At 34.3% G+C, this 135636-nt stretch overlaps 9 protein-coding genes and 1 long non-coding RNA gene across 15 annotated transcripts; 6 read left to right on the top strand and 4 right to left on the bottom strand.

Moving 5' to 3' along the window:
• Positions 1-3184: 3184 nt before the first annotated feature.
• Positions 3185-4232, bottom strand: LOC145576806 (zinc finger protein 7-like). Its single transcript, XM_081634513.1, has one exon. It carries the CDS (start codon positions 4041-4043, stop codon positions 3213-3215), a length of 831 nt encoding a protein of 276 aa, XP_081490639.1. The 5' UTR covers positions 4044-4232; the 3' UTR covers positions 3185-3212.
• A 13836-nt stretch (positions 4233-18068) lies between these two features.
• LOC145574889 (chlorophyll a-b binding protein 3, chloroplastic) lies at positions 18069-19685 on the top strand. The gene is made up of 3 exons (XM_081632768.1): positions 18069-18292; positions 18417-18578; positions 19030-19685. The coding sequence occupies exons 1-3, from the start codon at positions 18170-18172 to the stop codon at positions 19537-19539; spliced, it is 795 nt and encodes a 264-aa protein (XP_081488894.1). The 5' UTR covers positions 18069-18169; the 3' UTR covers positions 19540-19685.
• Positions 19686-20126: 441 nt separating this feature from the next.
• On the bottom strand, positions 20127-34362 carry LOC145574888 (myosin-2-like). Its single transcript, XM_081632767.1, has 24 exons — positions 33823-34362; positions 31607-31708; positions 31370-31513; positions 31098-31251; positions 30983-31010; positions 30583-30751; positions 30377-30440; positions 30256-30269; positions 30088-30172; positions 29769-29872; positions 29532-29670; positions 28557-28675; positions 28314-28466; positions 28140-28229; positions 27218-27295; positions 26958-27116; positions 26084-26284; positions 25461-25666; positions 25240-25375; positions 23568-23697; positions 23288-23440; positions 23076-23191; positions 21761-21973; positions 20127-21042 (listed from the first exon to the last, which is right to left on the bottom strand). Exons 1-24 carry the CDS (start codon positions 34309-34311, stop codon positions 20557-20559), a joined length of 3732 nt encoding a protein of 1243 aa, XP_081488893.1. The 5' UTR covers positions 34312-34362; the 3' UTR covers positions 20127-20556.
• Positions 34363-47400: 13038 nt separating this feature from the next.
• On the top strand, positions 47401-70082 carry LOC145574887 (uncharacterized). Of its 4 annotated transcripts, XM_081632766.1 has the most exons (11): positions 47401-47567; positions 47693-47732; positions 50250-52988; positions 54811-55007; positions 55286-55415; positions 55518-55569; positions 62798-62879; positions 62997-63095; positions 66350-66398; positions 66544-68170; positions 69762-70082. In XM_081632766.1, the coding sequence occupies exons 8-11, from the start codon at positions 63018-63020 to the stop codon at positions 69793-69795; spliced, it is 1788 nt and encodes a 595-aa protein (XP_081488892.1). In that variant the 5' UTR covers positions 47401-47567; positions 47693-47732; positions 50250-52988; positions 54811-55007; positions 55286-55415; positions 55518-55569; positions 62798-62879; positions 62997-63017; the 3' UTR covers positions 69796-70082. The 4 variants fall into 4 exon arrangements, with proteins under 4 accessions (XP_081488892.1, XP_081488889.1, XP_081488890.1 ...); XM_081632763.1 differs by lacking the exons at positions 54811-55007; positions 69762-70082 and having other exon boundaries at positions 66544-68503; XM_081632764.1 differs by lacking the exons at positions 47401-47567; positions 47693-47732; positions 50250-52988; positions 69762-70082 and having other exon boundaries at positions 53764-55007; positions 66544-68503.
• A 9399-nt stretch (positions 70083-79481) lies between these two features.
• On the top strand, positions 79482-85197 carry LOC145576805 (cytochrome c-type biogenesis ccda-like chloroplastic protein). Its single transcript, XM_081634512.1, has 12 exons — positions 79482-79654; positions 79798-79932; positions 80563-80617; positions 81092-81226; positions 81328-81413; positions 81522-81553; positions 81938-82099; positions 82196-82268; positions 82367-82467; positions 82776-82868; positions 84648-84694; positions 84881-85197. The coding sequence occupies exons 1-12, from the start codon at positions 79579-79581 to the stop codon at positions 84954-84956; spliced, it is 1071 nt and encodes a 356-aa protein (XP_081490638.1). The 5' UTR covers positions 79482-79578; the 3' UTR covers positions 84957-85197.
• A 2128-nt stretch (positions 85198-87325) lies between these two features.
• On the bottom strand, positions 87326-89068 carry LOC145576804 (uncharacterized). Its single transcript, XM_081634511.1, has 2 exons — positions 88421-89068; positions 87326-87963 (listed from the first exon to the last, which is right to left on the bottom strand). Exons 1-2 carry the CDS (start codon positions 89013-89015, stop codon positions 87584-87586), a joined length of 975 nt encoding a protein of 324 aa, XP_081490637.1. The 5' UTR covers positions 89016-89068; the 3' UTR covers positions 87326-87583.
• A 5507-nt stretch (positions 89069-94575) lies between these two features.
• LOC145574886 (ADP-ribosylation factor GTPase-activating protein AGD5-like) lies at positions 94576-104853 on the bottom strand. The gene is made up of 11 exons (XM_081632762.1): positions 104583-104853; positions 101754-101812; positions 101556-101646; positions 99550-99604; positions 99370-99460; positions 99014-99248; positions 96900-97113; positions 96633-96805; positions 95405-95650; positions 95229-95287; positions 94576-95109 (listed from the first exon to the last, which is right to left on the bottom strand). Exons 1-11 carry the CDS (start codon positions 104631-104633, stop codon positions 94950-94952), a joined length of 1434 nt encoding a protein of 477 aa, XP_081488888.1. The 5' UTR covers positions 104634-104853; the 3' UTR covers positions 94576-94949.
• An 8746-nt stretch (positions 104854-113599) lies between these two features.
• Positions 113600-119848, top strand: LOC145574885 (uncharacterized). Of its 2 annotated transcripts, none has more exons than XR_014098211.1 (4): positions 113600-113746; positions 115617-115874; positions 118927-118989; positions 119523-119848. It is a non-coding gene; the product is annotated as an uncharacterized LOC145574885 (long non-coding RNA). The 2 variants fall into 2 exon arrangements; XR_014098212.1 differs by having other exon boundaries at positions 119509-119848.
• A 4639-nt stretch (positions 119849-124487) lies between these two features.
• Positions 124488-128199, top strand: LOC145574884 (putative arabinosyltransferase ARAD1). Its single transcript, XM_081632761.1, has 4 exons — positions 124488-124704; positions 124826-124946; positions 125867-126804; positions 127260-128199. Exons 3-4 carry the CDS (start codon positions 125938-125940, stop codon positions 127815-127817), a joined length of 1425 nt encoding a protein of 474 aa, XP_081488887.1. The 5' UTR covers positions 124488-124704; positions 124826-124946; positions 125867-125937; the 3' UTR covers positions 127818-128199.
• A 609-nt stretch (positions 128200-128808) lies between these two features.
• LOC145574882 (disease resistance protein UNI-like) lies at positions 128809-135229 on the top strand. 2 transcript variants are annotated; one of them, XM_081632758.1, is made up of 6 exons: positions 128809-128925; positions 130062-133295; positions 133371-133476; positions 133594-133652; positions 134529-134591; positions 134753-135229. In XM_081632758.1, the coding sequence occupies exons 2-4, from the start codon at positions 130070-130072 to the stop codon at positions 133607-133609; spliced, it is 3348 nt and encodes a 1115-aa protein (XP_081488884.1). In that variant the 5' UTR covers positions 128809-128925; positions 130062-130069; the 3' UTR covers positions 133610-133652; positions 134529-134591; positions 134753-135229. The 2 variants fall into 2 exon arrangements, with proteins under 2 accessions (XP_081488884.1, XP_081488885.1); XM_081632759.1 differs by lacking the exon at positions 134529-134591.
• Positions 135230-135636: the final 407 nt, after the last annotated feature.

Below are 135636 nucleotides of genomic sequence, written 5' to 3'. Positions count from 1 at the left end.
ACTCTTTTTTTTCCCTATCATCAAGGCCAATCAAGGGTATGAAAATGGACTACAAAGATACTCTTACCTAGATAAATTAGGGTCTGTTCTCATTTACTGAACTGAGCTAAACTGAGCTGAATTGAATTGAGCTGAGCTGAGCTGAAGTGTTTGTGAGAGAAGAAAATTAGAAAGTGAAATGAAATGAAATTAAGCTGAAAACAACAGACCCTTGGAATATTTTATATGCTAGGACATAAAATGACATAGAATTAAATTCTTCAAAGTCAAAATTTCTAAAGGACGTACCTTAGATTACCAAGTGCATGAGCATAAATACCTCGTTGGAGTACACTTCTTGCCAATAGCATCTAGCAATACCTCATCCAATCATTTTCATACATTAAGTGCGTAATGCATGCCAATAACTTGACTTGACTGACCAACAAGCTAAACGACTTACATACAAGTCAATAGATACTACTATTTCAATTCCTATCTTTGATAAATATAACCAAATGGAATAATAAGAAACATGACATGTGTTCGATGTATAATAATTTACGGATACATAAAAAAAACATGTCCGATTAGTTGAAATCCATGCTCATAATCTGCGTAAAAAGATATTTTCCACATGAGTCGTACACTTTAAAACCTAAAATTACATTTAAATCATTTTGTATAAAATTCATGATACTAGATAATTAAGTAAAAAAAAAAAAACGTATAAATGCTCCATTTGACTCAGTTGGCACTACAAATAACGCACTTTCATGGATTAGAGAAGCAGCACACAAGATTATATCACAATAGTTCAATAGCCACCCTTAGGGAAAAAGAAGAAAAATAAATAGTAAAATCTCATAATTTGCGATCTATAATCTATAATTCATTTAGTATTTCCTTTTTCAGGATTATTTATCTTGATCTCTTTAAAATATGCTTTCCCCGTCTTTTACAATATTCACATACACTACTAGTTTGATCGATTTTATTGATTGAAAACGTAGTCATGTGAGAATTTGTTAGATTCTTATCACGCCCCGTTCACTACACCTTACTTTTTCTTAACTCAAATTATTTAAACTGGATTTAATTTATTTTGCCGAACTTAAATTAATTTTACTGAACTGAAATTAATTAAACTAAACTAAAATTATTTTTGTTGAGCTGAAATTATTTTTGCTGATTTTCTAATGTATTAAATTTCTTCTTTAAAGTTATTGAATCTTACTGAAATGAACTTATTTTTATTGAATTGAAATTGTTTTACTGAATTTATACTATTTTTACTTAAAAAAAAAAAATTTAAGGTGAAGTGATGAATAGAGTCTTAGTTTATGACTTTATGCCTCTATAATATACAGTTTTTAGAAATTCTACTTATTGAAGATTTAATATATTTATGATTGCAATTATGTGTTGACAAACATGAAATAAGAAGTGTCGAAGAAACAAAGAAAATATTATATATATTGTAATGCAAGTTAGTATTATTATAATTAATGTATTGTAGCTCTATCACTATCTGTTTTTGATAGTCTAAACTGTATCCTCCTATATATAATGGACCCAATAACATATAACTAAGTATACATGAAAGCAATACCGCCTTCTTTTATTTTAATTTTTTTGGTCCCATTTTTTTAGCACAATTTCAATGCAATATAGTGGAATAGTAACAATATCTTAAGCTACGTATGACTAAAAGTTATTTCATCCGTTTCAATTTGTTAGTCCCATATACTATTTTGAGCGTTTAAAAAAAATCTATCTACCCATATTAAATGTATTCCCCTTTTAACTTAGTTTTTATTTCCTATTTTATACGTATTAAATTCTGATTGGTTAGATTAATTGATTGTGAATTAATGACATGACTCTAAATAAAGAAATTACTCCCTTGCTTTATGCAATTATGGCTTATGCTTTCCTAAAAAAAATCAAAAAAATTAAATAAGGCAAAACTATTTTTAAATTGTTTTTTACTTTAATGCCAGATTCCAAATATTCTCCTTTTCTTATTTTATGTGATTGATTCTATATGAGACTATCATATTGAAACGGAGGGAGTATATATTTAGAAATTAAAATTCAAAATAAATCTACTAATATTATTCCACATGATGACTATGCTTTGAATTTATTTATTTTTTGAAAGAACTATGCTTTGAATTTGAAGTATAGAGATCATCGAAATATGAGTATTAAATTTCATTTACATTAAAATCTCTCAAAATTGCAAATACGACAAACAAAAAGAAACGGAAATCGTAATAAATATTAGGAAAACCATCTTGGATACCAAAAGAAATAATAAGAAAAGCTTCCATGAGTCACCTGGCCCTCCATGATGACTATCTATACCTAATTTGACATAAGACTCAATATGGTCCTCATTCCTCAAAAGGATCATTTATAAGGATAATTTATAACCAGAGTAGTTAGTTGCTCAAAAATATACTAAAAAAAATCTATAGTTTGAAAGCAAAATTCAGCAATTCACATGAAACAAATCAAAGAAAAACAAATTTTTTTATTAAAAAAACAACAAAAAGTATACTTACAATCTTGTATATATCATATGGCATCCAATAGTATAAACATCCAATTCATCAAGTTCACACTTGTGATTGGCTACCAACAGCAACAATCAACAATCAATGAATATATACATGTACTAAGTATAAGCTTGACTTTGACTTTTGAAAACAGAATTCATTTAACATACAAAACCTCGAATTCAACTTTCAAACAGATTGTGAACTGGGTTAATCATATGAAATTATCGTGCGTGAGCTTGATTATGACTGAACGCCTTTAAATCAAACCATCAACAATGATTGATCGATCGTGCTCAAAGTTGCACATACGCTTACTACCCTGTTAATTGTCATTTTGCAATAGGGTATCGACCCGATATGTGTGGGTTGGAATACACAAATACAACCATACAAGTTATACTTTTGTTGATAGGATAATTCACCAAATAGAACAAATACATACATGGTTTTAACTCAAACAATACAAAATTAAGATTGGTCATAAGACACTGCAAAAAGAGTCATCATTAGACAAAATAATGATCATTTGTGCTATATCTCCTGTATAAAATTCTAAACAATTAACAATTCTCATTAAAAAAATTCTAACCAAAATAGAAAAAGAAGAATATAATCAAAAGAAAGAACAAAACCCAAAATAATAATAATAATTATAATTATAATTCATCAAAGCCTCAATGTAAGATCAGGACAAGAATCTGGGAATTCAAGCTGATTATAACTATAATTATAACAATTATTACTACTAATATTATTATTAGTAGTAATAGTAGTATCACTATTTTTATTATTAGAAATACTTGTAATAGCTGAAGAGCTTTCAGCCTCATCATCAACCTGCCTGAAACTTCCCGGCCAAAACGGCACCGCACTAAACACCGGAACACCACCAAGTAAATACCCATTTTGCCCTTCAAACTTCGCGGCGGGACCACCACCTCCACCTCCGCCGCGAAGCTCAGGCAACCTCTCCTCAGAATGATGAACAATATGAGCGTAACCGTTGTAGTGATGTTGCTGATTTTGATGTTGGACCGTAGACGACGAGGGGTGGAGATGCGGGTGCATCATCATCATCATAGATCCGTGATGAGCTTGAATGTCAATCGATGGACGAGTTGGGAAGGAATAACCAGGAGACGAAGACAAAGACCCATGAAGAGGGAGAGAAGCTAAACTAACATGTCTGTCAGCCAAAGCACCTATTCGCATAGCGCGTTTAGCAATAGTTCTCTCCCTTTTATGGGCATTTTGGTGACCACCAAGTGCCTGTGAGCTAAAGAATTTCCTTCTACAGTAGTTACATGAGAAAACTCTACTGTTATTTGGTGGTAAAATCTCTTCCCCTGTCACTCTATCGTCACCGCCGCCGCTGTTTGAGTAACTTGATTCCTTATTTGGCTCAAAACAAAGGTTCAAATCGAGTGAAATCGGGATTTCTTGGTCATCGTCTTCTGATTCATCTTCTAATTTTGTGCTGGAATTAGGGTGTGCCATGTTTGGGTTGTTATTAGTAAGAAAAGAGGGGAAAATAGGGCAAAAAAAATGAGTGTAGAAAAAAACGTGGTAGATCTAGTGATGCTAAATTTGGTAGTGATAGTACAATAACACTAGGAGTATTGGGATTAGGAAAATAATTGGTGGGCAAAGCTGTCTTTTTTTTTTTTTTTTTTTTTTTTTGGGAGAAAGAAAAAAAATAAAGTTAAGGTAATGAGAAATAATGAGGAAGAGAAAGACAGAGAGAAGGGGAGTTGGGTTATCTCATTTTCTTTGCCACTTATGGAGAAGATAAGAAGGGAATAAAGTAGTATACCAACACAGACATGTGGTTTGGGGATCACCAATTTTGGATAAAATTATTTTACTACTCCTTACTAGCAATACGATAAAAGGGCGTTCTTTGCATCTGAATTTTACTTATTTGATATGAAATTTACTTATTTGAACTTTTTTTTTTTAAATTTATAACAATTTCAGCTCTAAATGATATGATAAAGAGCATATCTAATTCGATTGTTTGTGAGACAACAATCATTAATAATTATGGAGCGTTTTTAGAGACAAAAGGTAGCAATTGAAATAGCAATAAAATAAAGATCTGATTGCGCTAATTGGATCCCCCTAACTTAGGGTCTGTTCTGATTAATTGAAATGAGCTGAATTGAACTGAACTAAACTTATTAGAGCAGAGAACTGAACTAAATATTTTATGAGAGAATGAAATTAAAAACTGAACTGAACTTATTGGAGTTTAACTAAACTGAACTAAAAATAAGCTGAAGAGAACAGGCCACATTATTATGAATCTAACAAGACCCCACTTGATAGATTTTAAACTTATAAATCATCATACATTTACGATCAAAGTTTGTTCAAACCTGACAATAATCAGATCAGATCATATAAGTTCATATGAGCAAAAATAAGGTGAACTAAACAAGCCCTTATTGCTTTTAGTAGATGTTATGCTTTTCTGTAGCTAATGTAGTTACTGTAGCTTGAATCTACCTTGTTTTGTTAGTTCTCATAAATGTGCTTTAACAAGTCTAAGGTACTCTTATATGCTTAATATCCTTAATTAACTGAAGTTATAGATTATTAGGCATATATAGCGCTTAACTATGCATATGCATTAACTCCTTTATCCTTAGTAATATATAGTTATTAATCTCCTTAACCCCTTCTCGCAGAGTGAGGGTTGCCCTTTCTCTTTGATTCACCTCCAGACCGAATTTCTAAAATGGCTCGACCGAAGGAAGAGACAGTGAAGAAAGCTAGTCTAGTTCAATACTTGCCCGGATTTCGAACTAGGTACTTCGTAGAGAGTAGCCGAGAGACAGATATTGAATATGGGAGTATGGAGCCATCGTCGATCAGGTATAGCAAGGGAGGTTCTTTCTCCCGCTTTCGATAGAGCAATAACACACAGGTAAGTAACACCTACCCCAGCCCGCAGGCTCTCTTGAATCTGTTACCCAGTCTGAAAGTGTAGACACTTGATTGTGTTTTCCCAAAACCAAACCCAGTGATGAGTACCTTTCACGTCACTTGATTATCGAACAAAGTGAAAGTGTGAAAAGTCTTGTGATGTAGTTGTTTCAATAAAATATTCCCTTCTTTCTATTTTTGAAAATGTACTTTATTTATGGAAAAATGTCCAGTCCAATTTAGTTTGGTCCATGATAAGGGTCCAATAATGGTGTGGTTGGATTGGGCTCGAAAAGAGCTTTCCAACGATATATTATTAAGCCTAATTCCGATGAATAATGAGGAAATTATGGCCAAAATACTAAATTGGGCCTGAAATGGTTTTATGGCCCAATGATCTAGTGGAGGGCCCATTAATTAATATTCTTAAAATTATTAGGATTAATTTTAATCATCTAGAATAATCTAGAAGGTTGTTTTGAGTTCTAATGAGATTAGGATTAATAATTATATATTTTAGAAAATAAAGAATTCTATTTGGATTAAAATAAGTGTTTTAAAAGAGATTAAATCTGATTTTGAAAGATAAGTACGGACGATGTTAATCGAATTTAATTAGATTAAGGATTCCGTACAAGTTTTTAGAAAATGCGTGAATCAGCGTGTAACGACAAGCCTGTCGCACAGTGACAGGGCTGTCGTGTCGCGCTGGACCCTGTCGTTCTGCGACAGGGGGAGTTTTATTCCTAATAGGATTCGGTCTTTTTCTGATCGTTTCCGGGCTATTTTATCTATAAATAGGGTCGTATTTCCTCGTTTTTTATTCATTCACAATAATCAACAATATTCTATTCTCCTCTCTATCAAGTAATAGCTTATTCTTTCTCCCTCTTTCTAAGCCTCCCCTTTTCATTCACGAGTTCTAGACACACCTAGCCAAACTCGAAGTTGCCTTCGCCCTAGACGTAGAAGGTTGATACTTTCTGAGGGTTTGGTCCCAAATCCCTATTTTAAATTAATTGTTTGATTTAATATTTTCCTTGAAGTTACTAACGTGTGTATTTTGTTATTAGAAAGAGATACGAGGCAACAAAGTAAGTTGTTTTAATTGCTCTATATCTTTAAAAAGCGTGTTTATATTATATTAATTCCTAGTATCATGTTAGGATATTTTTATTGCTTTCTAGTATCATGTTTAGGTTGCTTTTTATTTCTTCTATCATGTTAGTATCATGTTAGGACTAAAGATTTGATCTTTATTGTTTAGTGACATGCTATGGTTTATTATTAATCTTGTTAGTATCATGCCTAAGATCTTGCTATTATTATTATGCTTTGATGAGATTGAATATTATGATGATGATGATTTGTTGTATGAATAAATTATTATGTTGCTTGATATATTATTATTGTTATTGCTTGATCACGCCCTCTCTTGCAGGTTTAAAGGGAATTTGTACTTGTAATCACGCTTAATAAGATAATTGATAATCTTGTTTAGGCTAATGTAATTTTAATTCAAGTGATCGTCAATAATAGTTTTGTTGTGCATTAATATTCAACCAACATAGATTAAACAGGTTTAGGATTAATATAATGATTGTATGTTAGTCAGAAAGCGCACATGAATATGAGAAGAATAAAGTAGAGGCCTATTTTTAGGGCAGGTTCAATCTCTTTTAGGTTGGATTTGTACCTTCATCCCCGAATATCCAATCATGGTTCCTGACCACTATGGAGTTAGCGATCTCATGGATCGTGAAGGGGTGTAACCTTCATCCTGTGAACGGTTTACAAGTTCCTAAAACTTGTTGGCGACTTTTTTGCTCTAACTTCATTCCCTTTGGACGCCACCATGCTTAAGTGTATGATCACAATGGGGCTCAATTGTGGGATGCTTGAAATATTCCCTACAGAAAGGAATCAATGTCGTCTTGTCATTCCGAGTGAACCATTCACACTTAGAATATGGACTTATCTTATCTAATCATAATTTTTTTTTTTTCTAAATTGAAAATTATTTGCCCAATATATAAGCAATGTTTTAGATAATTGCATGAAATAAGATTACTTTTATTTGGAAATTAATAATATAATGGTTTGATGAAATAAATTTATACTCCGTAATTGGTGATACATTGTAAATATATGGAAAATTATTACTAGAGTGTATATAGATCTGAAAATTATAACCCTCACCCGATGACCCGACTCATGACTTGAAATCGACCTAAATCCCAAAATCAACCCAACCTGACCCATTTCCAAGCTAAAAATGGAGTTGACCCAATCTTGATGCGACACCCAAACTGATCCGACCCAATTGTACTCGACTCGAAGTTGACCCAACACCCGAAATTGACTTGACCTAAAGTTGATTCGAAGTGTTGACCCGAATAGACTTGACACCCTAAACGTCCCAAACTAAAATTAGCTTATAACTGAACTAAAAGTATCTGATGCAAAAAATGACTCAATTCGTTCATCTCTGGCTTTACCCAAATATGACCCGAACATACTCGACCCGGCCCGAAAATAGTTTGACCTTAACATACTCGACCTAATACTTGACCCGAGTCAGACCCGAAACCTGAATTGACCCGACCTAACCCATACCCCGACCCGAATGTTAGCTCACCCGGAATGACCCGACTCGAATGACCCAATTGCCAGGTTTAGTGTATAAGTGTCTAAATTGATGTCCATCACCATTTTGTTTTTTTTTTTTCATATGACAAAATTATCTTATCTATTTACGGAGTTGATGCGTAGTACTATATATCATATTATACTCCCTCTATCCCTAAAAGAACGACCCTTTGGGTTGATTTTGCGGGTATTAAGAAAGTTAAATAAAAAGAAGTAAAAGTATATTGAAGATAAATTTACATGGGGTTTGTAAAAAAGTAGAAAGAGAAAGTATTAAAAATACATGAAAAAACAAAATTTTATGTGAAAGAGCTAATTTTGCACAAATATTGTTGTAAATTGGTGGGTATTTTAATGCAAATGGGTTGATCATTTTAGGACTAAAATTAGGCTAAAAGGGTCGAGCTTTTGGGGGCGGAGGGAGTAGGTAATTAGATAGTGTAATAAAGTAAAAAATAAAACATAGTATAAATAAATAAATAAACAATAAATTGTATGCATACATTAGAGATTGCGGGTTTATAAAATCAGATCATGTGTACAACAACTTTTTGGTACAACAGGCCATATCGTATGGCAGGGGTTACCCGAGTTATTTTGTTAAGGGTTACCCGAGTTATTCAGTCGGGGGTTACTCAAGCTACTCGATTAGGGGATACTTGAGGGGTTCGAACAAGGGTTACTCGAGGGGTTCACTTGATCAAGGGTTACTTACTTGAGGGGTTACTCGAGTTACTCGGTAAGGGGTTACTCGAGTTACTCGGTTAGGGGTTACTCGAGGGGTAACTCGGTCATGGTTTACTCGAGTTATCCGGTTAGGGGTTACTCGAGTTACCCAGTTAGTAATTCGGTCAGGGGTTACTTAAGGAGTTCGATCAGAGCTTATTCGGTCAGGAGTTACTTGAAAGGTTACTCGGTTAGGGGTTTGGTCATGGATTACTTGAAGGGTTACTTGAGGGGTTGCTCGGTCAGGAGTAACTTAAGTAACCCCTGACCGAGTAACCCCTGCCACATACAAAAAATTGTAATATGTAATGCCTCCGAGTTTAATGACTTATGTAAAGAAAAGGGAATAGTGCCTTAATGAGTAGAAGGAAAATATTTCATTTCAAATAATGAAGTTATTTATAATTTCATCCGACAAATTTTTAATCATGGTAAATTGTTAATTATATACTAATTGAAGGATTACCTCATTATCCAAGACAATACTACGATACATTTTATACATGTGGTTAATGTGAGCATTACATGCACCAAACTCACCCAACCTCACACCTACATGAATTGTACACACATTAATGATTACATGGTCTTTTTATGAACACAAGTGCATTATATAATTATTTAGATTATATAATAAGCAATTTCTTTTGATTTGTGGAAATTAGTACTCCACTTTATATTATTAAGTGAATTTTTTTTTTTGGTTTTAGTGCTTTAATCAATCAAATAACTTTGACTTTTCTTTTTTCTTTTTTCTTTTTTCTTTTTACGTTTTTTCTGAAAAATGATTAAAGAAGAAACTACATATCGTTACTAAAGCAATTTTTTTTTTTCCTTCTTCTTTTTACTTTGAGGAAGCTATAAAAGACTGAATTACTATGCAAATTTACAACATGTATTTTTGGTGTTGGTTTTCACATGCCTGCCCGATCTTCCCCTCTTTAATTTTCCTCCATGATTTGGTTTCTATCTAGGTCATCTTAATTTTATTTTTTTATTTTTTAAAAATGTGTTCTGTGTAGCTGGTCACATTGTATGGCCGGCTAACACACACCAAAACACTAAACAAGTAGTCTTTGATCGATCGAGTATCCCCTGATTGAGTAATCACTGATCAAGTTACATCTGATCGACCGAATAACCCCTGACCGAGTAACCTCCGACTAACCGAGTAACCTAACCAATCAAGTAATCCTTGAATAAGTAACATCGGCCACATACTCCCTCCTTCCTATAATACTTGACACAGTTTCGCCCGTCTCAAAATACTTGACACGTTATCAAATATGGAATGAGACCAATAAAAAAAATATTCCTATACACTCTTTGGGACAATAAACCCCAAAACCCGATTAAATCCTACATTTTCTTTCTCCTCACTACCCTCACATCCCCAACCTTTTGTTTTCTTACAATATAAAAATACAAAAGAGAATCTTTTATATAATAAACAAATGTTTTAAATAGACCTACTTGTAGTTTTCTTAAACTAAATGTCCACTCCAACGTCACAAGTATTATGGAACGGAGGGAGTATGAAACTTTGTGGAAAAAAAAGCCAATTTTATAAAATTTAAAATTTCATCTAAATACAAAATTACAATAGTTTTCCAAATATATTTTACTTGTTAAAAATTTATGTTTGAATTTATTTTTGTTATTAATAATTGTTCCATTATTTAGAACAATTATTAGTCGAATACCATTTTCTTATTAGCCTTGTAAAAGTTTATTAATTGATGAAGATTATTTATGCAAATTCATCAAATCAAATGTCAAATATCTGTCTATAATCAGCTGAAGCAAACCAAAACTAATTTTAAAATTACAATTTATTGATAGACTCTATTGTTAAAGATTATATGAAATACTAATATGATGAAACCAAAAGGTTAAAGTTAATTAGAAATCTAGCATGGGAGTATGAATTAGCTAGGTTTTTCTCACCTGGGGACCAAAAACAAAATTAGAGTTATTAAATAATTAAGAGTTACATATACATACGTCTTTCATAATCAATATGACTTTTTTATGAGACAATCATTGATTCACTATTTAAAAAAAAAAAGCTTTTGAAAACGAAGGAATTACATCAATCTCAAAACAAAATAATTCATCAAGTTACGTTAGTTGTGTCCAATGTTTTTATGTTTGACCTCAAAAAGTTGGATCCAATGTATCTACTAACACCTTTAATTTCAATAATTATTGGCAACATATTTTATTTTTAAAAAATTAATAATTTTTTTTGTTAAAAAGAAAAGGTAATGGCACTGATGGGCTAGCAAAGATAGGTTGTGAGAGAGCGAAAGAACAATGGGTAATGTCAGAAAGAGAGTTGAAGTGTAGTGTAAACATAGCGACAATGTTTAAGTCCCACCATAAGATACTCGTGTCTCTTCCTTTCATTTCTCAATCTTCTTCCTTCCCCACTTCTTTAATGCCAACAAAATTTTATTTTTATTTAATTTGATTTCATTTTTTTTTTGAATATTAAAGTAGAAAATTAAAAAAAGAGAGAGAGAAAATGGATTTTTTAGGTTAGATTAGATTCCTTTTTTATGCATGAATTGAGTTGAGTTTGTGGTGGCTGACCCATGCCAACCCCCTCCCCCTTTTGATCAGTCCCATGACTCTTTCCATACCCACACATGTGGGTTCATTGTCTCTATTTTTTCATCGTTTTGTGTGAGAGTAGACTCGATCTCAAATCTTGGATATCACCTCTTGATACCTTATCGAATAAGTCGAAAAGAGGTTCACAATTTTTGTTTTTTAGTTATGATAAGTTGATTTGTATGAAATTATAGTGTGTGACAGCTGATAACTCGATCAGAACGTGACAACCGCTATATATCTTCAATATATTGTTTTCCATGTAAGGTGGCATATGCCCACAACCCACTTACAAATTTATAATTATACATTTACAATCACTATCATAAACTTGTCACATACTCACTATATTTACAATATGTCCATTTATCTAAACTTATTGGACTTAATTTTATTTTTAATAGTGTAAATTATGCGACCACATGCTTTATTGTTGGGTTTGTGGGCAATCATTGCATTGTAAAATTTGTGCCATTCAATCCCAAAGATGACTCCAATTATAGTTACTCCATACACTTCGTCTGTTTCTTTTTTTTTATTATTATTTCTTTTTTTGTTTAGACGTGTTCTTTATCCGTCTTATTAGTTACTAATTTTGTTTTAATCCTTTTATAATAATAAAGAGAATTCTCTCTCTTACTCTTCCAATCCCACTTCTTATACTATTCATAATATTTATTTGTATCTCTACAAAAAAAACTCTCTCTTCCTACCTAAAAATACTAAAGAGACTCAATTCTCCGATTTTCTTCTTCTCTTGGTTTCAATTGTTACTAATTAAAAGAAAATAAAAAAAGGTGGGAGGATACTGGGAAGAGAAATGACTTGCCATAAATTATTTTCTTCTCTTGAATTAAAGCAAGTGTTAACAACAAATGAAAATTGTCGACATGTCTTAAATTAAGAGGTAAAAAGGATGTACGTTGTTGTCTAGCTACTTTTGCAAAATTACACTCATTAGCATGAATTGTGGTCTAAAATTGAACAACTATTGACATAAACTCATCTATGTAATACATTTAATATTAGAAAAAATACACTTTAATAATCTCAATTATTAACAATTTATTTCTAATTATTATTTTTTTAATAATCCCAACTATTCTATGACTTTGCCTCCAATGGTCCCAACTAGTCAACATCAAGTCAACGACTTATTATACTCCATAACAGGTAACCAAATACGTCTCAGCATGTGATTGGTCTAATTTATTTATTTTTTTAAAAAAAAAAGAAAAAAAAAGGCCAAAAACCCTAACAGCCACCACCCCCTCCCCTTCTGCCACTACGAAACCCAAGGTCCAACCCTTAGCCCATTGGAAAACGGGGTTGGGAGGGTTGGTCAGCCGTTTTCGGGGGGGGGGGGGGTTAGGACTTAGGAAGGTGGCCATCCAGTTTCCAGTGGGCTAGGGGGTTGGCCTAGGGTTTCACGGTGGGTGAAGGGGATAGGATGGCTAGGAATGGGTTTTTTTTTTTTTTTTTTAATATTAGACCATTTACGTGCGAACACGTAGTTTTTGTAAAACAAAAATAAAAGTTTACCCTTCCATCAGGTTACCGGTTATTTGCATGTTAATTGAACCACTGGAGACAAAGTCATAGCATAATTGGGATTATGAATTGAAAAATAAACCTTAGTTGGAATTATTAGAAAAAAAATCACCAATACTTGAGATTATTAAAGTGTATTTTTTTTCTTTTTTCTTATTATTAAGCTACTCGCAAAATACACACAAAGCCTTGAACTTGGTGAAATAACAATAATGTTAGTTTTGTCATTGAATTAGGTCTTTAGTGAACAAGTTCATGTTTGAGTGTTTTAGTGACCAGTTATGTCATTGAGTGTATGTAGTGATCTAATTATTCGTATAATTTAATTATGCAGAAATTCATGTCAATAGTTATATTTGGACCACAATTCATGCGTGACATATGAAATGATAATTTAGGTTGAGAATGCATGTCAAGGTGTGGGTAGTATGCTTTTGTTTCGTAGACATGAATACTTATATTGCTACAACTTTTTGAAAGGTTGAAGCTAGAGGCGTAGGCCTTCATGTTCATGGTTTGATAATTTTTTTCCTTGGTTTCTTTAAGTGAGATCCCAATTCGTTCCCATGATTTCTTGAGAATTGATCGAGGTATCAAGGTTGAATCCATTCATCAATAATAATAATTTCAACATAATTGGATGCATCTGATTTTTATTTATATGAATTTATCTAATCTGAATTTACCTAAATTAAACTTATTAGTACTAGTTTTAGTTGTAATTTGAGTTTAGATAACCCTTATTAATCTTATATGAATGAACCTATATTTCTTGAAGAGTGGTTTGGTTCATCTAAAGGAAAGGAAATGACTTAAAGAAAAGGAAAGGAGAAGAATATATACACTACTATAAAAAATAAAAAACCCTAATAAGTCGGACTTTTAGAGTCATCTGTAGATTCTGTACATAAGGTGTGACTTATAAACCTATCGAGTTGTCTCATACTTATTAGGCGACTTGTTAAGTTGGAGTTAAAATCAACAAAGCACCTAACGAGTCGCCTAATATATACGAGGCGACTTGATAGGTTAACAAGTCGCATCAAACCATGAAAATCTAATTTAAGCCACCAAATAAGTCGGGTTATAAGGTCACATCTCACATACCTATATGGTGCGACTTGTAAACCTATCAAGTCATCTCATGTCTATTAAGTAACTCGTTAGGAGCTTTGTTGATTTTAACCCCAACTTAATTAACAAGTTGCCTATTAAGTATGAGGCCATTTGATAGGTTCATAAGTCACACCTTATATATAGATGACTCTAAAAGTCCAACTTGTTGAGTGCTTTATCATATGATCACTACCTAATAAGTCGCCTAATACATAAGACGCGACTAGATAGGTTGATTGTTACAATTTTTATTTAAAATAGTTACAATCTCATTTATATTATATATATAGAATGTAACTTTGGCATAATGGCAAGAACTTCAACCTTCCAGGCAAAGAACCAGAGATCAAGCATGCTAAGTAGCATAAACATTGACATTATATGAGCTAATAAAAACAATTGGAAAAAAAATGTTGATTTTTTACGAGTCGCCTCTCTCAATACAAGCGACACAATAGATTAACCTATGGAGTTGCCTCTTTCAACACAAGAGACACAACAACTTAACATATAGAGCAGTGGCAGATGCATGTTCAAGCAAGTGGGGTCAAGTGACCTCACTTGAACATAAAAAATAAAAAAAAATAAAAAAATCCCTATAAAATAAAGTGTTTTTTATATAAAATTGATTCCCCCCCCCCCATAAAATTACCCTCTTGGCCCCATTAAAATTTATCAAACGTATTTTGACTCCATTAAATATTTTCTTGGATCCGCCATTGATATAGAGTCGCCTAACAACTAATAGGCGACTTATATAAAAGCTATATCGAGAGAGGTAACTCCTAAAGTCAGAAGCTATCGTGTCGATGGATGTGGAATCGCTTTTGCAGCAACTCGTTAAGCCATTTACAGGCGACTCGATAGGGTTTTTTTTTTTGTAGTAGTAGTGATAAAATTTAACTCTCTTTTGTTTTAAACTAGAAAAGGAGTCAACCTTCAAAAAAGAAAAGGAAACATAATCAACACCACAAGAAGACCACCCCAAAACCACCCTACAACTACGGAAATTGATTTTGGCACACCCCTATGTGAGAAGAGCATAGAAAATTGTGCTCTCACATAGGGATGTGCCAAAATCAATTAAGGGTGTGCCAAAATCATTTCCCTACAATCACCTCTTCACTTCTCCTTCCCTTTTTCTCCGAATACTGTGAAGACCCCACCACAGCCTGAAAATACTTTAATAGCTTTTCCGTCAAGTCAAACTAAAAACCCTTAGAAAAGTGGAGAAATAAAGGGCATGGTTAATCCTAAAGAGTACAAGTGACGTGTTCTTCAATTAAAGTTATCTTTGAGCTTAGAATTTCTCAATTGAAGCTTCTAAAATTTTTATTGATACTCTTCAAATTCAAGATCCTCCATTAACACCGTTTCACAAGTTTTAATATTGTTAACTTATTTTGTAGTTGCAATTACAAAATTACCTATAACTAAATGCGTGAACTGTCCATTATACCCTTAGATAAACAAAGATCAACTTGTCTTCTCGTTAAATTGAACCGTTTTGCCCAATGACTTAAACAACCTATTAGGTACCCCTCCCTTCATTTTATTTCTTACTTGGTAAAGTATGCATTTTGACTAGTAAATGCTTTTGAAATATTTCATTACAAAAAATAAAATACGAGCACTTTGAAATCTTTTAGTTGTTAAATGTATTGTGTATTACATAATTTAAATAAGTGGCATTAAAAAAAAAAAAAAAAAAAGGGTTATTCGCAGCCCATTACCAGACGGCCCAACATTTTATAATCTTTTAGGCCTGCAAATAATGGCCAGAGTTGGGCTAATTAAGCCTGCTGAACAGAAATAAAGACTTGGTCTATATGTGAAAAATTCTTACATGCAAGGTGCTACTAGTACAAGTGCACACAAGATTTTTATTTTATGGGAAATTATTCGCTATAACCTCGAGGAGTTCGAAATTTTATGATGTGCCCATGGTTTTCGAAATGTCTATACTGTAACCCCAAGGTTCCGTTAATAACTCTGTTGTACCTTGATGCTAAATCTCCGTTAATATAGTTCCGTTAGACACTTAGACATAAAAAATAATTCAAATAAATAAATGAAAATTAAAAAAAAAAAAAAACCAAAACCACCCCATGGTCAGCCCGCTGCCACCGCCAGCCCGCCCCCTTCCCCCGGAGCGTCGGCCGCCTAGACTCCTTCCCCTCCCCCGACGTCGGCGCTGCCCCGACCACCTCCCTTTTCCCCTTCAAACACCAATACACCACGATATTTCGCAAAATCTCCCAACCCCCAAATCCCAAACCTTAACCCTAACCTTTGTTTTTCGGCAGCAGGAGGCTAGGGCGGAGAGAGAGAGAGAGAGAAAAGGAACAACAGCGGAAGCCTACGGCAACGATGAAGGGAGATGCGGCTCGATGTTTTCTAGGGGTTGGGAGGTTATTTAAAGTATTTTCGAGGGGGAGGGGGAGGGGTTAAGGGAGATTTTACGAGGAAAGGGGGGTCATCGGGGCAGCGCCGATACCGGGGAAGGGGAAGGGGGTCTGAGCGACGGCCGGCGCTTGAGGGGACGGGGGTAGGGCTGGCCATGGGTTGCAATGGCTGGTTGTGGGTGATTGGGTTGGTGGTTTTGGGTTTTTTTTTTTTTTTTAAATAATGGAACTTAATTAACGAAAACTTAACGACAAGGATACAACAGAGTTACTAACGAGACCTTGGAGTTACAATGTAGACGTTTCAAAAACCATGAACACAGCGTAGAATTCGAACACCTAAGGGTTATAGCATAGAATTTCCCTTATTATATTTTGTTCTTACTTTGAATTCTTCAAGTGAGCAAAAATAATCAAATAAACACCAAGTTATTTGTTACTCAAATACAGGTACATCTAAATGCATAATAAAGGTTTAGTTTGTTTGTGTCCAATCCAAACTTGCAAATGATCATGTCCCATATTATATCACTTCTTTAACTTATACAATATAGCTTTATATGTCTAAGGGCCTATACTGTTCAGCTTAATTTCAGTTCAGTTCAATTCAGCTCAGTTTCTAATTTCCTTCTCTCATAAACAATTCATTTCAGCTCTATTCAGTTCAAGCCAATCAGTTCAGTTCAGTTGTTTTCAGAAAATCTAAAAGGCCCTTAACATGCATCTTTTGTCAATTATGTTGCATGCTCGTTTATAGTGGAGTTATGTGTCTGTTCTCGGGGAGTATGTGATTTTTTTAATTTAAATTTATTTACGTATTGTGTTGAAATATCTTAATACTCCATTATATTGATGAAAGAATATTTATTTTGCCAAAATATAGTCTTTTTATAAGGATATGTTTAGGGATGATAAGGATAAGTAAAGTGGACTATTACTTTGAAATATAACAAAGTAAAAATGTCACAGTATTTAATTTTATTTTGGAACAATAAGAACGCAAAATAGTACTTCCTCCCTTCCTTTTTAGTTGATATTTTTTTTTTACTTAGTTTAATTTTGCCACTTTTACAAACTTTATTTCATTAGATTTTCAATCTTTTAATATATTCTTGTGAAATCTTATTAAGATTCTCATATAAAATTTTTAAAATATCGATCAACTTTATTATTTTTAATAATTACAATCAATTATTTCCATTGATAAGGACAATATATAACATGTCAACTAATAACAAAGAAGGGAGGAAATACGACTTCATGGAATTCTTCCTTAATATTATTAAAATTATTATTTTTTTTTTTTTTTAAATCATAGTTGTACAATGTAGTAAAACCAAATAATCCAAATTGACACATAGATATGAGGATTATAAGAATTGGATATGAGGATATGTTGGTGAGATTATAATATCTTTTGAAGCCACCTCATTGGCTAATACAACCCCTTATTGTCCCACCAAAAACTGCCACTTCTTCATTTATGTCCACAAAAACTTGTAACTCACTTCCTCAACACATAATATGTTCATATATATGACTTGATTCTAGCCCTTTCTACATCCCAAATAATTAAATTAGTAACAACAACAACAAAAAAATATTTAACCTTAATACACAAGAAGTTTATCCATGGCATCAATGCTAAGCTCCGGCACTGTCCTTAGACCAACCCCTTTCCTAGGGCAAGGCAAAGGATCCAATGGTAACGCCCTTAGAGATGTCGTTCCTATGGGAACTGGCAAATTTACCATGGTACGTACTTACATGTTGTATATAATACACCCGTTTGTTGTTACAATGTTTTATTTGATTTGATTTTATTTGAACGAGGGAAGTAACTAATTTAGTTTATTTATGCATGATATGATGATGTTAGGGAAATGAACTTTGGTATGGACCAGACAGAGTAAAATACTTGGGACCATTTTCAGCACAAACACCTTCTTACTTAACAGGAGAGTTTCCTGGTGATTATGGTTGGGACACTGCTGGTCTCTCTGCTGATCCTGAGGCTTTTGCCCGAAACAGGGCTCTTGAGGTTCTTTTCTTTACTTTTGTTGCTTAATTATCATTTCAATCCTTTATTTTGCATTTTTCTTTTTCATGTTCCATCTTATACGCTTGTACCTTGTAAGGTGGTCCTTAAATTGAATCACGTTTAATTTATAACCCGTGGTATACTTAAAATACATATTGCGGTGTTTCCAAATATATTTTAGGGATTTCCGAGACATATTTTGTACATCTAGGATTTAATTAGGATACTCGGTCATGCTATTGAATTTAGGTCATGATATCGGATTTTAGTTTGATAATAGTTATTTGCTTGTAGGTTGTACAGAAAATATTTTACGGTCACACTTAAAACTTGGTTCAAAATCTACAATCAATGATCGAATTGTCATCTATGAACAGTAAATACGTAAATACATTTAGGAAAATTTGTCAGTAACTAACCATTATGCCACTGATGCTAAATGTTTGTTCAGGTCATCCACGGACGCTGGGCTATGCTTGGAGCACTAGGCTGCATTACCCCTGAAGTCTTAGAGAAATGGGTTAAAGTGGACTTCAAGGAGCCAGTTTGGTTCAAGGCTGGTGCCCAAATTTTCTCCGAAGGTGGGCTTGACTACTTGGGCAACCCAAACCTAGTTCATGCTCAAAGCATTCTAGCCGTGCTCGGGTTCCAAGTACTCCTTATGGGTCTCGTTGAAGGGTTCCGCATTAATGGGCTGGACGGAGTTGGGGAGGGCAATGACCTATACCCAGGTGGCCAATATTTTGACCCATTGGGCTTAGCCGATGACCCGGTTACCTTTGCAGAGCTAAAGGTGAAGGAGATCAAGAATGGAAGGCTAGCTATGTTCTCCATGTTCGGATTCTTTGTGCAGGCCATCGTAACCGGAAAAGGTCCCTTGGAGAACCTTTTGGATCACCTTGATAACCCTGTGGCAAACAATGCCTGGGTATATGCTACCAAGTTTGTCCCCGGATCATAAGTTAGTTTGTATATGATCGTTAGATAAATTGTGTTAAGAAGAGCTCAAATGTCTTAACATAAGAACAATCTTTAGTGCACATATGGGGTTTATTTATGTTCAATCTAGAGTTTAAATATTGAATCAAATTTAAGTGTTAAGAAGAATATTAATGCTTCTATTACCTAAGATGACTTAATAATTGAGTACACCTAAGATGACTTAATAATTGAGTACACTTTCTTATACCCCCTCAATTCCAAAATAATAGGTTACACGTCTATTTGAGCTAGCCAAATAAATAATAGGCCACTTTCTATTTTTAGTTTGTTAAACATCACACTTTTCTATATTTAACTTAATGATACTCGTAAGAGTCGTTACTAAAATGACAAAAATGTTGACACATTTACAAAGAACAGAAATAGTCGCAGATTCTTACCTTGCGATCTCCTGTAAGCCACCCCTGAGGGTTGGAGATTGCAAATTCCTGCAACACATTTGACAACAACATATTAGACAGTAGCACACAACCAATTTGGAGGAATTCAAGAGTTTGTTAAAGTACACTGCCTTTCAATCTTTGAAGATTTCATAGAATAATACAATTTCGACAAAGAGAAGAATATGAAGATATATTGCACTAAAAGATAAAAAGATACAAAGTTCAACAAACTAATTGACGGCTACAACTTTACACACATACAACATAAGCCTATCTAACCCCAATTTTTGATCCTACATTCGCTATTTAGTAAAGAATACATCACTAACAACAGCACATATATACACATTGAATATTGCCACATCTTTTGGACGGTAATTTTCAGTTTTAGGCTGAGATACACCCTAAGATTGTCGGTTTCTCCACCAAGCAACAAAAATTGGTAGACATACAACACAAATTTCTCTCCCTAACTATTCCTACGTGCAAGGTAAACTTGCAGAGTATGCCAGAGAACTTCACCGCTCAGGAAGTTGGTGAGCGAAGTTTTTCCAAGAAAACTTTGCAGAATTCATCTCCTATGTTCCTATGGTTCAGTGTGCTTTCCCACTCAACTTTCCCCACCATTTCCTGCGATGCTTCTCCATATCAGCATGCCTAAGCTTGTGCAGCGCCCCTTTTGTCTCTTTTAATTTAACCTTGTAGTCTTTCTTCCATACTTCAAATCTCGTCTTCAATCTCCGAAGTTCATCAAAGGAATTCATACCTGGAGCAGGCTGCACAGACCTGACATCAAACAGCGCTCTTGCATCTTCATCAAAAGCTTGTCTTTGTTGCTCAAACTCCTTTGCTAAATGATTGACTGGATTAACACCATGGTCACCACCCCCATTTGCCTCTCGAGCTTCAGCAATGGGAACTGAATATTTCGTGGGTGTGCTTTCTCCAGGAGTTCGAGGGCCCATGAACAAATTATCATCAGAATCATAAGAGCAAGGTGATGGGGAAGCCTCTTGCCTTCCAGGTTGACCGGCAGCATCTTCTGGGGTAAAACTCTTTCTTGCTGCAGCAAGGCTCGTCTGCAATAATTTTAAGTTGTTAAATAAAGGGTCCTAGTTTTAGAATTACTTAGTTCTTTTAAAATCTCAGGTTGTGACCTATAAATTTGGATCTCTACTTCTGGTGAAGTACAAATCAGCATAGTTTTAGTATATTTTTTACATGCTTTTCGTTTTGGATACCTCCAATTTTCAAAAATAGACAAAGAAACAGCCAAATTGAATAGATAAAGTAAGCACTTGTGTTTTCATCCCAAAAAGAAAAAAGATTTATGTCTCTTAAAACAGTAATTATTACCAAACTAATACAGTACAAAAAGTGCTCCCAATCATTGGCCACTAAAGCCACATACATGACCTACACCAGATCATCTAGACAGTTATAACAAACCAGAAGATGTGATCTTATTTAGAATAGACTTCACAAATCAGAACTTGCCAAGATGGATTCTCTGTGAGACCAGAAAAGGATAGTTATTAATTTATTATGTCCTAGAAAACCAGGCCTATATACCACCAGGGTGATACAATTATTATAGGTCATAACCCATCCAGGTCAATCTGTTGATGCAGTAGTCTAAGCACAGAAGAATAACTCAAAAACCCAAGGGACAATTCTCTTATAAATTAGATTCCAATTATGCGGTCAGCATTGTAAGAAGTTCCCAATATTTTCATTTAAAGTAGGGAGAACGTTATGCATGCAAGTACAAATAGTATATAAACATATTAAACTTACTTGCAACGAAGCTATCTGCTTCTGCCACATATCCTCCATTGACCGCATTTTAGCCTCGTAATCAGACCATTTCATCTCATACTGTCGTAGCTGTGTTCTTAATGAAGCATTCTCCTCTTCCTTCTGAACCAAAGTTTCTTCGGCTCTTGCAACCCGTCTTTGAAGCTCCTCCACAACTTTATTGGAAACTTGAACATTTGCAGGTGAGAAATCCTGGTCAGGCAACAAGGGTTACATTATCTTTCCTTCAAATGAACAGTTGTCTTTTTGATAGGCCAAAAATTAAACAAGAAACACAAGACAATTTGGAATTTAGGTAAAGCCTTAACTAGATATTTACTTCTTTTCATTTACTCCTTCCAACCCTTTTTATTCTCCCCATCAGAATCTTTTTGTGAGCCAAAAAAAGTGGGAAGAACAAAAAGGATCGGAGGACTGTGACTGTTCAGGAAGCAACGGCATTGAAGACAGGAGTACAAGACCCATCCACAAGAAAATTTCCTATCCAAGGCAGTATAGTTCAGTGTTGGGGTTCTCGGTCTTCTCACTTACGCTATTTTTACATTTTTCATCTATTTATTCACCCACTGACAAATACACAGGCAACAATTTCAATTAGAAAAAAAACATCACATTCCCATCTCAAAAACACACATGCAAGGGATCTAATCCATGAGTGGTGTGTACATAACTAACATGAGCTATATACAAAGTGAAAGCCGGAAAAGGAAACCACGTACCATTTGCAACATTGTAGAAGATCCTTCAAGAAAATAGCACTAAAAAGATTATAAAGTCTAGTGGCAACAGCTTTAGTAAAGCTATGGGAGCCAAATTTTATAGCTTTAACCCTTCAAGCATAGAGGATATCAACTGATTCTAAGGCCCCATTTGGTTTGATGTAAAATCATTTTCCCTTTTTTTTTTTTTCCATTCTCCTTTGTCTGGTTTGTGAAAGGGTGGAAAACAATTTTCCCGATGGTGAAAAATTGCATCTGCAATGGAGGAAAATATTTTCCTCAAGGGAAGCCACATTTTCCTCCCTCCTTTAAACTTTCCTCTCATCTATCCTCACATTTCCATGTAAGGAACCAAACAAAGGAAAATTAATTCGAAGTTGTGATTGAAAACTAATTTTTCATTGCAAATGTTTTACATCAAACCAAACGAGGCCTAACTAGGAAAAACATATATTTGTAAGTGCTACATACAATGATACACCTTATCTTCATTACACAGACTGGGCTAAGATATCATTCAAATTGAGAATAATCATTACTTGCGTAAAACAACTCATAAGCATAAATAACAGTACCTTCACTTGTCTAATTTTAATGTCTCTCTCTTTCATATTCTTCACATTTTTGACACTGTGGTCTTCTAAAGCAAGCATATCATCAAAATGCTTCCGAGCCAACCAACCACGTACCACTATTAAAAATAATTTTCAAGGGGAAAAAAATGAGAATAATATACCAAATAGCAATGAATAAGTAATAATCCAGACAGTGGAACCTTGCCACTTACCAGATTGTAATTGTACGATTGCTTTATGCTGCTCATCCAAAGCCTTTGATGCACTACGCTTATCGTTATGCATGTTCTTGTGCTTCTGCAAGTAGGCTTTATGATTCTTTAAAAGAATATCATACTTTTTTCTAGCATTTTCACCACGGATGACTGCACAAGAAGATTCAATGAGCAGACATTCAAAATAAAGACACGTTGAATGTCACGGGGCACAAATTTTTTAAAAAAAAATGAAAGGGTAGGGGGGGGGGGGGGGGGGCATATATATGAATACTACATGACTGCAATGAAGAAATTCTTGTCTTCAATTCTACAAACTCAGTACGAGTCTTGTAACCACGGTAGCATTTCTGTAATCCAGTCACGGACAGCAAAACTCGTTTTCTTGTTTCTTCCAATGCTCCAATCTACATTTCACAAAACATAATAGCTCGTTAATAGATGTCAACAAACAAAGGAATGGGAAAAGTCAGAAGAAGAATAAATTTAGAAAGGTGACACAATTCAGAAGCCCCCTTCTTTAAGTCTCTCAGCTTAAAAATGCAAGGAATTGTAGCATAGTGTAGCAAACACAAACCAGTGTTTATCACTTTATCAACTAACAAGTAGAAGGGTAGCCCCATCTAGATAAAGGCTGTTCAAAAACTGCTAACTGAAAGAATAACATAAAATAGAAATTCTCACACATATGCTTGAATTCAACACAGATTCACAAACTAAACAAAACCTGGATCTATGATTTAGATCTAAATAAACCTTACATCTTCCCCAAATTATATCTACCCTCACATCATCATGCAGGTATACAGCTCATACAAAGAATAGCAGCCTGTGTTAGAGGTAGAGCGACAATTTGCAGAAACATTGTAACTGGAAATCATGGTATAAATTACTTTTACAGTTTTACCCAATCATAGCTTGCTAATTTCACAGTTTACATTAATTCCAACAACCCAATCTGCTCAATGGCATGAAAACATGTAGCAATTGTTGCTTAGCCCCTAATAATACATAATGCAAAAGGGAGAGATAAGTAAATAAAGTACTATGGCGATCCTGTACTATATTTTTCTCTAAATGACTTGAGTGTTTCAATCTTTCTTAGTTAAAATGAAACAAAAAAAAAGAAAAGTTCAATATAAATCTCCACATGTTGACAGTTATTGTTGTTGTGATCACAAAAATACTCTTAGAACTCCACTCCCCATCCCACCTTCTCTCTCCCTCCTCCCTTTATTCTCCACTCTCTTCTCTTCACACTCTAAATTCATGTATTCCACAAGAGCACTATAACCAACATTACAAATTCCTATCCCAACTTGGTAAATATTCTGCAAAACACATGTGCACACGAGAAAAATAAAGTTTTGAAATTGCTATTCAGCCCTTAATCTTGCAATTGGACACTTCAACAGCTAGGGACAGATGAACCACACAAAAAGAAGTTGAGAAGGTAGAGAAGAAATATACAGGTGACCGTGAACTAATCACATTAAGCAAAGATGAGAAAAGTGGTTATCTTCTGATGAATGTTTACCCATTTTAATTACTCCTTTCCACTCTCTAGATCTGCCCAACTTATAGAGACTGCAATGTACCCCACCTTTGCATAAAGGAAAAGGTGGAAGAAGACAAGCCCAGAGAATAAAAAATAAAAAAATAAAAAAAAGAGAGATAGAACTTTAGAGTATAAGCAAGTAATAAGGATCCGTCAATTTAACAAGTACACTTCTCAATGGCATTACACATCCATCAGAAATATTCACTTCCAGACCTGGTCGATTTAAACATGTCCAAAACAAAATACAATGTAATTTCCAGGAGAATGCTACTACCCCCATCCCATAACATCTGATCATGCAAATAAACTTTGCCTTTAGGGGGGGGGTGGGGAATTGGACACACGCAGAAAGCATTACATAAAGGAAAGAATTAATGGTGGTTCTTACCTGCCCAGTTCGAAAGTACAATTTTGTATAGCCAACTTGGTATAGTTCAGGAAGAATGTTGAATTGCTGCAGAATAGCAACTGATATACTCAAGGGATCCTGAGATACGCTCTTATCAGATATCAGGAAGCCAAACCTGGACATTACCAAGGAATGCATAAGAACCTATTTGAAAATTCACTCACTGATGTCTAATCAATTCAAGGACCTTAATCAAATACCTTTGAGAAAAATCTTCATGAGTTATTCGACTAGGATAACAACACCTAGCGATCCTGACAACTTCCAGAATTCCACAGCATCTTAGCTGTTGCAAGACAAGATCCTTCTCATAAACACCAGGAAGCTGCTTACTGTTTGGTTTTATGCAGCGAATGAAGTGAGGAGTGGTAGTTTCAAGCTGTTGCATCAGTTTGTAAAGCTGATTCTGCAAGCAGAGAGTGGGATCTAAGAACTACGGAGCAAATTCCTTTTTTGAAATCAAATTTAAAACAGCCATGCTTCTCTTTAAGCAAAAAAAATGCTACACAATAATGGTGAGAAGAAAGGAAAGGTAAATGAACTATATTGCCATGAACAAAATCAATAGTCCAATCACTTGATCAATAATATATACTTATATAGCACCTCCTGAAAAACCTACAATTCCAGAAGATCTCAAGGCCATTACCCTAAAAAAGCTTGTAACGGATACAGACAGACCATTGAACAGTTAAGTCATTATCTTTCACATTGACAATGCCACCATATAAACAGACAGGAATAGAAAGACAAGATGTATTTCTAGTCTTATTAAAAATAGGGAGATATAGATTAGAAGCAGGATTAAGTGAGCACAGCAGACCTTAAACTTTGTTGCAACACTTCGTTTCTGGGTGTCCAGAGCAGATTGGAAATTGGGGCCATTAGAACTCTGAGATTGATCAACCATGCCAGAAGCAAATTGCTGAATCAGTGCAGAATTACATGACAGGAGTAGGCGGAGAGAGTCTGAGTGCAATGGATCCCTGTTCTTTTCCAAAAAGCCACTAGTGTCATAAAGAACCTGAGGAATCACAGAAGCAAGATTAAATGATTAAAGAATCACCATGAAATTGAAAGAATATGAATCACATAATCACAGAAGATTTCATTCAGGAATTGATGATAATTAGAGCACCCAGACATTAAAATATTAGTTGAAAAAAAACTGTTCATTCATGCAAGTAAAAATCAAAATCACCAAAAATTAACAAGCTCCATATCAAACATCTCATTGTGAGTTAATTATGGAGCTGAAACAAAAAAAAAATAAGATTGCCGCAATTATCAAGATATCACCTTACACACAGAAAAAATATAATAAGAAAAAGAGAATGATTTACAAATTTGAAGCATGGAAATCACATAGATATTACAGGTGGTCAACATCCAATAGGTAATCTAGTCATCAGGCAACTATAATTTCCATCCGCCATAAAACAATAGTTTGGACAGGTCATTAAAAAACAAAAAAAAAAGAGAGAGAGAGAGAGAAGGGCTTGACCAGGGATTAATTGCCCCGTAAAATCCACCACAGGGCTAAAAATTAACAATGTATATAACACCGTGTTTATTAGTACAACATGCTTTATAATTAATCCAGTAGCTAGAGGTAAAGGGGTAAAGCATATCACGCAAAAAATCATCCTAAATGGAATATAATCACACAAGAGACAGATTTCCAACAACAAGCCTACCTGTCCTGCATAATGGCGGATACTAAATGACCCATCTCTACCTCCTTTAAAACAGGAATTAGAGTTTAAGTGTTCATCAAGCTTGTTGGCAAAAGACAGATCTGTAGCCTTGGGAAAATTTGATTCCTCATCCAATAAAGACAAAAGCCCCAAAGGTTTCTGCATGGCAGACAACATCTTAATTGAAGTTCATTCTCAAAACAAGAAAATTGCCTGGCTATTTTAAAAGTATACAGACTATCCACATTAAACAGCAGTACCTTCTCAAAGAGGTTCAAGCACTCTTGGTTGTCCTCAAAGTCAACTTTAGTCCAGTCAATTCCATCAGCTTCATAATCCTAAGGTACCATAGCAGCAAGTCAGAAACAGATTAAAATATTTCTGATAAGCATGAAGATAACTACATTAAAAAATTTACACACGAGTCCAGAATCCAGACGCTAACCAGTGGCCTATTTAAAATGACATTATACATATCATGAATAAAGTACATAATAATAAAATTTGGTTGCTTAAAGCACATTCTCATTAACCGTGAGTCCTAGAAAAAAAGGGGAAAAAAAATCCAGCATGGAAAGCACCCTGTCATTGCATAAGCACTAGTGTCTATATCAAGCCTCTAGTGACTTACAGCGGTTAAGTTGATAATGTTACAATAAAAGCATGCTGAGATCTCACAAATAAGTGCACACAAGAATTGTCCATTTGCCCCAAATAAAGAGGTGAGAAGGCAACCAACATCAAGTCTAGAAAGAGATTTCTCTCATTGTCAATTGATTTTAGGGATAGAACCTCAGTTAATCTCACAAGTGTTTTTACTATATTCTTTCATGGGTGCAGCCTAGCCGATGTTAGCAATATTAATCCGTAAAAATGACAAAGAACATTTTCCTCATTATCATATTTGAGAAAAGCTGTTAGAGACTCAAACATACGCAACAGAAGCTTTAGTGTTGAGAGGCCCGTGCTCTAACAAAGGCAACTTAATCACAACCAATTAAGACTTAACATTATTTACATAAGGCCCACTATTACAAGTCAAGACCATTTGATGTAAGGAAAGATTTGATAGACATGAGGAGGCAGGTACTTTTGCAGTCTCATAAATTCTTTTAGCTTTTGCTTTCACAACATTAAAAATCTAGCACAAATAGTTTAGTACCGAAATAGATCAAAGCCTACCTCTTGTTCCAGTTTGAAAAGGTGACGGTTAAAATGTTGCTGCAACCTCTCATTCGCATAATTTATGCAGAATTGCTCAAAGCTATTTTTCTGAAAGAAAAACGCTACTATAAGAGAAGAAGAAAGAATCAATTGACATTTGACAACTTAGCGATGTGGCTTTAAACTGCCAACCTGAAATGACTCAAAACCATAGATATCCAGGATGTTTATGGACCGTCCAGTCCGTATATTGCCCACTTCTAGTGATTTATTTAATTGATCCAAAAGCCAATCAAACAATCTAGCATAGACAAATTTTGCTAAAGCATCTCTGGTGTCTGTTGCCTGAAAAACCGTGATATTAAACAAGTCACATTGCATGCAAGAGAGTGTGTATTCTGCCAATTAATGAAGTATCTGTATAAGCCCACATACCTGCTGTAAAGTTAATCTTTTTGCAATATTATCCTTGCCAGCTTGTATCTTACGAGTTGATAGAACCAACATCAAGTCCTGCTCAGTGCAGCCCATCAACCTGGCAGCAGTACTCAGAGCTGCCAAACAATCAACCCCAACAATAGTATTAGTTAAACTGTCAACATTATAAACATTATATAATGGAAGGACAAGGGGTATTTATTATAATCCATGGAAGCAAACTCTGACCTGCTTTTTTAGATAACTTAAAAATTAATAGCCCTATTTCTAAACATCACCGAGTCATCCATCTGACTTTTAATAAGCTTAAACACGCAGCCATTATTTTATTTTAATTTTGTTTACCCTAAACAAGGGTGGCTCACGCGCGTCATAGCTAGCCATGTCTGGGAGCTTTTTTGGTTAGGCCTTATGTCACAAATTTGGCTGTCGGCAGCATTAACGAGGGAAAATATGTAAACAAATATTTTTAGGAGTATAAATATCTGTACACTATACTAAGAGTTCAAAAAAAAAGAGGCAATTAACATTAATGAAGGCAAATAAGTAAATAAATATTTTAGAGGGAATGATTGTCCAAACACTATTCATAAAAATTATTTCAAACTTTTTGAAAGGTAGGGATAAACACAAGAAATAGCTGCCACATGAGAAGCTGATGATTTTTTTATATTAATTTTTTTTTTAAAAAGGGAAAATATGTACTTATGTGGCAAGAACAGCAATTTGAGGCTGCAGAAAAAAAAAAATTGCTAAAAGGTATTTAATGTAAATTGGAGAGTCTGGTTAAATGACACTGCCAAAAGGTAGTATATGCAACAGTGACGTTCAATGTTTGATTATATTTCCTCAATACAGTTCCTTGAAAATTTAACAGGTAGCAAAAACCACCAAGTATTAATAGGATACTTAAATTAGCAAAGCAAGGAGCAAGCAAAACAAACTTTACTACACTGAATCAGGAACTTATACCTTCACCCGCCATCACTTCTATGTGATTTTCATTGTCAATAACTTGAAACGATATGTTCCCAAGCCATAGAATTGCAGTGAGCACTGCAAACAGTCTCTCCTGATCTTCAGTATTGATTCGAACAATATCTAGAGCTTCCTGATGTGATCAAAGAAGAAATAAAATTTAGATGTTCGGAACAAAATTGACTGCAGTATACGTTGTAGAACATTTATCATCTAGATAAATTTCATCACCTGAAGCTTACAGAAGTTCAGCGCATCATCAACATCATCGATCACCAAGCAATTACTCTGATTGAGATAGTTGTAGTCATTGCCCATTTTCAGGTTCAATCTACCTGCAGCAGCATTCAAGTGATGGTGACAGCAGATTAACAGTTAGAATGATGTGGACAGCCTTTCCGTGGCATAAATATTATACAAACAAATACTTTTTTCTTTTTGCACCTTACTTCTTTCTGATAGATCACAGTGCAAAACTACTGTAAAAATATATAAACAGGTTTCTATCGCATTGCTGGGTCAAAAAAACCAACGATGAATTAAATTTAACCTCTTAGATCAGATGGGGCGCCAGCGCAAAGCTGATAGAATACGTGGTATGATCGTTCTCCTCTAGCCAGCTGAACTACTCTTGACTGCAAAAGCAATATCAGAAGTAAGGAAAGGACTACAGATGATACATACAAAGCCCAAACATGCATCAGCTGAGCTATCTTACCTTTTCAAGGAGGACTGTCCACAGGCAAATTTAGCATGAACCACAGGCAACAATGACAAGTCAGTCGATACATATAATATACAGATTAATTCTGGAATAAAAAAATGGAAGAGTAGCTCACAAGTTTGAATGAGAGCGCCACATATCTTTCCTGTCACACTGAAATGAATCTCAATCAACTTGCCCTGCATTCAGAACAGATACAGTTTATATCACAATAGTGTTGACTGTTGAGTAGCGCAAATATCAGGCATTAAAGGAAAGACACTACAGAGGCAAGCACAGAAAAAAGTAATTAAACCGACAATGAGAAGAAAGAATACATACAAATCTGCTAGAGTTGTCATTCCTAGATGTTTTTGCATTTCCAAATGCTTCTAATATACAGCTTGTATGTAGAACTTCACGTTCAATGCCATCTCCACCACCACCAAGAGTAGCCAAATACTGCATTGCAATTTTAGCTGTTTCAGTTTTCCCAGCACCACTCTCTCCGCTGTAGGGTGAAAATGATGCATCTGGTTAATACAAATGATATACAATGACAATCAACTATACTTTTCCCATAGCTAAAGTAAAGGGAAAGTGTAGATGAACCAAAACTCCAGTACAGATTTAAAGTCTTAAGCTCTAAGAGCACAGAATGTGATAAAGGAACAAAAATGTAACAATAAATAAATAAAACTATCCTGCTTACAAGACTGTAAAATAGAAAGATTGAACTCACCTTATTATAATGGATTGGTTTACACCATCTGCAAGAAAAGGAAACACGATGAATACAAATATGACTGCAACTAAAAGCTCAAACTTACACCACATAGTAAGTGATAGTACCAGACCTCTCATCATCTCATCATAAGCTTCATCTGCCATTGCAAATACATGAGGACTGTCAGCAAGCTTCTTCTGTCTATAAGCTGTTATATAGTTGGTCCCATAAATTTGCACAGGCTTGAATGGATTGATTGCAATCAAAACTGGACCCGCTTTACTCTGTAGAGCCAGGCCCCCACATTGAATGTACAATAATTAGACAAGTTAGGCAAGATCTTATAAGAACTAAAAAAGAAAGAAGTGAACCCATGTTTAGGGAGCAAAGGCAAGCACACACATAGATCAGATCACGTGAATATCTGTACTGCAAATTGCTAAGTACAGCAGGCTCATTCAAATAGCTAAGTTGTATTAAGTCATCCACACCATCAAGAATATCTGGATTCGCAGGTAGGAGGTCTGTTTTCAACACTTGGATGACCTATAGCATTTAAAATTCATCAGTGTTTAAAATCCAAACTAAAACATTTCTCAAAAAGCCATGTCAGGAAAAAGAAAAAAAAAAAACCCTTACATTTCCAGATACAAGCTGTAAACAGGATTCCTCGCCTGAGGTTGATTCTATCCATCCCGATTCCCACTGTCCAGAAGGAAGCCGACACCAAACGCGAAGTTTCTGAAAGTCATAAAAAAACTGACATTAAGTGTCTCTGCAAAAGAACCAGAAAGGAGAGGGGGGGGGGGGGGGGGGGGGGGGGGGATGCCTCCAAAGATGACCAATATCACTGTGCTTGATTTGTAACAAAAAGGAAAAACTGCATAATATAAGAGGCATCACAGCAAACTAGACAAGCATTAAACAATCCAGCATCTGACAAGTATGGACCTGGTGTGTCTCTCAAATCCTGAAATGTGTCTTGATAGTTGTTTTTAAGAAATAAAGCTATTTCTTGACAGAACAGTATTATACCTAAAGTTCACTCCAAGACACAGTTCCAGGTGACTATGCCTCAAAACAGATGGTCCCATAAATAAAAGTATCTGGATTCTACATTTTCTCATTACTTATACTAAAACACGTTCTTACACCAACAGATTCACTTTGGTTTGGAGAGACTGTTGTTGATAATTGAGATGGCTGCATGGCATGCGTCTGCTTCATGAATGGCCTGCATTGTATTTACTAAATAGGTAGTAGGGATGGTTTGCCTCTCTGTGCAAGGGCAGCACAGCTGTATTTAGGTTCTTATTGTTCAGTACCAGCATATGAAAGGGCAACTTAAGGGAAATAGCACATATGAGGAAATGACGATGTACTGAACTTGTTTATGGAGTAACTCCACAGTCCACATACATCCAGTGCAAAACTTACCAAGGAGCAAATTAGGCTATTAGATAAGAAACAGTCAAGGATACAAGTCTGTCCAGAACTCCAGATTCCACTAAAATACGAAGGCAGTAGCAAGGGATCCTCAATACCAAGCAGAATACTTAGCTATGTTCAACCAGTGGAAGCCGCAAATAGCAAAAATCAAGGAGAAATGCTACATTAGATGACACTACAAAGACATTGAGGGCGGTCATGAGTTTATTGAGTACTTATAGTAGCACTTTGTAGAAATAGTTAAGAATTCAACAGAAAATCTCGCCATTATGCTATATCAGAAGCTCATGCAAATATACACTGTACAAACCAAAGCTCAAACACAAAACAGCACCTCAGCCCATCGATCAAAAGTAGGTAAAGCGCATAAAAACAGAGAGCAAAAAGGCAAACTCTTTCAGAATTCTAGAAGACAAAATTCTTCCCCTCAAAAATTAACAACTTGCAGTAAAGAATAAGCTGAAATGGTCACACTATGATCCCTAACTCAGTTGATGCAAGCAAACTTCAAAGCTCCAGTTCTCGTCCTGAAGTTCAATACCCTATTCCCTAGCTAGAAATTAATCCAACAATTGATATTTGATCAAAATTCCAAGTCGGGGAACTTTTCCCGCATTTGAGCTGAAACTCCAGCAGGAGTAAAAATCCAATTCATCCCTTGGGTCGTCTTCTAACAACCTTAGTGCACAGTGTTCATATGTGACAATAACATGATGATTCAACACCAATAAACAAACAGTCTACATCATCAACCATAACAAATATAAAAGTCCCAAACTTCCCAACTCATCACTAATCCCAACAAAAGGGAAAGCAATCCCAGAATTGTCTTCACATCCTACTAAACAAACCCCCTATCTTTTATAATCAAGTGGTTCAGCAGCCAATGCACTGAAAGTGGCACTTCAATCCAATTCACAAAGTTCTGTAGAAATTCGCGCATCAGTCTGCCTTATCATATAAGCTAAGGTTCTAGAATCCCAATACACAAACTTTTCCCCAAATCCCAATTTAAGTAAAAACAATACAATCTTGAGCTTATGATCAGGTCAAACTTCATGAACAGTAATATCATCAATCAATTAAATAATTAATAACAACCAAAATATAAATGGACCATCCATGTAAGAGTAAACCCCAGTTTCTACATTCTCCAAAAATTAATTTCACATTGCAGTCAAAAACAAAAACAAAAAAAAATTAAAATCAACCCCAAATAAGAAAATTTTTGAAATTTCATCACATTAAAAAATAAATAAATCACTGTCACTTGATCAATAAGAAGAAGAGTGGACGACAACTATCTTAGTTAGTTAAAGTCTCGAGGATGGTATCCACGACTATGGGATCGAATCGAATCGAACTACACCAACATAAATCAATAATAAGAAGAAGAGATTAATCACCTTTTTAATAAAATAATCAACATTATCTTCCCACTCAATCACACCCTTAGAAGTAGACGTGACTCCCTCACCATTACCAACACCATCGCCATTGCCACCTCCATTAACACCACGACTTTCTCTCTCCGCCATCTCCGCCATCTCCGCCGCTTCATACGGCGACTGATCCGATTTCATCTTCTTCTTACTACTCCCAAAACTATTCCTCTTCCTAATCAAGGGACCCACTTCCTTCATCACCTTTTCTCTCTCCTCCACGTCATCACTCTTCCTCTTCACCTCCTCCCCACCACCGCCGCCTCCGCCGCCGGAAATCTTAAACCCCACCGGCAAAGACCGCTGACTCGACGACGGCAACCGAGCTCGAGACGTCGGCCGAGAAGGTAACGCCGGAGGAATATCCTTTGATTGTTCGTCGTCTTTTCGCCGGAGATTCTCTAACATCTCCTCCAATGAGCTCCGCATCATTGTTGGCGATGTTGACAGCATTTTTTCCCAATTTTTCTGGGGATTTTTGACAAAATTGAAGATTCAAAGAGGGTATAAAAATGGAGAAATTGTGATTAAATCGACCACATTGGAATTTCCCAGATGGGAATTTGATTAATTTTGATGGGTTTTCTTGAATTTTTGTGTTTTTCAGGTGAGATTGGGGGTTTTTGCTAAGCAAAAAATTTGCTAAAAATGGAGAAATTAGGAGAGAGAAAAGTTGGGAAATTTTGTCAGAAATGAGTAATAAGGAGAAGGAAATTTTGTGTGTAAATTTGAAAAGCTGTTGAATTTTGTAGATTGTACGTAATTTTTGAAAACCTAATCTTAATATTGAGAGAAAAAGGAAAGAAAATTTGGCACCAGATAATTAACAAAAGAATACGGAATAACAGTTTTAGTTTTGTGTGATTTATTTGAATTAAAAAGTGGAGATTAGTTTTTGTTTTTTTTTTGTTTTTGAAAATAATTCAAATTTTAACAGAGAACGGACTTATGGCTTGGCTGGCACTACTTCTCTCACTCCTGTAGTCCTGTGTATGTGGCGCGTGTGCTTAATATGGATTTCTTTTCTATGTTTTTATTAGGACAAGCTAAGAGACACACGCTACGCGTGTACCATATAAGAAATGTCCTATATTAGCCCATATATAATTACGATTTAATCTACTTAATTTTAGTATTAAATTTTACTCCGTACATCATTATCTTTATATTTTCAGATATTTTTAATTTAAAAATTATTAAAATAGAAAAATGCATATACTATTAGAATGCATCAGGGAGTTCAAATCTAACAATTAAAAATTACTCGTATAAATTTATTGAAATATTTATAAATTATAGGATAGGAAGAAACAAATCCACATAGTATTCTATCAAATGATTTGTTACATAATAATTTTATAAGTATCAGACTGTATACCCTAATTTTCTTAAGCAATTTAGATAATCTTGGCCCCAAATTGTAGATGTAAATCTACTCTGTAAAAAAATACATTCAAATTTTGGATAAATAAAGATAAAATTTAGCAATCTATGCAGTACAGTAAACTTGCAGAGTACCTGTCAAAAAAAAAAAAAAACTGCAAACTGTTTGAATTTGTACTCCATTCTTTTTCTTTTTTCTTCTTCTTTTTTTTGAAAATATTTGTACTCCATTCTTCTTACTCTAATATGAAGTAATTGATAAAAAAAAAAATTACAAAACATCGGATAGATTTTAATTTCAACTAAATTAATTTTTCATCAGATTTCATATAAAAAGTAACACAAATATAACAATCATAATGTTTTTAATTAAAAAAATGGAAAAAAATTTAAAAACAGAGATTATGATACATGCCCTTGTTGGGTTTTCTTCAAAACAAAAATTAAAAAATCATCATTATTTAAAAAAAAAAAAAAAAAAAAACTTCATAAATTTTCACAATCATGTTTCAATAAAATAAAATAAAAATCAAAAAAACTCAATTATTAGGTATACCTTTTTTTTTAATAAAAAGGTATATTACCTAGTAAAAAGGATTAAATTTATTTGATTGTTGTGGCAATATAATTTAATTAGAAAAGCACCTTAATCGACGAGTATGCGATAGTGGCGATAAAGATTGCATTCTCTACCTTGCATTTGCATTACATCTTTAATTACAGTAGCCGGTAGTTTTTTATTATTGTGGAAGGGTTTGCTTAATGATGGAATTAAATAAGGGAATAGTTAATGGGTTCTTAAATAAAAAAATAAAATTAAAAAAAAAATTAAAAAAAAAAAGTAGAAGTTAAGGTGAAATTTAGAAATTTTGAGTGGGAGCAGTTGTGGTATGTAACCGGTAAATAATATAAATGTAATTTTTTTAGGACAAAAAAAAACTAAGAAAAGTAATTTTTGCAAATTGAGAAGGGCATTTTGGGAAAAGACAAATTTATCAACCAAGATGCCCTTTCTCTTTATATATTACTATAGATAGATAACTAGCCTTTCGGCCCGTGTGCAATGCACGAAATGTTTATAGATGTACAGTACAATATAAAATTTTATTTTATTCTCCCTCCATTTTTTTTAAATGCATCACTTCCCTTTTATGGGAGTTTTTCTTTTAAAATGCATCACTTTCTTATTTGGTAACTTTATACTATACTTTATTATTTATCTCTCTTACTTTAAATCTCACTTAAATTATTTATCATTTCTCTCTCCTCCATGGTCCCCAATTATATAATTCGGAGTATAAATATTTACTCTGTCTCACATATTTTCTCTTTCATAATCCCTATCTTACTTTAACTATAATAAATTATTCACCTATTTACAATATTATATTACTCTCCTAAAACTTTGCGTATCACCAAGTGATGCAAATTAAAAAAAAAAAAAAAAAAAAAAAAAAAAAACGGAGGGAGTAATATGTTTTAAATGGAAAATGAATAGTTTATAATGGAGAAGAAAGGGTGGAAATTAAATATAATTGTAGAAGATATTAAGTTGGGGGAAAGTGAATCAAATAACATTCATACATTTTTTTATTTTTTTATTTTTTGAAAACAAATAACATGCATACATGTATTGAATAAAAGCTAGGTTTTTTTTTTTAATATAAGAAAGGGGATTTAGTGTAATACCCCGTATTTTTGAAACGTATTTTCTAATTAGTATTCTCTTAAAAAGGGTATTTTAGTAATTTATTTTACTATTTGAATTTTGGAGCCAAAATGATATTTGAATTTCGGCGCCTAAAGTATTTTAAAACTTTATTATTATTTTGGATTTTAGATAAGATTTATTATCCATTTATTTTATTTTAAAAACCGGATTATTTATATATATTTCGGATAGTTTAATTAAACAAAATTATATTTTATTATTTATTTAAAAGGGCCGAAAATTCCTAAATTATTAACTATGATTTTCGGATTTTCTATGTGTAGAAAATCTGATTTTCTTAGTTATTTTATTTAGTGAATAATTGGAATTTTATTAATTAATTATTTTATACAATAAATATTATTTACACAATTATTTTTAGTTCCTTAAAACTAGCAAATTAATTCCCTAAATATCTAAAGCCACCATGACGGATTTTTGGGTGACTTATTTTGGTAAATTATATTTTTAATTATCTCCTCAAAATCTCTTATTTTCCTTAATTCTATTTCTCCATCTTTTTAATATCTAATCATCATATTTTCTTGCCATTCATTCTTCTTAATTATTCCCCAAGTAATTCCAATGTCCTTATTATTTTTATGACATACATACATTCTATATTCAATTATACACAATCACCTTAATATCCAAACTTTCCTTAATTCTTTTACTCACTTCTCCAAGTAATCTCTTAAACCTTATTTGCCATAATTCTTTCTACATTCTCTTGCTACAATTCTTGCATGAGCTAGCTTATAAATACCCCTTCATACCTCTCATATTCTTCACACCAAAAACCCAATTCTCTTCTTCTCTCTTATTCTTCTTTTCCCTAAACCTTTTCATACTTTTCTTCTCCTCTTTTCATACAAATATTATCTCGTATACCTTTGAAGCCATTTTTCAGGCACTTATGGTCATTTTTTGGGGTATTGATGTTTCACAGAAGATTGTTCCTCTCAAAAAATCCTTGAGGTTAGGCTCAAGAATCACCCGATTCGGAGTTATATTGAAGGAGCTATGACCTCTGCAAGTTCTGCCTATTCTTTCCAACGAAAATTCAATTCTCTTTAATCCTATTCTTTTATTTTCTTCATGGTTAGTTTTCTAAAATACAAATACCTATTTCAAAGCTATAATTTTATATTAAAGTATTAATTTAAAAGAGTTTTATAATCCATGCACATTAGATTTGAGTTTATGTTGTGATAACCTTATGGTTATGTTATTTGCAAAGTGTATTCGTGATTGAACTTTGAAAGTGCGAAGTGTTGATCGATATTCGGTATCAAGGTTCTTGAGGTTCTTTTTGTATGGTTTTTCTAGCAAGGATCAAGGTACGTTTAAGTGGCTAGATACCTTTGAAAGTGATTAGTTTGAATAACATGTTTTACATGATTTGATTGGTGATTGAATTAAATTGATTTGAATTATGATTTTGAAATAAATTATGTTTGAAGGTATTGATTTTAATAAAAGTATTTTGAATGATTGATTTTTAAATCATGTTTTGAATGGTTTGGATTACTTATCATGTTTAAATAAAGGATTTGATTTTAAAAGGTTTGTTGAATTAAATAAAAGGTTTTTTAAGGAAGAGTTATTGATTTTGAAAAGTTATTAATATGAGATTTTATTCTTAAGTATCTATTTAAAATGTTTTGATTTTGAAAGTATGTGGAATTATTAAAAATGAGTTTGAATTATATTGGAATTTATTGGATATTAAAAGGATTTATTGAACCATTGAATTATTATTATTATTATTAATGCTTTATAAGCATGTTGGTAATCCCACTATGCGAATTTGGTTTATTGATAAGGCCTTGGACTTTGTATGACCGGGTCTTTCCTCAAGAATAGTCTTGTAATATAAGGAGAATAGCTTGGGGGGTGTGCACACTTGGGTGAAGAATTGGATTAAAAGAAATTGGTTCTTAATAAAGGAATTGGTTTTATTAACTATTATTTTGAATATTGAATCATTGGAATCGGTTTTGGAATAATGAATTTGGAATTTATGGATTAATTATTGGATTGATTTTTAAAGCATGTTTGCAAATAAATTGAGTTTACATTATCTTGCACTTATCGTACTTAGCATAATTTGCTAATCCGTATTTCTTATTTGTTTTGGTTCGCCCTGTTTACCGTAATGGTAAGCAGTGTTAACTAATTTCGGGTGGAGTCAATAATTGAGCATATGGAGTCCCGGGAATGGTTTCACCTAGTTTAGAAATGTTGGTCTCATCTTTATTTTGAGTACTCATAACAATGTTACTATTTTATAAGTATTAATAAAAGAAAGTTGAGTTTCCGTTGCAAGTTTTGTTATTGAGTTAAGTATTTTGAGTAGCCTTGCGTAATCACGCGGCGGTAATACGCCCAAGTCTATCTCTACGGTATAATTATACGTATTATACTGGTATTTCTATAGAGGGAGATTTGGGGGTCTTACATTTAGGGCCTATTCACATTTACTGAATTGAGCTGAATTGAACTAAATTGAACTGATTAGAGCTGAACTGAACTGATTGGAGCTGAACTGAATATTTTATGATGAGAGAAAAAAATTAGGAGCTGAACTGAACTGAATTGAAATTAAGCTGAAGTGAACATGCCCTTATTAATGAAAATGTGAGGTGACATGTGGCATTAGTGAAAAATAAAGTTTATATGTGGCATGATGGGGATGATGGTTTGTGTTTTTAAATACTAAAGTATAGAAATATAGATATAGATATTTAATCCATTTTCATAAGCATGAATACTCTTGTACAAAATACAGCATTTCGCAATATACTTCCTCTATCCCACAAATACTGCACCATATAGAAAAAGGACAAGTATTGACTTTAAGCATTATTTACTTAGTATAGTACTGGCTTGGACCGACCTATGGTACGACACGACCCAACACGAAACAAATAACACAGGCACACACATCAGCACAAGGATGCTACTTTGCGTTTTGGGTTATGAGTTAGGTTTGGGCCACTTTTTTTTTTTTTTTCAATGAGGCACGGTAAACTCCCTTAACAATACATGCCAAGATGAATTAAATTTGACTTAAATGCACGAGCACGACATAGCACATTAGCACACGGCTCGAGCCGTATATCGATTGCCTTGTTGAAAGTTTTGGCATGGTGCAATATAATATTAGGTGGACCTAGGCTATCTTGGCCTAAGGCATATGGTTTCTGCATGGCTCGACCTAGCATGGTTCACCATCATTTTTATTATTCCCTTCGACATTCTTTAATTTATTATAAACATAGACATATAATTTTGTGTTAAAGTAATCTCAATATATAAATCATAATATCAACTTCTTTAAAATTTGGTGATATATAATTAAAGTGTTGATGTTCACTGTTATGCATTGAACATGCCAGGTTAATAGGGTACTACTCAAACAAAGTTATTCGGATTACATATAAAATCCAATTCAATCCAAACTGAATAAGTAATATTGTAATTTTTTTTAAAATCAGATCGAGGGTGTATGGACCCAAAATAAATACTGAACCGTCTAAAGTTATAGGGATATTTAACATGTTGAAGTTATATACATTTTAGACCCCCCACATTTATGACTCTAAGATTGTTAGTTAATTCTTAAAATTATTTAAGGCTTGTGAGCTGATCGAAGAAACATTGTGTAAAAAAACTTTAACAAATCAAGGGATGAGTTGATCACTTCAGACCAAAATGGAATGAAGTGTGATGAAATTCAAATTGTATTAGACCCGATATCTAATAATTGGATTTTATTTTAGATTGGATTAAAATTGAGACAAACTCAAATCCAAATCCAAACCAAAAACCAACATTTCATTATTATTATTATTATTATTATTATTATTATTATTATTATTATATTTTTTTTTTTTTGCACGTGTATTGGCTTACGATATTATAGAGTTGACAATTAACTTGTTTAAATTAGGTCAATTCGGGTTTGATCATGTTTGTATAAGACACTCATTTGCTCCTTTTTATATAAGTTGTTAACGTTAACCTTTTTATGAAATTATTATAATTTAAGAATAAGATCTCAGATAAAAACTATTTTTAAATCTTGTTGGTTTAATAAAAAAAAAATTCCAATTTCATAAGAAAGATATAAACTAGTTTTCTTCCCTAGTATGTAGAGTACCACTCACTATAACCAAGCTTGTTTCTTTTAATTTGTTCTATTAGTAGAGACCAATTATAATTACACACATTTTTAGGATAACAAGGACATCTAAAATTTGCTTCCGACACATTCCACCATCCTACAAGCTTTTATTATACCTTTTACCCTAACAAGAAAGGCATAATCTTCATCCAGTGATACAAAGATTAGAATCATGACCATTTATATGACTTGAAAGTTGAGACTAGCTACATGGTACATATTATTACCACGTTGCTAATTATTGGCACCTAAAATTTGACATGTCCATTCATGCAAATATTGTTTAGGTAGTTATGAGTAAATTTTAGGGTTGACAACCCTCTTAGGATAAGAAAATATTAACTAATACTCCACGTATGTATATGCACTTCATACTTTTTAAAAAATGATGTACTCGAAGATATATTGGACATTAAGACTGTTAACTAATCAATATAGGGATTTATAAACATGAAAGTCGACCGATTTTAAGGAGTATATGCAATAATGAGATAAATATTAATTTACGATGGATAAAGAAAGAAATTAAAATCATAAACATACACCCGTAGCTAAATGGTATTATACTCTATATGAATTAGAGTGCACATAGTTTCTTTGTTGACGAGGCTAGGATTTGAAGGACTGCTAACAAAAGTTATTCCTTTATTATATCATAGTGATTTAATTTCCCTTCGTTTTATCTGGTGAGGATTGTCAATCCTAAAAATATACTTACTAATTATCTGATTTTTTTTTACTTCAACAGTTCAATCAGCAAATTCTTACTTAGAAAAATGTACAATCGATAATCTACAAAAATTGCGGCCCATTAACATAAACTATGTGACCTCTTATCAAGAGTGTTAAGAGAGGTAGTAAGCGTAATAATTAACCTCTTCACAAGCCACATTATTTTGTTAACCAAAAGTTGAATTATTATAATCTATACTACTAATGTATACGTAATGTGCATAAAGAAGCATGAAATCTGAGTAGAGATGATGATCACAAATCACATGGGTGACTGATAGTATGGACCGAACCCAATGATTATCCATAGCACCATATATTTAAGGGAGCCCCTACACCTTTATACTATAGAGATGCTACAACACTACTTTAAAAAACCAAGCTAAGACAAGGGAATGTTATTGCTAGGGAGTTCTCTTTAAGGAAAGGCCACATGAATTTATCAGCCTTCTTGTCCCCTTGTCCCTCTCTCTCTCTCTCTCTCTCTCTCTCTCTCTCTCTACGGTTTTCTTATTACCAATTACGGAGTAAGGTTAGATTTATCTAACCTTAAAACACGCGGTCTTGACATGAATCACGATTTACAACCATCTTTATTACATAAGTGTTTTTTTAGTAAGAAAGGACAAAATTCTTATGATTATTTTTTGTAAATACCGTATGTCATAATTAGGTTAGGCCTTGAAAGTGGGGAGGTGGATGAGATTCGAACCCGTGATCTTTCTGTTATGTTGGTACTAATACCATGTTAGAGGACCAACTCAACCAAAAGCTTAAGTTTGTGATTGTGGTCCAGGAATAATTTTTATAGGCTTGAATTGTTTTCACCTTTGTAACAAATTAATTAATAGGTATGAGTGTTTATCATTGAAGTCAAAATTGGATAAAGTATAATTTGATGTATGCCTCAAATATGAACTAGTGCTGATATAGATCCCCATTAGTGGTCCATCACATTCACCAACAAAATCGTTAAGGTACGTACCAATGCATAACTCTTTAATCTCTCCTTTTCAATTTTTATATATTATTGTATTATTGTGAATTTAAATATTATAAATAAAACTATAATAATGTTATCTTAGTCCCTCTATCCTCAAAACTTCGACCATTTTGGGTTGATTTCACGGTTATTAAAAAACTTAAATAAAAAGAAATAAAAACATATTAGAAAGATTAATTTACATGGGGTTTGTAAAAAAGTAGAGAGATAAAATATTAAAAATACATGTAAAAACAAAATTTTATATGGGAAACTAATTTCGCACAAATATTGTTGTAAATTGGTGGGTATTTTAATAGAAATGGGTCGATCATTTTAGGACTAAAATTAAGTCGAAGTTTTGAAGACGGAGAGAGTATTATAAAATTGTGAATATTTCTGTTAAATTTTAAGCCTCATAAAAATTGAATGGTTATATGCACTTAGTGGTGTTCACTAATCTAGAGAGGTGTCCAATTATACGTCCCCATGTTGAAGCCGAAAAACAATATCATCTTTTTTTCTATGCCATTAATATAATTTAAAATTATTACTAATAATAAAAAAATAACAAAAAAAAAAAAAAGTACAAGTAGATGATGATAGATTGATAGTGAAGCTCTTGAGCGGCACTGATTTAGTCTTACTCTTATAACTTCATCTCACGGCTAGAATTATATAGGATTCTTGATCTTAATTGGTCCCAAGCAAATCTATGTTTTTGCTAATTCATTAGAATTTTGACTAGTTTTACTCATCAAATTATATACTAAATCTATAATGGATCACATTTCATTTTTTAATCAAGAGTTAAGTTAAGCTAAGGCCACATCACCTAGATTAAAATTGTTCTTAATTCTTGCTTGAGCCTCAAATTACAATGATATTTGTGTTATATCTTTCACACATTTAACTAGGCTTTTTTTTATATGAAGTACGAAGTATTAATTTAACTTGAGCTCTTATATTTTATAGTAATGTAGATAACGTTACTGTAGTGATCAATGTAATTACCTATTTGTACACAAGAAATGATATATATTTTGTTTGGGGGCAAAGCCAAACTTGATGATTGGGGAGGGTGGCCAGTCTAATAAGCACAATTGAGAAGGGGGCGGTCTAATATGCCTCCATACATGCCATTTCAATAAGCTCGAGTAGAGCAAAGCACTAGTAAGGCGAAAAACCACAAGGGGCATGGCCCTCTTAGGCTCTTAGGCCTCAACTAAGCTTCGCTCATGATTTCGTTCTAGACAGAAACTATCGGTGAAATTAACCTCAATGCTACCCTGTGTTGATAAATTCATCCCCAACATGATCAACATCATTTGATGTCCTTTTTTGATAAATCATATCATGCAAGAAGAAGTTGATAATTAAAGATTTATTATTATTATTATTATTATTATTATTATTATTATTATTATTATTATTATTATTATTATTATTATTATTATATCTCAAAAACAGACAAAGTCATACAACCTATAAAAAGTTAGTGGGTAGTCGAGATACAATATGGGCCCCCACTCCTCTAACTATAGCAAATCCGATCCTAGTAAATATATGAGCAGCAGCACGTGCCCCAATGTCTTGCGTCGTCGAGAATTTTTGAACCCGCTTCAGCAATGCAACAGCCTCCTTCTCTAATTCCCCAAGTGAAGAAAAGGAGAAGGGAATGAAACCATATCCAATCGCCTGACAACGAGCTTCATACTTAACCCGCTTCTGATGAGCCGCATCAGCCACAACCCGTCCAGGAATGAAGTCAGATAGCCCTGACTGCGTCAAAGGAGAACACCCTGTCAAATCAACACAGACATCACGACCACGATCTCAGGAATAAAGTAACACATCCGCAGGTCTGAGGGCCTCGTCGTTCCCTCCAGACAACCCAATGCCAACCTTTTTTCTCGCTGAAATCCCAGAACGATAGCAAATATCAACAAGGGTATCCCGAACAACATTATTATTATTATTTTATTTTATTTTATTTATTTATTTTTTTAAATTTGAAATTGGATATAACGGATAGTTATGGAGCTAATTAATAGACATGACATTTTTTTTTTCAAACATTTCTTGCATGTCTTCAACTAAAACTAAAGTTGGTGATGACTGATGAATAATGACTATTTAACACCCAAATAAAGCCAACCAAGATCGTTAAAAAGCTTCCCTATAAGCGGGTGCATGGCCCCTCGTACGGTAGTTGAGGCAGAAATTTAATTAAAGCCAATCAATTAGCACTAAGCTCAGATTTAAATTAAAAAAAAAATAGTGAACTAATTAACAACATTATTTAATTATATAAATGAATTAATCAATCAATGAAATGCATATAAGTCAACTTAAAGTTGCCATAAAGCCCACCTAAAATTACCAAAACCCTTTTACTTGTCTTTTTTCTATTCAAATCTGCTTTTTATCTATTGCTGATTGCTAGTTAGTGAAGTTTGTTGCTAGTTTGATTAGAATGCTAGGGACACTCAATGGAGTATTGTTATCCAACTTAATTATCCACATCAATTGGATTAATTAGTTGTATACGAATTGCGACATTTTATCATACTCGATCTATCTAAAATTACTTCATACTAGAATTTATTTTGTTTGTAAATTGAAATTTGGCATCCCTTAATTATTAATCTATATAAGAAATTCCTAAGTTAACATTATTTTTTTTTTTTTTTTTGATATGATAGTCCTTATATGTACTTAATTTCTTAAATAAGTGAGAATAAAGTTAACAAAATAAACAAAGTCTAATAGTGTTCAAACATATATTTGGTTATTTTATGAAAATAAGCCAAGTTTGACCTTAGGCTGAACTCATTCAAAATTAGCGGTTCTCAAAGTTTATGGTTGAGATCAGGAATATGGTTTATACTTATCATTTGGACATATTGGCTAATTCAACTAAACTTATTTTTCCTTAATCAAGGGAAATATAGTTAGGGAAAAGATAGTTTGAATGGTCTTTTAAAATTTTCGAGTTACGCGCTCCTGAAGATGTTATTAATCAAATGTAAGCTAAGGTTGCGTTACACCACTTGCCATAATTATCTTTTCTTCCCTATTTTAATATTTCAAAAAAAGAGGGAGAAGTATAAAATAAATGAAATTAAAGGTAGCAAATTGAGAGATTAAAGACTAATTAAACATTCCTATAATAATAATATTACTAGTTGTGACTACTTATGATGATAATCAATCATGGTACCCACGTAGGCTCACTTGAACTTCTTAGATAGATCTAGCAAATGGTAGAGTATAGATGCGTGCAATAGACATGCATATAGTACTAAATTTTGCAGTAAAATCAAGCTTTATTTCGTTAGGAAAAAGTAAGACAAACCATGAGCATTTGACCCCTCTAAATTTTGTCTATCCTAAAATGTACTTCTCCTTTTGGAAAGATTTCTACGTGCGTATCCATGATGGAATGTTTTATGCCAAAGTTTTTTTGCCTGGATCTTATTTGTTGTTGGATACTTGGATTTGCATGACTGAATTCATTCATATATTCACCAATTAATTTAGTTAATCACTCATTGTCTTATAGTCATGCTCTGTGATTGGGATATTTGAAAATAATTGTCACGTATTCCAAGAGGAAATTAAACTTTGATAAGACCTAAATTGTAATTGGTTAGAAAGGTGATGGAAATATATGTATATATTCGCACACAATCCTTTATAGGGTAGTTAGTTAAAAGTATAATAAACCTTTAAAACTTATAACTATAAGGGTTTAGGATAATATCACTATATTTGTATATTGCGAATGAAAAGACATTGGAAAAATATTTCGTTAATAAAATTGGACATAGACCTTTGCAGGCATGAAGGTCAATCAGACTAACACGAAAATGACTAGACACATACAACACAATTTTGTAATCAACCCGACTAGCACAAGAGACTACCAATGCAATGGGTTATGGGTAATGTATGGACTAATGGATATCAATCTCAAAATTTGGCAAGAGCCTAACATGGGCATGACCAAATGCTGGCTACTTTAAACTTGTCACAACACAATATATAGGTGGGGTCGTGCAAGATCACCATTTAAGAAAGATTGGCACGAGTTTGACATGACATGATATTAAAGATCAATTGTTGGCCAATTCCAAGCATTACCCACTTGAGAACAGAGCCTGTTGACTTAACACGCAGCAAGAGTAACCCAACCATGCTAGGTTGTATTCATTAGTTTGCATTATTTTTGCACCTACATTGTACGGAGTAATTATATTTCTTCTCATTAAACAATGACTTACATTACATGTGGTTTAATTTCTAGTTTTGGGAGTGAATGTATCATATGATTCATATGATCATATGAATCACACAAAAATGTTTTTGAGTTATGAACTTATGTTTAGGTATTTGGATTCGGTTCAAGTTGGATCCTTGGCAGAAATAAATGGACCTAAAATTGAGTTTATGCGTAAGCCCAGACTAACAAGAAACCAAAATAAAAGCCCATATTCAAATTACTACCCGCCCAATACCCGCCTTACAAACTTAATCAAAAACCCTCTTTTAAAATCTTCGATTTCTTCTTTTTTAGGGTTTTGCCTTCCTTCAATTTTCTCTCCAATTTCACAAAGCGACAACAATGGCGAAAAACAGAAACAAAAAGAAGAATTCCGATAAAGCTCCTATGGATACCTCCGAGATCACCGTTACAGATTTACCCCATGGTTCATCTTTCATCAATTTTTTTTTTTTTTTTTTGAAATTCAGCTTAATTTTACAGTACTCTGTAATTTATTTGGGTTTGCAAATCCTTAATTAATCACTTAACTTGGTTCTTAATTTTTGGCAGCAATGGATACTTCGGAGTCAGCAGCCAATTCTCTTACCAGGTTCAATTTTTATTTTATTTTTAATATTTTTTATATGTCAAAATTGTTGAATATTTCTGCTTACATAATCACGATTTCATGTGAACTACGGAGTACTATGTTGAAATTATTGAATCAGAGTTGTAGAAATTGATACTTTCAAGTGAAAAAAGCCTGTTAATTGTATTGGTGGCAATGAATTTTAGGTTTGATTGGAGTATCGTTGATTAATTGAACTTTCTGTGGATGGACTAATGTTAATTTTAGGATTTAGCACTATACCAATGCCCCTTGTGAATTGTGAAAGTTGTGTGATTTTGAAGCTCACTTCTCTGCTGTAAGTGGGGCTGTCTTCGGCAATTTGGTCATAGCTACTGCTGTTTTGGGATTAAGAGAAGGTGTTAATATTTGTCGGATATCCCATAATAGCGTACGTGACTATTAGATTTAGGTTGAGAAGTAGTAGATCATTATCGAATATATGGGAAATACTTGCTAAAAGAACTTTCTTGGTCCAAATGGCCAACTAAATTGTACTCCTGCCGTTTCATTTTGTCATTCCTCGTTAGAATATGGGGATAAACCAAGGAAAAAGGGGGTGCATAATATTTTAAAAAGTGGGTGAGAGGAGTTAATGGGGGTTTGTATTACCTACTGGAGCATTTGAGGATAATAAATGAATACTGTTAGACAACTGGTGGACAAAGTTAGTGTGTGTAAGTAGGATCCATTAGGTGCAATATTGGGGGTTGGTGAATAATTATGGACCTTATAATGATAAAGGTTCTAAACTGGAATAATATTTAAAAATACTGAAAAAAAGCAGGAACAATACATAATGAAAGAATTTTGTATTGTGCATTGGCATGCATATGGCTATTGGATCTGGATTGATAGTGAAGCTAGTTTTTCCATATTCCGAGGTGAGGTTTAGAGATAAATATGATTGATGTGCGGTTTTTATATCTGTATGGGGCAGGTTTGTTACGAGTGATCACTCTGATGTTTGATAATCTTGAATATATGTACTCCGATTTCCTTTGTTTGGTCGCTTTGATAGAATTTAATCATTTTGAGACCTATTTCCTTGAATTCCTTCTTACAATTTGAAGATTTGGAATTAGACTTCAAGAATCCCCCTGTTATTTTAAGATCAAATTCCTTGTACTCTTCTTGGCACTTGTCATCAGACTTCGCCTCTATAATAGAAGAGCAGTGATCTTTCTTAATTCTTTTTTTAAAAAAATAAATCCCAAAGCACATCGTAATGTTGACTGAGAAAACAATTAAGTGCTTGACGTGGAGGTATTTAAAAAAATGAATATAGTATGCTTAGAGGTTTTTCATGTACTTAGTAAATGAACAAGCTAAGCTAAGGAGTGGAAAATTTGTGTTTCCGTTTTTAAATCGTCAAGCTGTTAGCTTAGACTTGTTATTTTACTTATTTGATTTAATCTGATTTATTTAGTTTGATTCCTTTAATAATTGCATGACAATAAATGTGACATGTTTATTAATTTTCCAATTAAGTGAGATGCTTTAGAAATTCAAGTAGTGTCTTTAGGAATTGCAACTAATACCTGGGATTTCTGAACTAAATCACTTGACTTCAAGCATGAAGTAATTTATTAACTTTTCAATCAGGTGCATCTTTAGAAATTGCATGATTGAATGTCAAATATTGCATCATGGGGGAGCATTACGTTTCCTAAAGAGCATTTAAACCTTAAATATAATTAAGTGCGTAAATAATTATAAAAAGTTGATATTACTGAGAATTGAGATTAAGTTATCAAGACTTTACATGACTACATTTTCCCTTGCGTATAAATCACAATATTTGGTTAAAGAGGAGTGTGTGAATATTATTGATAGTACTAACGTTGCAATGTTATAGAAACATAGGAAGTAGATAATGATTTAGGATAGTATCTTATGCATTCATCATTGTGACTTTTTCTCTTCCAATAAACAATCATAAAGTTACTTTCTACTATCCCTTAGAACTTAGGAATGCTCCTAAAACACGGGGACTAGAGAAGTAGGCTTACAACAAGCCTTGAATTGTGAGACCATTTTTGTATATGACTTTAGATGTTGTATGTATCATTACATATGACTATTGAGCTGTATCTTTAGGGATGGCATATTTGCTTGACTTAGGTGCTTTGGATAAACAAAAAGTAGTATCCTTTGGAATTGCTCAACTTTGTATAAAGTTGATAATTTAGGAATATGTTTAGGAATTGTGTGTACCAAATGCATCTTATATCACTATTGAGTATTATCATACCGCATACTCTTTAGTCTTTAGACTCACGTAGGATAAAGTAAGACAGTGCAAAATGGACTGAAAATGGAGGGAAGATATTATATTTAGGCACAAAAAAAATAAAATAAAAATAAAAAAACAATAAAGAGAAAAAAAAAAAGATTGTTACATGTATTTGTGGGGCTAGCATCCTGTCTTTCAGTATTTAGATATCATTGCTAGGACCTAACTTTAACATCTTTTGATCCTTGTTATCCTTATAACAGGAAGGTAAAGAAGGGGGTACAAATGAAGAGGTCAAAGAATCTAAGAAAGAAAAAAGCTATTGCAAAAGCGATTGCAAAGGATGAGAAGCACTCAGAAAAGGCTACAAAGCTTGAAACAAAGAGAGTGAGAGTTCATTCTGCGAAGTCCCTGTATGACTAACTTGCTAGATACACAAAAGTGTGATCTCGAAATATCCATGCCATCTCGATATGCCATTTGCTCTGGCCAAATTTCAGAAGCCTCAAAATTGGGCAGAGTCAGCTCTACTTAAGAGTTTTGTTGGGCCTTTGGTCCGATTTAATGTATAGATTCGTTATAGCATGAGTTTATTACAAAGATTGTATCTTGTTTAGGGTAGGTTGGAGTATATTTCACCAGGGTAATGTATTCAATTTTGATTATATGATCAAGCTCTCTCTCTCTCTCTCTCTCTCACACACACACACACAGAGCATGGCTGTGTTTTCTTTTCTGTCCGATATTTGATTACCAGCAGAAATAATCTAGATACTTATATATTCATGCTTAACTTTGGATAGTTGGACCTACAAAGCTCTGTGGAGGTTATCAGTTGCCTGCAAATTAGAACCGATAAATGACTGCAGTTTGTATCTTGAATCTATATTAACAGTGTGTTTGGATAAAGAAAGGGGAAACTGATTCCAAATCTCTCTATGATTAGAGTCTTGGAGAGGTTAATTTCTTACAATTGTATTCCTCCATTTCTCTCCTCTCTAATTTCCTTGTTCATTCGTTATCAAAATGAAAGATATTCTATCCCTCTATTTAAAAGGAAGTTGTTAAATACCATTCTCAAATCTCCGAATAACGCCCGCAAAATAAAATTAAATTTACAAACTTACCCTTATCTACAAACAGAAACTACCATCTCCAATCACTACCATCTTTAATCACTATCCCCACCACCATTTCACCACCACCCATTTCACTCACTCCATGAACAGAGAGGAGACCACTATTAACTTATCAAGAGGCATATCAATAGTTTTTCCCACTTTTACGACAAAATTGCTTGTTTTTCCTCCTGACAAATCAGAGCTTTGTTTAAAATCAAGCCCAGAACAAGAAAATTGCATAAAATTACCCAAATTAAGAGGAAGATTGAAATGGAGCCCCATTTCTATTCAATTTGCAATTGTCGAGGAAGATTGAAATTGAACCACCACCACCTCCCTTTACTTACAAATCACCACAACCCACACTACAAGAACATCCCAAAGTGTAGATCTACGCATCACCATTGCACGAAAATGCCGAAAAAGGACAGGGGAAAGCTGTTGTTAACGATGTCGGCGCGTCAAGATACTCCATGGGAGTAATTTTTTTATTTTTTTATTTTTTTGATATAAGATATAAAATACGAGTGTTCTTAAATTAGCAATAAAATATTACTGTATAAATTAATTGTTGTCATTTGCATTACAACTAAAAGGTTGTGGGTCGAGTTTCTATGATAATTTAAACTATATTATTGAGGATATATCATCTCGTGATGTCATGCCATCTTTAAAGAGGGAGGAGGTGACGTGGGAAATGAAAGAGTGTGTTTGCTTTGAATTTTATGAATAATACAGGTAAATTAATCCTTTGCCAATATGGACTGGCTTTTGTCTTAATCATGTGTTCAATGTTCAAATAATAAGACTGTGTTTAAGAAAAATACAATATTCTTTTGAACTTTGAAGTACAGGGTAATTTAAATCCAAAATGATAAACTTATATGTACTCCATATACTGTATTTTTTTTCCATTTACCTTTACCTTCACCTTCCTCTTTTTTATGTGGTTTTTGCTTATGAATATGGAACAACCAAATCATATTATAAATGCCTAATGCTAACCTATGACTCAAATGATCAATTCAAACAACTTATATGATATATGATATATTCTTGTTAAATTAGTGAACCAATCAACAACCAACAATTGATTGCCAAACAATGTACAAGGTAGAAGTTTATATCATGTTATACTTACATTGTCTATAACATACAGGTTGATAAAGAATATCATAATTATTTGTTGCAATCCATAAGCCTATGATAAATTGACGTATTTTGACTGTGTTTATCTTATACTCCAACACTAGTAAAACATGGCATGGAAATTCTTAGTCTATTCATAATACAATATTTTATCTTTAATAAACCTTGATTTCAAAAAATTTTATACACCCTGAAATATTTCATTCATTAAAATGCCATTGTAAGTGAATAAACTCATTGCATGCGAAGACTTGAGTTTATGTTACTCGAACCCGATATTTCATATGAGATCCACCATTCACACGTGTTTCCAAGGGTTAAACTTAAATATTTTCCATGTTATAATTCAAACCTATGCAAGTATTGCTATTATCCGTAGTAAAACGACTATACCCTGTAGTCTTATACTCATGTCAAAATGTCGAGGATCCAACACCGAGCAAAATGAAATGAACCCGAGTTGGCGAGTCTGCCGTCTCCGCGTCTTTCCCTTGGGTAGTGGTTCATCATCCCTTCTAATTCTACTATCAATGTGCTGGAAAACATGCAATTCCTAAACTTGAAATCACATTTGTTATGCAAGTTAAGTTCTGTTGCTTTAAAAACTTCAAACATACCCAGTTTTCTGCGAATTATTGTGTTCTCAAACGGTACTATGATGCTTCTCTTCTCTGCGGCGCCAAAATTAGTTATGGGCAATCTTTCCTATGCCCAATATGGCGGTTTCTTTTGGTAATTGTTAATCTTTAAACTTTATTTTTTATTTATATTTTCATGAACAATGTTTATTTTCTAGTAATGTATAATCTGTGTTGCTATTAATTGCAATATTGATATTTTTATTATAATTTTCAGTTTTGGTTTAGATTTAAGAAATATTGGAATTATTTGTGGGGTAATTGCATTTGGATTTTCAATTTCATGAACTTTTGAAATTGTGGGTGAGAATAGGTTTTGAGGTATTCTTATTGGAGTAGTGAATCAATTGTTTCTAAATTTGGGGATTGGTAGTTTTTGTGTTAGGAAATGGGACTTTTCAGAGATCATATGATGTTGATAGATGTGTACTTGCCGGAGAAGTTTTGGTAGGGATACTTTTGTAGCGATACGAACAATTTGGTTCTCGGTTGGGCTTATTTTTCCTTGAGGGAATCCCTTTTGAATGAAGAATTTTGAATTTTACCATAAGAGTCACACGACAGGGAGCTTTCGTGAGGCTTTTGATTTTGGATTCCACAGTTTGTGATCAAATGGGCAATCTTTGTTAGATAGCTTTTCCGATATGAACATGAAGTTATATGCATATCACATGGAAACTATAGATTGACCAATCAAGTCTATCATTTTTGGGAAGTCAACAAACTTTAGGGAAAGGGTTGATGTTTAGAACTTAAATCATTTAAAAAAAAAAACTTTGAACTTTTATCTTCATTGAAGCTGACCATTTCCTCCTCGTTTGTGGAGTTTGTGGTGAAAGCGAGAATGACTTCAATAATAATACTAAGTTCATGAAGGTGGCAACTTGGATGTAATGATGGATTAGTTTGTTGCCACTTTATTTGGAGATTTCCCAGTTTATGTAACTAGTTTGCGTGGGAAGCTGTTGACGTAGGGTAAATTATCCAATAACTCTAGATAGAGATTTCATTAGACAGCATTTTGTGGTTATTCTAGCATTCAACACTGACTATGTCGGTGATTGTGAGTTTATTTCTTGTAGAGACACTCGGTTATGAATTAGCTCAGATTAACTACCAATACGATTTAAGGGCCAAAAAGAAGAGATTAAGGACTGAGAGAGATTAAAGGAAGAGAAGAGATTAGGGGAAAACAAGTAAAGATATGACTGGATAAGGTGTCGGATCACCAATTGCATCCCTGGCAATCTTTCGAGAGGAATGACAATCTCCCAAGACTACAGAATAATGACTCAACACAACATTCAACACAATTCCATATTTCCATCTATCTCCAATTAGCTCTATTTATAGAGCTGTCCCTCTCACTAACTAGCTTATTACCCAATCCACTGGATCATAATGCAACTACCTAAATTGGCCCTCCCTCCAATATCAATTCATAGGACTCTCTCATGTCAAAAAAAAAAAAAAAAAAAAAAAAAAAAAAAAAAAAAAAATCTCATTTTGGGCGCAGGAGGTACATACAGCGTCTGCAAGATGTTTTGGACTCTTTTTAGTCTATCTTTTAATGGTGATAGCTTATCACTGGTGATGTAATGCTGATTCTTAATCTTATTTATTTTTATTAACCTCTCATACATTTTCTTCCTCATTGTCATTCATTTCCCATGTCCAACCTCTATGGAAGTTAAAACTTTAAAGTTCCTTTTAAGGTGAAACCCTTCACCTGATTTTTTGTTTGTTTTTTTCCTCTTTTTTTTTTTTTTTTAAATTTTTTTGTTTTGTTTTCTGTGGAGTGATGTACGTTACCCTACTAAGTTTATTTCCTGAAGACTGTCCTAGATAGACAATTAACTTATTTTAACCTTCACTTTAAAAGTAAACTGAAATTGTTCTCTCCTTGGATGTTATAGGTTGCTCTCCTTAACTATGATGGAGGTTGTTAGGAGTATGTCGGGATCATTAGTTTTCCTGCTACTATTGTGGATCTCCTACTGAGTAAGCATGTAGCTTTTTCTGTAGGGGAAGTATTTTCTGTTGTAGATGTCTACTGCTTTCCCAGTTATTGTTTGGGTGTCTCTACTTGGAGTGTAACACTTTAGTTTTCAAGGTTAGGCTCTAAATTGATCAATGCCTCTATTCTTGAGTGATTTATTGTTTTTTATTGGCATTTGATGATACTGAACTACTGATAAATCAGTAATTGATATATCGGGAGTGTCAGTAATTGATTTATCGAGAGTGCACACTGGCTGATGCATCTGTTTCTCATGACTCTCTGAAAATATCATTTAAGAAAAAGATTCAATGGTTGATTTGTGACATAAACATTTGATGCTGCTGACCTGTTAATTTCCAACGTTTGTTTTCTCTGTTATTCTACTGCAGTTGTGTTATCAAATGGAATATTTTCCATTTTGGATTATGAAATCAGAAGGTGCTGCCTTTGGTACTACTCTTATTTCACACAAATTAGATTGCTGATTCACAATATTTTTTACCTGAAGGAATTGATCTGGTATGTCACCCAGTTTTTAGAAGCCAGAACATTTTTGGCTGCTGATCTTTTTTTTTTTTTATTCTAATTTATATTATGGTGGTTGATTTGATATCATTGTAGGTGGATGAAATCAGGGGAAGGAGGAAGAGAAAGATGCCTATAATTTTAATTGGTAATTTTCATGTACTGCATATGTGTCTCTGATTTTGTTAATAATCTCTCTTTTTTTTTTTTTTTTTTTTTTTTTCCCTTTGGCTGGGTAATAAGTCATGCAGTGGATGTATGATGAATTAATCTAATTGTTTGCTGGATTAATCCAAAGAGGATTTTCTAGGAATGCTTGAAATTCAAATCAGTAAACATGATTGAAAATGAATTCAGAACAACGATATAGAGAATTGCTAGAATAATTGCCAATATTTGCAGAAAAGTGTGTTGTAATATCATTTTGGTTAGAAGGTTACTTAAGGGCTTCAAATCACATTACAATAAGAATGATTTTAGCGACTGCAAGATAAGATACCAACTCTCATCAGTTCAACAAATGGCCAAGGGCCAGATTTCTCAGGTTCTTGCATATAGTAATTTTTTATGATCTGAAACATGATCAATTGTTATCAGCTAAGGTGTTATATGTAAGCCGGTACATATCACTTTTTCAGCTTAACAAACCAATATTGAATATTATTTATTGGTTTATAAATGGTTGATATTGGCAAATTTGATTGATGACTGACTCATTCATGTCATGTTATTCATGCTCCTTTTGAGCGATATTGCGATAAAGTAGTGCTTTGTGATGCATTAATGCTACCTTGGTCACATTTGCAACCACAATCTCAAAACCTAGGGCTGAGCTGTTGATTGTAAAAGTAGTATCACATATTTTCACATAGGTTTCCGTTATTTCCACTTAAGGTTAAGTAGTAGTATCTGCTATTAGTGTGAACATAATCATGGAGCTAATTGCATACCATATAAAGCCATTGGCTGTCAATGTTGTCCTTACCTTTGCTTAGACAGCCCCTCCGCCTCTTTCACGCAGTTTTTACGTTGTATTTGAAAAATCATGATTCTTTCCATAAATGCTTTGTCATTATTGGAACTTCCTTTACATTGAGGCTTTGATAAGTGGGTGAAATCTGTATTTGCATTCTGCTCATTCTTTTGTTGGTTCTTCCCCTTTGTTTTGTGTGTAATTTTTTTTCCTTCTGCAAATTTGATGGCTCCAAAAGGCGATACATGCAGTTTCTGTCACCAATTTACGAGTATACCTCGAAAAGGATGGCGTTTAAGGAATTTTACCTACACAAAGCTTTGTGGTCCTTGCTTGTAAGATTTAGTCTTGAATACTGGAATCTAACCTTGTGAATTTTTGTAATTGTTTGTATTTCTTCAAGTTGTGAATTTTTTATTTGAATTTTTTGTTTTTCTGCTAGATCGCTCAATTAAGGCTTTGATTGATTGATTGCTAGATCGCTCAATTAGGTTTTATCTTTTTACAATTAGGTTAATCATCTGCATCTGAGATTTTATCCTTGTCATTTCTTTTCTCTCTTATCTCTGTTCTATTTGTTGATCTCCACTTAACTCGTACTTTTAATATCCATATAGTGGTTTTGCTGGTTTTCATATGCAATTTTCATCCATAGAACCTCATTTAGTTTAGTTTTATTTTATTTATTTATTTTTAATCTATTTATCTAGGAGGTCATGTTTTCTTGTATTGCATGTATCTTGTTTTGTTTATAGATTAAGGGTTTGCTGGAGATTTTTGCCTGGGATTGTTAAAATTTACTGGAGAGGTAAAAGAAATTCTGTAAGGAAGTGTAAGTGATATACGTGGAGGGTTTAGTTTTTTTGTTGAAGAAAAGAAGCAATGCAGGAAGCACTGCTCTCCATCTAGTAAATTTTAGTGCAAATTCCACTTAAATTGTAAAACTCAATTGCAATGAAGCTTTAATTAGGATTGATGATTGTATTTGTGAAGTAATGAAAGATGGCAGTTGCCTTTATTACGCTGTCACATATATGGTGATGACAGTGATGATGAAAATAATGGAATGTGCTCTCTAGAATGTTTATTGTCTATTTCCAAGGGATTTGCTGCCACCAGGCTCAAAACCTTAGCTCATTGCTTCTATTGCATAATTAGGCCTTTATAGAAGGATAGTTCTGTAAAAATAAGACAGAAGGGAAGAGGGTGTTTGCACTGTCCATGTAATAAGGTGTCTAGACTATAATCTTCATTTAGGGGCTTCAATTGATCCGACGGGGGCTAGGGGATCAGTTTGTTCTAAAGGGTAGAAGATTTAATTGTTGAAGTAGATATTTTCCTACCTTTTGAGTGAATTCTTTGGAAGGTAAATAGTAATATCTTGGCAAATAATTTTATGTAAATTTATCTCTGGACATTACTCATATCTTAGTACTTAGTACATACTCTAATTGTTTTAGTGTATGTCAATATGATGCATTTGCGCTTACAACCCGTCAACCCATTGACATGATTTGTCACATGTGAAGAAGAGTGCAATGGCTAATAGAATAATAGGTTCACTGTTTTTGCATGGGCATTATTATTCTAAAGCCTCTATATCTTTGTCATCCTCATTGTTTCCTACTTACTGCAGAGTTAACCATACATTTGAGACCTTAGCTATGTATAAGTTTGGCTTTTGGGACCTAAATTCTCTTCTTTTTCTCAGGGTTTTTGTTATTTTTTTTTTGGGTGCTGTTAAGGAAACTCTGAAGTTATTTTTTATTCATCATCCATTAGTTTTTATTATTTTTATTTTCTATTTCTTATTTCCTAAACTATCTCCTCTAAAATATTAAGAGGAGAATTTTTTTTCTCTCTCTCTCTCTCTCCTTTCAAAAGTCTTTTTTTATTTTTTTATTTTATTTTTTATTTTATATATATATATATATATATATATATATATATATGACGCTAAACCTTCCTCAACTCATTCCACTCTAATTGCTCAACAACCACGTACCTTGATCGGATGGAATTATCTTGGGACTTAGGCAGAAAGAAGATACATTGGTGATCGTAATTGATTTTTTTACTGAGTTTGAATTCAGGGTGGAGTTTTGATAACAACTTAGCTTTGCAACGGTATATTTTTTTACAACAAATTCTTCCTTTTCTTCTGGTATTTTAGACATATCAACAACAGAATTAGATTGACAAATATTTGATTTCATTGTTGGTTTTAGTTTGCTCCATATATTTGTGGAAGTTGGGGCTAAATATGGAAGGGTTTGTTGGTCAGTAGTAGTGATGGCGGCTTGGGGAAATGGTGAGAGTGGTGGTAGAAATAAGTGGGTGATGAGACTGACGACACAATGATGTAGTAGTGTAAAGGTGGTGGTTGGTTGGACTGTTGCGTGTTGGTACTTGGGTGAATGTGAAGTGGTGCAGGTGGTGATAATGACTAAAGACGGCAGTGAGAGAGGACTATAGAAGATGATAAATAGAGGTTTTAATTTCTAATTTTCAATTTTAGTTGAGATTTCTCCCTACTTTTTCATTGCATTTATTATTTTGGAAGTGAAAAAAATAAAAATAAAAATAGATTCATGTCCCTAGTAAATGGAAGTTGGACATGAGGTCCGAAACAATGTATTTTTTTTTTAGTTTAGGTCCCAAAAGCTAAAAAATGTGATAGTTTAGGCCCCAACTTTAGTTTTAACTCCCAGGTCCAAGTTTTTCACCTGAAAGCACTGCATAAGCTTACTGGGAGTTTTATTTTGTGCAGTGGACAGAAAAATGATTCTTGATGTTATCATTATTATGGGGGCAGGTTCCTTGTCTGAAACACAAGATATATGGAAACTACATTTTGCTACATGTTTATGCCATTTAAATATAATTACAACGTAGGGGAAAGCACAAAAATTAAAGAAGGCCATGTGATGAGGCGAGAGATAGAGAGACTTATGAAATGAGAAGAGAGATAGAAAGAACCAAGCAACAAATAAAGTAATGTTGCATTTAATTTAAAACTAGCAAAAAGGGGAGTGTTGCAATAATAATGGATAGGAGGAAGTATGAACTATTTCATTCTTTAAAGGGAATATTTCATGTATAAATAAAGAATTTGCATGAAGATGCATGGTTAGGCATGATGGAGAACAAAGCAGGTCTAGCTGAATTGATTGATAGAGGTCTTATCTCATACTGACAACAGTGGCAAGCCCTACTTCCCCCTTTTACTTACTATTCTATTTCTTCTTAGACTGTAAAGAGGCCAGCACCTAGCCATGCTTAAAAACTAACGGACACTTTATCATTACTATATAAAGAAAACAAAGTGGGTTAACGAAAGAGTGAAGCAAGTGGAACCAAAGATAATGTTTACCCCAAGAATGGTACAGAAAAATATCCCCCAACCTAAATTATCCCAGTGCCTAATTAATTTTCTGTTCTTGCTGATACCTGAAGTTCAAAATTTCCCTCCATTCCAGATCTTAGGGTTTGAACTCTGGAGTAGATGCTTTTCATTGAGTCAACTAGCTTCAAACAACATGACTCCTGCTGGCTCATTTGGTTTTTTGTTATTCAAAATTATTAGTTTCTCTTGTTGAACAGATTGTGATTGGATTTCAGCAGCATGCCAGCATTGCTGAGAGTTTTCTGCTCGTCCCTCTTCCCACTATCTTCTTGAAAAAGCTGGATGTCCAGTAATTTAAAATTTTGATGTCTGTGGATTGTAAGTAGTAATATATGGTAGTGGGATTGACCTGATCGATATAAGGATCTACACAATTGTTTCAGAATGTATCATGGGGCTGGAAGAGAACTTACAATAGTCAGACGCATGTATGTATAGCTGTGGTTGTTGGTAGATTTGGTTATATTTCAAGTGACTAATTCTTCATAAATGATGAAGTGATAGCTGTATATGGTATTAAAGAAATAAGAGAAGTGTAGGAGTTTTAAAATAGTTCATATGTTAATGGAATTAAATGATAATTATTGTTTGTACACCATTTTCTAAGCTAGAATAAAGGTTGTAGGTGCATTATGTAGTGACAAGAGACTCATTTTTTAAAATTTATTTATCAAGAATAGTGTCTAAATGGCTATGGCCCAGGGCCCACACAAGGGTGTTTTTCCATAAGTTTTTATTCTAACTGTCTGATCAATGATAATTACATCTTCTACTAGTCTAATTTCCTCGTAGTTTGTAATGTGTGACTTATGTACTTGGTAAAGACCTTAGGAGTATAACAGGATAGCAATGTTCATCTCACAAGCTTGAAAGGGTGCATAATGGCTACTCAATTATATGGTATCAAGTTTGCTATACTGGACAACTATCCATTATAACTTTGATTACTTTTCATATATGCTTAATTTGTCGTGATAACAATCATGACGTTGCAATGGCGTCATGTGCAGATGCTACGCGGCAATTTGCAGCCACTATGGTGTGCATTGGCAAGTTTGGAAATTTGACTTCAGGATTCAGCATTGTATTCTGAAGTTACAGAATATGTTTCTGATATAATACTTGAAAGTATACTTTTTTGGATTTGATCTTTTTAGTTTGTGGAAATTAAAACTCAAAGGTTATACACATACTAAATTATGTGTTTAAAGGTTCCTACGAAGTATATGTGTAGTTCAACTATACCATTCACATAATGGCTGTGATAATATATCTAAATGACTAATGTGGTAAACTGGTAATATAATTTTCTATAGTGGGTGCGGTGATGTGAATTTCAAACACGTGGTAAGTTGGCAATCCTTTACAAAACGAATTGTATTTGATGGAAGGAGGACCTTAAATTTTTAAATTTATGTCATAGTGATACCATGGACAATATTTTCTAATTTATACTCAGTAGAATGGTACACCTTTGGAAAAATTCTGTTGAAATAGGCTGTGATTTATGTTTCAATGTACCGCTTGCCAAGTAACATTGCTACAAGCTATACAAGTTTGGTTTTTCTTTTCCTTAGAAAGAATCTTGGTTGACATCCTTTGACATTAGGGAAAGCGTCTGATAAATGTGTTTTGGTGCTCAATCTTTGTTAGGATTTGGTATTTTTTTAGATGTGGAAAAGAATGCCTTTAGTGTGGTATATGAGTTAGTTCACTAGAATATAGTCATCTTCAATAATGAGGATATGGAAAGATTTGCGACTCTTGTAAGTATGGTTTTTTCTATTAATATTTAGCAACATTGCTTGATATGGAAATCAAGTTGATTTTTCCATCTTTAGGAGTGAACTCAGAAGACCTTCTTGGAAGCCTCCCCTACCTGAATTTGTTAGGCTTAATTTTAGTAGTTCAAGGCATAATGATGGTTGATTGGCTCTGGGTTTTATTTAAGGGATAGTCTGGGGAAGATGCTATTGGGGGGTTCTAATTCCATTTCTTCGCTTTTTTCTAACCGAGGCCTTGGCTATACGAAAGGATATCAAAGTGCCAAAGCAGCCATTTTATTAGTGCTACTAAGTTGGTCATCGTAAAAAAGTTTAATAGGTACTACTGTACTAGTGTGAGATACATTGTCACTTGTGATACGGAAATGGATCTATAGTATTTTGAGAGCAACGAGGTTCTACATTTCTCTTAGCACGCAAAAGAAGATGCCAAGATGTTTGCTATCTGTTGTTATTCTTGTTAATCATCTGTGAGGCTGAATTTGGTCATTCCTATCTTAGGGGTTAGCCTAGGTTTTCTTTCCTGAAACATGATTTACCTAGGTGACAACTTGATGACATTTTTCTGTTTGGATAGCTAAAACATTACTTTTGGATTAGTTGATGGGTTTTTTTCCTTGATCACTCATTTTTTTTCTATGCATCTTAGTTGTGTAATTCTGACTCTTATTTTGATAACATTGTTTTCTAGAAGCTACAAATCTTGAGGTTCGGAAGTATTCTCCTTCTGTGTACCATTTTTTAGCTATCTCATGTCTCAATTTATCACAATAAATGGCTATGCTAACTTGATCACTTCATTTCATGTCAAGTACCCTTGTTTAAAAAACAATTTGGCATGAGTATGGATGTTGGATGTTTGACAGTTGAGGCTTGGACTAAAACAGAGCTAAATATTTGTAGAATGTAAGAGTTTGACACTTAGAGAAAAAATATGTCCTGCACTACTAGAAAGGTTTGATTAAAACAGGTCAAGGAAAAATGATGTCCCCAAGTCATTGAATTACTTGTATCATCTTCTTCAGAAAACATATAAAAAGGAAAAGTGACTTGTATCATGTTCTTCACAGAAAACATATAAAAAAGAAAGTCACTATCACTTCACCTTTGTAATATTAGTTTTACTGTGTAGACTATCCTTTTGGTTATCTTATGGCGGTTTAAGTGTGTTGAATACATAATTTATGGTTTTATGAACTGTTCTTCATTGCAGTTTTGCTTTTAGTGATGGAAATTTTTGCCAAGAACATCATAGACATGAAGATGGATGGAGACAGTGTGATGTATGTGAAAGGGTAAGCTGGAAAGTTCTTGTTTTGTGCTTGTTTAAATTATGGTTAATGATCACGAGATTGGGTTTATTTGCTGGAGGAACTGCTAATGGGATCTTAATATACAATATTTGTCGACAGAGAGTTCACTGTGGATGCATTATGTCACTCCATTTATTTGAAACAAATGACACTCGTGGTGTAACCTGCAAGAAGTGCCTTGATAAAAGGAGTCCTGTGGTATGATATGATTCCCATACTATTAGCCTTTTCATTGCTTCCTATTTTTGAGTCTCTTATATTTACAATTCATTAGAATCTGTATATATATGATCTATATGGATGATATTTTTTGCGTGCTAATAGGAGTTAAGATTCTTATATCCACTTATATTGGCTTGGTTAGTTAATAAATTAAGCATTCAGTAGAGTGATAGGTTTACATGGTAACGGCAATTGTAAAGCTTTGACTCGATAGATGCACTCTGGAAGTATGTGGATTTGTAAGTTGTCATTAAATTTGTTTTCCTCAAAACTACATAGAAACCAAAGAAAATATCTTTCCATATGGTATTTTGACTTCCAAAATTGGAAAATGCTTCAGTTTGGAGTTTGAACCTCGCATAAAATACTAGAGAGGGGGAGATATTAGGCGAGGGGATTCCTCTTTGTGTTTTTGGTAACTTATGTAAAGAAACAAATGCTAGAATCAGATAATCTTAAGACCTGAAGGGTTTTCTAAATTGGCTAAGGGGTTAGGTAGTCTCTATCTTCCTTTTTTTAAAGTGTCAAAAGAATAGAGTAATAATACCCTCATCCGTCCCTCCTCACACAGTCACTATTTTGTCCCATGTACAATCACCCCCTTCAAGCTAAATTTTCTTTACTTTGTTAACATTTACCCCCTTAATTAATAATCCTCGATCCAAGCATGCTCGAGTTGACTTTAATTCATTTTCTTATTTTGCAAATACTCCGTTGTTTTTAGATTGTAACTGGCCTATTTGAGTCGCAAGAAGAAAGGCCACCCAGTCGCGGACCTAGCGTTGGTCACGCTGGGTCACGTGACCTAGCAAATTTAAGGTTTAAAACTAAATGAAAGCAAGAATATTATGAAAAGAAGTTTGTGGTTCAGTGGTAAATCCTTGAGTGGAATTTTTTTCCTTAGATTGGCAGGGTCAGGGGATCAAATCCCACCTCAAACCCTTTTTGTTTTTTTTCCCCATTTTATATGCTAGCCTATTACGCATTATTGTAATCCCACCACAAACCCTTTTTGTTTTTTTTTCCCCATTTTATATGCTAGCCTATTACGCATTATTGTACTATGTTTTGTTTTTCTTTTGTTTCATTTGATTTGTATTATTATTTGGGCCTAATTGTTTCTATTTTTCATGAAAATAAAAAAATATGTATATTTTTTGAAAAAACTTTCATACTTTTTGTTTGACTATTTTTTCCACTTGACAATTTACATACTAGCCTAATAATTTCTATAATTTTTTTTCTTCATTTCATTTTTATTGTTGTATATATAATTTTTTTTCTTTACATTATAATCAAAGCATATACAAGTACATATTATTACACAATCATAATTTTTTTTTTTTGTACATTTATTTTATTAAATACATCAATTAACTAATTTAAATTATCTTTTGATAACTCCGAAAGTCCGAACCCATTATGGGTATTTTTTGGATCCGCCACTGCTTTTATTTATATAATCCTAGCTATGTAGTCCATAATAGTAACCTATATTGTACGACTAATATCAATTAATCTTATTGATATTTTAACTTAATTTTTAGAATGAAAAGGAAAAATACTTGTGATATAACAAGTTTCTTTAGTTCTAAAATTCATCCTCCTCCATAAAATCATCCTCCGTCACAAAATCTTCCTTCACAAAATCAACTTTTTGGATCGATTGATGACGGTGACCCAGCACCCATAAAATCCTGGATCCGCCACTGAGGCCACCCTTTTTAAATTTTTATTTTTATTATAATTATTATTGTTATTATTGCTGTTCTTGCTGCTGTTGTTTATACTTCACTCTTTCCTATAAGGACTCAACCAAAATAAATCTCACAATATTTTTAGTTAAATTTCTCATACGAAGAAGGGAAACAACTAATGCAATCATCTTGTTTAAGTAGCTCTGAACTTTCTTCTGCATTAGTAACCTGACTAATGTGGTGTTACCATGAACTTTTTAACTTATGTGAAAACTTTGTTTTCATTTTTCTATATTAATTAAACTTCCTCCCTAATTTTTAGTTATTTGTGAATGGACAGCATGGCTTATTTAGCGTTTCTTGTAACTCCAATTTTTTTTTCAGAATAATCTTAATGCAAGCAAGTTGTTTGCCTAACAATGCCATCATAAACTTAGGGTAAGAGTAAGAGAGTCCAACTAAATTACTTGTTAAAATTAAATCAGTAGTCAATTTGAAGTGCTGGTATGTGCCCTAAAAGAATATTGCAAAATGAAGCTAGGAAATTGGCTTGATCTATCGGTGAACCACAATAAATGAACTTGCCGTGAGATCGTTGCTGTCACATTTGTATAAGTAATAAGTAAATAACTACAAATCTTCCAAAGTTGCTCCAAAAACATGAATTTTCCGGTCGATTTCCAGTTAGAAAATTTGCATATGCTTTTTTTTTTTTAAAAAAAAAAAATCTAAATTAGTTTGGGTTCTATCTCTTTTACACAGAGTTTTCTTCATCCAGGGCATGCGTGTTTTACTGTAGGACAATCATCCAGGTTTCTCCCTTATTAAAATATCACATGGAAAATGAGTTGGATGGGATGATGGCAACTTAAATTCTGGGTGCCCGATTTTTTTTTCCCTCCATAATGATTCTAATTATAAACATTCGAGATAAGAATATGATTGAGTAGGAAATATAATTTAAAAAGGAAGTAACCATAAGAAATGAAATCTGAATATGAAATAATGCTAAAAAGTATGGCTGTGGCTATTGAAATTCTTTCCTTGCGTGAATAGGTATTGAGATTGACCTCCAAAGAACCAAATTAGAAATTGTGAGCTTAAATTACATTGAGTTAATCGCTTTCAAGCTCAAAAATAATAATAAGCTTCAAGCTTTCTCTTTATAGGATTTGAATCACTGCTAAGTTTTGTCTTTTACCATTTTTATATCTAATGATCATGGGCCACTTAGATAAAATCACCGTCATTTCCTTTATCATACCAAGTAAGTCATGCTTGTTTTGGCATTAATTAGGATATATCTCAGATCTTATAGCACTTCAAGTCTCTCTCTAATATCCTATATATGATCTCATATCCTAGTGTGTGTGTGTGTGTGTGTGTTACAAGAATTTTGAAGCTTTCTTCCTCCCCTGATAGTGTTATTATCTATATAATTTAGATGGATTTTGGAGCAAAATTTTGAAGCTTTCTTCCCATGATCGTCTTATTATCTATATAATTTAGTTGGATTTTGGTGCAAAATTTTAGGTATCAATCAGAGGCACTTCTTCTTCAACTTTGGACGAATCTTGGACTGGTAATTTCTAATCTCTGTGTACTTCACAACCTAATGGTGTATTATTGTGTGTGCATATGCTACATCAATAGATCTGTTGTGATGCTTTTGTTGGACTCCAGACTAACCCTAATCTTGCCTCTTTTTTTTCTTTTTTTTCTTTCAGGATTATATCTTTTGGCAACCAGTGCTATTGAGTACTCCCTTGCAGACCCTACTATCTCTGCCGAACCCACCAACGCTAGGGATGTCCTTGCTGACCCCACCACTGCTAGGGTCGTCTCTGCTAATCCCACTATTGGGGATGCCCCTGCTGATCCCACCATTGGGGATACCCTTGCTGATCCCACCATTGGGGATGCCCCTGTTGATCCCTCCATTGGGGATTCCCCTGTCGGCAGTGAGGATGATCATAACCCCGTCACTATCATCGGGGATGCCCCTGCTGACCTTGCCATCGAGGATGCCCATGCTAACCTCGCCACAAGGGATGCCTCTACTAACAGTTCCATCATCACGGATGCCGTCTTTGCTGACCCTGCCACCGGCGATGTCCCTGCCAACCTAGCCATCTTTGGGGATGTTGTTGACCCCTCCATTCCCGCCACCATCAGGGATGCCCTTGCTGACCCTGCCAACACCAAAAATGCCCCAGATCCCGTCATCATAGGAGATGTCCATGTTGCCCCCACCGTCATCAGGGATGCCATTATCGGGGATGCCCCTACCACCGCCTTTGCTCTCCCTGACCCCACCATCACCGAGGATGCTCTTGTTGACCCCACCATCACTAGGGATGTTCTTGCTAATCCCACCGTCATCGAAGATGCCCTTGCTGCTCCCGACATCATTGGAGATGCCATCATTAGGGATGCCCCTGCTGACCCCGTTATCATCAAGGATACCCTTGCTAGCCCTACCGCCACCGGTAATGTCCTTGCAGACCCTTCCATGGACGATGCCTCTGCCGATCCTAATCATCCTATTGTCAGGGATGCCATCCGGGATGCATCTGTGGACCCCTCCATCATCAAGGATACTTTTGCGAGCTTTGCAATCATTGGTGACTCCCCTGCACACCCCGCTATAAGCAATGCCTCCGGGAATGCCATTGTGGATGCCTCCTCCAGGAACCCCTCCATCATAGGGGATGCTTCTGCAGACCCTTCCAAAATCAGGTATGCCTCTAATAACCCCACCATTATCAGTGATGTGGACCCCGTCATCGTCGGTGATGCCTCTATAGATCCCACAAATGTCAGAGATGCAGACCCCGTCATCATTGGGAATGCCTTTACTGACCTCTCCACTAGGGATGACCCTAATTTCCCAGTCACCGAGGCTGTCTCAGTGGAACTTGTCGCCGGGGGTGTCTCTGGGGATGCCTTCAACTCTATTGAAGATGGTGTTGACTTCGTCAGTGAGGATGGTTTTGCCTCCAACCCTATTGACCAAGCTACCGAGTTTGCTTCTGTATACCCTCCTATCATCGGGGATGCCTATTCTGGTCCTTTCATCGGGGATGCCTATTACCCTACCATTGAGGATACCTTAGCAGACTCTTTCACTGGGATTAATTATGCTTTCTCTTCTGTAGACCCGACTATTGGGGATGTCTCTGATGTTACAGACTCTACCGTCGGGGCTGTCTTTGACTCTGCTGCCACTTCTGCTATTGCCGCTGGGGATGACCTTGTTGCCTCTGCCTCTGACATTGGGGATGGCTTTGACTCTTCTACCTTCAGGTGTGCCAATCCTGTCATTGGGAATGCATGTGCAGATCATTCAGTTAGGTGTGCAAGTTTAGAACATCTGATGTCCTATTGTTCATTATATGCATAATATGGTTGATATCCATCTTTGACATTCATATAGATATTTATGGAGTATATTTCTTTTAAATCAATTATAATGTTTTTGTCTGACATACTAGCATGATATCTCGCCTATATAGGTGCCGGTGGTGAACTAGTGACATTAGTAAAATGATAAACATATGTTATGTCCCATTAATTGATGCAAGTGTTTCTTTTGCAATGTTCCTACACATGTCCTTTGTCCTCTTTGAGGAAATTTCCATTAGGCCATTTTTCTTCAATATACAATTAAGAATGCGTAAGTTTGGATTAACCAGTGCCTTGGGCTGAGGAAATGGAAGATGCACTTTGGTGGTATGAGTTATACTAGTCAAACCCTCAAATTGACTCCATTTGAGGACTACAATGTCATCATGTCTTTGCTGCACCTGAAATTTTATCATTTATCTGAACAGTTTTTGGCTAAGACAGAGAATTCGCCCTCTGTCAATCTGCAGTCCAAAAAATTGATTTTGGATCTCTAAGTTTCTTCAGTTGGAAGCATGTAGACTATATCTCTTTGTAATCTTGTATGATGGTGGCAGCATGCCAGCATTAAAGTAAGATGGCGCACAAGCTTGTGTCAGCTAGTGCCATTAGCCTTCTGCCCCATAATAGATTTTTTTTATATATATTTATATTTATAGTCCTGCAGCAAGCTTATGGCAATTGGTTAGAAAGAGTTTTTGCAATCTTTCTGCACCATGTTCATGGCACCTAAATACATTGTAACAAATTTGCAGTATCCTTAGGTTTATAATCTGCATTATCCCCTTGAATGAGTTGGGTCTTTTTTTCATTGATCTTTCTGCTCTGTTAACTGAGTTTCTTTTCTGTATGTACTTGGATAACAACATTGTCTTATGGTGTGTGTTATGTTTGAAAGTAAGGATTAGGTTTCATTATTCCTGCACACCTTAACTGTATCTAAGTAATTTCCTGATTTTATTTATTAATTTTGCATTTCTGTAATGTGACCAAGTCTCAAATCATAATTTCTAAAAATTTGTGCATTTTCTTGAACTCTTGGTTGCAGTTCTTTCTCTTCATTTGGGCTACATTTCTTAAACAAGATCTAAAAATTTGTTTACTGTGGAGTATTCATGCAGGTTTTATTATTTCAGCAGGTTCTTTGATTTTGTATTTTTTGACTCCTCATTTGGTAGCTTGAGATCTTTGCCATAGTGATACCATGTTTAAAATGTGTTACCTCAAGTTGCCAAGTTTGGCACTTATCTCATGCGGTTTTCTTCAATCAAGATGAAGTCAATAACCAAAAAAGGAATCCTTTCATAAGGCAATTATAAATCGATCCGACTTTCATGAAATCATGCATCTGAATTTAGATTTACAGTCCACATTTCCTTGGGTCTATGTCTGATTAGTTGAAACGTAGGTTTCAGAAACTTGTTTAGCATGGTTGTGAAATGAAACTTATTGATGTGTTCTGTAGTGGAGTTTAATTTTGTAAAATTACCATGAATCTGCTCTATAAGACACTAATCATTTTTGCTGTCATTTTTTCCAGTGCTGTATCTGCTGAAGGGCCTGAAGCTCCTTAACCCGGGACTGAATAGTGAGCTTAGAAGCCCTTGGTGCATTCTCAGGCATATGCTTCTTTGTGCCGATTGTTGCGTCAATTCTTAAATATGAATAGCATAATTAATAAAAAAAAAAAAAAAAAACCTCCATTAGGTGAAAAAACTTGTGCTACTTTGCTGGTTTGTTTTCCTGTTTAGATACACTGTTCTGTTTCATTACTCATTAATATGAGATTGGTAACACCTAAAAATTTATTTTGGACCTACAATTTCGTGTAATTTTTTTTTTTTTTTTTTGATCTGATGCCTCTTTTGCTTCTTATTAGACTTCCCTGCGACTCTGACTTAGCTCTTCCAATTTCCAATGGTATATGTTAGACTTCGGAAGTGGATGTGACATAATTTGTGTACTTTGTGTTGTACTAGGATATGTGAGAAGTTCCCATTCTTTATTGCTACAAATTGACAATTCTAATTTGAATGGCACGAACTTAGGATCGTGTTCAAATCTACCAACACAAATACACAATGGTTAATAAGAACTTTCTGTTTATTATTATTATTGTTTTATTATTTTATTTTTTATTTTCTTCTCATTACAAGGAAAAAAATAACTTTGAAACTAGCAAAAAATCTACCTTAGATGCAATGTCTTTTTTTCAATTGTGGAGAATTTCCAATTATGCCATGATTTGCAGCAGTGGAAGCGGAAAATTTTTAGTAATAAAAAAAATTATATTCCGTAGATATAAAATTCAATTTTAGTCCGTAAGGAATCATATTTATTCAAATCTCAAACTAAAAACCACTAATGTATGAAGTACGAAGAGCTACATTAATATTAATATATTTATAATCATCAAAAATTACTTTTAGTTGATATCCTATACTAACAAAACATATTAATATCCCCGTAAAAAAAAAAATGCTAATATCACCAATTTTTCTCACTCCTCCCCTCACCTGGCCAAATTTTCCTTCTCTCTCCTCCATTCCCATGGCCACTACTTCATTCTATCTCTTCCATTCCCATGGCCATGCTCAAGATCGACCACATTCGCAGATCTAAAGCGGCCGGCCGACCAAACAATAGACACCCTAGTAGCAAACAATCGACACCTGGCCGGCGGTCGAATGGTTGTTCCCGGTCGGCTGGTGGTGCTAGAGATTGTGCGGTGGTCGACTGGTGAACCTTAAGGTCGTGCGGTGGTCGACTATTGAAGTTAAAGGTCATGCGATGGTCGGCTGGTGAAGCTAAAGTTGTGCGGTGGTCGGTTGGTGAAGCTAAAGGTGGTGCGGCAAGTGGTATTAGAGGTTGTATGGCGGTGATAGAGGGGAGAGAAGGGGGGTGTGGTTGCTAAAATTACCAAAATTGCTCTTGGTGTGACTTCTAAATTTACAAAATCAGCCTTAATATTGACAAGTTTTGTTTGTTAATATAGGGTATCAACTTGTATTTTCTCGATTGTTTGGTTGGATGTAAAAGATTACAAAAAAAAAAAAAAAAATAATGTTTTTGTTTTTTTGTTTTTTTTTTTTTTTTTCTAATTTCTTTTTATTGGTTTGCAAAGTAATGAATAACAGTTAAACTACCTATCTACTATAGATGGGTATAGCCTTAATTCAAATGAATAACAGCTAATTGTAAAACGGTTTTATTTAAAAGGAAAAAATATCTAAATCTTCATCCTTCCTCATTACCCTCGCCCTTTTTCCTCTCATAGTCCTATCTATCTTCATCCTTTCACTTTCATTTTCCTTTTCCTATAAAAATACTATCAAAGGAAAAAAAATTTGTATTCAAAAAACAAATCTTTCATTAAATGAATACTATGGAGTATTAATAAAGAATTGATTTTTTTACTCCATATAAATTATCAATAAAGATTTCTACTTTAATTAATACTCGTAAAGAAAAACTTTAATGAAATATCAAGTTTTGGGGTTGGATCATGGAAGTCACGCACAAAAGAGATCGTTCGGCAAGCCCTTTTCTTTTTTTTTTTTTTTTTTTTTAATAAAATATCTTTTGAGAGTTAATAATATTTTTAGGGTTAAAAATAGTTTATATAAGTTAAGTAAGAGTCCTACTAAAATTAAAATAGGGTTTTAAATCTTTCCGAACTCTAAAATAAAAATATGAGATTAGGAAAGTTATTTAATAAATAAAAATAACTATTTTTTTTTATAAAATATAATATATTAAATCATAAATATTCGGGTATTACAATCTACCCTCCTTAAAACAAGTTTCGTCCCCGAAACTTAAAATAGAAAAATTTAGGGTATTACAATCTACCCTCCTTAAAACAAGTTTCGTCCTCGAAACTTAAAGTACGTAAATAACTTACTTGTAGATTTAAGAGAACCAAAACAGTCTAAATAAAATATATAGTTAGAGTAAATAATATTAAGGGTATTACATACTATCCCCCTTAAAAAGAAAGGAGTTCGTCCCCGAACTCAAGCCGGTCACATAAGCAAAATGCATAACAAGCAAAAATATATAGAGAAACACTCTCAAAACGGCTTAACCTATGTTCATTTTAATCCTTAGTCTTTATTAACAGGTTCATTCCTAAACAAACCACGCTAGGATATGAAGATCCCTGCGTAAATCCCACGAGCGGTTAGGCTCTGAATACCATTTTGTAACACCCCCGATTTACTAGCTAATAATAAAAAAATAAATAAAGGAAAATAAACAACCTTTAAATAAAATTGCGGAAGCATACACTTAAATCGGAGGTATTACCGCCACACTCGACAACCTGTCAAGTGTTAAGGCTTACAAAATCCCAATACTTACAACCCAACAAATCTAGGTGAGCTATTTATACAACTTTACAAGCTTGATATAAAAACACTAATCGAAACACTTGAGCTCCTTTAGCTACGATCACTTGATCAACCTGCTTAAACAATCTTAACTGCTCACCATTAAGGACAAATTCCAAAATAGATCGTTGCAGGGCCACCATAAGAAAAAGACATGGCCGCAAACACAAGTAGCATAACAAAATAACACACACACGTCAGCAAAAAGCTGAGTAATCATCACTTATCAAAATATAATTAAACAATATATATAATAATCAATATAACTAGCTCACTTAGCAATGTAGCCCGAAACTACATTCACAAATTATACCAAACTCAAGGGTAAAATTAACTCCATCCATACTCCGAAAGTAATCCTCAAATATAATAATACGATAATTTGCTCAATTAACTCATCTAACCAATAAGTGTGCCACGCTCTTTGTTCTATACCTATCCTTGGACATGAGTAATTCGAATAATAAACCAGCAAGTATAAAAGAACTTGAATACTCCCAATAATTAGAAAATACCTTGAACCAGACCACATACGGGCCAATTCCCACTGTAGGGGACCATAGAAAAATATATAAATAATAAAGATTGTACCTCATTCTTTACTCATGATCATTATCTCATTACCAAACATGCCAAGGACTAAGGTATATAACGCCGAGCCTCAAACCAAGAATAAAATATAATAATTCTCAACCTTTTGATCTCATACTTGATCAAATAATCTTTCACATGATAATAAATAATATCTCAATATTGGCACAAGTTCTCAATTCTTATATGACGACATATTCGGTTCATAAAAAATCTCAACTCTTATATGGCTAATACTAGTACCCAAAATTAATTAATTTTCAACCCAAAAATAATACTCTGTTTTAATAATCCTAAACCTCAATAAAACAATACTCCCTATAGCAACAACATTAAAACCCTAGAAATTATCAATCATAAACAATTAAACTAATACGATACTCATATCCAATCAAATTATATAACACCAATAATCAATCATATCATATACAAATTTGATCACACGAATTACAATTATAAAATTTACCCATAAAAATAATACAGAGTACTAATAACAAATCATATCACACATAATAGTACGAAATATAATACAAACATCTCTAAAAGTTTCGTGTGATTACCTTCCGACTAGTTACAATCTGACCACAACATTCAAGACCAAGTAATGTGCACTGACGTTGCAATTTGTGGGCTTTGTTTTACAAATCCACTGGAGTTTGGAGAATTAAATATGAAATGGATATTGAAGAATAATAATGAAAGAAAAACTTTAATGAAATATCAAGTTTTGGGGTTGGATCATGGAAGTCACGCACAAAAGAGATCGTTCGGCAAGCCCTTTTCTTTTTTTTTTTTTTTTAATAAAATATCTTTTGAGAGTTAATAATATTTTTAGGGTTAAAAATAGTTTATATAAGTTAAGTAAGAGTCCTACTAAAATTAAAATAGGGTTTTAAATCTTTCCGAACTCTAAAATAAAAATATGAGATTAGGAAAGTTATTTAATAAATAAAAATAACTATTTTTTTTTATAAAATATAATATATTAAATCATAAATATCCGGGTATTACAGCTGTTGCATCGAGTCCTTCTAGCAGGGCCATAGATTTTTGCAGCGTATTTTCCACAGTCCTCCACCAAACGCACCACACGCTCTTTCACCACTAAATGTGGCACATCATTGTTGTTGAAAATCTTCTGATTTCTTCGATACCAAATCTGCCATAAAAGAGCAACCCCAATTTGGCATTTCTTTGCACTGATTTTCATCCAATCTAGCAGGGTGCTTTTGAAGTCGAAATCAGCATTATCAATTAGAAGCTCAGGGACATCACATTCATACCAGAGGTCATGTACAGCAGGGCAACTAAACAGGGCATGGTGAGGCGTTTCAGCAACATTCGGGCACCAAGGGCACGCATCAGAATCCTTCATATGTCTGTAGTGAAGCAGGGAGCATGTTGGCAGGGAGTTCGTACATAGACGCCACAGAAAATGCTTGACCTTTGGTATAGTGTCGAGACTCCAAATCAAAACCCAGACTTGATGAAATGCATCCAAGTCGCATGACTTCCCTAGCATATAAGCCGACTTGACTGAGTACATACCATCCATAGAGAACGCCCATGTCAGCAGGTTTTCCGGGCTCCGGGGACTAAGAGGAATTGCCAAAATACATCGGACATCCCTCTCAACGAAGGAGTTCGATAGAAACTCATAATTCCATTCCTTAGAATGCTCATCAATCAAGTCCTTCACCTTAAAAATACCAGTAACAGCAGGAGAGGTAGTAAATCTGCCATTTTCATCTGCAAGCCAAGGGTCCTCAAAAATTCGAATTTTCGAACAATCCCCAACTCGCCAAATAAGACCCTCTTTCACAAGGGACTTTGCCCCCCAGATGCTACGCCATGAATAGCTACAATTCAATCCCAGAGAAGAGTCAAGGAAATCAGAATTTGGGTAGTACTTACCCTTCATCACACGCCCAAGAAGTGAATTTGGCTTAGAGATCAATCTCCACGCCTGTTTTCCCAGGAGAGCCTCATTGAAAACCCCCAAATCTCTAAAACCCATTCCACCCAAACATTTCGGTCTACAAAGAGCATCCCAATTCATCCAGTGCACCCGTCTCCTGTTATCCGAGTTACCCCAAAAAAATTTTGCCGTAAGTGAACGCAACTCATCAATTACACTCGTAGGCAACTTATAAACACCCATTAAATACATCGGGATAGCTTGAATAACAGATTTAATAAGAACCTCTTTCCCTGCTCTCGACAAGAGTTTCTCTTTGTAGCCCTGCAACTTCTTCCATATCCTATCTTTCAAGGCCGTAAAAACCATTCTCTTCGATCTTCCGATAACAGAGGGAATACCAAGATACTTGTCATGCTTATTGACAAGTCGCATTTTTAATAAGTCAATCAACTCTTCCTGCTTCGACACTACAACGCCTTTGCTAAAAGAGACCTCCGACTTTTCATAATTAATTTTCTGCCCGGAAGCTACTTCATAAATGTTGAGAATTTCAACTATCTTTGAGCATTCCTCTCGGTTGGCCCTTGCAAAAAGCAAACTGTCATCTGCAAAAAAGAGGTGAGAAACTTTTGGTCCCCTTCGACTAGCTCCAGCACCATGAACTAGCCTGTGGTCCGAAGCTTTTTCAATAAGGGCGGAAAAAGCATCAGCCACCATAATAAAGAGATACGGGGAGAGAGGGTCACCCTGTCTCAACCCCCTGGAAGGAAACACCGAACCAGTCACACACCGATTTATAATAAATGAGTAAGAAACAGTCGATACACAATCCATCACAAGTCTAACCCACTGATCAGCAAAACCCATTTTTAGAAGAAGTTTCTCTAGAAAATACCATTCAACTCTGTCATATGCTTTGCTCATATCAAGCTTCAAAGCTATAGTACCTTTCCTCCCCTTACTCCGTTTTTTCATCGTATGAAAGATCTCCATTGCAATCAAGGCATTATCAGTAATAAGTCTCCCCGGAACAAAAGCACTTTGATTTTCCGAGATGACTTTCGGTAGTATGGTCTTAAGGCGCATAACAATAGCCTTTGAAGCAATTTTATACAAGACATTACACAAAGCAATAGGGCGGTACTCAGACATATACATAGGGGACTTGACTTTCGGAATCAAAGCAATATTAGTGTTGTTAACCGATTCAGAGGAGTGCATACCATGGAGAATGCCGCTAACAAAAGTAAACACTTCATCCCCAATCACGTGCCAAAATTTCTGGTAAAATATGGCATGAAGTCCGTCAGGTCCCGGAGCTTTACAGGGATGCATGGCACATATTGCAGCATATATTTCATCCTTTGAGTACGGCTGGAGCAGAGCAGCATTGTCCTCTTCAGAAATTTTTGGTGAAACAGCCTCCAACACTCTCTCGACATCTGTCAAACACGGCCCTGAGGATGTGAAAAGGTTAGTGTAAAAATTTTGAGCAATATCCTCAAAGTCCTCTTCTTCTTCCTTCCATTCCCCTGCCTCATTAAAGAGCCCCTTTATTTCATTCTTCCCCCGACGCTGAGAAGCCTTGTGGTGAAAATATTTTGTGTTGCGGTCCCCGTCCTTAATCTCCGAGACTCTAGAGCGTAAGTACCAATAAGCCTCTTGTTTTTCCCCTAGCTCATCTATTTTTGCTTCCAAAGTAGAGCAAAGCTTGATATTATCCTCTGAGATCACACCCCCCTGCACTTCTTTTAAAGCATTCTCAGTTTCAATGATTTTCTTATCAATATTATCAAAATTCTTTCCACTCCATACTCTAAGAGCAGCCATCAGAACCTCCAATCTCTCAGCCATCGAACGCCCAGCAGACCCCAACCACGCCTCTCTGACAGCAGCTTCACAAGAGGCATCAAGGAGCCACGCTGTTTCAAACTTGAAGTTCTTCTTACCCCTCTTGCGCTTCTTCTTTGGTCTCTTTAGCCTAGCAAGAATTGCGGAATGATCCGATTTAACTCGGACTAAGTGCTCGACCGAAGCTTCTGGAAACAAATTGAACCACTCCTCAGTCCCACAAAATCTGTCCAAACGTTCTCGAATCATAGTTCTCTCAGTCAATCCTTTCTCCCAAGTGTACCATTGCCCCACGAAGCCAAGGTCACGCAAATTACAATCATCCAAGGCTGCGCGAAACTCATTAATCTCCCTCCTTACCGAATCAGCTCCACCTTCTTTCTCTTCGTAGGATAAAATCTCATTATAGTCACCCCCTATTAACATAGGACCCTCAAAAGAAGAGCACAATTCTCTAAGAAGTTGCCAAGTTTTCCACTTGTTTCCCGATTCCGGCCACCCATACAAGCCAACAAACCGCCAAGAGCTACCATTTAGCTCCCTAACATCCCCACAAATGTGATTTTGAGACATAGAAACTAAAGTAAAAGTGATTGAATCACTCCTCCAATACAAGCATAAACCTCCTGCCAATCCAATACTACTAACACCTACTGCACTATCAAAGCCAAGTCTATCTTTAAGTTTTTCAGACTCTAATTTATTAATTTTAGTTTCACAAATAAAAAGTACCTCCGGGGCATAATACGAGCACCACCGTTTGAGTGCTTTAACTGCCTGAGGGTTGCCCACCCCTCGGCAGTTCCAACAAAGAAGATTCATTGTTGTTCGCGGGGTTGGGACACTCCAACACCCGCTACTTCGTTGGTAGCCAATGCACTATGTACACGAGCTTTTTTCGAAACTTCATCGACTTCCATCTCATCATCCTTCGAACACTCCTTCCTCTTGCCACATTTAATTTCCCCACCAGAACCTATCCCTTCGAAAGTCACTCTATCCTCTTTCCTAAGCTTCACTCCCTTCTTTGCCATACCCTTCTTTGAAGTTGCTGCTGTTGTGAAAGAGAATAAAGAATTATGCTGAGTATCTGCAGGCTTTACTCGTAGGTCCTCAGTTTCATCACTACTCTGACCTTCAACACCACTAGGAGAGTCCACGACTAGGTGGTTTTTAGTAACACCCCCTACTGTTCTACACTCCAGTTCAGCAAGCTTCGTGAGAGGCAGAGGCATATCCTCACGAAGTATGGTGCTTACAGACTGCTCCTCCACACCTTGCATCTCACTGATCTATTTGCTTACTTGCCCAGGTTTTTGGACAAACAAAACCCTCCTACCAGCCTTCACCTCTTCAAACTCATCAACATCCTTTTGTCTGCCCTTTCGTGGGGTAGCTCTAAGGCGTAGACTCCAGCCAAGGCTCTGGTTCTGCTCCTCATCATCACAATTGAGACAATCTTTCTCACTATGACCAATAACCCCGCACATTAAACAAAAGAACGGAAGTCGCTCATATTTCAGGTTAATGCGGAAAATTCGATCATCCTTGCCTCTCATGTTGATGAATCTTCTCAGCGGTTTGGATATGTCAAGGTTAATTCTCACACGCCTGTATTTGTCCAAGCCAAGGTCATCCTGTTCAATTTCCATAACTTCCCCCATAGAAGCAGTGATAGCCCTAACAATATTATCAGAGCGTTTGTTAAAGGGTAAGTTCTCCAATCGCACCCAAAAAGGAGAGTGAGATGGCATAACATCAGTAGGCTGTTCATCCCCTGCTACTTCACTCAAGGCCAATAAGTTATTCTCGAAGCACCATGGACGACCCTCTAAAACTTTCTCGCGATCCTTCTAGTGAAAAAACTGGAAGGCAAACAAGTTTGTACCAATTACTCGTATCACTACTCTCTTTGAAACAGACCAAGATTGAGACATGGTTCGTTTAAAAGCATCAAAATTGTAACTTCGATCCGTAATCAATTTACCCACCAGCATTAGGGCAACACGTTCCTCCGACTCCTCATCCTCACAAACATCCACAATTTCGTTTTCAGGATCATTAATTCGCAAATTAGAGCATTGATTCGCTAGTTCGTCCGCCATTGATAGCCTAGGAAAGCCTCTCTCACAAGGTAGGGCAACCTCTCTCGCAAGGTAGAATCGCCCCTCTCTTTCAAGGGAGTTTTTATTAATTGAATTTTAGGTACTCAATTAGTTATATCTTAACTTACAATAATTAAAAATGGGTAATGTTATATGTAGCCCTTAGAGCTATATATAAACATTAAATATATTTCCTAAAATGGAATTAAGTTGGAAATTCATGACAAAATTACGCTTAAATCGGTGTAATTAATGTTAATTTTTTCTTCAATATTTCCTTTTTTTAGCTTCTTATCATTTTCCTTAAAAAATTAACGTCTAATATAAAAAAAGAATTATTCAAAAAATCATCTAGTTTTACAATTAAAAACTTGCTTATACTCGTGGAGCTTATATTAACACACATAATAAGAGGGCAAGGGAAACGAAAGAAAAATCCAGCCATTACACATTTCCTCTTCTCTCTCTTCTAATTCTCTCTTGCAATTTTTTTTTGCGATGAGTTTGTTGGGTCATTGCACTGGGAATTTCTTCAAAATTTCAACCCATAAATTTCATGCTCAAACTTATAATGGTCAGTCCAATTCCTATGTCTTTCAAATGCAAAATTCTCATTGTATTTGTGAAAAATGAAGTTGGGTTTTGTATTTATTTTGTTTAAATTTAACAAATTGTGCAATGAGAAAACTAATCAGTTCTACTGTTTTTTTTTTTCAGTGGGGAAAAGGGTGCCCATAAAAATGTTAAAGAGGGATTCAAGTGTAAAGAAATATGAGCAAGATGCTGTTTTGATGTCAAAGAATAATTTGAAGAGCAAAGTGAATGCCTTAACGGTTGTCAATTCATTGGCTGGTGAGCCCTCTATTAATCCTTTCACTGGACAACCCGGAAACTGTCCGGATTTAGTTGTCACATTACTATTTCAAATAATCGAATTACATGATTGAGTTACACTATCAACATGACAATTAATTTCTACTATTAATTTTCATTGTTTACTTGGTAATTTGAATTAGGAATCATACAATAGTTGATATGCCTAGCTAAGGTATATTGAAAGAGCTGGTCTGGTTCTATTTGTTACAGAATATCTTTTTTGAGTTAGGTGTACACAAGATTATTTTTTTGCTCATTTGATCAATTTCGCTCATTTGAAATTTCTCCAAATGAGCATAAATGGTAAATTGAGCTAATAAGACACTTGCATAAACTTATCTCTGGGTGTATTTGGGTACAAGACTGAGGTTCTCTTCTTTCTGATATAATTACCAAAGTTGGGATACTACATTTCCTCACATACAAAGTAGTTTCAATTAGTTATGAAACTCGGGCACATGGAAAGTATGAATTATAGTTAACTAGTAATATGCTCTGTAGTAAGATAGTACTTTAGTAAAGGCATAGAAATTTTGTATTACAGTTGAAAAGTAATGTTTGATGCATTGGTGCTCACTTGCATCGTTTTCTTTTGGACAACTGCAGTAGTTAATTTGCTTGCGATAGACCCAGCAAATGCCATCCAAATGGAGGATATAATGTATGATTTCTCTTCTTTGTTATGATTTGCACTTTGCTATATCTATATTTCCTGTGTCATACTTGTAAAAATACAGTCAATAAATAAATGATCCATGCTCACTTGTAATTAGTCTTACCCCATTTTGTTGAGCATTCGGCTTTGGAAATGTTCATCACTTATATAGTGTTTCTAATTTCTACTTCATCAACATGAGAATTAGTTTCTACTATTAATTTAGTTTAATAGTGCTGTAAAACAGTTATCACTTGTATTGACTGAACAATTTAATATAAAGTATCTTGATATACCTGGATTTTATGTTCCTAAAATCTTAAGGAGAGTAAACTAATATATGATGCTAAGAGTTCTAGTGCACTTTAGTATACACATATCTTATAATACAAAGTGCAGTATGTGATACATCATTACATCATAGTTTGCTCTCTAGTATGATATGACCGACCTCAAAGACTAGATTTATTCTTATTCAAGACAGGATAAGGCAGCATCTATCTATATGCTAGCCGATGGGAGTATTGGAGATTGGTTTGGAGGTCTTCTATATTCAGCTGGGGAACAAGCCAATGAAGCTGTTTTGAATCAGTTGTCAGCTCTTAGTTTTACAAGGTAATAATAATTTTGTCTTATGAGCTGCATATAGTATGTTGGATATCGTGATCATGCCGTCGTTTTCTAACTTCTGTTGTTTTTACCTACTCTTCTATCAGTCTGGCTGTCATTTTTGGAGCTGGACTGGTGACCAGCCTTTCCCCCTGTACACTAAGTGTTTTGCCATTAACACTTGGTTATATAGGTAAGATATTATCTTAGATGACTGTTGTGTCAATTCCTGTTGCTTCAATAGATATATTGCAAGTATATTATCTATCAGAAGTTGATCAGATTCATTGAATTCATTCAGGTGCTTATGGCTCTGGAAAAAGCCGTGCACAGGTGATAAATATTTTTTTTTGTTTTTATTTATCTTGTTTAATTACTATTATTATATATTTAACCTTTTTTTATGATAATGTTTTGTGCCTTTGTCTTATGAAGAGATTCTCCCAATGTCAAAAAAAACTCTAAATGAAAAGGAAAGTAAAAGCTGAAAGAAAAGTAGAACTTTTCTAATGCATTGTAACTTATTCAGTTTTTAAAAATTGGTAAGGGAAGAAACTAATGGACATTATCTTCTACTAATTTTATATGAGGTGTATAGTTATTGAGTTGAAAGCCCTGGGTCTCGATGTTATTTACATAATTTTTTTGGCCATGCTTTTTTTAATTAGATTGGTGAATTGTACAAAAGTATTCATCTTTTCACCTTTGTATGTTCAGGTCGTTGGTGATTCCGTTGCTTTCGCATTAGGATTGGCTACTACACTGGCACTCCTTGGTGTTGGAGCCTCATTTGCTGGAAAAGCTTATGGACAAATAGGCAGCGGGTTGCCTTTGGTTGCATCTGGTCTTGCTATTGTGATGGGCCTTAATCTTTTAGAGGTAATGCATTATGTATTAGTGAAACTCTAATCTCTCTTCTTAGTTACTTGTTGACTCCTCTGACATTTATTTCCCCTTTATTGTTTGAAATCGCAGATACTTGAGTTGCAGCTTCCATCATTTTTCAATGACTTTGATCCCCGTGCAGCAGCTGCAAACTTCCCCTCAAGTAAACATTTAGAGCTTTTAGTTTTTACTGAACAGCTGAAGCATATCCCTAGAAATGGCTTGACAAGTGAAGCTATGGGAACTGTTTTTGTATGCCAGGTGTGCAAGCATATTTGGCTGGTCTTACATTTGCTTTGGCCGCATCACCCTGCAGCACACCTGTACTGGCCACTCTACTTGGTTATGTGGCCTCAACCAAGGTATACTAGATCTTTGATGAAACTCATATGGTGAGAGTATACTTTTAATGAAGGTGCTAGCTGAATGGGTAGATGCTTTACCATGCTAGGATTTCTTGAATGCTGTATAGTACTGATGTAATTATTACCATTTTCCACAAATAATTGTGTAAATGGAGCATCTATCACAAACAAAACATTTTGATAATAAGTGTGCAGAAAATAAAGTTTGTGGAGTAGGTGCAGCATGGTTTTTACTTTCTTCAACCTTGCTGCTTTGATCCTATTTACTATCTATATGCTTATTTAACTTGACAATTTTGTGACAGGATCCTCTAATTGGGGGCAGCTTACTGCTGACCTACACTACAGGCTATGTTGCTCCTCTGCTGTTGGCTGCCTCTTTTGCTGGTGCATTGCAGGTACCGCTTTCTTTCCTTCTGATCAGATGCTTGTGAAGATAACCTTTTTACTACTTTATTTGATGGTGTAATGAATCTTTGTTTTGCATGCTCATGACGCATGAGTGTTAAGTAATGGCTGGTCAATAAATTCAGTAATACCACCTCAATTCACGATTTTTCTTAGTTGACTTTCCACAAATATTGAGAAAAGTGGATAAAATACCCATTAAGAATAGCTTTTTGTGAGGCAATGCATCAAATGCATAGACAAAGTCCGGTTGAGGACGCTCATATACCGAACGTCATGGAATAATACCAGGAGCGGGTCATTGTGAAACTGAGGACAACAGTTGAATTACTGAGTGGGTATTGAAAATTTTAAGATTAGTGTAGTAACACAACTACACAAGTGTAATAGGTCCCAATAATTAAGGCCCAAGCAACCTGTTGGTGTCCTAGATGAAAAGTTTTTTTTATTTTTTTTTTTATTTTTATTTTTTTTATTTTTTTTATGCCAATTCTCCTAACATGCCATCAGGGATTCAGGATCTTAAGCATGATCCAAAATATGGAAACCTAATTAATTAGATCAGCTTATTATCATTTTCTCGGTAAGACAGCACTAGAATTGCTCCAGAATAAAATGGATCATATAGGGTCATTGATAATTTACTCCCCACCTCATCACCAGGATGACAACTTGCAATCCAAATTATATCTTGGAAACATTATGGGAAGGTGGCTAGTATATGGATGAAAAAATGAGAATTTTACTCCATAGAATTTTGATTGACTGACAGAGGAAGTGGTCTCAATTTTGATTGGATTTCCTTGGAAAGGAAAAGTGGTTTCTAGAGTTTTTCATAGTACCAATGTGGGGAAGGAAGTACATTCTGAATATCAATTTGTCCATCTAGTCCAAACCCTATCAGAACATCAGCCACAAGAAGAGACTGATACACCTCTAGGGTCATGGAACAAGAGTAAAAGGTCAAACAATTTCATGTGCTTTAGAAGCGTAAGAGTTGTGTTTCCATGGAAGTTGCTTGGTGTTGACTATCATCATACAAACATATTCTTGTCAGAGTTGTCACCATCTTGATCCACGTTTCATAGTGTGCCAAATTTTATCAGCTATGAAGAGTAAGTGATGCGCTTAGACAGCCATGATAACTTGTCACTCAATTATGCCATTTCCTATCACTTTCTAAACCCATTCTCTCCATGATAAATGTCAACCAAAGACAACCATGATCCCAGATAGTTGAAGGGCTAGCTTATGCCTCTCTTGGAGTTTTGGGGGTCATTCCTGCAATCCCAGCCTGTCCCCATCTCAGAGGGTCATGTCTGAGAACTATATACAAGATTTGTCTGGAGTCCTTCTGCTCAACTTCATTGGTTTAACTTCAACTGGGAAACTTACTGAGAAATGAGAAGTTTACTGATTAAACAGCATATATGCTTAATTTTACTGAACAGAAATCATCTTCAAACTAAGGACTTCAGACAGTAATACTGTAATAGCATACTAAGATAACAAATCAGGAAACCATTTTTTTTCTAGGCTTACCACTTGTAGGAAACCATTTACGACTTAAGAGAACTGAGAAGAAGTGAATACAAATCAACCAATCCCTATGGGAAATCAGGATCTACCCAGACATGATAACATAATGGGTTCTCGATGAACACTTTGCTTTCTTTCTTTAAAGTCCTTTAAAGTCCTTTAAAGGTTTATGTTTAGATTTACAATCATTATTTTCCTTCCATGTTGCTTACCGTCTTATGTATCTGCAGAGGCTGCTTTCTTTTCGCAAGTTTTCAGCTTGGATCAATCCACTGAGGTACCTTCTTTATCTGGAACATATATAGTTTTCTCAGTTACTCGATTTTCTTTTCCCTTTTGGTCTTGTGTCTTGGAGTTTGATATACAAAGTATCAGTTATGGTGTACACCGTTTTGTTTTTATTTTTCCTGTTTTCACTTGTACTTATGGTTTCCTCTCTGCTTGAATCTGATTGTGATTGCAGCGGCGCCCTACTCCTAGGTGGAGGTCTGTATAGTTTGCTGGATAGACTTTTCCCTACTACAACAATGGTGATGTAGATATCCAGAGCTAGAAGTTGTATTAGATTTGTTTGCAAGAATACACAGTATTATCTTCGTGTGGCAAGGTATATAAGATCAAAGGTGCCAAACGTCGAATCCAAGTTCCTGTACACTTTGTAGGATATACTAATAGTCAGTTCTAAATTCTGAGTGTAAAACTTAGATTATATCAGCTAACTTACTTGAACCATGTATATTTGAGTGTATACTAGTAATAATCACTCCTTACTTTGTCAAATCCTCTGTATCTGACATATCTTTTTCTTAATTAATCCTAATTAATTAAGGGAAATCACGTGCTAATGAGATCCCCTCGATAATGACAGATGGGAAAAGGATTTCTTGTGTTTTGCAAAGTTTTGATAAATGGGAGGAGGCTCTACATATAAGTGAATCTCACTGTCTGTAAGATTGTACTTTGTATAATTGTGTACATCAAAGGATCTAGTGATAAATGCAAAATTTACCTGGTAAACCAACCTAATTTGAGTTAGTCGACCTGAATAATCCTGCATGCACTAGAAAATGAGTAAACTAGACTGTTCGATTTATATTCTAGACGCTCATCTAAAAGTTTTAAAATGATCATTTCATACACGTATAACCTGGTCTGAATTTGCTTTGAATGATTAAAGTCTCTTGAGTACGTTCTGAATTGAGTTACATTAATCATACCCGAATCTAATTCAAACAACTAGATTGTGACCTACACTTATTATAGATTATCGTGTTTTCCCAATACTACACAATGGTTAATGCGTGAAACATGTTGATTATACATTAAATCCGCGTGCATAAGTAGTGTCAATTGCTTGTTTTGACACACGCACTTAAGTAACATTCTACATTTCTACCCACCATCAAGCATGTATTTGGTAGAGTAATGCACCAATGCATGGACCATTGCTTAGAAATTCCCAACCATTTTCTGCCGACAATGACAAAGACAAAGAAGCAAAGAACAATATAGATTTCTACTAATTGCTAGGCCACATAGTCAAGTAGCCGCCTTCCCAAAAAAATGCTGAATTTGTGATCAATATTTTTGGAACCCATGCAACCGTTATGGCCGACCATACTAAGATAAGGCAAAAGTTGGATGACCAAGGACCAAAACACCTTATTTTGTTTAGCTATACTTTTTAGGCATTTGCTTGTTTATCCAATATTCTTAACCATCAACATTTTTCTTTTGTATTTTCCTTGTTTGGCTTGTAAAGAAGCACAATCTAATAATGTTTGAGGTTAGTGAGAGTTACACATCGTGTTTAGTCACTCGTCACAAATCTTTACAAAGGTCTTCTTTATATCTTTTTCTCTGATTACTATTGGAAGATTACGACATTTAAGTTAGTTTTTAAAATAAAAAATTTATCATTGTGCACGTTAGACCGTTAATTGGAGAAATTAACTCTCCATGTCAAGAGAATTCTTGTTACTTAATACGGAGTACATAAGAGTACTTAAATCATTAAGAATATCGTGTTATTTAATACATAAGAGTACGTAATATCTTTATTTTAAACACTCCTCCTTTAGTGGACATGTTTGGATTAGCCTATGTTTCATGATTGACAATAGGAGTAAATAATAGGAAATATAAAACAAACCCAATGTATTCTCCATAAATTGAGAATCCAATGCAATTCTTGATAAATAATCTAACATTATCATAGTCAAATTTATGTCAAAAAGTTTGATCTAATGGTAAGAAAGACTTGAATATCATGAATGAAGAAATTTTTCTTATTGCAAACCAAAAAAAAAAAAACATTAGTCTAAAACAAACGAAAATCAATCAACAAATTTGTTTATATTGACTTACTAGGTTAGATCCCGTGCCATGCACGGTAATTTCAATATTTATCATTAGTTTAATACAATTATTTTACTATAAAAAATAATATCAAATTGCAAAATAGGATGAAAGTTCTGTAATTACAATTTTTTTGAATCTCTAAAGAAAACAGAGGAAGAAATGCATGCACGACTAATAAAAATAACCATGGATTACATTACAAAATTATAGATAATATTACATTATTGTATTATATGACTTTGTTCCCGTCATAAAATAAATAAATATATAAATCCTTGTTGAATGTGTAAAAATGAATATACTTGCCAAATAGAAAAGAAATATTATTGTAAAGTAACTATTAAACTAAATACTTCTCTAAGAAGCTTTGAAAAAAAAAAAGGAAAAAAAAAAAATAAAACCTTTTGGAGGGAAAATTTTTAACCAGGTTATGACAAGTGTCATTTCTGGTTTCGCCTTTAGTATAAGTATATTGATTGATTGAAGTTATTTTTTTTTTTTTCGATATAACATTATTTCACAAATAAATGAAAATTTCTTGCCATATTCCCATATTCGTAATTTCCATCCGAAAACCAAATCAAAAACATAGCCAATGGAGAACCAAAAATCGAGCTAATTACAGGGTTCCAACAAAACCAAATTGATTTCCTGCTAGAATTGCAAAAGAAATCTTTGCATTACCTAGCTCACATTTGAACTCTCAAAATCCCACCCCTTAAAAAAAATAAAAAAATTTAAATCCGAAAAAGATAATTATTAATATATCTTTTTTACATTTTAATTTTTTTAATTACCACCCAAATTAGTTTCTAGTGGGACCCACCCCACGACCAACCACCTCTTTGTATTGGTTAAGTGAGTCTTGCCGTTGCAACCGCATCTCCTCGTTAAACTTCTTGATAAACGCCTCAACACGGCGGTTCAACTCGTCTTGATTCAGCGACGGCTCTCGCCTCAGCCTCGAGCTCGCACTCGCCGGCGATGCGCTACCGCTTCCATTGTTGAAAGTGTCAGATTTCTTCATCACCTTCACCGGAGACTCCTCCGGCGATGCTCCGGCGAATGTGTCGGACTTCTTCAGATGACGTGTCAACGGCATTGAACGTCCCTCTGTTATTGTCCGCCACGTGGACTCCAGTGTTTCCTGTTTTTTTGGCCTTGATACTTTCAGCACTGCTTTTCCTGCTTACAAGTGTCATTTGTTACCGTTAGAATTCCGATTGAAATTCAAATTTATTCATCATTTTACCGTTGAATTTTAAAATTTTGAAAGCAAACTTAAATTAATTGTCTTCTGAAACAAATCAATCTACTGAAAAATAATGACATAGTAAACAGAAACAAATAATGTCTTAATCAAACCATTTGAGGATAATTACAACTCTAAATTCAAAACAGTGTAATTTTAAGCTAAATCGGACTAATCAAAACATGAAATTAAATCTCGTGTATATTTGTACAATATAGCGAACTAATTCATATTCAAAATACAACTCATTTTAAAATTTCAGTAAGTATAAATTTTTATTTTTTTTATTTATTTTTTTATTTTTAGAAATTATTGAAATTAGTACAAATTTCTTTAAAACAAAAAAAAAGAAAAGAAATTAGTACAAATGAAGAGGAGAGAGAAGATTACCTTCAGGACTAGCTTTGACAGCTCTCCGATGACCAAACCTTGCCGAAAACGGCGGTTTCTCCGCTGAAGAAGTCGGCGAAAACTCCGGCAATCTCACCGGCGCACTTTTCTCCGGCGAGTTCCACACCGGCTTCGACAACACAAACTCATCACCTTCCTCAAATTTTTCTCTCTCCTCCACGTCATCACCTACAACAACTTTCGCAGGTTTATCCATTTTAGTAACAATCGGACTCTCGACGTATCCGAACACCACCACATCATCCTCCTTAGCGACCTCCATGACCGCCACGTGTACATCCTCACTGTCCACCACCGGGAAACTCTCCGTCGCCGGATTTAGGGTTCCGGCATTTCCATCACTTCCGGTGCCGCCACGTGGCTGAAGCTTAGAGGATGCAACAATGGAGATGATGATGCAGTTGATGAGAAGGTACATGTATGGAGGTCTGAGCCATGAGAGTGCTAGTGACCAGAAGAGAGGAAGCTCGGAGGTGACGAAGTCTAGGATTACCGGCAGTGATAGTTTGAGTATCACAGCTAGTGAAACGACGCCGGTTGATACTACCACTGCTTTCAACGGTAACATTCCCATTTTTATTTTTATTTTTATTTTTATTTATTTTTGTTGGGTTTTTGTTACTTGTGTTTGTGAAATGAAGTATGAACAGGGTTTAGGAGAGTTAAATGGGGGTATATAAAGGGGGAGATATGGAGGGTTAGGGATTTGTTGGGGGTGGGTGATTGAATGTGAACCGTTGGATTGTGAGAGCATTGATTTGGTGAGTGGAATCTTACCGGTTCACCGGTTATGTAAGGTAGACGTGACACGTGCCATGTGGGTAGAGTATCTACTTTAACTGTACGAGTATGTTACTTTTACTACTACTTAAAAAAAAAAATACTTTCATAAAATAATCGTTGAACTCTTTCACATCACTATCAATAATAAGCAAAAAATTGATTTCCTCGTTCTCTATACCCGCTTTCTCTCTACTCTCACTCAGATCATCTCCAATGATGAAGCTTTAGTGAGTATTTTTAGAAGAGAGAGTATTTTTTGCAATTTATACCAATAAGTTGGTATCTAAACTTAACAACTCCAAAAGAAAGTTGCTAAGTTTAGATACTCAACTTTAAGTGTCGTTTAACAAAAAGTGTGGACCCTTGTCAATATTCTAATATATTTAAGTTTTACCTTTTTATTTTTATTTTTTGATTTTACAATATTTGATATTAAAAAAGAAATGTATTTGGTGAGTCATAAATTAAAAGTGACATTTGTATATTTAAGAGAGTCTCACCATTAGAAATTTATACTTCATATGAGTTGCTAAATTGAGAAGTAGGTATGATATCATCATTGGAGGTAAAAAAACAACTCATTTTATATTTCAATACTCAAACTTGAGTCTCACCATTGGAGACGGTCTCATAAGCATTTTTGTGATAATATTTTTATGAAAAAATTGTCCGGAATAATCCAACTTTTGGCTCATCCGCTCAAAATAATCCCACCTTTTGGATTTTTTTTTAAATAATCTGACCTTTAATGTCAATTCGCTATAAATGGTCGTCCCAATTAGTCATTTAACTTGCTATATCAAGTTACATGACACGTGTTGACATCAGATTGGTCAAAAAATTAAAAATAAAATTATTTTTTAAAGTAAAAAAAAAAAAAAAAAAAAAAAAAAAAAAAAAAAAAAACCCTAAATTAATTAAAAAGCCACCCCCACCAGCCCAACCACCCTCCACGGGTGCCCACTAGTCCACCACCTATTAGCCCGACCCCCTTGCTACCAACCAACGCTGGAGCGCCACGCTCACCATTCTCCCCCCCCCCCCTAAATGACAAACCATCCCGAAAAACCCCTTCCCCGTCCCGATCTTGACCTCCCTCCACCACCCGTGTACATTTTCCGACCCTCTCCCCTTCCCCTGTACCTTTTTCGGCCCCTTCACCTTCCCCATGCCCTGATTTCGGCCCCAATCCCTTTCCCACAACTCGCCGATTTCGTCCCCCTCCTCTTCCCACACCTTGAATTTTATAATGGTTTAGTTGCGACGAAACAGGGTACGGAATGATCAGCGAACTACGCGGAGTAACTATCTGGTGGCGATGGGACTGATGGCTCTAGGCCGATGGTAGGGGTGGCGGGGAGGTTGCTGGGGTTGCGATGGGGCTGGATAAGGTTTCAATTTTTTGTTTTTAGTTAATTAAAGTTAACTAGTAATAATCAATTTTCAAAACAAAATTAAATTAAAACTTATTTTTTGACCAATCAGGTGATGACACGTGTATATTAAACTTAATAAAAAAAAAATTGCATACCCAACTGGTTACAAGTCACTTGGGATCATTTATAGCGAATTAGCATTAAAGGTTGGATTATTTAAAAATAATCAATAGGTGGGATTATTTTGATATGATGAGCCAAAGGTCGGATTATTCTGAACAATTTTTCCTATTTTTATCCCATCAATGAAAAAAAAAATAAATAAATAAAATCTTCACTATTCTCTCTCTACTACATCTTCTTTCTTACTTTTACTAATATACTTCTACATTTCTCTCTAATATATTATTTTTATTCTTATTTTTCACTTGTCTTGTGGACCCCACATAGTTACTATTCATCTTTAAAAATTCTCATTTTATGAGCAATTATCATTTTGTTTATGAGCATTTTTGCTTTTGCTCATTGATGTAAGTTATTTTTGTTTTAATTTCACCTAAAGTTTTGCTCATGAGCATTTTTTTGCTCATTGTTGGAATTGCTCTTAATGCAGAAGATTATATCAAATTACCCATAATTTCATCATATATTTCTAAATTTAATATACTCTGTACTAAATTATATTTGTCATTATCTTTTATTGTAATTTAGTCCGTAAGTATTATTGGGGCTATAAGATCACAACTACCATTGAAAGAATGACAAATATATTTTGAAAAATGAATACCGTTGTGACTTAGATAGAATTTATTGATCAATGCCAAAAGTCACTAGCTTGTGATCAAATTAAAGGAAAGAAATTACGATACATAGAGATAGGGGAAGTATAAATATTGAGTTTGGCAGATGTTTAAATGAGTCTAGATTATAAGACGAGGCAAGAGATTGGAGCTAAGAGGAACGAATGAACAAAGCGCCAACTTTGATGCATGATTATATTCGTGTGCCGAAATGTCATAACAATGCAACTTCTACCATAACAAACTAACAAGTAACAATCCCGTAGGAAGGTAGACAAGTTCTAAAAAGATAAGTTAAAAATGAATACTGAATCAATGATTCTAATCAAGTCTAATAACTAGGGGTGAGCAAATCGGGTACCCGGTCAAATTTTTTGGAACCGAACCCGGAATTGGTTGGTATCGGGTCCTAAAATTCAGAATTGGAAATGGAACCACTTCAACCGGGTCCTAAACTTTAGGAATTGGAACCGTCAGGTATCGGGTCCGGTTGCGGGTACCCACTTTGACCACTTATGTACGTAATTATCAAATTTAATACAAATTTAATACTTATTTTGATCCATTTTCATTTTTAGCATTTAATATATACATATATTTATATATGCATGATTGCATGAAGCTATTTTATTTAGGTTAGATATTAATAATATATTTTTTTATTTTACTAACTAAATACATTTAACATATATTTTTTTAAGAAAAAAGTATATTTAGTTTAATATATATTGGGTAACTGGGTAACCAACTGGTTCCAGATCCAAAAATTGGAATTGGAATCGGAGCCGGTTGCAATCGGTTTCTAAATTTATTACCCGGAATTGGAACCACCGGGTCCAATTCCAGATCCGGAACTGCCGGTTCCTAACCGGTTCCAATTCCAATTAAGTTAAGATAAATTTAGATAAGATATGTTCATTTGTCTAGGACTAATAACATTAGTAAAATTCAAATAAAGAAAACACTACCTAATACAAAGTAATAAAGTATATACATCAACTCTTTGGTGCAGCAGGTCATACCATGCAACAGGGTTTACCCGAGTTTTTTTGTTAAGGGTTACCTGAGTTTTTCAGTCAGGGGTTACTTGAGTTTTTCAGTCAGGGATTACTCAGCTCGAGGGGTTCACTCGATTAAGGGTTACTCAATTAGGGGTTACTCGAGTTTCTCAGTCAGGGGTTATTCAAATTTCTTGGTTAGGCCGCATACAACAAATTGTAACTCGAGTAACCGCTGACCGAGAAACTCGAGTAACCCCTGACCGAGAAACTCAAGTAACCTCGGAAAACTCAAGTAACCCTTAACCGAGAAACTCAAGTAACCCCTTACCGAGAAACTCAAATAACCCCTGCCGCACGGTACAACAGGCCGCATGTAAAAATTTACGAAGTATATATCATATATAAATCTTATCCTTAAAAAAGAGTTGTAACTTGTGAAAGATGTTGGTTCGATAAATTTTCATCCTAAAAAAACTGATATAAATAGGTGAAAGGTAGTTAAGGCACAATTTTTTTCTACTTTTCTTCTTGTCATCTTTCCATGCTATTCTTGATATGGTTTGATTTGATTAGATTAATTGATCCTTATCCAATATTAGCTCTTAGAATGACCTAGATGTTTATTATATTGTCGAATAAAATCTGTACGAATTTGTGTACATTTCTTTGAATACTTTGACTAAGGTCTTCCATTTTGCTTTGAGTTGCGCGATTACTATGAATTTAGTCAGCTGGCTGTCATTTAGCATTTGATAATTCTATTTATTGTCTTCATTAGTTTGGATTTATTATGATTAATAATTTGTCATCTATGATTTTTGTATTAAAGATTTAAAGTGCTTATTTTACTGAAATTTTATACTGACGAACTTTGGAACGGCTACATATATATATATGTATGTATATAGTCGACCGTTGAACTTGTACCCTGCTCATGTGCCATGTGAGTGAGTAATTTTATTAATGCTCTTACATTCTGATGTGGGTCCAAATGTTACTTCTAAAATTAATAGCTATCCTAGTATCCTACATGTATATCCGTATTAGTTTTGAGTTGTTTGAAGAAAAGTTGTCCTTTTTGTTTTTGTGATCGAGAATTAACAATAATAAGGAGCTACAAAGTTTAATGGATGGTCATGGTGTTGAGGAGAGAAAATAAGATATCAAAGAGGTGTGAAGGAAGTTTTTGACTAAGGTCTTCTAGGTGTAGTATTGGTGAGGGCAGTCGGACTCCGGTTAAGGATTGATGGGATTATCTAACTCATTTAAACAAAGAGATTCAACAATTATTGGAAAATTACCTCCCATTTCTAATATATAAGTCAACTCTTGAGAAGTTTGATAAACAACACAACTAAAATATGTACACTTTTAAAATAGTTATTGTACATATTTTTTTGAAATTTGAAACACGAATTACATGTATCTAAATCTAGTTTACCGATGAACGAGGGACAATGTGACACTTGGAGGATCTAAAATTATCTAAATTTAGAGCAAACATTAACAAGCATGGTCCAAACATTTTGATGTAACCTTCAAGTTCTAACTGTTTCATATACCATAAGAAAAGTTTGGTCCAAACATTGTGATGCAAACCATAAGAAAAATAATGGAAGAGATTTATGTATGGCTAATAGAGATACCTTGCATAGCTAAAATGCTAGTCACTTCAACCTTTTTTGACGTTATGTTATCAGTCTTCTATCATCATTATATTACAAGTATTATTCTATATTATTATGTCACTCTTTTTACTCTACAGCTCTACTTAGTGCAGGATTAACTGAATTGCGTATATATGTCAATTGAGTCCTTACTACTAGTCTACTGCCTAACAGTGAATTTGTACCGGTTTTTTTAACTAACTTTTGAATTATACAAATTTTATGACACAAAATATAAAGATATAAAATGATGCTGTCAAGACTTGTGTATCTACCAAAGACTTCAAATTGGTGGACGGTAGCTATTCGATGATTGCTATGGTGTAATTGGAGAAGTTATCTTCTCGTAATTGTACATGGCTTTAGTAGCTCATCACTTAATCAGATATTATTAGGTTTTTCTACGCGTCTTTAGCATGAAAAAAAAATACTTCGTACTACATAACCTTTGAAGATTGATGGAATAAGTAAAAAAATAAATAAATAAATAAAGGACTAATAAGTATATAGAGATGAAAATATAAGATGACACTCGGTATAAAATCCAAGACGAAAATGGACAGTAACGGTGAAATCTACAGATAATAAAAATGAATCATAAGAAATTCAGAATCATCGATTGTATAGGAGGATTCCAGAGAAGCTAAATCACAAGGTACAAATGGTTTGGTCTGTCAAAATTCATCCATATTTGACCCACCAAAAAAAATTACATTTCAAGCACAAATCATACAAAAGAGCCATACCAAACAGTTTAAATATGCCCTACGTATAGTTTTTACAGAAACCAATAGAGGATATTGCTCTCGAACTTGCATCTCCCTGCGACTTTTCTGGTCCTAATTAGGACGACTTGAACAGAAAACTCTTCCAAGGGTAACTCATCGCTTTGAAAACAACCCTTGGGTTAGTGACGAAAAGTCATAATCATTTGTCTTTTGCATTGAAGTCCCTGTTGAAACTGCAGATGCTGCAGAACTTTTACTCGTTTCAACAGCAGCTGCACCATTGACAGGCATAGCTTGACCCATAGAATAGAAACTGCAAGCAAGAAAAAGCAGCAGAATATAAAAAGAAAGATGATAAAAGCCATCATTAAAGATTAAATTTTAAGGTTGGACTTCTCTGTATGGACAAGCTAATAAGCTTCTTATACTTACCCCATTGCTGGGAAAGAGGAAGGATTTCCTGTCGGGTGCATTGATGGAGGGTTCCCAACCTGCTTAACAAAAAAAAAAAAAAAAATCATTATTAAGTCCTCTCTACCAAATCAAAAAATGATAGCAAAAAAAAAAAAAAAAAAAAAAAAAATCCAGGTACTACAAGGAATTTTAACCTGAACTGATTTTGGCAGTTCATTCTGACCAGCTGATGGCATAGTTAACCCAGGAATTTGATACCCAAGACCTGGCCAGCTTTGAGTCGGTATATTGGTGCCATTTAATCCAGGTTGATGCATATTGACGTTTGATTTTGAAGCCCCATTAGCTGCTTGAGCAGCTGCAGCCATAAGAAGACTCTGCTGCTGTGCTAGCATTGCTATTTGCTGTTGATGAAGAGCAAATGGTGATACCATGTTTGACTGCATGTCAACCATATAAAAACATTATTACAGAATTTAGATTGAAGCATCAACATAGAAAATAAATATATATAGTGGAGCATCAGAAACATTTTGAGTAGCTACAATGAGTCACTGGCTAACTGCTAAAAATAGAGCTCAGCCAAGAGGCCCAAGATTACACAAAGTTCATGAAAACAAGCCCCAGGAAAAGTGAGATGAACACAGCTAAAAAAAAAAAAAAAAACCTTCCCACATGAAATCTTTTCCAACAAAACAGAGAACGAAAAGGGAAAATAAGACTACCACACCACTCCAAGAAAAATGAAAATATGAAGCAAGGGAATCAATGTGAATATCACTTTGGAGAGAAATATCTTATTGGCTATCGGAAAAAGAACAGCAACCTAGTTTAGGTGAGGCTACTTATGTTCCCCACATGTAATCATATGTGCTCTTCTGCCCTTGCATTCTTTCTCTTTAGCACTTAGCTTTAGTCTAATTTAGGTTGAACTGGGCCCAGCCCTATGAGGAAGATGTTCTTGCACTTGGAAAAGAAGGATGAACAAAGATTAGCTTGCCAATGTGTGGAGGATGGTCAACTGGCAATTGGGTGATACACTTGGAAAGAAAGAAACCAATAGATTTGTATGGGTATAGCTTATCCTCATCAGAATAGATGAAGGAAAATTTTAGCTTCCGTGCAATTTGCATTTCTAAGATTTTGTAAATAAATTATTTCTTGAAAGCTAAAGGTCTAGAGTTTGCATTGCCCTCCTTTTGAATTTGGGCGACACTCTCTACTTCCTATAAAAAGACTAAATCTACTGCACTTTCAGAGTACTCCTGAATAAAACATATGTAGTACATAATTCTTCATAGACATTAAAAAAAAAAAAAAAAGGGTACTCCGTATAAAAGTTTGTATATACTGTTATGCAAGACGAAATAAATACATAATTATCAATGGCAAGTGAAAAGATGTTAATGATAAGGTGCAAACCTTCTCAAAAAGGCTCATAATATCTGATTTTGCATCTTTCTGAGGTTGCTGCATAACTGGAGTAGTGGATGCTGAAGAATCACCAAATAAATCTTCAAATTCAGAAGATTTCTTGCCAGTGTCAACATCCTTCTTCACTTCAGCTTTCTCAGAAGTTGACGTTTGCCCAGCAGCTGCAGACATTAAAATTTGAATACATTTCACAAATCCAACAACAAAATCATTGAACTTAACACACATATTAGACAATACAAACTGTTTACATACATTGGAATCCTGCCCAGCCATTATCATCATTATTGGCACTTTCAGGAGGGCTTTCACAGGGATCATCCATAGAAAGCATGTTGAAAAGATCAGTAGCAAAATCAACTTTAGGAGGGGGGGCTGAAGCTGTGTTAGCTGCCTGCTCTACTTCTGGTTCTTGAACAGTTGCTTCAGGTTTCTGTATCTCATGTTGAGGCTGATGAACTGGAGCAGACTGTTAGAAAAACAAACAAGATTAAGGAAAAGAACAGAAGCCAGAGAACCAAAGGAAAATATTATGCAGGATATCAAACTAGAACCTATTGTCAGATGCAGAACAATCCATCCAATGATTTATATAAAGACCATGAAACCCAATAATAAGTAGAACAACTAATAACTGAAATTTAGAATATTACAAACACAAATGTAATATTTTCAGCTTTATGCAGTGAATATCACATAAGAACATCAATTCAAGGAAATGTTTTTACACTTAATAGCCTAGCAGCAGGTTCTTCACATGCTGATCATGCCTCCAGCATTACAAAATTGTATTTTATTTAATTCTATCCTTATAATGATCTCAACAGTCATATCTAACTATAGCAATGTAACATCTTGAATACCCAATCCCAGAATTAAATCTCATACACTGCCAAAATGGCCACAAAATCCAACTTATAAAGCCCTCTAAAGAGTTGGTCTAAATTTTTTTAAGAAGAATGATCAGATAAAGCTATAATACCCTCACGTATGAGAAAAAAAAGCTATATATGTGCACACTGTTCCCAGAAGAAACAACTCTTTGGTCCATATTGGATGATCATAACAGACGCTAAACAATGATTATTTATAAAATGACTTTTTCTAAGAAGCAGCCATAGGGAAGGGTATAATTACAATTGCACAATTAATCGGTTAGGAATCTTAAAAGAAACAACAATTTTAAGAGGGGAAGGAATTACGAAGTCTAAAATAGAGGACTATAGGAAGAGAATGGATTATGAGAAGAATTAAGAAGTTTATTTTGAGCTTTACATAGCTTTGGGAGTCGTCAAGTCTCTTGAATACTTGACATTTATCTTCAATTTACTTTAACTTAAAATTTTATCAATTATAGCATCATTCTTAAATTTTTGCTCTAATTAAGTAATTATGCTAATTAAAATAAAGTTCTCAGCACTTCTCATGATCCATCATCTTCCTAGCCTCCTCTATTTATAGACTTCCCGATTCCTCTTTCCCTCCTTAACTTATTTCTGCATTTTTCTCAAGCGTTCTAACTGATTTGTTGAGCAGTTTATAGTCATACCCCTCCCTACAGCTGGTTCAATAAACTTTTTCCACCAGTTAAGGTAAGCTTTCTTCTTAAGCACACAATTACTAGCAGTTTATCAGAAACAACATAGTGTGTCAACAACAACTTGAAACAAGGGCCAAAAGCAAAATACCTGACAAAACAAGTGATATATTGGGTAGTAATTCTAAAGAAAAAGGTAGCCAACAAAAAAAGAAATTCATCTTAATATCTATTCTTCCCACTGGAAGATCAGAGTGTCAACAAACATTTCATAAGAGATTCACTACCTTACCTGTTTTTTCTTTGAAACCTAAGAGATTCACTATCTAACACTTAAGCCATGATTTCGTCTTATTTTTTGTTTGTGTGTCTGTCTGTGTGTGTGTGTGTGGGGGGGGGGGGGGGGGGGGGGGGGGCACAGGAAGTACTTGTGTGCTTAGAAATAATGTTGCTTCTTCAAGCCTGACTATACAAAGCAAGTCTCTCAAGAGAAACTCATATTTTATGAAGATTACACATAAGCATTTCCTAGCCTAACTATAATTAATGAAGATATAGACAGAAGCATTTCCTAGAAAAACTACAGCAAGAAGCAAAATCATATGAAATCTGGGAATAAAAAAGGTTCAATAAAGTATGCCAAATAAGAAGACTATAGAGGAAATGATTTATAAGAATTATTTAATCAACAACTGCCATCCAGTCGTCATATATATCAAGATTTGGAAAAGGCAAAATACCCAAATCAAAATTGTACAAAAGGCAAAATACCCAAATCAAAATTGAACCAGTGCATCATAATCTGATGTTCAATCAGCAGGAACAAACTTACATGCTCAACTCCTTTTGGAGGGGATGGGATACTTATTCTCCCTGCTACTCTGGTCTCCCTAGTACTAGGCAGAACAGTGATTTTCCTCTCCTCGGTCACATTAACAGGTTTATTAGCATTTACATGCCCATTCCTTTCCTCCACTCTTGATTGATGTGAAGGCATGTATTTTTCCCCTCCACTATACGGTGATCCATGACTAGCATCTTTTGGAACCCATCTCTTCTCTTCATACCTGTATATTGCCATAGCCAATGACTTAACCCTCAATGTGAAGATTTAAAGGAAAACTGTCGATTAAAGAAAATCCAAATCAAGAATATTAAGCAAAGTGTTCTGGTACTCAAAATACATACTTTGCACGGATGAAGTTCTCAATTCCAACTCTATCATAATTGGGAGGCAATTCAGCTTCCCAGTAACTATTTGCTCTTTCATTTCCCATGGCTGTGTACACAAGGAGAGAGGTGAGTAATTCAAGTGAAGCAAAAGTCCACAAGAAAGAGTTCAACTTTCAAAGTACAATGGACACTAACACTGAATGAATGCAATCTGTTCCGGAAGCCATGTGTCGAGTGTTGCTGATCTCACCTGCAGAATGTTCGCAAAATTAACAATGTCATTTTCAGAGGATATGTCTATCATGCGATAGATCAAAAGCTAAGGACAGGTCACAACTCACAACGAGGCATAAAAGATTGTTGGATAATTGAAAGCACTTCATTCAGTTCATTGTACAACCATAGCAAAAGAAGAAAGAAAGGACCTTCACATGAGAATTTAAAGAGCCTAATCTATGGAATACTAAATTTTCAGCAAATAAGTGACACTTGGGAATAACGTCGTCACCACATCCAGCTCAAGGCTTTGAAGCTACTATTGTCTTTAATCTCCACAAAACAGAAAAATGAAGGGTTGTTGACTTGTTGATCTAAGTAGAACAAATTTAATAATAAAGACAAAACAATCATCATACACACGTTTGAAAATTGCAAGGTGAACAAAATTTACATTAAAGGACACACACTCAACTATTTTAGGATACCTCCCTAATACATGAAGATTGTAGACACACTCTTTATTTTTGCTGAGCTCTCACTAGTCAGCTTTGTACCTAGCTCCAACTCTCACTTACACTTTGCCACACATTCACTTATCTACTCTAATTTATGTGTACCCAGCTCATCTATAACATACCACTCCACAAATAGCTCACACTATGTAACATCTATGCAAAACTCACGTCAGCTAATGTGCTACATGATTCCAGTAATGGCAGTGCTAAACTCACAGTTTTCTTGTGCACTACAAATTATTCTAGCTGCTTTCTTTTGTGTGTGCTGACTTTTCTTCGGACACATATCTAGGCAGTGAATCCCTACAACTAAAAATCAAATAATGCCCACTATCTTGAACATTATAGTATTTCGGTACAAATATAAGTACTTTTGTCTAGATCTTTCTTATACTTTATTCCAAAGTTAGTTATACGAAGTAATTCCCAACAAGAGTAAGCATCATATTGATCTGAGTAACATAGTCCCTCTTGCACGCTAAAACTGGCATAGTTTACCCAAAAAAAAAAAGCGCTCCAAACTGACCCATTTTTTCCCTAGCACGATGAACTACCATGAACCGTCTTATGGTGTAATATTAAGGTGATCCCGCCTCCCAAATAAAATGACACTTATTGTAAATAACAAAGATAGCTCCATATAGTCTCTGAATGTAACCTAAAACTAATAGCAATTTATTTAGGCTGTAGTTCAAGCAGAAGACTAACATCACATGCTGTACCATTGATTAAATAAAAATAAATAAAATTAAATTAAATAGTAATCCTTCCGTCCAGAATTAATTGTTACGTAGTCTATCATCCAAAAAAAAGAAAGCCAGAATATCTTTGATGTTCAATAAAGAGGCAATTATTCTTTTTCTCCCTCATGCTTTTATTTACTTCTTCTCTAGATAATAATAAATCCATGATAGCAGGAAGAAATAGATAATAACAGGCATCTAGCAGTAGATGATGTCAGCTCTTCTTTTGCAGATTTATAATCAATAATAACCTATGATCAAATTCTTTTTGGAATACCCTACTCCAACGTTAAAAGTCAACTTCATACCGCTTCCTATAAAGAGAGCTGTCCTAAACCAGAAAAGGAGCACAAGTGCCCAAACACCATCATTTGATATGAACAGTTCTTGAAAGTTGTTAATTTAGTCAAACATTAGATTCCAAAATCACCATCCTAGTGGCAATTGCCATCAGAAACTAAAAAGAATTGGCCTAAAAAGATAAGGGGGAAAAAAGCTATACCAATAACAAATTCCCCAGCCATCAAATGTCTATTTATTTTAACATTCACAAGGCCTTAATTCTACTTCTGGAGGAAACAAATCATAAACATAAAGCAATACAAGATTACACATAATACGTAGTAGTATTTGATTGGAAACAAATATAGACAGCAACAGCTTTGGAATTAACATACAAATCCACGTGTAACAGAGCCAACTGACAATGAATACTAGGACATACCTTCGAAATATGCACCCCCAGACTTCTGTGGATTCCAGAACACTGCATGCATATGAAGATGCCCAAATTTACACTTGCCCATCTTGGACCTCTGTGTGTCGGCAATAATACATTTAGTGATACAGATAAACAGAAATGCCATCCACCAAAATAAACTAAACAATTACACATTTAAGCCTTATGTTTCCAGGGACCTACTTCGTTTTGCAGTCAGCACATTCCCTATTGTCAGGCAACTTCAGAAGCCCTTCCAAAACCTGTGCATATGGAAAAATAAAAAATTTGATAAAGGCTAGTGTCTAGTGAGAAAGTACATTCAATTATCAAAAGATACTTAATTAACAAAAAAAATTATTCAATAATTACACATTAAATTACTAAATAACTAAAGAATAGGCCTACTTTACTAAGAAGTCTGTCATGATAAGTATGGAAAGTTGGACCTAGTGCAAAGATCAATCTAAGGCCCATATTCCAATTTCAACATCCTCGTTTGGATACTGAAGAAGCCTTTCACTAGAAAACTCCAAGATGCCTATTTTATCTAGCTTATCATTTTACCAAGGACACTTGTATTAACAGAAGGAGGGATTAGCAATCTTCTACAAAAACCTGTAGAGCTTAATCTAGCTCGGAAATGGTTATATAACTAATTCTCTAGGATCTAAGAACATGGGATTATGGGAATTATGCATCTGCAAGTGCAACTTCTCACGTGAAGGCCCTTAGCCAAAGTCACTTTGCTTGTGAATTTTTTCCCAATGGAAGCTAAGTAGAAGAGCATTTACACAAACAGGGAATACCTGGACTGATGAACAGCCTTCACCATCACCCCAATCAATTGCATACCATTACAGTTGGAAGGCCAACATTAGAACCACCTACCCTGCAGACCACCAAACCCAACAATAACACCATCATTCGAAAGTCGGTAACTCAGCTCTAGCCACCTTTCCCTCAACACATGCATGGGTCTGCCAAATCTATCAAATTCCACTACAATCCAGATGTGAGATACCACTATACCAGGCCTTGGGCTTCAAAGCCATGTCATGTCAAACCAAGATATCATGTCACAATCCTCAAATATAGACAGAAGGAATACATCTTTAAGAAGGAATAGCCAGAATGTGGCAAAAATGTTTGTTACAAAATGGAACCTTAACAGTAAGGGCATGGAAGGGAATCACAAAATTAGTAAAATATAATAAGATGATGCTTTTGGATAATGATGATATCCTTTGGGATTGGATGAATCCTGGAGCCACGGGGTCAAAACAGAATCAATATTTTGGGTGCAACTAGAATAATACTAGCAAAGTCACATTACTTAGAGAAAAAAGCTGTATCATAATTAGTGGCCAGCTAGCCAGCATAGTGTGAGCTACTAACCCCAAAGATTACAATTTCAAAAGTATTATAAACATAGGTTCCAAGTATGATTTGTAATAGGTACAATTCTAAGCCTAAAATGGCAAATAATAAGAAATTTTAGTATCAATTTCGCTCACTGCTAAGGCTATGTTCTCTTCACCTTATTTAAGGTGTTATGGTATCCGTCTTATAAGATCTAGTCTCGGTTGATCTGATTTTTTCTGGACTGGTTTGAATTTGTTTTCTTGTCTGAAAATGAATTTTTCTTGTCTGGTATGATATGGTCAACAAGAATAAGGTGAGGGAAACAAAGCCTAACCTCTTATCATATAACCAAAGAAACACCATACATCACTATGTAAAAGCTTAGATTCAAATATGCTAAAAAGTATAGTACCCTATGAAGTTACCAAAGGTCAATATACAACATAACTGGTATACTTCCACTGCAATATGTGCATAACCTAAGACACTGAGCTAATTATTATACACTTTAAAATTAGATCACTCTGTATTAAAGCACTAAACACAAATGATGAATTGGATCAATGACTGTAAAACATCCCCAATGACAGAGTTACAGAATTGGAGAGCATTTTATCTAATTTGTAAGTAAAAAGGGAGACAAGTTTGAATTAAAAAGGTGTGTCCATCTTCATCTACATAGCCTAAACTGACCCCCTAAGGAATCAGTTGACGTATAGTGAACAGTGACTAAATTTTCTTCTAATATAACTTATATAGAGTCACTTGGAATACAGTGACTAAACTTTCTTCTATATAACTTTAAGAGTCACCTAGAATACGGTAACTAAATAAAACACAATACGTAATGATCATTTTCACCTACTTTGTTGCAAAGTAGGAACCTAGTTTTTGCTCTTTCAATCAACTATATAATACCCTTCTATAATATAATTACATAAAATAACACGATAAATCCTTGATCGCGGTATTACAAACCTACACCTACACCTACATACATATACCACCCCCAACCTCACCATAAGATGTACCCTTGCAAGCAGCTTTAGGTAGATAGTAAAAGAATTGCTACCTTGTCAGACAAGAGTTATATAGACAGACCATCGATGTTCAACGGTTTATTAACTCGTCACTTATTTCCACACTGATACAATGAACGTAAGTCTCGCCTTCCATGACTAGCCCTAATAAACAGCTACCCACACTCAAAAGGCAGAATGGAACACAACTAGATGCTTAAACAACACCTATCTACCCAAGATGCAAACTTTACAAGCTCAATGATCATATCAATTCGAGATATTTCCGAAAAGCTTGGTTGAATTGCATAAACCCAGATCCAATCATCCAAATCATCAAAATGGGAACCAGGAATTATACAGGAATCTTCCCAAAAATTACCAACCAAATAAGAAATAAAATACAGGACCCACAAACCCAAATAACACAAAATTCCCCAGAAAACCCAACAAATTCCAACCAAAATCATCTAATAATCATAATTAAAACTTTTCAACCATTTCCTCGAATTCCCACTTGTACAAAATCAAGATCAAACCAAAGAAACCCAAATCAAAATAAAACATGGGTAATCAAGAAATCAAACTTAGGGATCGAATTTCAAATGAAAAAAAAGCAAACAAATCGAGAGGAGAGAGAGAAAGGGACCTTGCGATGCCTGGCGTTGAGCTCCTTGGTGACGTGGGCTTTCTCGTTCATTTTTGATGAATTATTGAATATGATGATGATAAAATTGAGAAGAAGAAGAAGAAACAGATGATTGGGTAATTGAATTGGGAAAAATCTCTCTCCTCCTGTTCTTCTGTCTTCCTCTCTATCTGGGTTAAGCAAAGGCTGGCAATTAGAGAGATTGTGGTCTGACTTGGTTAATCAAATCAACAAACCTTCTCACTAAAGAAATTCATATATTTATGGAAATTAATATTGATTTTTTTATTTTTGATTTATGAATTATATGATTGATGACTTATAGTGATGTCTTGTCCTTTGGGGTATTGGTTTTAATCTACAACTGGCTTTTGGCCCGGACGATATTCCTTGTTAGTCGTTACAATGTTAATTGAGTTGGAAATACAGTAGTTTCACATTATAACAACAACAAATTTAAGCAATTGTTTTTTTTTTTTCAAAGAAAAAGTCTAAAGAGATATTTCGTATATGGTTACTATAGAAAAATAATATGTAATACACGTAAGGGAAAATAATGGCAAAATATTACTTGTAGTATAAAGTAATTATTGCTAAATAATAAGGTAACTATTTTTTTTAGGGAGATTGATCGAATAGATACAGTAATAAATAATAAGACGTTAATGTTTTGAATAAGAGGTTGTATAGACTTGTCATGTCATTACTTATATAACGTCAAACCACGATGGAGGAAGGATGTTATGTGGCATTAACATGCTATATTTTTTAGTTTTAATAATATTTCAGATTGTCTCAGAAATGAGAATATTGCCGAAATGCCAATCATTTTTTTTACGACTTATAGTGGTGTCTTGACCTTTGAGGTCTTGCTTTAATCTATAATTGGCTTTTGGCTTGAATGATGTTTCTAGTTGTTACAATATTAATTGAATTGGAAATATAGTAGTTTTATATTAGAACATCGGCAAATTCAAGCAATCACATTAATCAAGGTTCAAAGAAAATTTTCGTATATGGTTACCGTAGAAAAATAACGAGTACTACATATAACGGAAAATAAAAAAATAAAAAAAATAAAAAAAATAAAAAAATTGAAACCACAAAATATTAGTACTTCATATAAGGTAATTATTACTAGAGAGATTGAATATAACCACAATAATAAATAGTATAGAGTAGTAAGCTATTAATATTTTTAACAAGAGGTTTTATAGACTTGACATATCATTACTCATAAATTAGTATTTGGGTCTGGACAATGCCCCGCATCATCGCAGATAGCTAACTATTAATATACATACATTTAATCTATGAATCAATTATCAAATCTTGTAATTGAACTTGGTATTTATATTATCATTCACTAAACATTAATACAATGTGGTGATCATAAAAGATCATTAAGTATGACATAGCTTATAAACTAGTATTTGGGCCCAGGCAATGCCTCGGGTCATCGCACATAGCTAACTATTAATATACATACATTTAATCTATGAATCAATTATCAAATCTTGTAATTGAACTTGGTATTTATATTATCATTCACTAAACATTAATACAATGTGGTGATCATAAAAGATCATTAAGTATGACATAGCTTATAAACTAATATTTGGGCCCAGGCAATGCCCTGGGTCATCGCACATAGCTAACTATTAATATACATACATTTAATCTATGAATCAATTATCAAATCTTGTAATTAAACTTGGTATTTATATTATCTTTTACTAAACATTAATATATTGTGGTGATCATAAAAGATCATTAAGTATGACATAGCTTGGTGGTAAGACATTGAGTGTGTTAAATTAGAGGTCATATGTTCAAATCTTGTATGCGTATTTGAGGAAAGTGACACGTGTCACTTATACTGATTTAGAAACGTCTGTTAATATATATTATAGATTATAGGAAAAATAGACTTTAATAATCCCAACTAAGGTTTATTTTTTAATAATTCTAACTATTAGGTCAGTTTTCCTCCAGCAGTCCCAAAAACCGATTACCTGCTAAAAGGGTAAGCTTTCTTTTTTTTTTTTTTTTTTTTTTTTTTTTTTTTAAATGCCATATGTCAGCACATAATTGGCTTGATTTAAAAAAAAAACAAAAAACAAAAGGAAAAAAAACAGAAATCGAATTTAGCCAACCCAGCCAACCGTCGTCGTTCCCAGCCACCCACAACCAATCGGAATCGGCTGACAACCTCCCTACCCTCCCGAAAATGGCCGGCCGGCCCTCCCTACCCTCGAAACACACACCCTCGATCGACCCCAACCCCCTAAACCACTCTCCTCCCTTCCAACCCCTTCACCGGAAAATCGATTCAAACAAAAACAAAAAACACCGCCCATTCCTCCGCCACCAAAAACGCCCCTTATCCCTTTCCCCACTCTCGAAATCGTCCGATTCAGTGGTGGGAGAAGGGAGGAGGGGCAGTTATAGTGGCGGATTCAAGTAGGGGGTTAGGTTTCGAGGGTTGTTGTAGGAAAGGTTGGTGGTTTTCGGGATTGGCGTAGGCTAGGTTGGTGGTTTCGGAGGTCGGGGGTGGGTTAGATGGGTGGTAGAGGGCTGGCCGGCTGGTTTTGGTGGTTGATGGGAGTGACCGGCTGGTTCCCGGTGTAGGTTAGGGTAGGCGCGCGGTGGCTGACTGTGCTGGGTTTTGGGTTTTGGGTTTTGGGTTTTGGGTTTTAGGTTTTTGTTTTTATTTTTATTTTTTTTCAAATTTTGGACCAATCACGTGTTGACACGTGTCATGGTACCTCTTATAACAGGTCGTTGACTTTGTGTTGACCGGTTGGGACTGTTGGAGGAAAACTCAGGGCATAGTTAGGATTATTAAAAAATAAACCTTAGTTGGGATTATTGTAGGTAAATCGCCCATAAATAGGATTATTAAAGTGTATTTTTTTCTAAATTATAATATCAAGTCATGGTGGGAGAAAGATGATATATGGCATTCACATGTTGTATCTTTGAGTTTTAAAAATATTTAGATAGTTAGGGAAATTAGAAATATTGTTGATTAATAAATGGTCCAATATATGATATCCATCTCAATTATTGTGTGATTGTAATGTACCGGTTTTTAGCTTTCAAAAAAAAAAAATGTATCGGTTTTCAAATTATAACGAGTGTTACAAATATGTACGGTAAAAATTATAAATGCGGTTTTTGTTTAAAAAGGTTGGGAAAAAATCCTAAAAGTATAACAATTAACAACAAATGAAGAGATAAAGTAGAAAGTGTAAATTACCGAGGAGCTAGGCCTCGAAAACAAAGGTAAAAACAAATTAAGTAGCAACAAAATGTGGGCAAGCACTCTTACAATGTTTTTATGAATAATTCTCTCTAATTCCGTAAGAGGAATTTACAGTATTTGACAAACAGTTGCGACCATGTTGCCCTAATGGAAGACCTCCCACGTATTTGCTTTTATTATTTGACAAAAATTGTTGATTAGATGAATGCAATCCCTTTGTAAGGCACCAAGCTTTGTAAATCAAAGATATCCACTTGATTATCCTAAGTGTTAGATTCAGTTCTATTTCTATATCCTTAAGAGCAAATTCCAAATACATTAGAGAAGGCATATTTATTATAAAATTTCATTGTGATTTTGAATAACTTTCCTTTCCCTACTGACCTTGGGGAGCATCAACTAGTGTTGCACCATTGGTATCCAAGGCGAAATATTATGGAAGGGGAGGCCTTTATTATATGCGGTTGTTATTAGCATGTTGTTTCTAAGAGCTCTTCAATCATTGACGCGACCAGATGTATCGTCAATTCGTGATTTCTCCAATTCCATATCCATCATAAAGCTAGCTAGGCTAAATAAAGTTGGCCAACTCTATCTGATGGTCATTAGATACATAAAGAAAAAAATAAATGAACAAGTATATACCAAAATTAACCATAACTTTTATAATATAATACCTTCACTTTTTTTTTTCTTTTCATCCAAAAATGTAAATTATTATACTACTTCCTTTTAATTACATTAGTTTTTTCAAAAAAATTACACTACAAAAGTAGTTCATTTGAATTACATTACATTATAATACTAGTTCATTAAAATAACATTAGTTTTCCCAAAAAATTTACATTACAATAGATGTTCTATTACATTAGCTCCCCAAAATAAACACTAATGTTCAATTTAAAATTACATTAATTATCCTTCATGATATTGGAAGTCATCTAACAACGGGTGGTTGAAGATTTTTTCCATGGTTGCGTCTTGTTTTTGAACATGTTATCAAATTCAGACGATTCAAACGAACATATAAAACTCTTCTCGCACACCACTTGAGGGTCCTTTCAATTTCCCAAGGTCCAAGTTAATCTTCATCCTACTTCCTCCTATAATTTCAGGTTGTTGTGGGCTAGGAGTCGGAGTTCCATGAATCCTTAAGTTCCAAGGTTCATTCGGGTCAAATGAATCCCTAACCTTTTGTTTTCCCTTAGCTGCTGCTGTCTTTTCAGCTTCTCTCTTCAAATAATCTCTCTCAACTTCATCCAATGCATTCAAGAAAGACTCGGTCCCAAACACTTCTTCATTTGAGGGTTCCTTTAATTTCTTTTGAATGAATTCTTCCACTGCTTTGAAAAGACGATTGTTTGGGAAGAGTTCTTTAGCATGCTTCAGTTTTTCAGCCATCTTAGACAAATACCCACCTAAAGTCTTAGCCAGATCAATAAATTCCTCCATGAAATGCTCCTAAAAAATGAACATAAGATATAGATAATGTGAACATTCAGTATTCTTTTATGAACATTAGAACAAATATTATCTATAATCATGTGATGAGATATTAAATGAACATATATAATAAATAAATAAATCAGCATGAGGTGTGTTTATATGAATATAATATGTTAAAGATAAGAACATAGAAACTATTATTATATGACATTATGAGATGTTTTTATATGAATATAATATGTCAAAGATATGAACATATAAACTATATATACTAAATGAACATGAGACGGTTTTATGAATGTAATATGTTAATGACATGAACATGCCAAAAAAATTCAGTATATAAATCAAGTTAATAAATTATGAACACAAGAAGAAACATTATGAATATATGATTTTAATATACCTTATCAGTTTTCTGGGGCACATTTTCTTGATGTTTTTCAGGTCTTTGGAGGATCCTAGGCAGCACAGTTCCTAATCCATAACCTTTGTTCTCTAATTTCATTCTTTCATAAACCATATCTTTGTTCCAAATAGAAATGAGAGGTGGAGTTCTTGGTGGTGAAATATTTTTTCTTTGCACCCGATCAAAGTAAAACAACTAAACATACATAAGAATAATTCTTATAAGGAACAATCAATAAAAAAATATGAAAAACTTAAATGATCATATAAACATGAGTAATAAAGTTATGAACAAACTATATATATAAATGAACAACAAGCATACTATTTTGAACAAAAGTAAAAAAATTATAAACAAATTATATATAAATGAACAACAATAATAAATTTATGAACAAATAGGCATACCATTATGAAAGGCAGTGGACCCTTATAAAACCCTTTTGTGTTGTTTTTCCAATCAGAGCTTGTATCTATCAAGCTATCAAGTACGTACTTGCACCAATTAAATTCCTTAATTTCATAACAATCACGAAATGAATATAGGAACTTGTAATGACAATGGATGCTTTGGCTGCATTTCATCAAACAGTTCACAGCTAGCACAATGAAATCAATGACAAATATTTCATTTGCTTCACCCATGTTCTTTTCAATAGGCACAATTTTTGTAGCCGTCTTCTTCCTAATTTTTTTCTCCTTTTCTTCTTCCTCTTCCTCAGGTTCATACTTTCCCAAAATCAGGTGTGTTTTGGGGCTTCCAGAAGTAATGCAATAAGCTTTTCGCCATCTAGTTAAAAGACTTTCTTCCTCTTCTTCATCATTAGATTCAGCTACTTCTTCAACTTCTTTTACAATCTTGTCCCCTCTTGGGATTCCATACACTACTTCTACATCCTCTTCACAAATCTCAATAGATTTGTTGTAAGGTAGATACAATGTGCAACTGTTTTCTTCAAAGCTCTTCACAAGCCATGCACAAAATTTTTGGTCATTTTGAGGGAGGTTAAGATTAAGTATATATCCAAATCCCATTTGAATAACAAGTTCTTTTTGAGGTGGGCTCAAATGTTTTACAAACCTCATGAATTTCAAATGCCCAACCCTAACTCCTAACCTATCTTCATCATCCAAAATAGCATCCTTATTATCATCAAGATTCATCACTTCTTCATAATTGTAATCTGTTTTTGTTTCTCTCTTTCTTTTATTTTCAATTTTCTTCTTTTTCTCAACTTTTTCCTTATTCAACACCTTAACCTTCTTTGGATTTCCTACTGATTTCTTTGAACTTTCTCCTTCAATTCTTTCTCTCTTCTCCTTCTTTGGATTTCCTACTGATTTCTCTTTTGTAGCAACATGTTTTCTTCTCAATTGACGTATGTATCAAAAATTAACAAAGTCATTAAAATATTGAATATAAAGTAATTGTAAATGTACATGTAGCTGCAACATATGTATTTGAATAAAAAAATAAAAATGAACAAAATATAAAATAAAAATGAACAGTAAGTGTCTTACTTGGCAGCAGCAATTGCAAAAGATTCTTGTTCAGAAGCAATGGCAAGTTGTTCAAGTGTATTTATTTTCTTGGGTCTATTTCTATGAAAATAATATGAACATGAGAAGAAAAATAATGAACAGAGTTTAGATTAATATGAACACGTTCAAATAATAGTGTATTTACCTTGTAATTTCTAGCGTAGGTTGCCCTGAAGTCTTTTCAGGTTCTTGATTAGTTTGGTTAGCACATTGTTCAGAAGCATTTGGAATTGGTTCATTTCTGTGTCCAAATAAAGAATAGTTAGTTTATAAACTACAAATAAAATGCTTACATTCCTATTTCATGAAACTGAAAACCAACATTAAAAATATGAACAAAGGGTTGTTTGGTAATTAGCTGGTAACTGATTGATATAGCTGATTGTATTAGCTGGTTTGACTAGCTGGTTATATTAGCTGGTTTGACTAGCTGATTATGATTAGCTGATTGTGTAAAAATGTTTGGTAAATAGTTGTTAATTGTTAGCTGTTTTAGTGTTTTTAAGAGACAAAAAGCTAATTGTAAGCTAATTTTAAAAACCTCTTATAATGAGCTTTTTCTAAAAGAGCTTTTTGAGCCCAAAAAGCTCTTTTAATAAGCTATTTACCAAACACCCAAATTAGCTTTTTTAATTGGTCAAAAATCTAATTGGACAAAATAAGCTAAAAGCTCTTAACCAAACACACCCAAAAACAAAAAATAAAAAATAAAAAATAAAAAAATGATTTTTCAAAAACATTTATAAAATTGCAGAAGTTTATGGATTGAAGTAAAAGTGAACCAAAGCAATCAAAATAAGAACATGAAGAGAACAAATATGAATTTAATTAAGCAAACATTAATGAAATTGCATACCCTTCAGGCATTTCTTTTGGTTGTTCAGAATTTTCTTTTGGTTGTTCAGAAATTTCTTTTGGTGTTTTGTAGGTTGCTTAGCACCTTGTTCAGAAGTTTCTTGTGGTTGTTCAGAAATTTCAGTAGACTGCTTAGCACCTTGTTCAGAAATTTCTTTTGGTTGTTCAGCACCTTGTTCAGTAGGTTGCTTAGCACCTTGTTCCGAAGTTTCTTGTGGTTGTTCGGAAATTTCAGTAGACTGCTTAGCACCTTGTTCTATATGCTGTTGTGCACCTTGTTCTATATGCTGTTGTTCAAAATTTTCCCAGGGTTGTTCACAAGGATTTGAAGATGGTTTCTCATCTCTGATTATAAATTGTAATACATAATAATTATAATTTTTATTTCACAATAGTGAACAAAACCATTAATTTATATGAACATTATGGGAAAAAAATACAAACATTAAGTGAATTTAACAATGAGCATTGGCAGTTACAATGATTATAAATTTGAACGAAAAAACAAAAAATATGAACAATTGAGAAACAGATTAATTAAAATGGATCTCACATGCATATTAGAAATATAATATGTGAATAATGAATCTTGCATATTGAAATGGTCTCACGTATTATCAACATAAAATTGAATTAATAAGAGTACTACCAAAATTTTAACTTACAAGAAATGAACATATGGACAAATAATATGAACATGTATATATAATTACAGAACAAACATACTTGTTATTTGGACTTCTCTCATTATCATCTTTAAATCCTTCAATATTTTGTGATCTAATTGGACTTTTTACACTTTTCTTGCCTTTGATTTTGAAAATTTGAGAAAATGGGTTGTTAAATCAATTTAGCATCGAAATTCATTTTCATAAAATCAACAATATAATGATGAATTATTCGCTGATAACAGAGTAATACTTGCATCGTGACTTCATCTATATTCTATTACTCTTGTTTGTTGTGATTTTCTACTCAAAAAAAAAAAAGTCTGTAAATTAAAAATATTCTACACAAATTACACAATTTAATCCCAAAACAATTTTATTTTATTTTATTTTTATTTTATTTTATTTTTTTTATAATGTAAACAATGCTCAAATGTAAAGTAAGTAAATGCTCATGTAAAATTACCTCTTTTTTGGAGAATCTGGTTGATTTTTGAGTTTTTCTTGAATATTCATGGGATCTTCAATGTTTTAGTGAGAGAAAATTATAAAGAGGAGAGAGAATGTGAAGTGTGATTAAGTGAATAAGTTGAGAGAATTTGGGGCTTTAATTATAATCTGACAATTTTTTATTTTTATTTTTTTTTTTTGAAAAAGAAGGAGGTATGTTGGTCTAGGTCTCGCTTTTTACGAAGGCTGATGCGTCTTATGGGCCTGGTGGGTCTGTTGTAGCTAACCAGGGTGCAGCCTAGACTTATTCACGATTTAGCCGATTTAACACAACATGTAACTCGTGGGCTGGACCATGTGAACCCAGCACAAGACATGATCCAATACTACTTTGCCAATCAAATTCTCCTTACTTCAATAGCGGTGATCTGGGCAAGAGAACGAACAAGGAGAAAGAAAAACTGAAAAAGTATCATTTGAAAAAGCTGCGAATTTTTCTGAAGATAATCTTCTGCATTTGGCCATTGGTGAGCTTCAATATCTTTATTTATATGCTCAATTTCAAACAACTACAATTATAATGGCAAATTATTACTTTTATTTTTGTAAAAAAAAAATAAAAATGGGAACTTTTGTTTTTCTTATATATGTGTTGTTCGTGGGCTAATCAGATTGTTATCTAGTGTTCAACTACTGATTTGAACTCAATTTTATGAACCCAGTTCGATTATAAAGTGAAAGATGGAAGAAATTTGAGATATGTGTGGTTATAATTGGTTTGAATTTAGGTATAAGAATTTTGATTTGGGTGAATTGTATTTATGATTAGGTTAGAGTTTATAATTATTTTTCATAAATCATGTAATTGTGAGATTGCTGAGGAGTTTATATTGTGCAATGTGATCTAGAGAGTTCTAAGATTTGCCATTGGGGATTGATTTTAAGTAATGTTGTATATGTCTGGAAATAAATTCTTACATACAAAGTATGCTATTTTGGATTGTATGTATTCGATTGTTCGAGGTTGGTGTTAGTTTATGATTGGATTTTGTAATGTGCTGCTACATGGGTCAAGTGATGAGGGGAGCATAAGAATGAATTGGCTAATATAAAATGTTTAGTATTGAAATGTCGTCAAAGTTTCGGGTTGGGATAGTGTGACAATTAACTGATGTAGGAACTGAGTTATGGAGTTGTTTAATGGTTTGCCTTTGTGAAAAAGAGCTTGGTTAGGAAAAAGTACGCGTGCTTTTGAGAATTTAGTAGGAAATAAAGTTTCTTGTTTAGCTTGGAGAGTCTGAATTTAGGTGTAGATCTTCACATGAGTTTGAAGTTAAACACATGAGGTGTGATAACTGGTTTGCAGTTGAGGTTTTCTCAATGCTTGGTAATGGTAACATTTATGCTAAGCTTATGTGTTAAGGAGAAGGTGAGCAGGGGATGAAGTCTGGTGGGTTCTTTTGTTTACTAGGTGGAAGTCCGTAGTGTGTATTCCGAAATGTTGTCTCCTGCCTTAGATGGAGTAGATGATATCAGATATTCAGACCTGTCAAGAAGTAGTGTAAACTGCTTGCCTGATGTCTTCAAGTGTGGGAAACTAAGTTAGAAATTTACTCTAGGAGAATTTAAAGGAATATACTTGTATGTTATAATAGTAGTGATTTTGCAGTCAAAATTTTTTTAGTTACCCTAAAAACCTCAAGTAGTCCACTTGGCACTTTAATGTTGGACTAAAACCATGCAGAGGTTTTCATAAGATAGCTGAATGACCTGAACTTAACACTGGAACAAGTATCCATGTATGACAAATTGACAAGATCAGTGAAGTCTAAGAAACAAGGCATATTACTATGACGTACTTAGCCATCTATATGTATATTCATTTGTATTATATAGTACGTAGTATATTTTCGCTGATCACTCTAGGCCAATCATTTGATGATTAAAAAAGGTTTTGAATAGATGGTTAGGTAACTTTCAAAGCCGCATCTTATGGAAGCTGTGTTGTCAAGGCAGAATTAGTTGATTACATTTTCATATATATTTTCAAAGTATAGAGCATTTTGGGTACAGAACAGTTAAAAAGTACTGGAATCTCTAAACAGAGTAGGTCAATTGGCTGAAAGGCCCTTCTTAAACATTGCATTATGTGATGGTAATTGAGGTGATAACAGAGAAAAGCGGAAGGTAAAAGTTGAGAATTTTACATTAAATACTTCATTGTTTTACTAAAGTAGCTTATGATACGGAAAAATTATAAGAGTTTTTTTTAGTAATCAATGTGTAATATTTTTTCTAAGCTCATTCTATGAATGATGGAACCGGATTACGGAAATATCTTATGCTGTTTCATTAAGCTACATTTTGTTCATTCTTTTTGATATGTCAAATTTGTAGTTAAATATTTTCTGCCATCGCTGAATGATGGAACCGGATTATCAAAATCACTTTAAAGATCCAGAATCCTCTGCTATGCTCAATAGTAGAGGTGTGACTGTTGACTCCAGAAACCAATGGAAGCAATTGGGGGAAGAGGAGAGAAAGATGGCAGTTCAGGAAGAGATGAAGAGGATGCATCAATTGCCTGCTAATAGTAGCTATGCCATTCACCGTCGCCGTGTTCTCAGTAAAATATTCCAGCTCATGACTATTCAGGTAGGTGTAAGTTTGTTAAAAAATTTTAATCTTTGATTTTGATGTTTACTTTTACCTCATACATTATTACATCTATGTCCCATTCTAATAACCCTGTTGAATGTGTGTTTATCATGTTTTAATTGGCTTTTGCTTATCTTTTGAGCTATATTCATTGGCAAACCTGTATATATTTTTTTTAGCAAGTTGCCTATCCCATATCATTCTGGGACTAAGGCTTTGTTGTTCTTGTACTTTGATTGCAAGATGTTACTTTCATGTTTAATCTTTATGCTGAGCAGACATGTTTTTCTGTGCAAATTATCATGTTCTTGAGTTTTGTATCAGCTATGGACCTAGTGTCCTTAGAGGGTTGAAATTCAAAGAAATCCCGAAAAGAGGTGTCATCTGATGGAGATTAGAGGAGATTAGAGGCTGAAGGTGTGACTATATATATATATATATATATATATATATATATATATATATAGGGGAAGGCTCTTGTGAGAACTTCTTCTGTATGTGAGAATTTTTCTTATGCGAGAACACTCTTTATGTTCTAAATTTTTACTCCTATGTTCTAAATTTTAATTCTAATGTTCTAAAATTTTCCTCAGGTGTTCTAAATTCAATCAAATGTTCTAATTTATTACTCACATGTTCTAAACCATAAATTAGTTAAGTTTGATGTTATAAATATTAAATAACTTGTTCCAAAATTTTAACTTATATATTCTAAATTTTAAAACGTGTGTTCTAAGATTTTTAATTATCTGTTCCAGATTTTAAAACGTATGTTCTAATTTTTACTCGCATATTCTAAATTTTTTTTACTTACATTTTTTTTTATATTTTACATCAATTGTTCTAAATTTTTATTCACATATTCATAATCTTAAATCAGATGTTCTAAATTTTACTCATATTTTTTCTAAATTTCATAAACTAGATTTTATAAATTTTTAATCACTTGTTCTAATTCTTAAATCAGATGTTCTAAATTATTACTCAATGTTCTAGATTTTAACTCGTATGTTCTAAATTTTTACTCACATGTTCTAATTTTAGATTAGTTCTCATATAAGTATGAACTTTCACATATGGACCTATTTTCACCGGATCCCTCCCCTATATATATATATATAGTTACGAGGATTAACTTTTAACCTTGCGAGGTGTCAGGGAAGCTTTTTCAGTTGGAACCCTCCACTGCAAGTCTGTAACCCATGTCTTTAGAGGTTTGTTTTTATGTAACTGTAACCCACCTTATTTGAAGAGCAATGATGTTATTTGGCCCTTGGAATGCCTTTCTCTCAATTAGTTTTATGGTGGGTTTGGTCATTTATCTTATGTTGCTATCGCATTAGCTATTATCCCTTGTCACAAACAGAGTTAAAGGTAAATAACTAGATTGTGGTTCCTATCTACTACTTTCTCTGTTTCACTAGAATTGCAACTTTTGATTGTGGCACTTATTTTAAAGTAAGTAGAGAGGGAATGCAAAAAGTAAAACGTGAGAAATGTATATGAAAGAAGATAGAGAGGAGGGAAGAGAAAAATAGTGGGCCAAGCAATTATAAAGTAGGCATATATATAAAATAGTAAAAGTTACCAAAAAAGAAAGGGTTGCAATTAGGTAAAATTGGTATAAACCACTTTTTTTGTCCAACTTTTTTGAAAAAACCACCTTTTTATGTTTTATTTTTATTTTTATTTTTATTTTTATTTTATTTTTTATTAAACCACCTTTTAAGTAGCTAAGTTTTTTATTGCACCACCCCTATTTCAAATCTATCGATTGCATCTCAACCATCCACTTCCAAATCAACAACCACAGCAAAACCTTCCCTTCCATCTCAACCATCCACTTCAATTACCTCAGTTTAGGGTTTGAGAATGAACAAAGACTACAATTTAATTTGTCCAGCAAAATTACGTTTGGTTTTTTTGGAGTTTTACTCAATTTAGTCATTCATTTATATAGAGGGAAGGGTCGAATGTTTTTGGGAGGGAAACAATAAATGACTTTGGAGGGAAAAGCACAAGTTGTGGGCCCCTTTGATGTCTTGATTAAATTTTTCGTCAAAATTTGAAATAGGGGTGGTGCAATAAAAAAACTTAGGTACTTAAAAGGTGGTTTAGTAAAAAAAAAAAAAAAAACAAAAAAGGTGGTTTTTTCAAAAAAGTTGGTCAAAAAAGGTGGTTTATACCAATTTTGCCTTGCAATTATTCTAAAGCATTCAAAATAAGCAAGTGTTGCAATTTTAGTGAAATGGAGGTTGTATGTAATTTGGTTATGATGTATACAATGATTATTTTCTCTTAGCATTGCTTCTGTCTATCTTTTATGACTGTCATGTGCTAAAAAACTTGTAATGGGTTCATGAAGTTTGGAGGTATGTACAGGAACTCTGCGAAATTTGAAATTTCAGAAATGTTATTTAATAGCAAAGTTTTTGGCAGATGTGAGAGGTTCGCTTTGGCTTAGTCTAATATGGTGGTTGGATTCCTACTCCTAGTTTTTGATACAGACTTGAACTTTAGAATGTGCTGATTATGTCATTATGTTGTATACAATGTACCGGGATGGTTGTTCCTCAGCATTTTTTTTATCACGATTGGGAAGTTTTGAGAAAAATTCTTATTTTTTGGACAGGTAAGATACTAGTGCAAAAATTTACAGAAGCACTTGATGATCGTGAAATAAAGGGTGAAATACTTGAAAAAGGGTGTTGGAGGGGGGTTGAGTTGCCATGCAGAGTCAATAGCAGTTGAATGCACTGTATTTTTAATGCTTAGCTATTGTTGCTTGATATGTGAATAAGAATTTCTTTCGTGTTGGAGGCACATGTAGTTATCATTTTATTACTAACCATGAAGATAGCATTACAATATAATCTTACCTTTAATCTAAGATCATTTGGGATTATGAAGTGGTCATAGCTTGGTGTTGATTGCTGTGTATATATATGTACATTATTTTAAACCTTCTTTAGACTTTTAGTCCCAGTGACTTGGGCTTGTGAAAGAAGTTTGATTTCTAACTGATTAATTGTTGATTGTTTTTTCTTAGAGGTCTGCATCTGAGGATGAGGAATTGGAGTTGCTTTTTGCTGGGCTGTCCATTTAAGCGAAGGTAATGGCTGTGTGAAGTTCTTGTTACTTGTTTAAATGTCGATGTGCCCCCCCCCCCCCCCCCCTTTGGTTGATTTGCTTCTGAAGTAACAAATTCTGTCAGGCCGTCAGGGCAGAGCGGGTACTTCTAGGCGTTCTAGCTGTGTTTGCTCTCTAGGCAGGACTAGACCCACCTAGTTGCACTTAGAATACTAACGTTGTTGCTAATGCTATTCTGATTTGATTAGTTTCTCGCTTGAATGGTTGGAATCTGTTGGACCTTCCTGTCGTGATGAATGTTATGTAACCACTTCAATTTTCCTTGTTAATCATTGCAATCATCTTGCATCATTCAAAGAAACCATCATGTTGATAGGAGTGTTGCTGAAATGACAGAAATCTATTCAGTCTTTCAGAATTTCAATTTCTTGCTTCTGTTACTAGTTTTCATCTTAATTTCAGTATAGAGATAAATCAAAGTCGTAGCAATGAATGTTCTTTTGTTTATGAACCCATATACTAATATTCCTCCTTGTGCAAGCTGAATCACTACAGGATGCATCCGCAATTGTACTATCACAGCATGCCTGCAGAGACATGAATGCTACAGAATGGAATTTCTAATGTTCTTGACACTGTCCTTAGGACACTGCAACTTGTTATGATAAGATGTAAGGGAGTTCTAACACACACCACTTTTGATTTCCCAATCACAATTGCAAATGTCACCGACAGTAGTTAATGTGTATAAAAAGTAGTGCTTTTCATGTGCTGATAGTTAAGCTCTAAGTTTCATAAATCACAGTAATAATAGTATATTAGTGTGTGCTTGTTGTTGGTACTATGATGCTCATTGTTTTTTCATTGCAATTGATTTTATATATGCCTTTCTATATTCTTGGGTTTTTATTACATAAATTATAATGTACCCAAGTGTGTTCAAGAATAAAAGAAATGTATGTTAAATCGCAAGTTTAGCAATACATAAAAATGCTTTGTAGGGAAAAAAAGAAGGGTAACTTGTGGCTATCTGCGGGATTTGGGCAAAGCTCACCTATTTTATCTTGCAAAAAGCTTAAAAATCGTTAGTTGGGTTGGTTCATTATCGTTTTTTGTTTTCATATTTCTGTTTTATAAAGCAAAAAACTATCTTTTGTTTTCAGTTATCTATATTATTATGATTTCTATAGTTTTGAGTGTTTTGACTAATTTTTAACATACAAGTATTTAATATGAATTTCATAAACTGAAAACTGTTTATAATGGTCTGACGGTGATTTTAATGAAGTAAAATGGGTCACTGGAAGTGGGCTGCCCAGAATTTGGTGGGTTCTTTAATGAAGTAGTTATGAATCTTGCACCCTGGCAGGTCCTTGCGGTGCTAGTGACCCATTTTGGTTCTCTCCCTTACTAAGAAAATATGTTCAAAGTTAATGTATGATACTATGATTAGTGTAGAACTTGAATTAATGAAATTCAAGCTCTCTCTACCCATTGTTGCCTCGTGCTTTTGTATGCCTTTATAGATATAGATATTAGGGCGCCACATGTTTAAAACACCTCGAAACTGATACATTCAATCCGCTTGTGCCTGCCTGGGACTTACTTGATGACACAAACCCTTGTTGACTATCAACTCCACTCTTGTTGCCTATAGGCAAGAGTGCCAACAAACCCACTTCTTGCTTCTTGCTCGTGCTGCTACATGCTCACAATCTCTAGCTAGTGTTCTAGTTAGTGTTGTTGCTAATCTTCAGAAAGAGTAAGTTTGTAAAAAGATGTTTTCTTCGCTCTTTTAAAAAGAATAAAATACTATACATTGGGAAATACATCATAAAATTTCTATCTTAACCAATTGGATGTTGGTGTAGTGGTGATTGGGACTACACTTGATAGGGAGGACTTGAGTTGATCCCTTGCAATAACAATTAGGAGTGGACTGGAATTTAACCACCCAAAACTGATCCCCGAATCCGGATTAGCCCAAAGGGTAAACCATATGGAACACAAAATAATTAAAAAAAAAAAAAATCTATCTGATCTGAACTTATTATCAGACATATTCGAGCTCGAGAGAGAAATTTGGTTGCACAACAACTAGCAGCGCGCATATGGCCTCGCCATGGCAGTGCAAAACAATCTTATGATGAAGACATTGGAGCCACTGCTTCTGCGCATAAGGCAAAGTACTTAGCTTATAACCCATACATGCTCTGCATTTTGATATTAATTCGAGAACGCAACATGATAGACACATTCTTGGTCAAAAAACATGTTAACACATTCAAAGCATTAAAAAATTGGAAACTTGGTGACTATTTGATTGGTTTGAAATTTGTGCACCAATCTAAATTGGTTTTACTCACCTTTTTTTAACTACTTTCATCAATTACCTGCTACTATGACATTAGATTACTGTCAGTGTTGAAAAAATAAAAAAAACAAAAAAATAAAACATTAGATTATTGTTAATAACTTGATTAATAAACCAGCATTTAACTTTATAGAATTTTTTTTTCCCTTGTAAAAATGGGTTATTCTACAAGGTAATTATTTTAAAATAATTTAGATGAGTTAAGATAAAATAGATTTCATCAAATATAAAAGATATTTCCTTTTCTTCACTAACATTGTAATAAAAAGGAAATTTTGTCAAAAAAAAAACCATTTATAACAACTATTTTGCTGGAAAAAATCTTATAAAAATTTTTTGGCAAGGAGAAACCAGATTGTAAAATATTTTTGTTGAAGACAACCTAAGATCTCTAATCACTCAATTAACCACTAATTTACCCTTAATTCTTCTAATTAGTCATAATTTTCACTAACTAATTAATAATTAAATTGATTTATAAATTAAAAAAAAAAAACAAATAAACAAAAACCACCTTCTCCTTCTCCCCCTCCCATGGAAGCAACCCCCTCCCGGCCTCCCCTATCCCCAGCTGCCACTTAGAACCCCTCACCCCCGCCGAACCGACCCCCTCCCTATCCCCTTTACCCTCGCCGACCACCCTCCTCCGGAAAATAGCCTAATTCACCATTCTTCTAATTACTCTCTCTCTCTCTCTCTCTCTCTCTCTCTCTCTCTCTCTCTCTCTCTCTCTCTCCTCTTCTTCCCCAATTCACCATTTTCTCTCTCCTATTCTTCCCCAATTCAACATTGTTCGACTGTTGAAATTATTGTCACGATTATGTTCGTCTCATTTTCTCTCTCCTTCACTTCTTCCTATCTTCCTTTCATTTTCGAATTCAGTAGCGCTTTTTTTCCAGGAGATTTTCTCTCTCCTCCGATTGGGGTGGTTTTCTAGGTTGTAGTTATGGCACAAGGTAGTATTGGTGGGTGGTTTTCCGAAGGAGGGTGGTCGGCAAGGGTAAAGGGGAAAGGGAGGGGGTCGGTTCGGCGGAGGTGAGGGTTTCCAGGCGGCTGTTGGGGATGGTGGAGGCCGGGAGGGGGTTGCTGCCATGAGAAGGGGAGAAGGAGAGGGTGATTGACTAGTGGTGGTAAGGCTGGTTTTTGTTTTTTGTTTTTAAAAAATTTATAAATCAACTTAATTATTAAATAGTTAGTAAAAATTATGATTAATTAGAAAAATTAAGGAAAAATTAGTGGTTAATTGAGTGATTAGAGATTTCAGGTTGTTTTCAACAAAAATATTTTACAATCTGGTTTCTCTTTGCCAAAATTTTTTTAAGGTTTTTTCCAACAAAATAATTGTTATAAATGGTTTTTTCTGACAAAATTTCCTAATAAAAATATGCATAAACTTTGTCATTTACCGGTACATGTAAAAAAAAAAAAAAAAAGAAAAAAGAAAAAAAAGGTATCAATTACATTTTTTTCATAATCATTACAAGTGTTATTTGGCAAAGGGTTTGGATTATATTTTTTAATACCCATTTGACTATTTAGCCGTTCTACAAAGGGAAGCAAGGTAGGTAGTAAAAATTTTGTAGCACCATTAAAAATGAATGAATAATGGACTTGATCACAAGTCTTTGTGCACTAATTACAAGGTAAAACATATAAAGACAAGGGCATTAAATCCCTCAAAACCACTACTTTTGAAATAGTTTATACGGAGTAATAAAATTAGAGATCACAAGATTAGTTTATTCTTAATCAATAGAAATTTGATAATAATACGAAGTATAAAACAACTAATGTGGAAGAAAATGGGTTGAATAGTATCCACTTTACAATCACCACTTTGCACTTTGAGCATTGCATGTGAAGAAGACAGTATAATTATGATTCATAATATTTTACTCCGGAAGTTGTGCATTATCATGTTAATGCATGCATTGATTCAAGAGGCTAATAAAAAATTATAGTTGAGGAAAGAACATTGAAGATTCTAACAAACATTTTCTGTAAATTCCTACCTTGGTGTGCACAATAATTAAGGAATCATCAATGGAAAATATTATTTTGAAGATAGCATTTTTGTTATCACTCGTGCTTCTTAACACCATTACATCAATAGTAACAAAATAACAAAATGTTGTATAATTCAATATTTTTATATCATAGTAATTTGATTATAGAATATTAAGAGCACAATGTTACTATTGTACAATTGTACATAATATACCCATAAATTTTTTCCTTTAACAACAATATATCTGGAAATACATAATACTTTCTAGTGATTGAATAACTTTTATAAGTTGACTTTAATACGTCATTTTTACATGAATTGATTATACTTTATTAAACCTACTAAGCCATAATTGTCCATGATTATACCTGAAATTTATTTTGCACTCCAAATTGACTAGTACAAGAGTAACAGAACCTTCAATTAAATTGCACTTCATACTTGCTTCTTTAAAAAAAAAAAAGTTCTTGAAATCATATTAACCTAAAATCCTAGATACATTACAAAATGATTAGCTTCATCACTCAATCATGATAACTTCACTACTTAAATGATATATACTCAAATGTTATCCGATCCTAAACCAAAAGTTTTGTGGATACGACAATGAACCTACCTTTACTTCGGAATATTTTGTACTAGTTTGACCCAATTTTTACCTTATCATACCTTTTTTTTAATTACTACTTTGCCATAACTCTTGTAAGTGATTGACCACACTATGTGATTAAGGTATTTTGTTAGGAGTTATAGGGGTTACTTGTGAGCGTTATAGGGTTTACTTCTTCAATTTCACTAGGGCTATTTCGTCACTATTACAGCAGTTACTTTGTTTATATCATAAGGGGTTACTCTATTTTTTTGCAAGAAGCCATATAATTTGACTAGCCGCACACGAGTTATACCAAATTTGTCCAAAAAAAAATGAAAAAAAAAACATTAGTATCAACAAAACAAGATCTAACAAATTAGTTGTTTTTTTTTTATTAAAAAAAAATAAAATAAAATTAATCCCCTTTAGTATTAGCAGTAATGCAAATAATTTCAACAAATTAATCTCTTAACCCATACTCTTTGTTAATAGATCCCTTTTTCCCGCTTCACTTACGCTAAACCATACTCTCACGTTTTCCTTCCCCCTTTTTTTTTTTTCCTCACCTCCTTCTCTCTTCCTCCCTCCCGCCTTCGCCGGAAAACGCTACTTTCTGCCGGGAACCACCTTCTTCCTCTCGCACCCTTCCATCTTCTCTCTTCCCTCGCCTTCATTCCGCTCTCCAAAACGCTGTCGTTTTCTACCTACCACCGCCACCTTCACTGAGCGCCGCCGCATCCACCGCCGGAGTTTTTTTGTTCAGGTATCTAGTGTTTTTGAGTTACTGCAATTCTTCTTGTCAGGGGTATTTTTGTAATTTTGTGTTTCTGCCATTTTTCTTCATCAATTCTCTGATTTTTCTACCGAATTGCAAACTTAACCAGTCACCTGCTGGTCAACCTCTTCTTTTGCCGCCAATGTGATTACCGGCTACTTCCGGTTGTTCGCATTCTTCACCGGTTACATTTACACCGTCTTTTCGCCGCATTGTATTTCTGAATTCAGGTATATAATCTTTCCCTTTTTTTGTTTGATTTGGAATTGTGGAACTTTATCAATTTTCATTATAATTGAAGAAAAAAGAAATTGAGATTTTCTTTTTTACTTAGAAAATAATTAAAAGAATTGATTTGAATGAATTCAGTTGACCTATGAATTGATCTCAGTTTTGCTATACATTTGCATTTAATTTGACAGTTATGGTGAAATTAAATTTATTTAATTTGTGTTTTTTTTGTTTTTTTTGAATTTTTGATGGATAAGAGCTGTGAGACTAGTTGGTGAAATGTCCGATTTAGGAAATTGGATGGTTCGTTATCGTTTTTCGTTTTTGTTTTTGTTTTATCAAAATTTAATAACAAGGACATGGAAACAATTTTTTTTGTAAGTAAAAAGATGAATGATTGCTAGTACTAATCTACAATAGTATATTGACAAAAACTTTGTTAGTACGATGTTTGCGAGTTGTATGGTTGTGATATGATTGTCATTGTGTTGATGCAGCTGATACTTTGTTAGATGATGGTCAGTTGTATCTTGTATGATATGACTGTCATTGTGTTGATGTTAGTTACTCATTTGTCCTGTCATCCTATTATTTTTGTCCGCTTATGGAAAATTCAGTTTATTAACGGAACGGTGATAATTGAGCTCAAAGTGTAATAATGTAGTACACTAGTACCTATGGGTTTCCAGGCATGATCTCTCATCAGAGTGGGACTAAAATAATTATGTATAGTGAGAACTCAGTGATTAAACAAGGGCAATATGTATACTGCAAACTCAATTGTTAAACTCATTTAGATTTTTGATATTTATCATTATAATTGGGAAATGTGTTAGAATGTATTAAAACTGAAAATTTGAAGAATCTTCTGGTTTTTCGGATTTTTATCCAAGTTTTGACGAAGTTATTTTATGTGTAGGTTATTACTTTGAACTTGGAATGGTGGTTGTGTGAGAAATATTGGTGATTCTTACTGAGAATTTTGAACCCATGGCAGACAGGATTTCCTCTTCAATGGGGTTTTACTGTTGGAATTCCTTGTTTTATTGGCTTTGTCTAACAAGCATCCTCTTCCTACTCTCTTCCTTCTTTGTATTGCGGTCAACAGGCCGGCCACAATTTGTTTTTCGGCCTAGTTCAGATGCTAACATTGTGTCTGATAATATTAATTCTGGTGGAGGAGCTGCAGTATTCTGTGAAAAGGTTATAGCAGAACGTGGTGTGAGAAAAGAAGTACTGAAGGTTTTCATGTATGATTTGCCACCTGAGTTTCATTTTGGACTTTTGGATTGGAAACCTGAGGGATCTAATGTTTGGCCAGATATTCGAACTACAGTCCCAAACTATCCTGGTGGATTGAATCTACAACACAGTATAGAGTATTGGCTTACACTTGATCTCCTCTTTTCGGAATATTCAGGCTCTTCAAATTCTCGTGTTGCTGTGAGAGTGCGAAATTCTAGTGAAGCAGATGTGATATTTGTTCCCTTTTTCTCGTCTTTATCCTACAATCGCTTTTCAAGGCTGAGAAAGCAGGAAAGGAGCAGTTTAGATAAGCTCACACAAGATAAGTTGGTACAATATTTAGAAGCTCAAGAAGAATGGAAAAGGTCAGGGGGTGTAGATCACATTATTATGGCTCATCATCCAAATAGTTTATTATACGCAAGGAGCCAACTTTGGCCTGCAATGTACATACTCTCAGATCTTGGGAGGTATCCTCCAAATATAGCAAATGTTCAGAAAGATATCATAGCTCCTTACCGGCATGTTATCAAGTCATATGTCAATGATACATCAACTTATGATAGCCGTCCAATCTTACTGTTCTTCCAAGGTGCCATTTACAGAAAAGATGTAAGTTGTCTTCATCGTTTGATTCCTGTTTGATGTTGCAATGGTTTCTTTCTGTTGATTGCTATTGTGCACTATGGATTAGTTCCTTCTCACTCTCATCCTTGTGTAGCTATTGCCTTAATTCTCAATGGACTTTTTTGTTGTTGAGTGGCCTAAGATAATAATATATAATATCACTTGCCTAAGATAATAATATATAATATGGCTTACTTTGCGAAACCATATGTGAATCATACTGTATTTTATTGTTAATTGCGGAAAAGCATTTTTCTAACTTCGCTTCTGTTGCAACTTCCATTAGTTTGTTAGAGTTGTTTTCCTTGATAACTTTTATTTGGCTTTGTAACATTGAGCACGTAATTATACTATCCAAATGGCTTCATTTTCCTTGATTAGTTTTAGATGTCTTATCAACTTCAATGTGATCCTCAAATATGGGTTAAATATTTTTGCAGGGTGGAGTGATAAGGCAAGAGTTATTTTATCTCTTGAAAGATGAAAGGGATGTGCATTTTACATTTGGAAGTATTCAACGAGGTGGTGTCAATAATGCTACCCAAGGAATGCACTCCTCTAAATTCTGCCTTAACATAGCCGGTGACACACCATCATCAAACCGCCTGTTTGATGCGATTGCCAGCCACTGTGTCCCTGTTATCATCAGTGATGAAATTGAGCTTCCCTACGAAGACGTAATTGATTACTCGGAATTCTGCATTTTTGTTCGTACTTCTGATGCCACAAAAGAGAAGTTTCTTATGAATCTTATTAGGGGTATTAGCAAGGAAGAATGGACTCGCATGTGGAGAAAACTGCAAGAAGTTGAGAAATACTTTGAGTTTAGGTATCCGTCAAGGGATGATGACGCTGTCCAAATGATATGGAAGTCCATAGCACACAAGGTGCCTGCGGTGAAGTTGAAATTGAACCGAAATAGGCGGTATGTTCGTACCTCCAATGTCAGTGTGGATAGGGAACCTCCTGCTTTCATGGTGCCGCATAATTTTTGGTAGGAGTCAACGTCTTCTTTGGAGGCCTGCAATTTATAGGGTCGGCCAAAGCAGCCTAACGTAGGTGAGAGACTCAGACAGTTACACTTACAGAAATTTTGTGATCATTTCAAACTCGAGGGAACAGAGCTTCATTTCCCCTCTTTAGTTACTACTTAAAAGTAGCCAATGAGCCATCTTCCTAAATCGATTGTGTATAGACGATTTTTTCCCAAGGCATCGCCTACTTCTCGAAAGTAGGCCGTTGTATGTTTTAGGAATTGGCAGTAGTAAAGGAACACTTGAAGTTTATACGGACTATGATTAATTCTTTTATTCATTTGGTGTCATCTTTTTTACCTTATTTTGTTAGGAATACATTTTTTTGCTTGATTTTATATTTTCTGCTATATTCTTTTTTTTTTTTTTTTTTTTTTTTTTTTAAAAAAAAAAAAAGAAAGAAAGCTTTGACTTTCCTCAAAAACAAAAACAAAAAAAAAAAAAAAAAGAAACTTTGACTTTCCCAAAAAAAAAAAAGCTTTGACTTTCCCAAAGTATTATTTTTTTTTTCCTATTCTTTTTCTGTTAAAATTTAATACTTTTCAATCCTAATGTAATAGGAAATGCTGTATACACATTAATAAGATTAAGGGTATGTTTGTTTCATACCCTTAATCAGAAAAAAATGAGTTCACACAAATTAAGTTTAGACAAAATAATTTCAAACAAGTAAAATTTATTACAATACATTATACATATGATTATTAATTTCTAGTTTTTTTTTTTATTTCCCTGGGCTCGCCCTTTGTGTGCACCAAAAAAAAAAAAAAAAATGATTATTAATTTATTATTCATCACCTAGTAATTGTAAAAATAGCAAATTTCCACATTACCTATTCGAAGAAATGTCAAAGATGGAAGAAAACAGCCAATTTTCTCAAACTTTTAAAATGGAAGGGAAATTTCGGATAAAAAAAGAGGACTTTAATAGTTTACTTTAAGCAAGTCAACTCCCTTAATCTCTTGATACTGTGAAAGATTAACTAAAGCTGATGATCAATCCCCTAACAAAATTGTGACATGTGCTCATTTTTATTAGAATTGTAGTTTGTTTGAATTTCTGCAATAAAAGGTACGATTTTTTCACTGAATTTCTTGCATTTAATCTGTAATGCTTTGTGCTATATGCTCATTTTTATTAGAATTGTAGTTTTTTATCTTTATTTGCTGCAAAAAGGTAAGATTTTTTACTGAAATTCTTTCTTGTAATCTGTAATGCCTATTTTTCCTGAACTTTTCATGCAGTTGGATAATTTCTGCTATTTGGTTGTTTTTGTTAATTTATGTTTGTATGGTACAGATCGAATTAAATATGATTTCTTGTGTACTACAAATTAATTTAATTTGTAAGTCTGACTTAAGATCAAATCTCATTTGTGTCAAAGAAAAATTTGTTACTTAATTGTTTGTATATCATGTAGTATTATGTTTATTAATGAATCTTAATGTATAAATCAGTAGTGAAATGCCAAGGTATCACTTTATTTGTTGGTTGGAATCTCATACAACATGGTTTTGAGTGTAACAGCTAACAGGTAAGGTCTTGGAATGTTAGTACATGTTAAGCTCAAATCTCGTCTATATCGTTACTGTAATTGTCTTTATAATACAAGGTTGTAATGGAAAAGAATAGTGGAGACAGTTTAACTGTTTAAGGGAGAAAAACAAGGGGAATGAAAGGCCCCAAAAAGTTCCAGAATTTGCTTGTTAGTTTATTTTCACTTGCAAGAATCTTATTTGGTGTCACAGGTTGCATATTTAGATCCAACATTCGAGAGCATAATTACATATTTCATTGAGCCCTCATTTAAGCATGCAAAAGGCATGTTCTTTTAATTACAACCTTGTCTTTTTACATGCAACTGTAATTATAAGGTATGCTAAACATGGAACATGATTTAAAAAAAAAAAACACTTGGGTATACTGAAAAAACACGTAACCAAAAACATAATGCCCATCATGCTCTCGGATGTATAATCTAAGAATCTAAGCGTTACCTTGCTGATGCTGCAGTACACACTTCATGCTTACACCCTCCTGCTGCAGTACACACTTCATGCTTACACCCTCCTATGAACACTGAGTTCTACCATATTTACCCTGAGGTTTACCACACACACATTTGAGGAAATTAAAACGTGCTTTACTATAAGTATATATTCTTTTTGGATCCTGTATACTTATTAGTACCTGTTTTTGGTTATCAGGTTCTTCAATGGAAACATTAAAGAATTTGTTGAATATTAGTGATGGCAAAGATGATAAGCTGCAGACATTAAAGCGTAAAGCCAGAGCATTGCATGCGAAAGCAGAAGATGTACTCAGTGAAATAAAACAAGAGGAGCTTCAACCAGGAAAGAGACGAAGGAAAGAGGTTGATAACTGGTTGAAAGACGTTCAGGAGGTGGTGCTTCAACTACAAAATCTTGAGCTACGAGGCAAAGATTTGATTACATCAGAACGGAGCAATGCTGGATTGATAGAACAAATTGGAGACCTGACTATGCAAGGGAGTTTTCCTCGAGGGTTTAAGTTCTATGATCATGGGAGTTCTAGTGTAGCACTAGTAACAACAAACATGAAGATAAATGATAGAATGCTACATGATAATAAGAGGAAAGTTATATCTTGGCTGATAGATGATGGCACCATCTCCACAGTAGGCGTTTATGGTCCAGGTGGTGTAGGGAAAACTATGCTGCTTAAGGAAATTCACGATGAGCTACTTGAACGGTTTAAATCATCTGGACGCGTTTATTGGGTGTCTGTGTCACATGGCATCACATTGCCTATGTTGCAGGATAAAATTGCTGAAGCTATGAATTTGAGCTATCTTTTAACAGAGAAAAATGTAATCAGGAAGGCAGCTTCTTTATCTTATGAGTTAAAGCAGAGAAATAATGTTTTTCTTTTCCTGGATGATGTGTGGGAACATTTTTCTCTGGAGGATGTGGGGGTTCCCATTGGAGATGAGAATAGTTGCAAACTGATCCTGACAACGCGGTCTTTGGATGTGTGCAGAAGGATGAAATGTCGGGAAACTGTCAAGGTGGAGCCGCTGTCAAAGGAAAAAGCTTGGGAGCTATTTAGCAAAGTACTAGGACGGAGAGATCATATGCCATCAGAAATAAATGAGCTTGCAGAGCTAGTTGCTGCTGAATGTGCTGGTTTGCCTCTTGGTTTGATTGTCATGGCCGGAAGCATGCGAGAAGTAGACGACATTCAAGAGTGGCGTAATACTTTAGAGGAGTTGCAAAACTCAAGTGAAGGACAACCTGACATAGAAAAAGAGATATTCCCAGTTTTGAAGCTTAGTTATGATCGTTTGAAAGACCAAAGGCTGAAGGAATGTTTCCTACTATGTGCATTGTATCCTAAATATGGTGAAATTGTACGAGATGAGCTGATTGTGCTTTTCCGTTCTGAAGGCCTTTTGGATAAGATAGATGGTTGGCAAAAGCAATTTGATAAAGGGCACAGCATGCTGAATAAACTCGAAAATGCATGCTTACTGGAGAGGTATGATAACAGATGTGTGAAGATGCACAATTTCATCAGAGACATGGCAATTCGAATCACCAATATTAAGCCACGATATATGATTGCAGCGGGTGCAGAGCTGAGAAGAATACCTAGTGGGCGAAGATGGACAATAGATCTTGACAAGGCTTCCTTAATGCACAATTCTTTGTCAGAAATTCAACCCGGAACAATACCCATGTGCCCAGACCTCACTACCTTACTGCTCCAGCAAAACCCATTTACAAAACTCCCAGATTCTTTCTTTGTGCACATGAAGGCCCTCAAAGTGCTTAACTTGTCCAAAACCAGCATCAAGAGGCTACCAGACTCGATTTCAGAATTGAAGAACCTGAGAGCTCTTCTGCTTGAATTCTGCAAGCGTTTGCATTTTGTGCCGTCAGTAGTGAAACTTACCAGCTTGAGGGAGTTGGATTTTAGCTTTTGCTGGTCAATGAAAGATGTGCCGCGTGGGATGAATCAGCTAGCTGAACTTAGATACCTTGATTTAGAGGGATGCAAGGATCTGTGTCAGTTACTCAGTGGTTCATTATCCACATTTTCTCACATCCAATGCCTTAAGCTCGATCCAGATGTGCGAAGTATCTCAGGAGATGATGTGTTAAAACTGGGATATTTGGAGAGATTGGAAGGCTGCAGGATATCTGATGTAAGCAATTTTAACAAATATGTTAAATCTCAGCATTTCCAGCAGCTGAAGTACTATGAGTTTGTCGTTGGAGCAGGACAATACAAAAGGGTTGATCATAGCATAAACGCAGAAAGAATGGTGATCCTATGCAGCGGAAGTCTTAAAGGAGGAAGCGGAGGGGATCTATTTGTTCCTCCAGAGAACACTCAAGATCTACAGATTCATAACTCTGCATTTGATGCAAGAAGCTTGGTTGGTGCCCTTCCATCATTAATTCGTGTAACAGCATTGAAAAGAATTCTCATTAGGCGTTGCAGAGTGATAGAAGTGATATGGTCACCAGTATCATGCATTGAAGCTACACAAGAAAGGAACCACTTCAATGCTGCTGTTGTATTATTGCTTAAATGCCTTCAGGAGTTAATTCTCACTGATCTACATGATTTCAGGGGTCTAGTAAAAGGAGGAGTTGCTATCCAACAAGGTGCCTTTTCCAATCTTAAGATATTGGTGATAAAATATTGTCCCAATATCAAGGAGCTATTCACATCAGATCTGTTAAATGGTGGCCTTGATAACCTCCAGGAGCTGGAGGTTGAAGGATGCGAAGAATTAGAAATGATTATTGCAGTCCATGATGATGGTGGTCGAGAAAAGATCATAGATTTTGAAGGATATGTTGACAAAGATAGTTTAATCTGGCTTCCCAACTTGAGAGCTCTGCACTTGAGGCGGCTGCCAAAGTTGACAGGCATCTGTCATGGAGGGATGCTAGGAAAGTGTTCTGTTGAACAAATTACTGTTGAATATTGTGCAAAAATCAAGCAGATATTCAAGAGCAGTTTAACACAGTACCATTTGAGCAACTTGAGAGAAGTTAAAGTAGCAGCTTGCAACATGTTAGAGGAGATTATTGCATCACCCAACTCTCAGGGTCAAGAGAGTAGTGGCGCCTATGAACTCCCCTACTTAAGGGCGTTAGAGTTGGATGATCTACCATGTCTTACAAGTTTCTTTCATGGAATCATACCAAGTTGTGGTTCCATTGAACATATCAATGTTACAAATTGTCCAATAGTGAAGAGACTACCTCTATCCATACCCCTACACAACAATGGGGAAGGACTGGTACCGCCTTTTCTTCAACAGATAAAAGCAGACCAAGAGTGGTGGGAATCTCTCGAATGGGATAATCCTCTTATTAAGAAGACCCTTCTGCCATTCACCAAGTTGAGTGTGGCAGTTGCATCCAGCTTTGATATCTTTGAAGGTGCTTTAATTTTCCAACTTACATACTTTCTTAATTTATATACAATCTAAGAAAATTCTGTTTTGCATATTGCAGAACTTGGGTCTCCCAGGAGACTCAATGAACTGGAAAACAAATTTTCTAAAACAAAAGTGAATAGTTCAGAGACTGCAGACATCAACTCCTGCCTTACTTTGTTAAGGTTACTTCTCTATATTTCTTTGTTTCATCCACTCGTCTTTTTCCTTTTCCAATTCTCTGGTGATGTTCTCACTGACAGACGTCAATACTCTGTTGAACTTTTTTTTTGATTTTGTAGTGATGTTCTGCCTTGAGGCATGCAAGACGCACAATGCTGTATTCTTTCTCCAATAAGAGGTTAGAAATTTAATATTTTCTTTAGCATACTCTCCCCCATCTAGATTTAATAGTCACTCTAGGACATTCTTTCATGCTCAAAGATTTAATTCCTTTAGCTATAAACCTCTTTAGGCATCTTATAGTAAGGTAGCTGTTTCTGAAAATTCAGAGAGACTAGTTTAGCCATACTAAAGTCTGCAAATGCATGCCCGAATAGCAGTCAAATATGGTGTTTGCATCATAGGAGCCACACTGAGTTCACAGAATTTGTCGAATTGAAGTCTGTATGGAAGGTGTTGGAAAATTAGAGATGTGTCCTACTTTAGTAATTAAGCAACAACTTTTTCCAGACATTTAAAATAGAAACATATCCTTCCAATATGAATAATATTTATTTCAATTATGTGTGTAGTTCCAGGGTTTTTCACACATTTACATCAATTAACTCCGTTTTCCTGAGAATAGCAATAGAATCAAGGAGAATTCATAAGAGGGACTTCTCATGTGGGTAGTTTTGCTTTTATAAGGAAAGAGAGAAGAGGGAGAGAGAAGAGAGTTATATACTTTGTATAACCGTGACCCACAAAAAAGAGTGGGAGATAAAGTTGACATAAATGGAATAAAGTAAAAGTGATTAGAACATATATTAAACAGGATGAATACGGAAAGTGGGTAGAACTCAGGAAAACTGAGGTAGTAAGTATATAATGAAAACGGAAAGTCGGTTAAACTTAGGAAAAATGTATTTTCTTTATTTGCTAATCAATGCCGTGTATATATTTTACCGATGAATACAGTAAAAGTGCCACTGCTAAGTAGGGCAGATATAAAAATTCTTTCTAATGTTTCAGATTGTATTTAGTTCAAATATTTACATGCTGTGTAAACCATTAGGTGTTAATGCAAGTATAAAGAACCATTTCCAACATCACTGCTCAGGCAGAGAAGCAGATACCGGTAAGGAACCATTTTTCGGTTTAGGTCATCTTTTATCAGGCAATTTTTCAAGCTCTCAATTTGTTTTGTTTGGTTATTTAGGAAAGCTTTGGGAACGATTTTGTTGATTTAGCTTTATTTTAAACTAGGAATTTATTATCTTGTACTCTTTGAATAAACAGGGCATCATTGAAGCTGGTATTGTGTTCCATTTCTATTTGCTTTGTACCGCTGAAGTTTGATATCACATAGGAAGTTCCCTGGGCTATTTCAAATGGAATTTTGGCATGGAATCCATTACCTAGCAAAAGTATGTTGTCATGAATTCATGATACAATTTATCGCGATTATGACAGCATCCAAATTAAATGCCCTGAAAGCAGTAAAATCTATAGGTACTTTGGGATGAAGATCATGATGAAAAAGAAGCATTGTCTTCTGTTAATGGCGCAGAGCTGCAAGAATATTTGAGAGCAGAGAAAATGTTAACTTCGAAATGGAATCCGAGTTTGGTTAAATGACAATTTTTCTTCATTAATTCTTTATACCCATTCATCAGACGCATATTGCCCTTGATCATCTGTTGCCTATTTGCCAGAAGTTAGACCTGAATAAAATCGGACAGGGCAAAACAGAGGGGATGAAAATTTTGTGACCAACTGCATAATTGTCTGGTACATAAGTTCTAGTTTCGATTTCAAGTAATTTCAGTTGTATTTGGTTTCGATTCATATTTTGAATTTTATGTCAGTATCATTACTATAAATAAAAACACAACTTTAATTTAGTTACATTTATTTTCAAGTCTAGTAAGCTTTGATCCGGTCAGTCAGCTCATAAACAATCCCGGCTTAATTGGATCAGGTAAATCAAATTGAGTAATTAGTTTGTTTTTCCAGGACATGACATCAGATACACATCAGAACAGATCTAATTGAAACTAAGCAGACGTTCTAGCTGAGCACTTCCATAGTGTCACACATTGTAAATGATATCTCATCAGTCAATCAGTCCTATGCTTTACTTATTCAATTTGAAGTCTCTCCATATGGCTAACCACTTCAAC

This window comes from Chenopodium album, chromosome 13, assembly GCF_948465745.1.
Source record: "Chenopodium album chromosome 13, dcCheAlbu1.1, whole genome shotgun sequence".
In the NCBI taxonomy this organism is placed as follows: domain Eukaryota; kingdom Viridiplantae; phylum Streptophyta; class Magnoliopsida; order Caryophyllales; family Amaranthaceae; genus Chenopodium; species Chenopodium album.
Note: the sequence above shows the minus strand (reverse complement) of the source record. Positions and strands in the feature narration are given on the sequence as shown.

Excerpts from the sequence above, each read along its gene's own strand:
- LOC145574884 (XM_081632761.1), top strand. The coding sequence starts at position 125,938 with ATGGCAGACAGGATTTCCTCTTCAATGGGGTTTTACTGTTGGAATTCC. Across the intron at positions 126,805-127,259 it reads GTGCCATTTACAGAAAAGAT|GGTGGAGTGATAAGGCAAGA; the intron begins GTAAGTTGTCTT and ends ATATTTTTGCAG.
- LOC145574886 (XM_081632762.1), bottom strand. The coding sequence starts at position 104,633 with ATGAACGAGAAAGCCCACGTCACCAAGGAGCTCAACGCCAGGCATCGC. Across the intron at positions 101,647-101,753 it reads TGTGCTGACTGCAAAACGAA|AGGTCCAAGATGGGCAAGTG; the intron begins GTAGGTCCCTGG and ends GCCGACACACAG. Across the intron at positions 95,288-95,404 it reads AACTGCCAAAATCAGTTCAG|GTTGGGAACCCTCCATCAAT; the intron begins GTTAAAATTCCT and ends TTTGTTAAGCAG.
- LOC145574887 (XM_081632763.1), top strand. The coding sequence starts at position 63,018 with ATGTCACTCCATTTATTTGAAACAAATGACACTCGTGGTGTAACCTGC. Across the intron at positions 63,096-66,349 it reads TTGATAAAAGGAGTCCTGTG|GTATCAATCAGAGGCACTTC; the intron begins GTATGATATGAT and ends GCAAAATTTTAG. Across the intron at positions 66,399-66,543 it reads TTTGGACGAATCTTGGACTG|GATTATATCTTTTGGCAACC; the intron begins GTAATTTCTAAT and ends TTTTTCTTTCAG.
- LOC145574888 (XM_081632767.1), bottom strand. The coding sequence starts at position 34,311 with ATGCTGTCAACATCGCCAACAATGATGCGGAGCTCATTGGAGGAGATG. Across the intron at positions 27,117-27,217 it reads GCTTGAACCTCTTTGAGAAG|AAACCTTTGGGGCTTTTGTC; the intron begins GTACTGCTGTTT and ends TCTGCCATGCAG. Across the intron at positions 21,043-21,760 it reads AGCAGATAGCTTCGTTGCAA|ACGAGCCTTGCTGCAGCAAG; the intron begins GTAAGTTTAATA and ends AAATTATTGCAG.
- LOC145576806 (XM_081634513.1), bottom strand. The coding sequence starts at position 4,043 with ATGGCACACCCTAATTCCAGCACAAAATTAGAAGATGAATCAGAAGAC.
- LOC145574889 (XM_081632768.1), top strand. The coding sequence starts at position 18,170 with ATGGCATCAATGCTAAGCTCCGGCACTGTCCTTAGACCAACCCCTTTC. Across the intron at positions 18,293-18,416 it reads GAACTGGCAAATTTACCATG|GGAAATGAACTTTGGTATGG; the intron begins GTACGTACTTAC and ends TGATGATGTTAG. Across the intron at positions 18,579-19,029 it reads CCCGAAACAGGGCTCTTGAG|GTCATCCACGGACGCTGGGC; the intron begins GTTCTTTTCTTT and ends ATGTTTGTTCAG.
- LOC145576805 (XM_081634512.1), top strand. The coding sequence starts at position 79,579 with ATGAGTTTGTTGGGTCATTGCACTGGGAATTTCTTCAAAATTTCAACC. Across the intron at positions 82,468-82,775 it reads GTTATGTGGCCTCAACCAAG|GATCCTCTAATTGGGGGCAG; the intron begins GTATACTAGATC and ends ATTTTGTGACAG. Across the intron at positions 84,695-84,880 it reads GCTTGGATCAATCCACTGAG|CGGCGCCCTACTCCTAGGTG; the intron begins GTACCTTCTTTA and ends TTGTGATTGCAG.
- LOC145576804 (XM_081634511.1), bottom strand. The coding sequence starts at position 89,015 with ATGGGAATGTTACCGTTGAAAGCAGTGGTAGTATCAACCGGCGTCGTT. Across the intron at positions 87,964-88,420 it reads TGTCAAAGCTAGTCCTGAAG|GAAAAGCAGTGCTGAAAGTA; the intron begins GTAATCTTCTCT and ends ACTTGTAAGCAG.
- LOC145574882 (XM_081632759.1), top strand. The coding sequence starts at position 130,070 with ATGGAAACATTAAAGAATTTGTTGAATATTAGTGATGGCAAAGATGAT. Across the intron at positions 133,296-133,370 it reads CAGCTTTGATATCTTTGAAG|AACTTGGGTCTCCCAGGAGA; the intron begins GTGCTTTAATTT and ends TGCATATTGCAG.